The sequence below is a fragment of the Corapipo altera genome, unplaced genomic scaffold (genome assembly GCF_003945725.1).
Source record: "Corapipo altera isolate COAL_440 unplaced genomic scaffold, ASM394572v1 45, whole genome shotgun sequence".
NCBI classification, from domain to species: Eukaryota; Metazoa; Chordata; class Aves; order Passeriformes; family Pipridae; genus Corapipo; species Corapipo altera.
In genome coordinates this window covers 7,723,827-7,855,733 of record NW_020884877.1, presented here as the reverse complement: position 1 = coordinate 7,855,733, position 131,907 = coordinate 7,723,827, and the positions used below count along the sequence as shown (strand labels likewise).

General features: G+C 42.6%; 2 protein-coding genes across 7 annotated transcripts in view; both read right to left on the bottom strand.

Annotated features, from left to right (window-relative positions):
- Positions 1-16,025: 16,025 nt before the first annotated feature.
- PLEKHM3 (pleckstrin homology domain containing M3) lies at positions 16,026-104,974 on the bottom strand. 2 transcript variants are annotated; one of them, XM_027637434.1, is made up of 10 exons: positions 104,884-104,974; positions 104,308-104,425; positions 104,082-104,161; positions 93,605-94,458; positions 81,274-82,209; positions 69,180-69,325; positions 63,137-63,330; positions 51,322-51,385; positions 34,118-34,275; positions 16,026-21,820 (listed from the first exon to the last, which is right to left on the bottom strand). In XM_027637434.1, the coding sequence occupies exons 4-10, from the start codon at positions 94,206-94,208 to the stop codon at positions 21,643-21,645; spliced, it is 2,280 nt and encodes a 759-aa protein (XP_027493235.1). In that variant the 5' UTR covers positions 94,209-94,458; positions 104,082-104,161; positions 104,308-104,425; positions 104,884-104,974; the 3' UTR covers positions 16,026-21,642. The 2 variants fall into 2 exon arrangements, with proteins under 2 accessions (XP_027493235.1, XP_027493236.1); XM_027637435.1 differs by lacking the exons at positions 104,082-104,161; positions 104,308-104,425; positions 104,884-104,974 and adding an exon at positions 103,652-103,866.
- A 25,027-nt stretch (positions 104,975-130,001) lies between these two features.
- CARF (calcium responsive transcription factor) overlaps positions 130,002-131,907 on the bottom strand; it is a 57,959-nt gene continuing 56,053 nt past the window's right edge. For all 5 annotated transcript variants that reach the window (XM_027637438.1, XM_027637436.1, XM_027637439.1 and 2 more), the window contains one exon: positions 130,002-130,137. In XM_027637438.1, coding sequence (XP_027493239.1) covers positions 130,022-130,137 — 116 coding nt within the window. In that variant the 3' untranslated portion in view covers positions 130,002-130,021. The remainder of the gene's footprint in view (positions 130,138-131,907) is intronic.

Genomic DNA, 131,907 nt, shown 5'->3' with positions numbered 1-131,907 from the left:
GGAACGCCCCCGCCGCTGGCCCCGCCCCGCCGGGGCTCCCCGGGGCCGCCCCCGCCCGGGGCACCGAGCGCGGGGGCGGCGGAACGGGGCGTCCCGCCGGGACACTGCTCTGCCCCGGCCCCCCCGCCCCGCCTGCTGGGCGCGTCCCGCCGTCACCCCCCGCCGGCGGCCCGGGAGCGGGCGGCGAAGTGAGAAGGTGGCGGTGCTGCCAAACCGCGACCGCTCCGCCCCCTGCTCCGTGTCTGTGCAGGGATGCCAAACTGCTTCCCCTCTTGTCCGCCGGGCCCCTCCCGAGGCCTGGGACCCCCTGCCCGCCCCAGCGGCTTCGCTGGGCAAGAAGAGCCCAGCGGGCCGCGGCGGGAGGAGGAGGGCAGGCGGTGCCCGCGGTGCCGCTGCCGCTTCGCCCCCTCCACCTCGGGCCCTTCAGCCCCTCTCCGCGGGAGGGGGCCGGGGTCTCGCCCCGCCACAACGGGATTGGGACGAACGGGGGCAAATTCTGGGCGGCGGCAGGGAAGGGTGCAGAGGTCGTGCCTGCGTTTGCTTTGCTCCGGCAATGGTACATCAAGCCGGGTACAAGTGGGGCACGGCAGCATCTACCGCCGATGCCTCCCGCTGCTGTCCGCTCCCAGCTGCCCGGCGGGGCAGCGCTCCCGGCTCCCGGGAAGCTGAGCCTCGGCGGGAAGAGAAACTGTCCCTGCCCGGCTGCAGCAGCCGTGCTGCCACATTCCTGGCCGGGACTCCGTTCGCCCGCCGCTCCGCCTCAGAGCGGCGTTCCCAGCCCCTTCCTTCCCTCTCAGGCGGGGGCAGGCGCTGGGGCGCAGCGCGACCGAACGACGAGACCGTGCCAGGGCAGAGGTCCCTGCCCGGCGCCCTGGGGACCGCGGACTCCTGCCAGGACCACCGCGGTGGTCACGCTCAGCTGCCTGACTGTAAAGAATTCCAATCCTCCAATCCATGCATTCGCAAACGCCTAAATTACCACCCTGGTTTTCAGCGGCTTCCCCTGAAAGCCCTGAAGCCCACGGCATGTTCAGGGCACACAGGAGAACAGACCCGTTTCAGAAGCCAGACTGGGGGGGTCACAGGCTGCTGTGTGGCAGAGCCCGTTTTCTGGCCAAGGCAGAAGGCTGCTCCCAAGCCCTTGCACAGGAGCTCCTCATTCCTCCTCAGTGGATGTGGATGGGAGGGCAACGTGGACCAAAAGTACTTCGCATCCAGCACTTGACGTGCTAGTCAAGACATACCCACAGTACATCACAGACACAGACAGCTCACATTTGAATGCTGAGGAACACCAACACCCAATATCTCACATATCCAAAATACCCCTAACTGCATCCAGAGCCCACAAAGCAAAGATTCAAAACATGACTTAGCTCCTGCCTTCCTCCCAGAGGTAAATCTGGCTTGCCTCTTGCTCTGCGGCCAGTGGGTGATGTACATACGGACAGAGCACTGACAGTATGGTATGCTGCTACCATACACCAGTCCTCAGGGATTTTATGGCCATCCCTGAAATCCTCTGTGTCCACACATCCACCCATCCTAGGCATGCATATGATTTGGCACTGTTAACCTTGATGCTTAACAACTTAAAAAAAAAAAAATCTCAAATTTAGAGCTTTACACTCTAAGCTTTACATGTAATAAAGCTATATGCAAGAGAATTACAAGTCACATGTTCCTTTGGAAGACAGTGGCATATCCATGTAGCAGGAGTCATAACTTTTAATTCTCCCCAACAATGAGTTTCTGCAAACTAGCAGCCCAGCAGAAAGCAATCACAGACAGTTTCATTATGGCTTTCAGTTGATTATCCAAATTATAGCTGAGAGCAAAGGGCAGCCTTTTTATTATCATCATTGCTGTACAATTAGAAAATGCTGATGAAGCTCCACAAGAGCAGAAATTCACTTTTTTGATGGCATTTTTCATTTTTATAAGCGTTCCCTTGGGCAATATCTTGGTTCGATTTGACACACGATGGGGAACAGGTACATAGGTGGGAAGGGAGAAGATGAGAAGAGGAAAATGGGGCAGCTCTTCATTTCAGTTAATCTATCAGCTCCTGAAGCCTGGTTCAGGTTTTGCCACTCCTCCAGATGTATCTAATTCTTAGAGCCTGGCTGTAAATAATGCTGTATTTGCTACACTGGGGACACATAAAATCCAATTAAGAGCCAGGTAGACATCTGTTGGCTTGCTCTGTGCTTCTGTTTCCTTTTTGTTTTTTATGAATACGTAGCAGAGCAACCAGAACAGGATTAAATACGGTGTAAGCGCAAGTACAGTTGATAGGCTTGTTACTCATCTCTTCAGTACAGTATGAGAATACAGTGCATTCAGCACTATTAGTGACAGAAGCTGTGTCTGCACAAAATTTACTGTGCCAAACCATGGACACAAGAAAAAAAAAGTGTTTCCTGCCTCTAAGAAAATGCTTTTGTTGTTAAAAAACTCTTAAATTATTAGAAATCACTTTACCTTTAATCCATGTGCAGAAGTGTCCATTAAGCTCCACCATACTAGACAGGTCTGCTTGGGAGTTCAGCTAATCCCTGATCCTGGCTCCAGCCCAGAGGATATGGGCACGGGCTGACAATATGTGTGTCCTTGCAGATATACCTTCCACCTGTTGAGGCATTTTCAGCTGGGATGCAGCGGTTCCTGGTAGAAGTAGAAAGTAAAAAGGTGATAAATATTTCTGTACTTGGTTCTTTCACTGCTGATTGTCAGCATATACTGTTTACCTGGACAAACTGCCTTTGTAAAGGATACCACGACTTTAGAAACTTTAGAAAAGGACTGAGTTTCCTTTGTAAAGACTGGCTGTTGCCCTTGCCCTTGTTAGAGGACTCAGCAGACTTTTGCAAAGAGCTTTTCACCTCAGGCTCTGGGCAGGACAAAGCCAGAGAGCATTGATCTCACTCTTAGCTTTGCCAGTACCAAAGCAGAGCAGGAACCTCCTGCCCCTCTTGTTATAGGACCAGCACACTACCCTAGCCCTCAACCCTTTTTGCTTGAAGCAGCAAATCCCAGTTTTAGCTGCACTGCTGATAAGTCTCCAACTCCCAGGAAGGGAGCTGTGGGGGCCCAGTGCAGGTGACTCTGATCTCCTGATGCTGGTGGGCAGTCTGACAGTCACTCCAGCTGGAGGTTGTGCTACCTCAGGCACTGCCCAAATTAATAGTGACCTCTGATAACAAACTGCTTGAGTGAAGGGGTTCTGAGGACCACAAGGTGGTTTGCAGCAGAACAAGACTGTGCCTTATTACCTGTCATAAGTGCAGGGACAGACAGCCATCACATTTGGCATCATGAAGCAGCCCCCAGCCAGCTCCAGCACAGCAGACCCACTGTGTACTGGCACAAAAGGAGATCACTGTTTCCCCCACACGGAGGACAGAGCTGCACCAAGACAGTGTGCTTCTGCTTCCACCCATGGCAAGTGTTTGCCTGCCCACCTGAGAGCTGCAAGGCTGCAGGCTGCCCATGCTGCAAACCCCAGCACCAACACTGACCTCGTGAAACAGGACCTGGAGGGGAGGGGTCCTAAATAAGAGACCAAGGTTCTTACTGACACACAGGAAGGAGGGACCCAGCAGGTAGGGAGACAGAGGGGCTCTTAGCTCTTTGTGAGCAGGCAGGGCAACGTGAGAATCACTGCAGGCATTTGCAGAGAGACCCTGGCACCCAAATCCTACCGAAATGCAACAGCAGCAGGGGCAAACATTTTCTCATGTGCCCAGATGATTTAAAGGCTGGGGAATTCAGATTTAAATCACTTGAATGCTTTTCACCATGTTGAAATTCCCTTGAAAATCCTCGCTTACATCAATACAATTTGGTTTTATATTTACCTGTACAATTACACACCTTAACATATTGCAGGAAAACAAAGCCATGCCAAACTCTAGTCATATCCAAATTGCTACATGGAACTAGACAACTTCTGAATGAATCAATCTTGAGTGAATTTAATTAAAGTGACACAGACTTTAGCAACACCTGACACAAGTGCTGCAGTTTGTAAAGTGCTACCAGAAGTTCAGGTAAGACCAAAGTAAAATCAGGACGAGTGTCTGCATTTAAAACTAATCTTGCCAGACTCATCAGTTATTACTTCATGATATTTGTACATATAAGTGTACATAAAATGTACATAATTAGTTTTCTTTGGTGTCCCCAGGCACTGGGACCCCTTTCCGTGAGGTACAATTGATATACCAAAAGGATGTTCCTGTCCCGAGGTGCCACTACCACAGCATGCAAAGGCAGGATCAGGGCCCTGGCCCAAAGGTGCAGGAGGGTTGTGGGGGGATAAGAACAGGTTTCTGCCATGCCACAGCCATGGCTGATCTTCAGATCTCCTTGCTGTGATTCACACAATGCTGAGATAATGAGAAAGCAGTGAAATTCCTCACATTTTATTTTCTTGGGGGGTATAGCTCAGCCTGAAATGTCTGAAACGTTTCAGATGTGTAGTTTTTTAAACACATCACATTATGCTTTTTCTTTGCTTTTTCTTTTTTTTCTCCACAGGCTCTTGAAAAGAAAACAGTCCCCATAGTGAAGTTGACATGATAAATTAGTATGGCCCTGGCAAAGCCCTCACTCTTCATTGGGCAAATACTTATTTATGGACTTTCAAATTGTGGCTTATGTAACAACAGGGTGAGTGACTTTCAAAAAACCTCCACCGTGTATTGACCTGATAGAGCCTAATGGGTCCTTCAGAGCAATTAGGATTTATTGTGTTAGCGTCTATTGTGTATAGAGACCATTTTAAAAACATGCGTTATTTACCCAGAAAGCAGTAATGACTGTTTAAATACAGTTTAGATTGTTTCTGAAACTCTTGCTGCTCTATACATTGCAAAGAAGTTACTCCAAGCATTGTTCAGAGCTAAATACTTTGCTCCACTGGGATTTCCAAGCACGGTAACTGTATCGCACATATATTTGTATGCTTGTAGCTGTAAGTGAAACGAGTTCTCTGTAAAGCTACAAAATGAGCAGCCTCAAAGCATGGAATCTGAGATTTTTTTCTTGCCACTCTAGTGGTCTGAGCAGCTTAGGCCTTTTCCTAGCTGAGAGCAGGGCATTTCCCATGAATCCCACAAGTTTTGCCCTTTCTGATCTGAAACTCCAGCAAAAGTGACCTTAACAGCCAGGAAGCTGTGGTTTGCCCCACGGCACATCTAACCCTCTACATGCACTGAGGTGGGACCATCACCACATCTCTGTAACCTCCTGGGGACCAGCATGCAAAAACACAAGTGTTGGCTTCTGATGACTGGTGCAGACTTGAGAAGCCTAACCCCTGGCCAGGCTCCTGACTTCACCAGCTCTGACTCTGACCTCATGACTAAAACAAAACTCCAACTAACTCATACATGTGAGCTCTCAAGTGCCTCTACGAAATAATAATAATATAGACTAATTACTCCTTGATTTATCTTCAGACCAATGCTGTTTTGATCAACACTATCTCTCAATAGGTATTTCCTTTTTCTACCCTTTTCCTGCACTCTCCTTTGCTGTGAGAGACCTTCAGGGTGAAACTGCTGAAAGCAGTTCAGCTTTGGCAAAATGCTTTCCCCGCCCTGCTTCAGGTCACAACCTCTCAAAGCTTATTTGTATTTGCTTGTTTTACACCAAAATTAAAATATTATCTGTTACAATTGCATTACTTTATTGCCAGAGACAGAAGTACTACGCAGTTTTCCATTCCAGCAAAAAGACGGACAGTTTAGAGGAACCTCTGGCTGAAAAGGCTGTGGCAAATATTTCAGAGTTAGGATGCAAGTTTGTAATGGCCAACATGCAAAATCCTCTGGAGAACAGAGTCAAGCTGCCTGGATTGAAGCTGGCTGAAACTTGCAATTTCTGTTTTATGGAAAATCTGAACATTAAAAAAAAAAAATTGAAAAAAAATTAAAAAATACACCAAATTGTTCCAAACAGGCAACCTGCCCATACTTCTGAGAAATCCTGCAGCATCACGAAGAGCTAGGAGGTTTCTTGTCACAAAGTGTGCAAGTCCTAGAAGCCCCCTGCAGAGGGAGGCCTTGGGGGCACAGGATGGGGGAGGTTCTGGGACATGGAAGTCCTGGGGTGTCAGGATCTTGCTGGGAAGCCGGTCAGAATTCAGCCAGGAATCTGCCGGGTGAGCATTTGTTCCTTAGGTCCTGCCTGGCTTTCAGGGAAAGTTAGTCAGTCAAAACAGAAATGTTTCCAAGAAAGTTTCTGTCTCTGCTGAACTGGCACTTTACAAAGAAACTACTCTCAGTTTGAACATCTGCAGTTATGAGTGGTCTCTCCTGGCCTTAAAATTCTATGAATTGGTGCAAAACGTATGATAACAACTGTCGTTGTTAAAAGCAACTTCAGTCTGTGTTGAGAATAGTTCAAGTTCAGTCTGGCCTTTCCTGAAAATACAGAGCTTCATATAATCAAAACAGGTTTCAAACACATAAGCCTGTTTGACTGCATTTCTTTGCTAACCTCTCAAGATGCTGTGATCAAGATTTTTCAGATGCAGTGACTCTGGACTCTCTTGAAGCAACCTTAAGGGATCTTTATTTCCAGAAACTGGACTCCTTTACAACATGCCACATTGCTCACTCAAGATCAGAAGCAATTAAAACCCACACATTTGAAACTTTATCCTGTATGTGTACTTATCTACAGTACCCTAGAAGGAGAACGCTCATATACAATACACACAACCTGTGTTTTCATGTTTCCATGAACCAGAAAGTATCAACGCCAGAGACCTCCTGAAACAATGTCCTCTCCCTGACCTTTTAGGCATTCTTGCTAAGATCAGGCACTTCAGATTTTCCCTATCTGCTTTTGACATCCTTGAAGTGCTTGACACAGGGCTGGAGGAATACTTGGAGCTAAGATTTAGCGAGTCATGTCATTCACATGAAATGAACCAAATTATGTTGAAATACATATTTAAATCCCTGCATAATCAACATTTATTGGACACAAATAAAAAGAGCCAGAAACAGATGAAAAGGCAATTAGCACTAGCTGGAACTACACGCATTTTGATTACTTCCTTCTGCAAGTCATTAATGGGATAATGTAATACCCAGGTCAAAGTGATTTTGGAAAGGATGTTGTTAGCAACATTCACATTCAGGTATTAGTTAGATGTGAAGAATTAACACATGGAAGTGACCCTTATGTGCTCTAGTGGAACAGAAACAGGGAGCAGTGTCTGCAGCAGGAGCCAGAATGGTCTTTTTCCAGCTCAAGACTGAGGGGTTGATTTCCCAGCTCTCAATGACCATAAGGGCAGGGAGTAGTGTCACAGAATTGGAGTGAATCAAGAGATTTGCTGGGCAAAAGAAGGAATCCATCCTCTAAATCCTGTACTGCACTGCCGTGTGCAGCAACCTCAAGGACACAATGACATTACCCTGCTCGGGATATGTCCCGGTGATGCAAGAAAGTGCGTCAAAATATTCCACAAGTGAGTTGCCAAAAATATTTGATGACCAGGTTGTGAAGTCCTCTTACAGGCCCTTTTAACCAAACTCATACAATCAAACTGATCTTGTGTAAGCAACAAGCTGACAAAAAAGTGGTGCAACTGCTGCAAAGTTGGGGTTCACACAGCCCAGCATCTTCATTATGGCACGAAAACAGCGGAGTAGTTTGGTTCAGCTTTTTGCTCAGAGAAGCCTGTCCAGCTGCAGGAGAATTCAGGCTGCATGTACTTCCCTTATGCTGGTGAATTTAACTGTTCCACTGTTTGGGACAAAGGAGCAGCTGAGCCCTTCTCCAGGCCTCCCACAGACTGGCACTGCTAGACCCCCAGCCATTACACTGTCACAAGGCAGACAGGATTCCACTGCGTGCACTGAGAGAAACTACTGTGCAAGCTTCCACCTGTGCCAGGTGCTGAATATACCTGCAGTACAAACTGCTCTTGGGCTGAGCAGCCAAGGAACACAAAAAGTGGGAGAAAGGATAGGTAATTCTCCTTGCTTTTGCAGACAGAAAAGTTCTGTGATTTGCCCTTATGGCCACAGAGAGATGGGAAGTCAACCACTCAGTCCTGAGCTGGAAAAAGACCATTCTGGCTCCTGCTGCACACACTGCTCCCTGTTTCTGTTCCACTAGAGCACGAGACTGACAGTCTCTGGCACTATGGTACAGGGATGCAAGGCTGCAGGCACCTTCAATCAGGGCCAAACTGATTGTCTTGGAAACAAAACCTCCTTCTGATAGACAGGCAGTTTGGAGGGGAACAAGGCAGATTCCTTAACTGGGCTAGCCAGGCTGCATCCGGACAGGACTAAACATCCCTCTTTGGAGGAGGAAGGGAGAATGCAAGGTGAGAAGACAGAGTAATTCTTTCAGCTGAGACTCTGCCAGGGGTGTTGCTAATTAGCAGAGAGAGGATGTGTTGTGGTTGGTGAGAGACAAACACGTTCTGTGTTGCGAGACAGTGCCTTCAACCAGCTCTGTCTGCGAGACACATACACTGAGAGCTCCCTGATTGTGTTTGTATTGCAGGAGCCATCTCAGCAACACCAGCTGAGTCCTTGATGCCCGCTGTGCTGCCCACAGCCTCATGTGAAACCCGTGATGGGATTCTGGACAGACAAAAAGTCTTGGTTGTAAATCTTATTTCCACTGTTCTAATACAAGCAAACATATTTTGTATAGACATACAAAGTGGCTGTGGCTTCCAGGTCATGGAAAAAGACTAGTACTGCAGCAGCATCTGCATTTCCTAAGCTTGCTCAGGTATCTAAGAGATAGGAGACTGTTGTAGCTAACAAAGGAAACAAGGAGGTATTTTCAGTCTCTACCAGAAGCGAGATCATGGTCCAGAACTCAATGTGTGTGTGTGTATGTATCTCATGTGTTGCAATTTGGAAACATTTCCAGCTGAGACTACTAAATTTGGTTGGTGTCTGCTCTAATTTATATTGAGCTGAATCTGCAAGAGCCTAGTTTAAATTTCTAGGATTCTGTGTGGTTTGCTCGAGATGAGCATCTGTTCCAACATCCCTGTATTCAAGGATAGTTGAAAAGCACATCCATTGTCTGAGAAGAACCAACAAACTCACGATCAGGTCCTGCAGCTTTCTTCCACAGATTTTATTTAGATTCCCTGACAACATAAAAGGAATGATTCTTAATTTTGTGTCTCTTTGTACTTTCCATTTGGGCTAAGATGCCCTGAATTTCTCCTCAGTATTAAAGGATGTTTATGTGAGGTCAAACCTGACTTATGGCTCTTTTAACTTTGCATATTCCCAAGACATGGCTGACTCTGTTGAGCACATAGGCTCCTGACTAAACCTAGTATGGGCAGTTCAGGAGATGATCTGAGATTGATAATAACAAGTTGATCTCTACAGAAGTAGAGATTAAACATATTCGGCTGCACACTAACGCAGCTACCCAAGACAATCCCAAGGTGTGCTGGGCCAAAATGGGCTTTAAGAACTTCTGTATCTACCAACGAAGGCCTTAGCCTGACTGAGAGCTGGCATAGATATAAGGGGAGAGAGGTGGAAGCAAGTGTTGTTTCCACTGTGCAGACTTTTGCAGAGAAGAGTGGGCGAGGTTTGGTCTTCAGTCTGAGCAGATTCCTCACCATTACTAAGCTGACAGTTGCAGGTGATTATTTTATGAGCAAAGAGGGAAACAGAAGCAAAAGAGAACAACAGCAGGGACCTCCAAGTCTCTGCTGGGGGAAGAGGGACAGACCACAGACAAACACAGCCCAGCCTCTAGGTATGTCATGCCAGGCTGCAAAAAGGGACAGGACTGCTTTAAAGGTCCTTGACATGGGCGCGGTGCTGACTCCAAAACCATACCCCTGCCCTGGCTGCAAAGTACCTCCTGTAATTGGCTACGAGTTTTAGAGAATGAAATCCAATTTACCTGCCACAAAGAAAAGCTAGATGAGGCCTCCCTAGAGCCGGTGGGTAAAGGAGGGCTGCCAGTTCCCACTCCCGAGCTGCTCCCCTCCCAGCCAGACCGGAGGGAAGGGGGAAGGGGCAGCAATGGCAGTAAGTGCAGGAACAATTCACTGGAGAGCCACGGTGCTCTTTGCAGTTTGCCCACTAATTACTATTAAGCCCTGGTTCCTTTTTGTGTTCCAAGGGGCGGCTTCAATGTGGCACTGCTTCTTGGGCCTTTCATGCGGCTGGGCTAACCCCTGAATAGCAGGCTCACCCCCCTCGCTGCCTCTCTCTCCCTCTTTATTTCCCCCTTTTGCTTTTCTGATAGTATTTTCTGTCCATGTTGTGTAAGGCCCTAAATGAATCTTGACTGCCCCTACAGCCGACTGGAGACGCACAAAAGCGGCCCATTCCAGTGGCCACAGCGCCATTGTGTGCCCTAACAATGCACTAATTGGCGGTGACAATTGTGCGGCTGGGGAAGAAGAGGGGGCCGGGGGGCGAGGGGGGGGGGGGGGGGGTGGAACACGGGACATGGGTCCTTTCCAATCACTGAGGCGGGTCAATAAGAAAAAGAGAAGCGTGAGGAGCGAGAAACACGCTCTGCTCCGCGTTTCTCCTGCCTGCACGTCCCTGCCAGTCCCAAGCAGTTTGCTGCTCCAAGGACCCCGGAAATTCCTACAGAGAAGGGTAAAACGAATAATTTTAAATGCGTGGGTCTGCAGAGAAAGAGATGTGAAAACTAGAAGGGTCATCTCAATCTCCCAGGAAGAGGCTGAAGAGCTTGTGTGATGAGGACACCACTGAGATATTCATGGGAAAAGATCACACAAAAAGCCAAGAAGATGCTCGTGCTGCAGCATTCTGCTCTGGGTACACGTGGGAGAGAGAGTACTCACCTCTTACTGAATGGAGCTCAGCACACCCTTGTTTTGCATGAGGACAGTGGGATGCAAGGACAGGGTGTCCTGCAGCACTCTGCAGGGGTAGGTGGTGGCCCTGAGGAGTAGGAGCCTGTGGTGTTGTTGGGTGCAGGGGAATTAACTTGGCCGACATCTCCAGCAATAGTGAATCGGAGGAACTGGAGGAATGAAAGGAACAACAGGTGCCATGGGACTGAGATGTTTATTGCCACTGTGACACCTCTCAGTAGGGACCAACCCAGTCTCACACTGAAATTGGGCAGGAGTGAGCCCACAGACTCTGAGAGCTGCCCCAGTATTAAGTTAACCCTGGCGTTTTGAGTCTGATGTAACTGACAAATGAGGGACAGATTTCAACTTTATTCATTGGCTTTTAAGATAAAATCTGGGACAGAAAATGGCATGGACAATGCTTTTGAGAAAGAAGTATGGAAGGCTCATCCAGTTGTCTAGGCTCTAAATTAATTCAGACAGTTAACAGACATGGGGTCAGATGCTGAAGTGCTCAACACCTACCATGTGTTTTCCAAAACAGCTCGTGTCAGCTCCCTCAGAGGACCGTGCGTTCAGCAGGTGTGGAGCACTCTGGTTCCTGACAGGGAAAGCAAGGCAACCCAGACTAGCAGCAACAGACAGGTTTATGAAGGGCTTTGAAATGTCCCTTCTCACAGAGATACTTCTCTTATTTGAAGCTGACTGATTTTTGAGAGGCATTGTCCAGAGCAGGGTCAGGAAGCAGGAATTCTCCTACCCCTTGCAGGACAGATGTGGGACTGCTATGATGGGGAACACTTCTGCTAAATGCCTTGATGAAAAAGAATTACCTCCTGCATTTGGAAGGAAGTGGGAAAACACTTTCCCATACAGTGGCACCTAACCAGGGAGCAACTACATAAGGAACCACCTCTATTGAAGACCAATACTTTTCCACAAGACTAACAAGTCCCATATATTGGCATGGCTTGGAGAAGAAACCTTGCCCTAATCTCATGAAAAGCAGAGATAAAGAGCAGGGAGGACAAACTGGAGACCCAGGGACAGGCAGGCACCGCGCCTGGATCTAAACTCCCTGTTGCTCTGACTGAGAATGGCATTTCAGTTTGGTCCAGTACATATAAACACTGAGCTCAGCTGAGAAGTCTGGTCCTGCAGCCAGAATGTGGAGGGGAAGCCTACTGTGAGCCCAGTATGAGAAGCAGACCTGCAGCAGCCTAGAGCTGGCAGTCTGCAGAGTCCAGGGTATGCTGTGTAGAAACTGGACTCTTGCCCTTTTCACCTCATGGCCATCCTAAGCACAGTATTTTTCTTAATGTAATCTCTCAGATTTTATGGGTCCTTGTCAGCATTTCTGTGGAACAACAGAGGATATCCCTGCTGCTGGGAAGAACCCCCACCTCTCTCCACTCATTGCAAGGTGGACTTATCAGCTGTGTTAGGCTCCTATAATGTGGTGGTGGCGATATCCTCCCTGAGACAAAATCACTAGTTACCTGCTTTCAACATAGTAAATGTGCTTCTGCTTGCCCTCCCCTAGCAGGCCTCCACACAACTCCTGCCGACAGCTATGGAAACATTCCCATGGATTACCACGGATGCTGGAGAAGGGCCTTATATAGTGAGACTTCTCCACCTCCCCTTTGCCCTAAGCCCTTCACAGAAGTACTTTATTGTTTTATGACAGCGCAGTAACACTTGACATAAATCTCTAAGCACAGCTAACAATGTCAATACTGTGTAAATACCTACAGTAGAGACCTGTATTTTATTATGTTTTCACCCTCTTTTACCTGTTATCACCCAGGGTTAACTGTGCTAGATGCACGTGTATTTCACAAGGAATCTGCCAATTTTATAGACCGCCACAGCTTATGTCCCTGAACACTGAGATCCCAGCTCTGGTTCTTTCACAAACTGCAGCTTTCATTGGATTCAACAGAGCTTGGATCTGCTTAAAGGATTGATCACGTTGTCTGTTAAATCAGAGACAAGTGCTCCTCAGAAGTGCAGAGTCCAACCCAGAGCAGGACATTTTGCAATATGTACACAACAAACAATATTCACCAGTGTCACAGGCAACCGTGTGCCGATGTCTGATGACAGAATGGTGCTGGGGTCTGTTTTCCATCCTATCCTTGCTCCCATGAGAGTCTGTACCCCCTGCTCTTAGAAATCAGTGGGATCACTTACAGGTGAAGGTATAAGTCAGTGGAGAGACATTCCTCATGGTTCATAACTTAGTTGCTGCACTTCAGGTATTTGCCTGCAGTGTCAGTCAGAAATGAGATTTATTTATAATTTTTACTGCTAGGAAAGCACTTTGGACTGAAATGCTCCATGCACACTGATTACATCTATTACTTTCTTACACAGATTCAGTAATTTGCACTTTATTTTTAAACAATACCTAACTTTATTAACAGTTCCTTCTTAGTCACTCACTTCTAAATACATAATATTTACCTGCATGCTAAATACCTCTGAACTTTCAAGCCAATGAAAATTCAGCCCTTAACACAAGCTCCTATCTGACTTCTCTTGCTTTTCAGATGAGCCTTACAACTTCTTTTTTATTATTTAAATGAATGCTAATGCTTGAAACTCAATTATAGAAAATCCAAAGTCACTTACTATAAACAAGTGACTGACTTTTTAGCATGTTTACAGCCTCAATGCCAAGTTTTATACATATCTACACTTAAAATGCATGGAATTTACTCCTGCTTGCCCTGTAGACTTTGTCTGGTTTTAATTGTGACACTTGATTATCTGAGATGCTTTTCACCACCTTCTCATACTGGTAATACTCATGCCTCTAGATGGGACCACTATTTTGGAGAGTATTTAGTTAAAGAAGAACTCTTTTAACGAGACAGTCCAGAGCTATGTACACACACTCCCAGAATATCTTCACTTGCCCTCAGCGTGCTGTCACTGAAAAAGTATGGTAAGCCTCAGACCTGGAAGGTCCCTCTCAGTCCTTAAACAAAGAAGGAGGATGCTAGCTCCACTTGGGTTATTCTATTACTGTACTGTAATCAGGATTTTATCATACCTGGATACAGGCATGATGCTATGGAAAAGGTTAAAAAAAAAAAAGATTTGTTTACTTAAGCCTAGAGCAAAGTTCTGGTCAAGGAGCTGGTACTATTTCATTTATTTTAGACAGTGTCCTCAGGACTTCATAAACCTGCAGACACTGTCACTTATTTCCAAAAGAAGAGCTGCATTCCAGTTCTGCCACCTTTTAGAAAACCAGTCAACTTCATGTATTAAACCAAATACTATTAATTTTGGTCTAAGAGCTTGAAGGGTAGCTTTTAAAAAATGAACTGCCCTGACCTTTCAGAGAAGAGCTAGAGCTGCAGCTGGCATGCTCTTCCCAGGGCTCCCTAGTCCCCATGGTCTCTGTTCTGTGTGGATGCTTTTTCCCAGCACCTCTTACAGGGTGAAGTGAGGAGGGAAGGTGGCAGTGAAAGGGGAAGGAGATGTCAGAATAGAATTTGCTCACCTTGTAAAGCAAATAAGGAAGAAGAGAAGGCCTTGCACATGGTTTTCTTGTGCAGCTTGTGTGATCTTCGTCAAACATTAACTCCCTGCTTGTAGCTGATTTCATCACAGGGATGAAGTCCAAAGGTTCCTGCAGGAGAGAGGATTGACATTCCTGATGGACCCCTCGGTCTTTCTGACGAGGGGCAGGAGGACAGTGAGGGAGGGGATATATCCTCCTCTTTGAAAGCTGCTGGAGCATAGGGCTGGGTGTGGATTTCTCTGGGGGCTCTCAAGCAGGGGGTTTAGGCCTGTGAGCTCCACCATGGCTCGGTGCTGCAATCCTTAATGACCAAATTCATGGCTTCAGGGAGCTGAAGCAACCGTGAACAGCAGGAATCATGGCTGCTCCTACATCCATTGGGGGGAGAACCCTTACGACATGGGCAAAATCCTGCCCTTACAGGCCCCTAGTGGCCCCTTCAGTCCAGCTGCGAGATGCCTCCCTTACTTAGGATTTAAGGCCCTGAGCTCGGACCTTTCTGGCAGAGGTCCATGCAGTGGGGATCTGCCAGCCATGCAGTGGGGATCTGCCACCTGCATACCTCCCAGGAGCTCTGTATCCAAAGGTGCCTGAAAGCCACAGCCCCCAGTAAGCTCCCCTGGGAGCTTTTGAGGGTGTCAGCACCATTAAAAATCCAGGAATTTGTGCCTTTCCAAAAACACTTAACAAATTTAACTGGGAATCCAAACCCACAGAGCCCAATACAGACATCAACAGTAATTCTAGAGACCTGGCTGAGACCCAGGAACAGTGAGTATCATAATTGTCTTAGATTTGGAAGACTTTCACGGGCCTCATTAGCCTTTCTAAGAAAACTATCACTTTTTCAGAGCTTGCTCTACCTGTGGTACAGCACCCACCAGAAGGCAAATTAAAAAGGACGAGTAACTTTTTTTTAGTGTTTATTGAGAGTTGTCTTTATACAAGAGGGACTGGTGCTCTGATGCTGTCACAAGTGAACCCAAATAAACTCTGCTCAAGTGTCAACAAGCAATTCAACTCAGTGAATTTATAACATTATTACACATCAATAATAAATTAAGACTATTGCCTAAAAGTTGCAGATAATTTAAAAAAATCTTTGTCAAAAGTAAAAAAAACCAAAACAACAATGCAAACACAAGAACAAGGGAACACACATAACGATGTTGCAAATAAATTAACAGAGTAGCACACACACACACATAATGGTTTTCAAAAAACTCAGAGTGCACTGCCAGCAATGCTAAAACTCACTAAAAATGCTGCAGGTGAGCTGGTGCTCTGGCAGGAAGGAAAGCCCAGGCTGCCAAGGACCGCATCAGCCACTGCGCTCTGCTGCTCATGCCTGGCTTTCCCTGGCTTTTAACTGCCTCGACTGAACTAAAGTTGATTTGGAAGCTGCCTTTATCACTTAATACCTGTCAAACACACATTTTGCTCATGACTTACTTTTGCTTAGCTCAAGTATAGCAGGAACTGGTATAAGCTAAGTTGGTATCACAGGTATTGATGCCATTAAAAATCAGCCTGAAAGCACACTTTAGTTTAAGCAAAATCGACTTGGTAAACAAGTGCATAAGCAAAACTAAACCAAATCCTTTTTCCACCAAAACAATGCTGTGTATTCAAGGATTTACACTGGTTTAACATGTGAATTAGACAGGAATAAATAAATAATTGAGCCACTGACACGTGTGCACACAGACAAAATCTACTACACTTTGGTCCTAGACAGCTGATAGCTCTCCAGGCCTGGATACCTCTGATGCTGACCACAAGTGGCACCTTTGCAATTTCAATTAATGACCACTCTAACTGGCATTTTAAGATATGAATCAGGCCAGCATGGGCACACCAGGGTTTTCAAGTAAAGAAGGACTTTGCACATTATCATCCAGGCTGTCTCCTCATTGTACTGCTAAAATGCAGCAACAGCACTGCTGATGTCAAATGGGATTCGGGCTATTGGCATCAAATGTGGACTTGTAAGATCACAGTCAGCATGGACATGTGCCCCAGGCTGACACATGCCACATACTTTAGCAAATAATGCTAAAATTTAAACGGGTTAACCCTCTCTCTAGGGTAAGGCTGATCAACCCCTGACTGGGTTAGCCTTCAGGGAACCAGGGTGCATTAAAATTAAGCTTTGAGGAAATACCTTCACTCCCACAGCACTAGATCCAGCTGTGCATGTGAGTAGGGAGTGCCATATGGGAGTCCCTCGCCATTGTGGTGTGGGCTGGCACGTGACCTGACCCTGTTTAAATTCCCAGTACTTGCCACTATTATATACGCGCCTCTTCCGAAGGTCTCACATAAGCACAACTGCATTTCTGGCTGAGAAGCCCAGGCAGTCCCAACAATATAGATAATAAAAACCAACACCATCTCCATGCTATCCTCTCTCATACTGCCCTCTCAAAGCGTAGATAGTAAACAAATTTTATGGTTATCATTCCTAGCAAGATGGAAACTGTCATGAGCAAGGGTTTCAAACTCCAATGCCAAACACACTGCATCATGGCAGAGCATTTCTAACAAAATTATTCACTTTTGAAAATTTAAGGCACCAAAAATGAGCAAACGTGAGGAGTTCCCATGCAGCTTGGTGTCTTCAGAGCTGGTGTATGCAGCCTGTAGAGCTCATTTCATGAGGGCAGAACAACCAAACTGAATTACTCAGCTGCTCCTGCAAAAGAGCAGGCAAAGCCATGGGAGAGTTTCAGTTTAAGCCTACAAGTTAATTGAACAGCAGATGCAATCAGGAAATCCAAAACAGGAAGATAGAGGCTAATATACAATACTGTAAGGCACTCCTACTGGGAAGGGAAAATTGAAAGGAAAATTACAAAGGAGAGAATGATTGGACTCAACTGGTTCAAAAACACGATGAGCTATGAAGCTCCAAGGCTGGCTGTAGACTCAGCACTGGGAGTAGAGACAGGGACAGAGACAGTGAGAGAGGAGAGACTGGCTTGCAGCTGAGCAGCAGAAAAAAAAAGTGAGAAGATTATGATGATTATTTAATTTCTTTTATACAGATCCACAGTAAGCTGCAATCCAGGCAGTGACTTTGGGAAGCCTGCTAAACTTGGTTGCTACAGGGAAAAAGCAAAATTCAACTGTGCAGCTTCCCCATTTCATTGTAAACAGATATCCTCTGCTTTTTTTAAAAAATCATTCAGGGCATTATCATCAATCCCTTATAATACATCCTACACACCATCCTGATTATTAGAGAAGCCTTGACAAGAGGAGCTCTAGAAGTACCCTGATGATTCGCTCCTAACAGGGCCATCAGAGCCTGCGGAGTACTGTGAAAAACTTGAGTTCCTCACCAAAAAGTACCTTTCCTCACAACTGCCAATTCCTATTATCCCAGCAGTGAGCCCTATTGGTATGTGCCAGCCAGGATATTTTGTCACATCACAAACCCATCACTTTCCACAACCTAAGAAAAAAAAAAAGGCAAGAGAAAGATTTCTACACAAGAAATACAAGTTTCTCTTTTTACAGGTTGATAATATAAAAAAGCTGGAGTTTGCATACCCTTCTTCCCATTAAAGGAAAGGTGGATGGTCAGGGTAAAGAGGAAAAGAAACTTGAATAAGGATCTCTATAGTGTCCTAGATTAAAATAATCTTAGACTAACAAATATAAGTACCTGTAGAGTGTGAAGCTATAGTCCACTGCAGTGAAGCATCCTATTTCTACGCTGATTACAAGTTTTATACAAAGCAAAAGCAGTAACTGGATTACAGATCAATTCCTCCTCGGTCGGCTATGAAAGCATCTTCTCTTTGAAGGAGACAAATGGCACATTTTATTCTTGACTCACAATGGAATGGCATTGTTCAAATTTATTTCATGCATGGGTAGGACAATACGAGGAGTACCGTTACGTAATTTCACCGGGGGGGGGGAGGGCAAGAGAGTAGTGCAATCTACAAAGACCCCAGGAACTTTTCCAGCTGATGCTCATCCAGAATTCTGCAGAGCAGAGCCACGTGCAGGCTGAGGGCTGCAGGGTGGGTAGAGTAGCAGTGGGGACCAGCACGCAGCACTGTTAGTACAGCAGAGACAACCATGCGCAGCTACAGCATCGTCTGAAACCCAAACCATCTACAGAACCCCAGGCTGAGTGTCCTGCTTGCAGATGGCTCTTCCAAGAAAACATCCCTTTTCGAGCTGGATCTTCTGAGAGTTAATAATGTGAGCAGTAATTTCAATTTATTCTTTTGCATTGCAGTCCTGAAAAATTAATAGGGCTTCTTCCTACTGCATCGGCACCTTCTGAGGGCAGGATCAAGCCTTCCATTATGCTTACAAAAAGCAGGGACAAAAGACTTTGTCTTGCCCATTTATATAGAATAACATTTTTTGGATAGGAGCTGGGCATCCCTGAGAGGACAGCATCTTCCACATTATGGTCTGCTCCTATAGCTACTATGAAGCCGTATTATTTTTCCAAAGTAGAAATGAATGTGTATTCATTTTTAGGAACCAGCTGGTTTACAACATTGGATTTTAAAGCAATTAATCTGATCTGTATTGTACAGTATCCTTTTACACAGTGCTCTGGGCGCTGACAGCATATTGTAACAACATGCTTTTGCTCTTTATCATTAGTAATGGCAGTGGTTTCAGGTTCATGACTAATTCTAGCAGTTTTGCCAACATCAAACTTTTTTTTTTTATTCTCTGTAACTCTCTGTTAGCAAAGAAACTGTTCTGTAATACCTGTACAAACCCAGAGCAACTCCAATGCTGTCTACGTTTTTATTCCAGAATTCAGTTCCAATATCTAACCACACACACAACTGGTACTTTGGAGATCAGGACATCTGTCAAAGTAACTAATAGTTTGCAATGTCTGAACCTTGATTCCTTGACTTGATATGGTTTTTGACAGTGCACACAAGCAGCCTTCTCTAAACTGAGCTGGACATGAACCAGCAATGTAAGGTATCTTAAATACCAGAGCATGATGATGATATGAAAAACATTTTCGTTTTTTCTTTAACCACCTAACATTATGTCCACAGATAATTCAAAATAGTACCTGCCAGCTTCTGACAGTTTCAGAGCTACTGGCTTTGCCACAGGACTAGTTGTAGTGACATATGCTGAGAAACATGGGAGCGTACTGTTTATTCAGCCAGTACCAGTGCAGTTCCTGTTTGCATGACTAATTCCACAATACTTCCCCAGTGTTTGCATTTCTGAACACACAGGGAATTCTTCAAGTGGGAATGGATTTGCAAGGAACATTAGACCTTTAAAGGTGATAGCCAAAAGCAACTCATTTCACATAAGGAACAGTGAGCCCAGACGAGATACCACTGTGTACGGGAAGTATTCATTTTAGTGACAAAGGTGCATGATTCACCAGGTTTATTAAACATGGGAATCCTTACAGTACTTTGCCAAGAACACAAAAAACCCTTCACTTCCTTCCAAAGAATCCCACTGAGAGAAGGACTTCTGGAAAAGAAAGGCACTGGTTGTCTAATGTATAGAAGATATAAACATGCTTCTATATATATAGTAGTTGCACTCAATCTGAGAAAACCCAGATTCAGCTACTTTTTCTTTGACTGGAGGCTGGAAAAGGTAACCACTTATACTCCAGTACAAGGCAACTCACTGTAGCATTTTACTTTTTAACGTAAGCACGATGTACCCTGTTCTTTTATTTAAAATACTCAGCGATTAGTGAGATGCTTCGATGATCAAGACTGCTTTCTGCCTTGAATACAACAGTCTGAAGATTATACAGGAAGCAAAGATCAGTATTCCACACTTCCACAAACCTGTGTGAGAGGAAAAATACATGCAACTGGCTTTTTTCATCTGAAACTGTATTTGCTTTCTGTATATAGATATGTGTGTGTATATATATATGTGACTGCTTTCATATGTATATAATACACACATCACTGCAGGGTGTGGAAAAAGAGTTAAGAATGTGGACTGGAGGGAGGACAACCTCTAACTGCTCACTGGAGGTGAACTCACAATGAATTAAACATATTGCCAGTGATGACACACATCTCCCCAGTTAAATCCATCATGTACGTCCCTTTCACAATAGAATTCACTGTGGTTAATACTTCCTGTGTTCCAGGTGTGTGGAGTAGAGTCATACCTCGAGGAACTTCGCTCTCCACCACTGAAGTCATTACAGAAGTATAAAATGCCTTGAAGCTCAAAGAGAATGCAGGACATAAGTTGCATATGAAAACAGCAAAGTAGTGTTTCACAATTTTGGAGGTATTTTCTAACTATAACGGGCAAGACGACTTTCCTGACTATCAGGGTTCAGGTTCAGGTTAGAAAAACATTTAAAATAAACTTCATGAAATAAAAAGAAAACCAATGTGGGCACTTAAAATGCCTTAAGTGTGAAACTAGAAGGAGGTCAGAGCCAACATCATGTTACTGGAGATGAGGACATGGCCTTCCACAGATTAAGAATAACGAGTGTAAAACTGCACAGACTTCAGTGCTGAGCTTAACCAATGTAGCCAGCCTGAACAAAAAGTGTAGGAAGTCCCCTGCTTATCTGAATACGAAATAGTTCACTGGGGTGGTTATGAATATATAAACATAAATTCTGTGTCTTATGTTTGTAAGCACCTCCAATAAGGTTTGATGGGAGATCCTTTTCTTTCCTTGGCAAGCAGATCCTTTAAAATGTAAACGCACTGGCCTTTCAAAATAGTTTTCTGAAAACATGAGGAAATGGAACCACATGTCTGTATCAGGAGGAGACAGTGGATTTGAAGTAATTCCTGCTCTACTGGGTTCTGTGAAACATCCCATCAGACCCTCTGCCAAGGCTACTAATAAATAAATAATACACATAAATAAGTTGATGATTCAGCAATTCTAAATGAAAAACATAAAAAATAATGTGGTCATGGCGGCAAATATTTTCTGCCTTGAGAAAAAGTCTTCTCCAGAGGTGGAAAAGAAAGTCAGGTGCTTAATTACCTAGACCTAAAGCATTTCAGGTAAACCACATTTTGTATGAGAGCTAGTGGCTGGACTTCAATGCAGTTTAGCCATTGGTATTTCAAAGCCGACAAGGCTTTATAGCCAATTTGGCAGCTGTTATTCACAGATGAAGAAGGTCAGATAATACTTTTCAAAAAAATTTCTGCCTGGCTAAGCTGAGAATTTGCTTAAGCTGGCAGCTGGGAAAGGGATTCTCTTCAGGTTGGCCCCAGCCTTAAGGAACTCATGTGTTCTGGTATGACAATTCAAACATGTTGCAAGACTCTTCAAAGTTCTCGTCCATATTCAGTTGCCTCCAGAAGGATTTCTGCTTCTTCTGCAATTCTTTACGCACACACCTGGGGCATGGCACAGCCTTCACTTTGCACTCAGAATGGAAGACAGCACCACAGCTTTCACACCTGCAAACACAAATTAGTGTCAAAATTGAATCACAAAATAAGACCACAGCATGCAATGGGCTTCATGTGGACTATAGGCAGCAGACACTCCTTGAAACCATTCTGGTAGCTCGAAGAGCATTATGTTTCAAAAGAGTGGCTTTGTAAAAGACACTTTGTATGCCCACACCTCTGCTGGTGTAAAGCTACTCAGGACCACTAAAATAAGTTGACTTGAATCCATCTGCAGTTGCTGAGAATCTGTTCCAGCACTTCTGCTTCACGGATAGAAATTTTTAGAAGGATTAATACTTTTCTTCTTAGTAAAAGACGTATCACAGAATAGACATCAACTTTGTTTTATGCAAGACAAGCTTGTTGCTTTGGTTTGTAAATGAAGAGTTACAATATTATTTTCCAATAAGATATATTTCAGCATTTGCAGAAACAGATTCTGTGATTTGCAACAGCCACAATATGACATTTTCCTCATTGAAGTTCCAGTGGTCAGCTGTCCTGGAAAGAGTGAAAAACAGTCCACTTCAACAGCAGGAGAAGTTGTCATTTCACAAAGTAAAATCTGAAACAGAGGTAGGTGATATTGTCTGTTCTGTGCCCTGTGGAAGATTGGACTAGATCAACACAATTATAGCTTCTGGCATTCAAAGCTGTGTTATTCTGTTCTCAAATGTGACATTGAGACTTCAAACAACTCAGCTGCTCAAACAAGATGACTGGATTACTTTTGGGGCACTGTGAGGCAATGGACATTATGTCACAGCAGATCAAGCCCTGGTTCCAGACGGCTGTGGAGCAATGAAACATCTGGTGATCATGAATGGGTACAACTAAAGAGTTGGACATTCTCAGCCTTTAAATGCAAGTAACTATCTGTAGTAATGAGTGAAGTCACTGCAGCTTTGTAGTCAAAGAAAAAACTAAAAGGATGACAGTGTCAGAGGTAAAAAGTCTTAGATTCCAGCTGGATAATCAAATAATAAAAGCAACAAAACATCAAACTTTAGAGCAACCCTGAAATACAAATGAGGGATGCTGGTCACCCTGGTGATTCTGTGGGACATCTTGCAATGCCCTGCACTTTTCCTTCTCACAGCTATTGTAGTCAAATTACTATATGAGAATCCAAATGTCCATTGTTATAACCTTAGTGGGGTTTTTTGTTTGCTTGCTTTGAACTTATTTCTCACAGAAATAAGGTTCTTGTCTTCAAGACTGTGAAGAAAAATTGAAAACATGAAGAAACAAACCCCAAATACTGAGAAGCCATACGGCAAACTGCAGTACTTGGCACGTGGTCTGGCAATACTGAGATAAGTCCGTGAGCTAACACGGACTTTAGCTGTATCAGCTGTGTCTGCATCTCACCTGGAACTTTCTAAAACTGTTCCTGATCTGGCTGCACTTGAAGTTTTATGCACAAGTCCAAACATGGCCTAAATTTTAGTAACTGCAGAGTTTTGAGAAGGCTATGCAGAGATTTAGAGAGGCACATTTCTAGCTAGCATAAACTGATAAAACTCAAATAACAAGCAAGAAAAGGAAGGTGAAAGAGGCTAATGCATCTATTAGCTTCCATGCTCTTGTGTAGTAAAACTTGACTGTCACATTTCTAAGTACAGTTATGGAGCCTAAATCTGGTTTTGAATCAAGAAACTAGCTTACACAGAGATATTTACAATTTTTGTGCTCAGAGAGTGTGTGTTATAGCCCTGATCCACTGAAGCACATAAACACATGCATAGGACTCATATCCCACTGATTTCCTTGGGATTACTGATCTGCCTCCAGCAAAGCATTTGCTTACATGCTTTGCTGGTTTGAGAGCCACAGGAACTTTAATGGATGAGGAAGAGACAGAGGAGAGCAGTGTCTTTAAAACTTTATACCACTCTAACCTGACACTAATGGTGATTTTATCAAGCTAATTCTCCCTTGTTAATCAGCAATTTACAGTGCCCTGGAAGTTGCTAGAGGGTAATGATTGATGAGGAGTGTAATTTTGTGCTCTTGCATTGCCACTCCCCATGCTAGCCCAATATTTCTCCACAGCACACATGGAAGTGACAAAACCTATCAGAAATTGCTGCTGAAATGGATGGAGCAGAATGAGAGAGGAGCCAGCACACCTGCTCTCTCAAGTCAAAGGCCATCAGCAGAGCAAACAAAGACTGATGGTGTTTAAATTAATATGAATTCATTTTTCAGAAATGAGCTCAGTGGAAAAATTAACAAACTTCTTTCACATCCCTCAGAATCAAAAGAGAGAAAAAAAAATGTATGAACTGTTATTTCTCAGAGCTGGTGCAATAGCTGAGGCTCTGACCAGGACCCCACATGGCCAGGCACTCAGTAGAGGCAGCACAAACAGCCAGCCCTGGATCTCACAGTACTGGCAGGCACTGTTGCCATCGTCACTCCATTCTGGTGCCCCCAGCCCTGACTGCTGCTCTGAAGAACTATTTTCTGCCTTCTCTGGTGAAGGTTGATGTACTCTCAGCCCCAATCAAGGTGTGCAGATGACAACAAAGCAGCAGACTGGAGGAAAGGTGCTCTGAGTTGGAAAACAAAGTTGTCTCTCGCTCTCCATAGGGACACGTAGAGAGCATACCTGCATCAGCATGCCTGTGTCCCCCCCTTCACTGCCAAAGGAAGTGAGTCACCAGGAGAGGAGGGTAATGCTGACCTTGCTCTGCCTTTGTGCAAGCTACTCCCTTTAGGTGATGGAGCTATACTACCCCAAGCCATCTACAGCTTTGCTTTTCATCATATCAAATACAGTCAGTCTTAACGGCCCTGGAATGTCAACTGGTTGACCATTTGTAATCTCACTGCAAGAAATTCTCCAGTTATACCAAAACCCCTATCAACTTTATATTCCTTCTTAGAATATTACAGAGTGCTTCTTAATCTCCACATTGAGATTCACAGGGGTTTTTTACTGTTGTTTTCAAGCCTCAGTATTCCAAAATTATTTTATTTCTCTGGAGAAATAAAATATATTTTGCAGCCTATAAAAGGCTCACTTAATAGTTCACTACACTTACTTATCTTTCCCTTAACCCTTGTTGTTGTCATAGGTAATTCACAGTTCAGGTATTATTTCTGACTCCTGACTTCTTCTTTGTCTAGAGGCCAAAAAGTCCCTACATCTTTTGTGAGAATTCTATACACTCCTGATAATAAGCTGATGAGCCCATAGCCATTCAGGCCTTTCATGTTTCCTCCTTTAATGAATGATATTGTGATACTGCACATTAATAGCATCTTCCTATTTTTCAAACAGTATTTGAAGAATTAGTGAACATTGCACGTTGTTTTCATACAGACTTCAGTCTTCTAAGAAGGCAGCTGAAATAGATTCCTCTCTATTTTGGTGTTTTCTATCTTTTTTTTCTCTTTCCTGACCTAACTCAATTTCTGTTGAGACTTATGTTTTAAGGATGTTCTACTTGTTTGAACACCAGAGTAACAAAAATGCAGAGAATTATTCAATCCTCTAAATAATTTCTATTACACTGGAAAGCATAAGAAAAAGGGCAAAACTGTCCACAGCCAGACAGGCATTATAATGCTCTTATTATTATCATTACTAGTTACAAAAGAAAAGCCTTTCTACATTAAAAGCATATAATCATTCCTTGTATGCTGAGGAAGTGCCGATGTTAGTATCTTCCATCAAGTCTGGGCATTTGAAATATATACATAACAATATTTTGTAAATTGAATTCTGGCATGTTGTTTTCATGCTTTCCATGTATATTTCACAGGATTATGGCTCAAGTAATTCTAGATGCTGCACAACCAATTGATTATACTCATATTTCTCCTCTGTACTGTACCACCACGTAAGTGCCCATGGGCAGGATCAGGTGCCCAAAGAGAGGGGGGCAACACAAAGAAGCTTCAAAGACCTTTCACCAAAGCAGGGGATGATCAACAGATGGCCCAGGATGTCATCTGAAAGACAGGATTTTTGTCTCCTAGGAACGTTACCTGTTGACAGACTGACCAGTGTGACTGTGTTCGGATGAAGCTACTGAGACTAACAAGGTTTATTAGGACACCTTCGGTACCATGCACATGGGCTGTACCTGTCTGGCTTCCAAACACCAATTAGGGAATCAACGCAGCTCATAGTTATGCTGCTCATTCCTGAAATGAACAAACAGTGAATGGCAAATACAGCACCATTCCTACCTCACAAATGAGAAGCGAGAGGTGAACTGGCTTGCTCAAGGTCAGGCACAAGCTCTTAGCAGAGCTGAGAAAGGCAAAGAGCTCCCCTGTCTCACTGCAGTGCCATATTCACCCACCACCCTTTCTCTTGTAATTTTATATATTAACTTTCATTTTTTCATTTAAAAAAACCACTTGCTTTGTGCCAGACTTTGCACACATTTGGTCAAGCGAGTAATCCCTTGAAATTAATTTCAGTAATCAAATCCCTTCACTGACTAGAACCCTTCAGTTTTTTCTTTCCTTCCATGCAGAGTAAAAGCAAGATAAAATGGTGTTGTTCATTCATTTTCCTTAGAGGATGCTAAACATTCATCAAGCATCCAAAATACTGAAATACCTGTAACTTGGTTATTAAAAAACCCCAAAAAGAGCAAGCCACAGTAGCTGAAGTAAGCCTTGCCTAGGGATTCCAGCGTGATCACCATCCCACACTATGCACATGTGCCTGTCTGCAAGTATTTCTGAATTGCTCAGCTGTGAATATCACAGACGTGCCCTTCAAAACTCTCAGAGACTTTAGCAGAACACAAAGAAAAGGAAAATGGACTAGCCTGTGTTCACTTACAACACAAAAAAAGCCCCAAAGGCAATCAATGCCTGACACACACGTGCAGCAGTATTATTCCAGTTGCCTAGGAACCAATGCAAGGAGCCTGCCTAGGGAGGGACGCCCACCTAGTAAATGAATGGAAGCAAGTTGGCACTAATATGACATTGATTTGTCCCTATAAGGAGCTTGTTAAGATAATGCCTTGTATGACACATGGTCTTCACCAGACACGGTTGTGGGGTTTTTTTAATATACTATACTTAAAAACTGTTAATACTTCAGACTTGCTTTTGAAAACTTTGCCTCTGAAGATGAAACAAAAAAGGGCCCACTACCCAGTCCCTCAAATTATTATCTATCTGAAATTCCCTCTAAATTCAGTGTTCAAGGAACCATCAGTGATTCAAAGCACAGTCACAGTTTTCCTTTCCATACACCTGTTCATCAGAAGGGGTTACCCTTGATAAGCCAGCAGAGCCTGAAGACACTCCTCATTTATAATGGCAGGGCTGGGTCCTGGGCTGGCCCCAGAGGATGCAGAAACAATGGAAAGAGCTGTGATTGTGAAGCATTGGTGCAGCTCCTGTGCTGGGGGAACCAACGCAGAGGGGTGAGCTGGTTATAGATGGCAGCCAGCAAGGGGTGTACAGTGACCTCCAGCCTGCACTGATGGGGCTCCCCAACTACAGCAGCCATGGTCTGCACTCTAGAACAACTGCAGGGGCCAGCCTAAACACAGCCTGACATGACATCTATTAACGCCACCACTGCTACTGCTTTAATAATGCCACCCCAGGGTGGCTGAACAACACACTACCCAGTGTCCCTGCATGAAAACTGCCGGACCAGGGTCTGCTCCTTTTTACCCAGCACAGGTTGGACTGAGGTGCTGGAGAAGCACTCCAGGCAGTAAGGAGGATGAGTGAATAAGCCCCTATCTTGGCTCACCCGTCTGTGCTGTCTCTTGCCCCTCATCCTGTCATGCCAGCACCCACTGCTAAGGTCAATTGCACCCAGTGGATGTGCAAAGCAGACAGAGGTTTATTAAAGCCTCACAAATGAGGAGAAAAGCGGGCAGCTCACTGGAGGGGAGGGAAAACCACCAGTGCTGCACCAGTGGAAGGGACCTTCAATGTCAACTTCTACATTGCTACCTCCAGAGAAAACCCAGAGCAGGCCTTCATTTTGGGTGCTCAAAGAACTATTTGCTACAGGCCATGGCTGAACAAGAACAGCTTGAATTAACCACGTGCTCTTCTCCTGTGTGTAGAGGGTTTGTGGAGCTAAATAACTACACAGTTGTGTACACAGGCTGAGGTACTGCACTGCAGCATGGCAGCAGGGTCAAGCAGGAACAATGGGAACTGCAGCTCCCAGACCCCTCTTCGCAGAGCTGCGTCACTCCTGATCAAGGAGGGAAGTATGTCTCTAGCTTCTCCCCAGCTGTGGCTTCCAGGATTTATGCCATACTTATCTACATATATTTCCATATTTTTATCCAAGCAGGAGAACTAAGGACTGACTGTTGACCTCAGCACTGTGCTTTGCTAGTTGTTTAATAAAGCTCAGAGATCCCAAGCCAAGTAATGCGGCCTGTAAACAGCAGTTCCCAAGAAATCAATAAAGGGACATAAAAATCAGTATTAAAACTCTTAAGCTGAAAGTCATGCGATCACACTTCAGTCAGTGAAGCTAATTTACTTTGGAAAGGGGAAAAGCCCTACATATGACAGATCCATTACTGGTAAACCACTGGAGAGGCTGAAAACCCACAAAGATTCACATGTTTACATTACTCAGGCATATATTCTCTGCCTCTGTTAGCTGCCACATCAAGAACTGGACTTTGCCCCTCTACCTCTCCTGTTATTAATGAATTCACATTCACAAAGTGGTGGTTGAAGATCTAAAAGCAGTACTATTAACAGTAATATTAACATACTGCCCTCAACTATTATAATTTGTTTGCATGATTCTATTATTTTGCATTTTTCTGTCAGCCTCAAATCTAAAAATCCCGCAACTAAGCCAGGATTTTGCTTTCAATAAAAGAGAAAGGCAAAGGCAACCAGACTTCATAACTCTGCATTAATGCTGAAGACATGTCTACCTGGACCCAAGATGGAAAAAAGAAACTTAACATTTAAAGAAATAAATACATAAACAACAAATTCCCAAGGTAATCTTAGAATTTCTGAGCACTTAAGAATTGACAGTGTTTGCTTTCATGAGCTAAAAAGCAATTGAAAAGCTGTCACCTGGTCTACAAGGAACCATATTTAGGAGATGGAGAAGTCTATCTTAAAAGGGGAATTTGCATGAGAAAGGAGGAGAAAGAATTAAAAGGTCTTGACTGGCAAGATGGAAATATCTAGAGTGAGGAAGAAGGCACAGCAGGGAAGCTGCAAAACAGAAACTGTAAATAAGATGGTTGCCATGCCCAGCCAGGGGAGAAGAGCATAAGGCAGCACTGCAGAGACCTTCGTACTTGAAATAAGTATCTGCCTTTAGACTGAATGTTCTACTTAAAAAACATTCTGACATGAGGCAGGAAAAACCAACCTCTAAACTAATTCAGTTGCCAAACACAGTGCTTGATGAAAAAGCCAGTATATTTTATCACTTTCTTTTTACATATTCCAGATAACATTACTGTGCTACCCTGCACAAATAAAAATAAGATTATGTGGGCCAGAAAATTTTGACCCGTTTTGACATATTCGGCTGAAATTAAATTACCAAGAGAACATCTACTTAGATGCCTATGTTTCTTTAAAGAAAGTGCTGAGCAGATCACTTTAGGGTGCTTTGAACCAACTACCAACATCCGATTAGCTAAAAAATTAGGTACTAAACCACTAGCATAACTCAGGTGAACTGGGCTTGGGGAAAGGCTTTCTAGCATAAGACAAACTAATCAAAGCAAGAGGGAAAATGACACAGTTTGAGTGATGCCTTTGGCCTGTGCCAAGGTACTTCCTGGAAATGCTCTATTTCAGTCTCTCCACCTAATATTTATCTTTAACGTTCTCCCAATGGCTCAAAGCTGCTTCTGTCCAGTGACAAAGCATTCATAACACAGAGAGCTGTAACCTTGCAAAGACTTGGGCATGCACAGCCTCAGAGCCTTTAGTAAGACTTGTCACTATGTGCAAAGTTAAGTACATTCATAGGTCTTATCAGGATGGTGGCCAAAGATTATGGAGGCATCCAAGCTGGTTGATACAGTCAAGCCTGTTCTGTGGCACGTCTATTTTAAACTTGGGCCTTCTGGTTTGTATCTTAAAAGGTCTACACGTCTTAACTGATCTGCAGAACAAATTAACTTAGCAAAGTGAAAACAGTTTAGCCTTGATAAATGAATACGAACACAAAAGAGCGACTCTCCATGGTTCACGTACATCGACAGTCAGCACATAAAAGGCAAGGAATGGACTAAATTGTTCTTAACCAAGCAAGTAGCTCTACCAGCAAAACACAACAAATTGGCTGTCAAAGTAGTCACTAGGATGACAACACTCAGACAAGACCAAAACCTTATTAACTGGGTAACACATAATAATCTTAATCAGAACTATAATTGCTTAATTATCTAATGGGACAGAAAATGCTTCTTAATGAGCTTTTATTCTCATTCCAAAGATAATTTTCTCAGTATTCTCTAAGATTTAAAGTTGTTAAAAATTGTTCTAAGTTGTAAAACAAAACTAGCCATATATTATAGACAACAGTGCCACTACACAGACCTTGTCTTTTTACTTCTGTTGTTTTGGTGTTTTGTTTTAATTTTAGGATGAAAAAACAAAAACTTTTCACTACATTAATGAAGAATAAGCAATATGAGAACAACTTGAGGGGAAGTGCCTGGTTGCTAACTAATGGGCAAGGATAGTTCTAACAAGCCCATTTAGAGCCAAGGATATTTCAAGTCATTTCACAACACTTGTAAATATAAAATAAGTGATATAATAGAATAATTTTATATGCTTATTCACTAAATTTAAGCCCAGGGCAAATTTAGTCCTAGAAATAAAAAGAAGGTAGATGCTCGTAGATGTTCGTTTAAGTTGCCAGGGCTGCAGCAAAAGCAGAGCTGTGGGAGTTTACATTAGCTGGCAATTTGCTCTGTGAAATGTGCAATTAACTCAGGAGGCTTTAAATATAGTTCTCATGATTTAAAGGCCTTCCAATAGATGGTGAAATTGTGAAATTTAGAAAGAACCCTGATTAAGATTTATATAAATATGGGTAAGACAGAAAAGAGGGAAATAGAGGACCAAAGAATCAACCTGACTGGAAGAAACATAAAAAACATGAGACAATTTTTAAGAAACTGTTTAACTATCGAGTCACAGCTTTCATTAAGATCTCTGCAGAATGGCCACCTCCCAAGAAAAGCCACAGAAAGGAAATATCATTAGAAAGCTTATGACTTTGTGAGCCCACCCTTACATTCAAGGCAGCAAACTGTTGTGCTGTATTGTTGAGCAGGATGTAAAGAGCCTGCCAAGCACAGCCCACAGACCCGCTAATTAAATGAACTGATTGTGTTTGTTTTGGAACCGTTTGCCAACAAAGGAATGTGTCACACTGATTAGTGAGAGAAGGGTATGTAATATATGTGTATTCAAGCCCTGAGGAGTGCATAACCCAGGTATTCACTCTGTTTGCCCAAGGACTGACAAAAATGACTCAAGCAAATAACCAGACCAAAGAGAAACTCCAGCCCTCAAGAGGGGCCCTCTTTTTCTCTCAGCTGCATCTATCTAAAGAAGACCCATCCTTCATAAATTCCTACTGAAGACTGATCCAGAAACTCCTGAGAATATTTTGGAGAGAAACAATCTCTTCACCTCAAAGCTGACCTAAGAGATTATGAAGATGAAAAGTTAACAGCCAGCTGAGAAACACCTTGGAATTGCACTGACCACTCTGACAGCTGTCACTCTTCTCTCCAAAGAGCAGGAAAGGTCAGGGAGGTAGCCAGAAAAACAAATGCCACCTCAACACAGACATAGACACACACACTCCATACAAGCAGGTTTCACTTTTCAAATATTCCGCAAAGAGCTGAAGTCTGCAAAATCTGTCACGCACCCACTTTTGAATATTTCTAACCCTACAGCCCAGTTTGCTGGTAGAGTTAATAGCATGCTCAAAAGTGAACAAGCATCACTTAAAAGCAAGGAAAAACTGTCTTTAGAGCTCAACTGCTTTTCCCTCCTTAACTCAGCAGCTTCAGCCGGGGTACTTTGGTAGTCTAGTATTGAGTACAAAATGTGAATACTGTGCTGTAGACAGCAATTCCAGAAAACCAGGATGAATAAAGGGAGTTGTAGTCAATTCTCACTGTACATTCAGGATTCAGAGTAGTACAACTAAATCACAGATCTGAGCTGTTTACTCAGAGCTCTGTACGACACTTAATTGGCAAGGAAAGCTGAACATGTCACCAGAATTTTCAGGTATAATTCCAAGTCTTCAAATGAACCTTTTGCAGCTTGCCATTCCATCTGCCACAGGTTACTCTGTACATTACCTGTTTCTAATTAGCTTTCTCACCCTACACCTGTCTTAGGTCAGCACACCTACCTCAGAAATCTCCCTCATCTTCAAGAGACAGAAGCAAACACAAAACTCCTCTACCTGGCATTCTCCCTCACTGCTTTGCAGCTGATGCAGCTGCACAGTAAAACATACAAACTCCTCTGTTGGCATAACTTGTCTCCAGAGCAAAAATATGGAACAGAAATAATCTGCTTAGTTTCACATAGGTGCACGTGCACACACGAGTAGTAATGAGATAAGAAAACTAACGAGGAAGGCAAATGGAAAATGCTGGGGAAAAAAACAAGGTCTAGTGATAAGGAGTACAAAAGGAGTAAGCAGGATGATCTCTGACAAAATCAGAAAGAGAAATATTGGAAAACCTGTCATGCTGATTGTTTTAATTAAAACCATTAACAAAGACTGCTGTCTTTGGCATGACATGAACCACAACTTCACATTTGTGAAACATGAACAAAAGTCCTTTCTGGCTTCTAATTCACATAAAAGCAGGAACTAGAGCAGCTTCTGTTGGCTTGAACTGCTGACAAATACTATTTGATTCCAGAAGGTTTTAAACTCTGTAATTGCAAGGTATGTCTGATCTCAGCTGAAGGGCGGGACCCAACAATTTTTTTGGGAACAAAAATCCCCCAGACAAATCAAATTCTTAAGTAAACCTGTCTTCCCAAATGTTCTTACACATTCTCATCAATCTTTTGGGAATATTTTCAATCGCCTTTTATACAGCCTCAACAGACATCTTATGTTTTATGCTATCTTAGTCTCTTTCTTTTTAACTCAGCCTATCTTGCCATGCACCCTAGATACATTCTTTCTTAACATTGTTCATAGAGCTCAGCTGCACACCTTGCCTAGCTTATGTCCACTGCTTTGTCAGTGCATTCTTTAGAATAAGACTCTGGAAATAAAATGGGCAAACAGTCTTTGAAACTCAGATTAGACTGAAAAATCCTTGAAGAGTATTTCTTGGTTACTTGTAATTTAACATCTTTGCACACACAGGGGAATCAGATTCTTAATAAACCCTTTTAACAGGTTGGTCCTGATTGTTTCCAATTTTCAATTGGAAAAAATGTTTTCAATTTTTTTTCCTTCAAATAAACTCTTTGGAGAAAACGACTGTATTTGAAACAGCCAAAAAGTACTTATCTGTGGAGGAATGCTGTGCTGTCAGATACACTGTCTTTCTGTTAAGGGTGAAAAACTCCATCTCTTTTATTCAAAATCCAAGACACTATTGAAAAAGAGTAGTAACATTGCTGTTTCCAAGTCTCTTTTGGTTTCCTGCATCTTGCTTTTAGGTTTTTCATGTGACTCCTGTCCCTGACCTGGCATCCGGCACTCTACATAATGTGAAATAAAGGTTCTTCTGTATAGTTTAGGACTGGTATACAGTTATACTTTGTAGCCACCTGAGAATAGCAATGTCATTAAAAAAAATTAAATCTTGCATACACAGGCACAGAGGAGTAAGCACACAGAGAGAGCAGAGCATTAGCTATAACATTTCACGGAGGGAACATTTCAGAACAGATGGTAATCGTTTTATAATGGACAATCCCAGTACGTTATGGGCCTAGTGATACCAGAGACCAAAAAGATGTCTGTGATCACTTCAGAGAAGCCATTTGGCTTTTCAGGACACTCTGCAAACTCAGAAGACTTTTGGATAAATCACGCTGTGTGATGCTACTGGGGACTCTTCCCTTTTTGAAGAGCTGTTCTGAGACCTACAGGGCTTTAGGGAGCAGCTCTTCTCATTTATTTCCAGGTCTGCTCAAGGTGGCCTCCCTGGACCAGTGCACCTGCCCAGGAATGTGCACCAGTGGAATCCAGTCCCTAGTTATGTACGTATGAGGTCAGGAGGCCGAGAATCTGCAAGGGTTTGATGCGTAAGGTGAATCAAGTGTATGACTGACACCACTGCAGTAGAGTACCTGCTTGTAGAAATGTCCTCAAAGGGGTAAAGGATTTCTCCATTGTTGCAAATCTCACAGATGAAACCCTTTTGGCTACAAAGGCTGCAGCTGTACACATGAGAGGTGGCAAACTTGATCACCTTCCCCAAGAAAGGAGCCAGCTTTCCTTCAATAACCTGGAATGAGAAGACAGTATTGAATGAACCCCCCAAAAATTACTAGAATGCCCTGAAGGACTGAGACAATATTTATTATTATAGAAATTACAGGTGATGCTGGCAAAAACAATAGGAAAGTTACTTCCCAACAATTATAGCTCCATGAAATCACAAGTGATAATAGTAGCCAATGAACCAGCAATGATCTGAACATGAAAACTAATTTACAATCTCTTTTAAAGTCTCTACATGGCAATAACATAAAATATTAGTAGTCATTTTAAGTACAACAGCAGATTCATATAATAAGGCACAAAGAAGTAAATAGGAAAAGAGTTTAAGGCTTCCCCATTATCTCTAACTGACAGATATGAGAATACTGCCTTACATTTACCATTTGCACTTCTTTTATTTTTTATGCACAGATGGCAGTTTTGTCTTTGTTTCTTTTCCTCCAAAGCACAAGTTTTTGCATATATTTTGTGAACGGAACCCTGGCTTTCCTCCTTTAGTAGGACTGTGTTTCCCTTTGAAAATCATTCAAATACAATATTCTCTTCCTTGCCAAAAGGAATAAATTCTCAGTTAAAGTCTTGAAGAGGAAGTGGGGGTTTTTCCCTTCAGTGTCCAGCTCTCAAATCGAGAAGTCCCTCACTGCCAGACAATCCTCGCTAGACCATTAGAAGTGATTAGCACTCCCCGTGTTGGTGTGAAAAAAACCAGCCAAGCCATATAGATTAAACTGCTAGCCACAACACTTATCTAAATTTGTGACTTGGTGACAATGCCTCAATAAGGGGTGCTATTCAGGCAAAATACTTTCCATTCAGATCAAACTTCTAGAGACTTTAAGGAATTCTGCAGCTATAGGGAATAATGAACATGGAATAAGGCCCTAAGTGTATATTCTTCTCTCCTGGGCTTCCTGTGGTCTGAATGGCAGCTTGCCAGATTAGTGATAGAAATGTGTCACTGGATTTGACAGCAAACTCCTGTAAAAAGGAAAAAGAATGTACTAATTGCTGACTGAAGACTTGCACAAGGCTGTGCCTTGAAACCTAAGAGAGGGGAGATTTACACTTAAATACGTGCCAGATTCAGTGCGGGCACCCCTTCCCTAAATATGGTAACACACCACATGTAATTTGGATTTAGTGTAAACAAATCTAGAGAAAGCACAGAGGTCAAGGCAGAGAAGAACAACAGAGTTTGGAAGCAAATGTACAACAGAAAGGAAATAAATTTGTGTTCCAGGAAAACTCCCTGCCCGCTACATAAGATAGTCACTGCTAAAGAGTACACCTGGAAAAGGAGGTGCACAGGTAGCACTGGTGTTGATGGCATTGAATGGCACCGGCTGAAATGTGCCCCCTCTTTGCCTTCAGCTCCAGCCTGCTAACAACACCTGCAACAACAGGAAGCAGCAATGTTATTGCTAGTACTGCAGATAGGACATCTGCTCATGTCAGAGGAAAAATGACGTTCCTATTGCATCCTGGTATAGGAAGATCCCCTTCAACCACAATATAAACAATGCAGAGAAGCTGCTGCATGAAATACGAAAGTGAAGCCATAGTTCAAGGCAGTGGTATTACTAACCTTCTAACAGATGGTCAGAAGCTAATTTAGCTCCTCTATGCTGGGTTTTGTTTTTCATTCTGAAGGAAGAAATTTTTTCCTTGCAGACTCCTGAATTAGAGAGGGTCTGAAAGCCAAACAAGTTGGGAGCAGGGGAAAGACACAAAAGCTGCCAGTATTCAATAAACAGGAAGAAAGAAACAGTGAAGCCACACAGGTAGTGACACTGCTATAGTCACCCTCCAAAAATCCATTTAGCACTAACAGACGAAATACTCATACAAAGATAAATAAATCACAATACATACATATTTTCCAAAGAATTTTCATGCTACAGCAGCCACCTCAGGCCACAAGTGCTCAGCTTAAAATGCCAGACTGAAGACACAGCTGCAAACGAAGTCTGTACTAATGTCACTGTCAGCAAAGATTTAAAAGTCACTGAACTGAAATAACATTCTATATAATGTAATAAACAAAATTAACATGATCTATTCCTTCCTAAGCACCGTGGGTGAATTTAAGACTGTGTGAGGCACAAAAGGTTTCCTATGCTGAAGAGTTCACAACCTAAGCAAGATATATTGAGTGTACAGCTGCCCTTGAAGAGCTGGTGTTATTTGCCCCTGGTTATTTATTTGTATGGCTTGTCGTAGCACTCTAGTGGGTGGGCTTGTAACTCTGGCCACTGCAGACATACAGCAAAGATGATACCTTCAAAGAGCCATGCATGCCAATTTTGCAATGTGAATTACAGGCTATTTTACTCTATTATAGAAGGAAGACACGATGTAGCATCAAACCAGTGTTATCACTGTTTTTAGCATCTGTAAATTTTGTGCTATTTTGTTTCATCAGAGACCTCAAGGCTGTGCACAGGATATGACTTTTCCTTGCAGCCTTCTCTCATTCGTGTTTGCAGCTAATAAGGATAAAATCCTCATCTCCATTGACCCTGGGAAAGCAGAAAGGAAGATATCTACTTTCTGTCCCCAGTAGGAGTTTCATGGTAAGAGTTCCACAGTGAGTGTTCTCTGGCTTGGGAAAAGGAGCATAGAGCATGTAATTAAAGCTGTCAAAACTTCTCCTGTGACAGCCAGGGGCCGAGGGTCAGTCAGTTTAGACATCCCAGAACCACAATGGAAGACTCTCAGGATGTTCTCTCATCTGATGCTAGAATCTGATTATAAATTTCAAGGAAACACAAGTGATTAAAAGAATAGAAGAGTGTTAATCAAATGTAATGCATTATCCAGATATCATGGAAATTATCAGAGGAAACAAAAAGACCTCAAGAGGTCATCTTGGCAGAGCCAGTAATATTTATGTCATTCTTTACAGCTGTACCTGTTACTAAGGCCTTTCAGTGACCGAGATTTCACAGCCCCCATGCAGTCTAATCCAGCATACGTCTGTTCTCACTGCTGGAGTCACTCCTAAGCTTTGACCTGAACCTTTCCTAAGGACATTTCAGTTTACAAAATAAACTTACAAAATAAGTTTACAAAATAGAGAAACTGTGAAATCACACACTATGAGCTGCAGAAGAATACATCACATTTCAGAAGAAACATGGTAATTTAGGACAAAACTAAGTTAAGAGTATGCCAGAGGAAAAGAAACCAAAAATTTCACCATTGACTTATCCCAGTAATATAATACGGCCTCAGCATGCATCTAACAAAGGCTTAAAAATATATTCCTATCTCTCAAAAAAAAGACATGAAGCTTAAAACAAATTAAAATTTTGCTGAGTTCAGAGTCTCTTCTACTACAGTACACATGAAGAGCAAGGTCTGTTTTCTAATCCAAAGTCTTTGTAGTGCAAGCAATTGTTTTGTTGTCAAAAATTAAGGATGAGGGGTGATTAATGATGGCATCCTAGTCATCAATTGATGAAGGGTACAATGCAGCTTTCTCTTCCTAAACTGATCAAGGAGCACATCTCAACATAATTTTGGACACAGAGCCATGTTCCTACAGTTAGCTTATCACTGCTGCACCTGGAATATATTGGGGTGCACTACTTGGTGACAACAAAAGGAAACCAGTTGTGTCCAGAGGTCCAAAGCAAGCTGTGTTTCTTAATAGTCCCAGTGTTCAGATCAGAATCATTGTCCATCTCTCTGTATCTGGAAAAACACTTCTCTGAGCTACCACAGGACAGAAAGCCATGGCTTTGCACACTGCAACTCCTAACCGTGTGTCTCATGTTAAGAACTGTATAAAAATACACACCCACATGTACATACATAAAAGCCAGGCCCTGCCCTCAAAGCACTTACAATTTAAACCATAAAACAAACACTGCTTTTTACAGTAACTGCCACATATCCCCCACCTTAAATGGGACAAACTGTGTTTTGGAGGAGCCTCCCACACCAGCTCCCTGCCCACACTGCAGAGAGCATCTGTGTCCTGGGCTGCCAGGGAAGGGAGGGGAGAAACTAGGAAATCCAGCAGCAGCAGCCACCTGCCCCACTGCCCAGCCTCCTGCACCTGGCTTGGGAAAGCTGAAGTTGTATTGAAGAGCAAGAGGAGAAGGCAGACTTGTCTGCAGCACTGGGAGAAACTAAAGGAGTATTTGAAGTAAAGTATCTCAACACATGCCAAAGGGGTGTTGGGACAATTATTTTACATGCTTTCTAGAACAGAGGCTTTTCATACAAGTCAAAGTTATGAATAAAGGTAAATCAAACTTTCTTCTCAGTATATCTTTGTGTTACTGTTGAGTTGGGGAGTAGTATAATTCCAAAGAAACAATTATGCTCTGAATGAGTCAGGTGTGTGTGGGGAAATACAGGAACTGCTGAACACCACAGGACAGGCCAATGTTAGCAAAGGCTGCAAGAGGCTTGTGCAGTGGGAAGACAGGACACACATGCACTGGGTTATGTTTTTCCTGATCCAGCAGGAAGACAGAGAAGCTAAAAGGAAGGAGCAGGGGCTAGGGTACAAGTTGAAATCTCTTTGATACATGATATTAATATGATTATGAGGGCAATGTGTGATCAGTCAAAGTTTAACTACTTGTCAGGAGGGCTGCTGGCCCCCCAGAGGTTTTGTGATCCTTCTATTTAAAGTTACTCATAGTTACACTATCAAGAGGATGTTTTCAGAAACAAGTGGGCAGCCATCTGTCTCCAGAGAATAAGAACTGGAAAGGCCACAGACCTCCAAGCCAGAGAAATCCTCCTCAGTGGCCCACTATGCACAAAACAGGGTCATTATTCACAGACAAGTTCCAGAAGCAGCAGGTGTTGCCCAGGGGACTCTCACTAGTATCCTGTGTCCTACCTTCACAACACATTTCTGAGCCCGTGACACTGCCCAGCACCGGAGGAGAGGCAGTCCCCTCATACTGAGGGGACTGAGTCCAACACATACTGAGGTACAGCTCTGTCCTGACTCCACCTCTCATTCCAGCTCTCCAGGCCAAGCACAATGCTGATCGAAGTCCACCTCTGAAGGCCTCCACTTCCCAGCCCTTGCCTTGCCACTGTGCAGCACAAACCCCCAGCCCAATACACACAGCAGAGAAGTCAAGTCACTTTGTCTTTTCTTTACAGTCAACAAGGACTTCTTGTATGAGAACCTACTTACCAGCACGAAGGAGGGTTGCACAAACCAGTCCCATGGGAGAGCAATGTAGTGAACATGGTGTTGCAACATATGTTTTCATATTAAAAACCAAACTAGAAAAGTGGCCAAGGGAACAGTGGCAGAACTTCTCAAGTCTGTTGAGAATTTTAACCCAGAAAGATGGTAACCTAAAGGCTTGTAATAGCTTTCTGTTTGGAAAACAGAGCAAGATCAAAAATCAGGCATGAAAAAACCTTATTACAGAATTAGTTAGAGTTTGTTCCAGTCCCTGACAATTGTTCAAATTAGAAAGACATTAATAGAAGCCTCTGACCATGTCTAACCGAAAAGCAATCAAATATTGATTAGACAAGGTAAGCACAGAAGTCCCCTCCAAACTCACAGTGTCATTTCCAAAGAGATAATATCACAACTTTAGGGGGAACCAGAGGAGAGATGTGTAGAAAAAGGACAAATTAGTTAGCTGTAACCCACTATTACTTCAATTAACACCTCCATAGCCTTCTGCCCACCTAATAGATCAGGTCCACAGAAGTACCCAACCTCTGCATCATGGCCACATAAATCAATACTGAAATCTATCAGATGTGATGAACTTTCTGGACAGGAGAGAAAAAACAGTACAGTTTTCAGACATTTCTCAGGGCAGTGAGTGTTTGTTTTGAGGGCAGGGCTCCTGCCAGCAATGCTAGCTAAGATGCAAAAGGTAATGAGTAAGATCTCCATCCCTGCAGGAGTCTATGTTGTGAATTTGAGTGAGAATCATCAAATCTCCTACCCTGTCTGTGCATTTTTACCAACTTCTGAAAGTGCAGTAGATGTTTACGTAGCATGGAGATCATAAATACCTTTGATCACCTACATCAGGACTGTCAAGACAGACAGTAAAGGGAATATGCCTTGTTGAGCTTTTGGATACACTGTTCTGTTCAATGTGAGAAATTGTCAAGGTTAAGAAGTCTAAATTCTGAACAGTGTCACAGTATGTTAAAACTACATAAACAGTTTCTCGATTAAAATAACTTTTGGATTAAATTTGCTAGTCTGAGTAATTTGTACCATATAATGAATGTACAATCTGACACAGTTTTAAAAAAAAATCCTTATAAGATCCAAGAATCAACAGATGAAGGATATTTTAACAGAAGCTAAGAAAAGGAAGATAAATCTGCACACATCTGTGGGTAGATATTCTGCCAGCTACGGCACAAGGGCCAGTCAACAACCATAGGCATCATGTAACAGTGTGTCTAGGAACACTGTCATTTCACTGTGGCTACATGATCAGGGAATAAACACTGAGAGGGGAACTAGAAATGTCCCTGACGCTTCTGAATCCTTAGACTGGGACCTGTACTTTCCTCATGTATCAGAAGCACTGTAGGAAATCCCAGTTATTATCCTCATAAAGGAGCACCTGCTCCTACTGCTCTGCTTAAGAGCCTGGTCACCAGCGTTAAGTATTCCAGGTAAAGTGGTGAATATACTGTAAAACTCAGGTTTTGTATCACTGCCACTGTGAGACAAGCTAAATTTGCCAAATGGCTTTGTGACCCCACCCTTGTAAATCAGCTTGTTAATCATTATCGTCATAGAGGCGATAAAGTTGTTTTATGAGCCAACACTGAAGCAGTAACATTAACTACTTATGCAGGGGCTGGTGTATTTCTCTGCAGATAACATTTATTAGAAGGCACTCTCTTTAAAGACACAGGTTTGCCTCATAACCTTCTTTTGAAGCACTAAGCAATCTGTTCCTCTTATTCCTCCAGTCTGATTTACATGTCAGACACAAGTGACGCCTGGAGGGGATGGGTTAAGCGATATGAAATCCCTAAAACACCTTGAACTACAGGTTCAAATCTCAACTAGATTGGCCCGGCCTCTCCTCCTGACAGAACAAAATTTATGATTATTTCTCAAGGCCAGACGTACACTTGGCTCTATCTGAGAGGCAGACACAGACAGAATTTGCCAGGAGGCACTGACGCAATGCCGAAGAGACATGAAAAGGCCAAGAGGCACTGAGAAAATAGAAGGGGTGGTAGACATGAAACTCATTCACCATCCCCAATTATGTACATTGAAGAGATAGAAAGTACTTTAATTATCAGGAATAATGTCACAAGCACGTCTGGCAGAAGGAAGCTATCTGAAGAAGCAGTCAACAATCACGCACAGCTTTCCACCATCCTCTAAAGACAAGGCTTCTGCCTCCTCTCAGTTGTTTTCTTTCTACCTGTCCAGAAACAGCTAGTCTGAATCAGGCCTTTTGCTAACAAGTTCAGAAGTAAGCTCCAGGTTTGCCTAGATTTCAGAGCACCACAGAAAATATGCTTCCTGGATTGAATGAAATGGCAAATAAAATATCCTGAACAGACTGTCTTGGATTCACCACTTGGATGCTCACTACCATTCAAATTCCACTAGTGGAAGCTTTGTGGAGGAGGACTAAATGTTTCATAATCTTTCTTCACCTCCAGGACAGATGAGAAATATGTTTTTGAAGGAACTACCAATGACCTAAGAAAATAGGGATAGAAAAAACACCTTTAGAAATCTCCAGTTTGTTCCTCACCCTGCAGCACAACCAACTGAGAAACGACTATCTGACTTGCTTTAAAACCTCTCACCACAGAGATCCTACAACAGTCCAGTGCTCAGAACAACTGGAAAGTTGTTCCTAATGCCTACCTTAGATCTCTTTTGCTGCAGTCAGCTATCTTTGTTTTACACTCAACTTCCTATCCTTACATTGCACCACCTGTTTCAGAAACCATTTTCTGACAAATTCTCTTCTCTGTCACAGGTGATCTGTGTCACAAGCCAGAAAAAGCAAAAGCAGGTTGGGGTGCAGGAAAGATACAATGGTTGCCTTTACCTATTTGTTCACTGGAGAACAAGCAGGTATTTTTTGCATTCATTAAATGTGGAAATTAGGCACTGAAGTGCAAGGGGTGAATGGAATCTCTGCCCCATAACAGATTTCAGCGGGGTCAGGATTTCTGTGATGAAAACAGACTTGGAGGTGAGCATGCTACAATATGCTTAGCTAAGGATAATGCAAGTTGCAGAGAAAATAAAGGGAAAACATTCCCTGGCTGGGAAGTTCCTAGTCATTTATATCTAGGGAACAGACAATGCCTGTGGACTGCTAATTTCCTTGAGGATTTTTTCTCTTCCGTTGGTCAGATTCTTAACACCACGAATACTTGTTATGATTTCAATGCACAATTAATCTTTAGTTCAGAGGAAAGGGAAATGGAAGAAGGAAGGATGATCATGAGGTAAAAGTCCCAGGGAGGCAGATATCAGATCTCAGGTCTGCCCCATCTTTTGAGCAGTATACTGGTCTGCTCAGCTTTCCTTGCTCCATTTTGACTCCCAGTCATCCCTTTCAGATTGCCTGTCTTGTTTGTTTAAATTGCAAGTGACTTAAGGGAAGAATGTCCTCTTATTACTTGTGTGCACACACACTAGAATCAGTCACTGCGCATTGCTGCTGTAAAACAAATTAAAAAAGAACAAAGCAGTTAACTTCATAAGAGCTCCACCTTTTGTTGTGATAGGAATGCTATGGGCCACAATCCCAGCTCCCAGCATCAAGGGTGATACCACCCCACCCTCTCCCTCCTCTTCCCTTTACACCCTTTGCAGGTCCCCAGCTGTCCCAAAGCCTGTTCAGCCTGTGCTACAGTGACAGCGGGGTGGGCAGGAGCAGGCGAGGCCAGGGACTCCCCTCACCCTCTGCTGACACCAGCACAGGGTGCTGGCTCTGACAGCACTTGGCCATCACTGCCCTTGGCACAGACAAAGCAACACCACGCAGCCTCACATTGTGCTGTGCTAACTCATCACCCACACAGGGCAGAGAACAACCCGAACGGAAACCCTGCGGATAAACACTGCAAAGAACGAAAAAACACCCACAAAACCAACCACCAAATAAATCAAACTAAAGCAGAAACAAGTGAGAGTTTGAATAAACAGAAATCAGAAGCTCCCTTTGGCTTGTTTGAACCAGGCAGTCTGCACTGACAGCAGAGCCATTTGACATTCATGGTCCTTCCAAACGAAACCCTTCAATAAGCTGCACTTTAATTAAGTATTAAACAGATATTCCACAAATTAGCCACTAACTACAATAGGTACTGGGAAGAGGAGGAAAAATAAGGTCAAGAGCAAATGCTGATAATCTGTGACAAGCACACATTGACAGGGGACAAGGTGAAAATGGAGTTTTACATTGGCTGGGGGAGAGGAAAAACAACGTGGTGACAGTTCAAGTGAATTTATAGCAGGAGACAGAGAGGATGACAAGGTCCCTCCAAGCCCTCCCCCACTCTTTTCACTGAAATGAAGAAATGCCAGAAATTTCAGCAGGTCTCGGGATGCAAGCTGCCACAAGTGAGAAAGAGATGGAATTGTCTCAGTATAAACAACACACCTGAAAATCACCTGTGCCAGCTCCACAGCCAGCTCTGCAACAAGACTCACACTCACTGTGTTTCAGTCGTCTTTCCTCTCTCTCCTTCCCCCAAGGTTTCCAGGCAGCTACATGTCAATTTTGTCACACCCCAAGTTCTCCTAATCTTGTTGAAGGGATGAATTATAGGTTGTTTTAAGAAAAAGGTATTCAAGCAAAGGTTAAAGGCTGTTTTAATCAAACAAGGTTGAAAGAGTACCAGGAATTTGGCTGGCAGAGAACAGAAAGCACTTTACTTAGCTCAAGAACATACGTGACTCTAAGTATACAAGCACGCAAGCAAATATGCATTCAGGCAGAGAGTATATATATGCTCTTCTTTTTAAAGATTAGGCAGGCAATTGCATGCAGAGATATTAACTGACTCTACATACCCACTGAGCAAGATGTTATTTCATGAGAGATACCACAAAATTAGAAACTTTCCTGCCTTGCATAGGACTGGATCAGAGCACTTTGAGGAGTCCTCTGAAGGATTTTAGAACAAGAAAGTAACATACCAAGAAAATGGCTACAGTTACTCCAAAAAAAACCTCTGTGAGTACTAAGTATATTTTAAAAAATTCTAAAAAAAATTTTCTTCTCTCATCCAAGCAGGTAGCCCTGAGACAGTATTTTGCTTCTTGGGAAATTTGATTCCTTAGGATGTTATTCCTTAAGATATATGCAGCTGCCTCTCCTGAATCATCATTTTATGTGAAGTATAACAACAAGTTCAGAACCCAATCTTTCACACTGCTAACCTTCATCTCCAGTACTGGACCTTTCATTCTGCACAGCAAAAATAATAACAAAAGAAACCCGCTTAGCACAAAGCACTAGAAAAGTGCTAACTTATATTGCTACTGCTTCTTCTAGGGGCTGAAAAAATTAAAACATCTCTGGAGATCTCAACTCAAAAGCTCCTACGAACCACTGACACCACTACTGGGTTGTTTCAGAGTTTCATTCTAAAAAACCACACTTACCTCAAGTGGCCCAGATTACATATGCACATGGAAAAGCACCACATGTATTTAATTTGAAAATTTTGGTTTCAAGAAGCACAAAACCCAGTCCTGCTATTAAAAATACCTACTAACAATCTTGTTAGATCTCTAGACTTTGCCTGCAATACTTAAACACACACCTAACTCAGATGAACTTGTCTTCCTGGCTGTCACCTGCCAAAATACCCATGACCAGCTCTTCACCCCTGGCTGGCTCTGCATGCTCTCTGCCTGACCATGAGCCATTCTGAATGACAGCAATTCCCTTCTCCAGCAGAGCTGAGGTAAAAAGGAAACACCAGTAAGATCATTGCCATTGCCACTAACTGTGACCAGAGCCATCAGCACTTTGGGGAATTACACACACATGGAATATCAGTGAACCTGAAGTTTCCCGTTCTGTTGAAAGGTAGCTCAGTGTTAGCAAACTCCAGGAAGTGATAGAAATAATTGAAGTGCAATGTGCTCTGGGATGAACCTGTTTGACAGGGAGGTTGGACCACATGATCTTCTGTGGCCTCTTCCAACCTCACCCATTCTGTGATAAAGGAGCCATAGCCACAGGAAAGTAGCTAAGCTGTTTAACTGCTGCTTTGCTATCAGACCTTTTTAATATTTATGAAGATGTATATTGTGTGGTTTTCCTATCCTGGAACTATTTTCATATTCTTCTGCTAATATAGTTACTACTGATAATCAGGCACAGGTGATAAAGCTGGGACATAAGAATGGCTTTCAGCATTATGTCATGGTCCAAGATGCATCTTTATATAGTTCCTGTACAGAATTATCTGGTATTATTATGCTGGTAGTAACACACCGCAGGACTTGCATCTCTGTCACAAACGCTGTGTCAACGCTTGCTTGGCAGGCTGGGGATGTAAATCAATGTTCTTACAACAGTGCTGAACTCTGAACTGTGGAAGCTATGGCACAGATGTGCCTGGTATTTTGCTGCCCTTGTTGAGCACAGTGAATTCCCACAGAGAACTGCGACAGACAAATCTTCAGTCATCTCAGCACAGTCAGGCCTGCCAAGAACCTAATTCTTCTTCTCATTTGTCACCTCCTGCCCCTCAAGCAAAAAAAGGGCTTGCCTAAAATTAAAAGGATCTGCTGGTACAGCTACATGGGTAAACCTCTTCGGTAAATACAAGTTTAAGGTGGTACAGCTTATATCGGATCACCAAATGAAACAAATGACAGCATCAGACTTTCCCATTGATATAACTGAATTTGCACTGATGCTTTTACAGGCACAGCTATATCCACTAAGAACAGGGGCGTGTTTGTCATGTACCTAACCCAGTAACACTTCTAAAGCTAGAGCAAGCCCAAAGTATGTTAGCCAAACCCCGGTTTTTTTCAATCAGTACAGCCACATGCACTCTACAGGCTTTCACCAGCACAAGCATGTGGGTTAGATGCTACATCCCATCCTTTCCATGAATGAATAAAAAGGAACTGCTGGGCAAGGCAACCACCACTGATGGGCTCGGAATTCATGAGGATGTATATTATAAACCTAAACTGAGCATTTCTCAGTAATTGTATAAGGACTGAGTTACCAGAAAAGAGGTTTTACTTCTGAAAAAAAACAGCAAGCGAAAAGCAAAAAAAGCCCGCATCTCCTTGCATTCTTTGCTATTACTGGAACAGATAAACAACTCCTCTAAATCAACCTAAAGTTTTGCATACACAGAAATACTAGAAACAGCAGCTCCAATCTCCTCCTTCATCTCAGTCGAGGAGGTGCAATGAAAGTACAGCATGGGTTAAAAGCCTGGAAAAGTGAAGGAGACCTAACAATTTCTTTGTTCTTGTAAGGCATTCTGATCTACAGTATACTAGGCTCAAATTAGGCAGAACTTTTGTTTCATTGAAGTTCATTTTTATTCTCCACATCTTTGTTAGGGAGCCTTACATGTGCAAGAATTTGAACAGAAACACTGAGATTCTCCTAAGAGGAATGCTTCTGCTAGACTGACAGTCCACTAGCCCAAAATGCTATCAGATGCTGTAATCAGCGCTACATACATCAGAGGAAGATGAAATCATTGATCCGTCTGTCAACAGGGGAGAGATCTTCCTAATCCCCTCAGTATAACATGTCTATTCTGAAATCTTATAATCTCTTTATTTTATGTAGTGTAACTGTGGACATTCTTATTATGGATACTTAATCCTCTCAAAGATTATAAACTTCTGGCCTCAGTGACATTACTGTGGCATTAAGTTCCTCAAGCTCACTGTGTTCTGCAAAGAAGCATTTCCATTAAGGTTTTTTATGTGTATCTCATATTCACTAAATGACCTGTGCCACATTATTGTGAGAACAGGGCTCTCCTGTTCATCCTTTCTCTGCGCTGTTCTTCACATTATTTGCAGGCTGATCTGCAGGAAGATAGGCAGGAAAGCTGATCTGAAGTAAATAAAAGTTTTAGCTAAATTTTAATAGATTAGTTTATCTACAATGTTAAAATGGATAAATTATACTACATTAAATCCCCGTACAGGATTCACATTCAGAATGAAAATGATCTTAATACAATTTACCTCACTTTGCTTCCAAAGTAAATGGAGATAAACCAAATGAAAGTCACTTATATTTTGAATAACAGTATTTACACAGTGATTCAATGTAATTCAACTCAGCCTTTTAAATTCCCATATTTTGTCACTTCATTATTTTTCCCTGCGTGTTTGTATGTAAACAAGTGTTCAAATCATTGCCTTTTTAAATCTCCTATCTTGCTCACAATTTCCATCTTTAACATCCACTCATTTTTGCCCTTACGTAGATCCTTTTTATTTTACTGTATCTTTTGGAGTCGGTATAACCAGGATGAAATAATTGCCATGATTAAGAGTGTTTCTACATTAAAGACCATCACAGAATCACAGAATGGGTGAGGCTGGAAGGGACCACAGTGGGTCGTCTGGTCCAAACTCCCTGCTCACGCAGGATCGTCCACGAGCACATTGTACAGGATTAAGTCCAGACAGTTCTGGAATATCTCCAATGAGGGAGACTCCACAACCTCTCTGGGCAATCTGTTCCAGTGCATGGTCACTGCACAGTAAAGAAGGTCTTCCTCATGTTCAGCTGGACCTTTCTGGTCATCACTGCAATAATTTTTGTACACTCATATATATCCTGCTATTTAACATAAAAATCAGGCAAGACATTAATTAACTCTTTGTGGATGAAACATCTGAATTTTGAAATTGTCACAATAGCCACTTCAAATCTTTCAATTCGAAAGTTCCCATTAATATGTTACCTGCTGTAAGTAGCAAGAATTACTTTTCCTAAGAAATGGAAGAGTCTTGTCCGAGTCAACTTATGTCCAAACAAATTGTCAATCTCAACAAAAGCAGCCCCATAGTCACATCTGTTGAATCTGAATGGATAGTTTTTAACTTCAACTTGCGTGAACCGTGTCCACATGTGCACAAAACCAGTGACATGTCCACTAGGAATGTCAGCACAGAGTTCACACCTCTAGCAGGTTTAGGATGAAACTACCCTGGACTGTGACAGCACCATGAGGGTCTATACTGCACATAAGAGTAATCCATTTTTCCATTGTACTACGTCTGCTAAGACCAGTAAATTCAGGAGTGAATACTTGCTTCCTAACAAGCTGCTTAACAGAGCAGTGGTGTTCTGGGGGATGCACAGCAGATGACTCACTGGGCAGATGACACCAGAGAGTGTTGGAAAGAAAAGCAAGTGTAGCCAGCAAGGCAGAAGAGGCAAGTTGTCACAGTGTTTCTGCCTGTTAAATCTGAATGCAACTAATTAGTTATCTCCTCTGTTAACAACTCCAACAGCACCAGGATTCTAAGAACATGTACCCCACAGGAACGCCCATAGACAGACTTGCAAACTTTGTTGTAGTCTCTGGGGCCCTGGTCTGCAGTGAAACCTTCTGGGGTACATGTAGGCATCTGTGTGCACATACAAATAAAGACCACACTTGCTGCCTCTGGTTAAAGGTCAGGCCCACTCACATCTGCATTACAAGCATTTGTTAATGACCCAAGTACTAACAACCACTGCCTCACCAGGATTTGGTAGGTTTCCAAAATTAAGGCCATTTTGTTTCAATTCTTAATTTACTTTTCTCTCAACCTCACAGTTGAAGTCTTCCCTACCAGAGCCCAAAAGGATTCCAAGTGACAACCATTCCCAGACCAGCCATTAGCCCAAGTATATACTCTGCTGCATTCACAATATCTAGGCTCTGTTAAGCTTGGAAAGAGATTTAAATTGGATTTCATTTCAGAATAGTATTATAAGAAGCTTCATCTACTGGCAAACAGGCATTTCAATCTTTTTGCCCCTAAGAACAGATACTCACACCACATTTTTGAAACTCGGCTGCTTGGTAGGAAACAAACCATGTTTTCTAGAACCTTTAAAGGGAACTTGGCTAAGAAACAAATCAGAATTCAGCTAGGACTAACCAGGGTAAGGGTTGCTTATATCTGCAGATTACCCCTCTCTGCTTTTCTAATTCACTCACTATGCCTTATCTTTCCATTAATCTTTAATAAACCTTCTAGCTAATTCCCCAAACACACACAATCTACATGACAGCAGGATACAGTGCAAAAGCAGTCCATGGATATGAGGAAATAGGCAGCAGAGGAATCAAAACTCTGCTGAGTTTTGATCAAAACAAAAGAAGTGAAACTTTTAGGATTAAAAATACCCAAATTGCAGGTCAGTGGAAAGTGATGAGCAATCAGGAGAAAGAAGCAGTAAGGGGAAAAGCAGGGAGGAGGAAGGGGGCTGTTTAGAGTACTAGTATTTATCTGGCTGTTGGATTTTCTCAATGGGGCCCTCCTCTCTTTTCCACTCTGGTTCCACTTTGACAAAAACAGGCAATCTGATTTCAAACTTGGGGCCTCTGAAATGTGGAAAACTCTCTCCATGCTGACAACACAATATAGCTAGATTAAAAGGTAAATGTAATTTAACCCACCCCAGCAGAAATGGTAATCAAATTATAGTGCCTCTAAATATGATAAGTTTGGGACTGGGGCCCTCAGGGGAAGAGAAGGTGTCTTGCAAACACAAACACAAAGAAACATGTCAAAGGGAACTGCTAAATCAATGCATGAGTTGTGACTTCAACACTCCCTCCCTCCCCCAGGGTGCTTGATAAGCTGCTGATTGCTTCTGAAATATCTACTACCAATGTTAGGAACTGATTAAGCAGCTTACAAAGCACTGGGGGCTAATAGACAGGCCCACCAGGGAGACTGCAGCTCTGGAGTTAAGTAGGTTGCTTTTTCATGGCTTGATTATTAAGGATGAGATAGCAGAACATGCTGAAAAGCTGTGGAAACAGTTTTAGACCTCAGGCGACTGGCCTTTTTATTTTATATATGGCATCATTTCTACTCTGTGACTTCACCAGCCAACAAAAGCCATGTTTCCTGTTGCTCTGTAGTCTCCATCTCCGAGGGGCACGTGAACTACTTTGAATTAATGTGTTAGCTGAATGTCCAGAACTATGCTACCCTTATTCTGCAGAAAAGGCACCACTAGAGAAGGGAAACATAGGTGAAAGAAGCTTAAAATACTGTGTTTTACATGTCACTGGCAATAGCTTTAGAGTGTGAACACAGATGTCCCCATGTCAGCCAGCACATCTCACCTCATTGCTTCCTCCTTTGTCATTTGAGCACTGCAGAACATTCACCTGAGATTCCCTATCCTCTGTTTTCAGCTCTTTATTCCAAATCCTTCTTGTTTAATCTGTTACATAATAAAATTCTGCCATTCAGATGTACTGAAAGGTCCTTGCTTAGTTCAATCAATATCAATGCAAAGACACATTTTGCTGGCACATTACCTCTCCCATGGTCACATCTGTCACGGTAACACTGCATAGCTTAACTCTGTAGCAGGCTTGCTGAGGTTTTTGAGGTTTTTGGGGGGGAAGTTGTTTTTTTTCCCTCCTCTCTTGTGGCAATGCCCAGCACACTTTGTAAATAATCATGTTGCACTTGGGACTGTACCAATTCATAAATTCCTGAATAAGTACTCTTTCAAGAAGAGAGAAAAATACTACTTGTCACCTGCAGGCTGAGACTTAGATGAGAATTCATTGATCAGGTGAAAATTTCTCAGAGCAAAGCTCTCTTTGCAGACTACAGTTTTCTTTCAGAGTCTCTTCCCAGCCCCATTTGAACACTGATGCTCTAGGCTTTCTCTCTTTCATCCCTAACCAATGTCCCTGTTAACCCATTTTTATACTAAACTATGAACGACAGGGGTGACTTGGAAGTACAGCTATTTATGCCAGGATTAGCTAGAAGAGGAATGTACAATTAGCACTGAAGGTGAGAACAGGCTTGATGTAACAGGTAGAATTAATTGAGGACACTTACCTGCTGAAGGTCTGCAAGAGAGTAAAGATGGATTTGCTGGAGAAGATACTCTCTGGGAAAGATCCTGGAAAAGAGAAAAATGGATGTGTGTCACACCTTTTTGACTGGGAAACTTAGAAGTTTCCTCTCCCCACCAAATAGGGGTAGAACACTGGTGCTGGACAGAGAGCTTGTCAGAAACTGTAATTATGTCTCCCTTAAAGCATCAGCTACTATTACAGCATTCCACATGGGCACAACAGTTCCACAATAAGAATAAATGCTGTACCAGTGTCATTCTCCAATTGTCAGGTCATGTACAGTAACGTTTAGAGCTGCTGGAAGCTCTTCCTCAGCACAGATGGTGTTTCTTTAAACAATTAATCCAGTAATAAAAACAAATAAGTCATTTAAAGTATTGAAAGTATTAATTAAAACTATTTCTTATGCATTTTAGTACAAGATTCCTGGTCTGCTACAAAGATGTAATAGTTAGTTTCAGACATGATTTATGGCTTTGTAACTGAAATAACTATATTGGGAAAAAGGTCATGCAGAGACTGTTCTTGCAACGTGAAGTTGATTGATATCAATTACCTTTTGTATACAGAAATATATGTATTGGTGTAGTCTTTGTAATGACTTATTTGAGAAAGCACTATTTACTTTAAAATAAGCAAAGGTTTCAGGCAAGACCATTGCTTATGCACTGACAGATCTATTCAGTAAAGCTAAATTACAGAAACCTGAACAGGGAAGAGATGTCCTAATGAGAGTGACTGGCAATAAAATGAAAAACTGGGTTAAAGTAACATCACAGAGAAAAAAAAGGACATCATAAAGGCAAGTGGATATCAGCTAAAAAAGTTTATGAAAACCTATGTATCTGCCATAAAGATGTCAGGAAGAGAAAAAGTACATCTAATTAAAACATCTATCTTCATATGCACACAGAGAAACAACCACCTGACCAGCTTTTATTTTTCCATTCACACAGAACAAATACACCACACTAAGGTATTTTGGGGAGTGGAGAGTCACATCACTTCTGCAAATAAAGCAACCAAGTATCTCAAGAGGTGAAACTATTTCACACTACATGTGTGCTCTCTTGGAGCAGAAATTGTGAACTCTGTTCCTACATAACAATCAGGTAGTTTTAAGGCAATACAGAAATGAAATTCTTGATATTATTAAATGCATGAATGAAGCTCTGGAAAAGACTGGTTTGTAATGGTAGAACTGATGGCAGAGAACAGAGAGACCACTGGATATGTTCAAAAAAACCCCAAAGATACTGAAAGGCCAATACAAACTTACATGATCATGATATGAGACTAATGAGAAAGCACATAGCAAACTCACTGACAATATTTTAGAAGTTGTAACAACATAATCAGCTGAAACTCTGATCAACAGTGTTTCAGACTACCAACTGTAATGTTTCCACAGAACACTGAATCTAAGAAATAATGAAAACACCTCAGTTCCTTGTACTCCACTAGTTGTCTTAAGCAACCACCTTAAACTGATGCTTTCAAAGCCGTCTTGAAGGGCCTAGGACTTCTCACTGCTGTTAAGGTGAGCAGTACAAAGTCTCAAAAGTCCTTTTGTACTGTTGAAAAAAATTTAAGCTTTATTGGGGTGGAAGGAGAAAAGTTCTGCAAGCAAGGCACTGACAACAGAGCACTGCCCATCTTAGGCACTCTTCTGGAGCTGGACTGTGCCCTTGCGCCTTTTCACCCACCAAGCATACTCACTCTGCCCACCCAATTCTCAGCTGCAGTCTCCCTAGGATACTGCCATTTTCCCCTTTCCCCTCCCTAGGATACTGCCATTTTCCCCTTTCTGCTCTGTTGGTGATATCCATTGCTCCTTTTAGAGGTGAATGTGTTTCAGTGGTTCTGCTGCATCACGCCTTCATAATACATTTGGTATAATGTCAAAGACCACTCGAAAACAGTCAAAATCCAGATATCAGACAACATACGACACTGGGTTTCCTCATTTGCATATGGCAGATTTATTAAAACTGATTGCTAATGAGTCAACTCTGAACAGCATTTTGAAGCATTAGTATTTTTTCAGCTCAGATAGAATTTCTTTCATTAAAATTTCCCCTGATCACACAGACAGGCACTAAGCAGTGGTGCAGCTTTGCCAGGAACTGCATTATTTGCTGATGCCCTTATGGCACTGCTAAGGAAAACAATTAGCTAATGAAAGATTTCCTTTTTCAGGAAATTGCCTGAATAGCCCATAAAGCAGAAACTGTCAACGACTTAGTATCGATGACTAACATCACATTCCCCTGCCTTCAAGGACAGCATTTTATTTCCTGCAAGTTCTAGCTCCTAATAAAAAGTGTGCAGATGAAAAGCAAACTCATGAATTCCTTTGTGAGTCTCAGCCAGTACAGGCCCTAATGACAAACATCCTATCCCTGTACCTGTCCCCTTCCCTAAGACATGTTAGTTTGCAGCAACAGCTCTGCAGAGCAGGCATCCAACACACCTCCTCCTTTCCAAATCTATTTCCAGGAAAAGAATTAGGTACTGCCCTCCCAGTCTTATGCAAGACATATATATACACACACATACTTGGCACTCAAGTGAGAGGAGTGATTATTTCCATTGCTATGGAAACTGAGGCATAAAAAACCCCTCAGTAAGTAAGACTGGTCCAGCTTTGGATTTCCAGTTCTTCTATTGGCTCGAAAAATTAAAACTGTCCCCAGAGAAACAGCTGAGCAGCCAAAGCTCACAAATACAACAGCTTTTACAAAACTTCTTATGAAGCAACCAGATCAGTTCCTGTATGATTTCCAATACATGTAGAGGTGCAAACCACGCCTTCAACACTTGCCCACAACACCAGAGGTGGAAAGCATACAGCCCCATGACTGTGAAATTCTGAAACTGCCTAAAAGGAGGACGCTTGGCCCCCAGTCATATAAATTGTCTTCACCACACCTGTGGTGAGCTGAGCAACTGCTTCAAAAACACATCTTGCTGTGCTGCATGTCTGCAGTTAAGATCTTATCCAGAAAATTTCTATTAGTCCCATTTGGAAGGAAAAACCAAAACTCAAGAGCTACCTGAATGTAACCGGCGAAGCCACCTCCCAAAACCTCATCTGTTCATTGCCAGTTTTTGTGAGCCTCTGGTGAGTGGGTAACAAGAATATAACAGACACCAAAATACCCAACTTAAACACATTTTCAAAAAAAATTCATCATAAAATGCAAGCAAATCAGTTGGGGCAGGACATCCACACAGACCAAGTAGTCCAGTGAGCAAGACTGATGGCTCATTTCTGACGTCTTGCTTGCCTGCACAGGTTCTCTGAGCCTAATAAGGTCATGGCTTATATAAAGTCTTTTTCAGTAGCAGGCACACAGGACTAATTCAGAGCCTCTTGCTTCTCAACCCGCACGCCTCGTCTCATGTAACTAGTAGGAAAGTAGAGTCTATGCCCTCTCCAACCCTCTGTCATCTGCAACTGAAACTGGCCAGAGGAAACCAAAGTCAGTAGAGAACAGCAGGTGAGATGAGGCTCACACAAACACCATGCCATTGCATTAGTGTCCAGACAAAGTATTTCAAGGCATCCAGATCAACCTAAAATCGCATTAATTTCAAAAATCTCACACAGACTACACAACAGGCTAAGATAACTACACTTAGAAACACTTCACTAGAAAATATTTTTTTACTTTCTGCATGAGGTTTGCATCAGGAGCTTTGAGCGTGCTTGGGTTAATACAAGACCTTGATCCAAAAAGACCAAAACATGTGCCTGCCTTTTATTTTTCCCTTGATATAAAGGTCCTTTATAAACACCAAATGGGAAATCTCTGATTAGTTATTTGAAAGCAAAATAATAGACGTCAGTTTTGTAAATCTCTTGATCGATGTGCTATAACTAACTAGATGTTTTTTTAAAGTTGGTCAATTAAAAGCATTCAATAAACAGTGTCCTTTCAGTCAAACCTTAACACAGAAGAAAATTGGAGTGAGCTAAACAGAGGTCAACTGCAAGATGTTAAGACTTATCACAATAAAAACTCAAACCTCTGCTGCTTCAGTGTGTGACCTGTGACCCTGGAGAGGCAAATGGTATCAAGAGCACATCGCGCTAAAAGCACCTTCTAAGCCTTCACAGTTTGGAAACTCCTGGACCAGTTTCACCATTGATGAGTCACAGGATTGAAGTCCTGTAAGCCCTGGCTCCTAGTCAGGGTTTAGGTGAAGCGAACCAACCAAGTTCAATGTTAAACAGCCCTCTAGCTTTGCCAGTTCCCGGGAACAATGAAATCCGAAGTCCTGCTGGTTAAAGGTCTCTAAATTGCTTTATTGTTATGTCCTAGATATAAACGCAATCAATGCAAGCAGGAAAGAAACCCACCATCAGAGACTTTTGGTCCAAATAAAAGAGAGAATCGAGCATTCTTAGTTTGTGATTATTACTCTTTTTTTGTTTGATACTTTGTAATCTGAAATGTAACTTTCAGTCAAGACAGAACCAGAAATTTCATCTGTTCCCTTTTGGATGATCTTATCAGGTAAGTATTTGCACAAACAAAGGTTATCGTTTAGTGTCCTCTTGCAAACAGAACCACTGATAAGACTTTGCTTTTTGCATTTGGACAAAGTGTGTAGTCATGGTGCTTTGTTAGCACTAAGTAATTGCTCTGCATTTAAAGCCTGTTTATCATCAGCTTCGGTAATTTTTCTTCAACGGGTTAAATACCCTGACAGCTCTGCTAAAGCTACAACCTATTAATCTGTCCATGCCTGACACTATAACCAAAGTACAAACCTGATAAGCAGGAGGAACTCTTCTTTTTACAATGCAATCAAAAGCAATCAAGTTTGCTGGCAGGTGGGCACAACCAAATCTCCTTTGTACTAAAAGGCCTGTTGAAACCTAGGATGGGAGGGGAAGTTGGCACCACGATTTCATGTGCCAGCCAGGAGTGTCTTGTTTGACCAGGTTGGGAACTGTATGACTGAGCTCTGACTCACAGGGGACGCAGATGCACCAGTCTAGCACACTGCCACCTCTCCACCCCTCTGCAGGAAGCTGCTACACCCACAGCTGGCAGAGCACCATGGGTACCAAGTCCATTTCCTCAAACAGCACAGTTCATTCCCTGGCACTGCAACTTACAGCACCAACAGCTCACTTTGGAGCTACTGCGCCACGCTGCAAACCAAAGCAGGTGACAGGCCAGCACACACTGATTACTGCTGTTCCTGTATATTTTGCCCCTAGACAAGGGGTGAGATGCCCTCTGAGGTCTCTCCCCGTGTACCTCCACCAGCTGTGGTCGCATGTGGAGCAGAGGGGTAGGACCTGCATGTGCCCAGATCTCACTGACAGCTCTAACTTCTCAGGGTTACACTTCGGTTTTAAAAGCACAGAGGGGTATCAGTGAATTGCCAGTTATCCCAAATACACATGGCAGGGTAAATAATATCTCTTGCAATACATTTGATATGGGTGCTGTTAATTTAAGTGAGAATGGAATCAGAGGTAAGGGGAAAAGGTAGGATTTTTTTGGCAGTGTTTCTAATTCCCATCGTTATGTTCAGGCTTTTGATTTTGTATTTCCTTGGAAATCTTAGCTCTTGGAAGTTTTTTGGGAGAGGAGATCCCAAACTTTCCAACCAACAAAAGTTACTCAGGAAAGCAGGGCCCTGGGAAACTCTGTGATTTTTTAAAGTCAAAAGATATTAATAAATGGATGAATTTAAAGCGAAACATCCCACTACTTATTTATTTAATTCTCATGGTATTATAACAGATTAATACTTTTTTTCTAATTCTATGATTTGTCTAAAAACGTGTTTGTGAATCGTTTTACATTCAAGAGGTATGAACACTCTTCTGGTTATGCTCTGGGAACAGTCATTCCTACACATCTTCAGCCCACACTAAGTGCTAGATTTATTAGCAAGCATGTCCAGGTAAGGTGTTATTTCATCCCGTCAGGAAATTCCCTGTGAGCATCCCAATATTAAAACAGTTACTCTCATCATCCCCGAACCAGTATACAAACGTTCAACTAAAATGCAGTACCTCAACCCTCCTTCCTCTGTGGTTCCTTGAGCAAGGTTACGGGAACATTGTGAAAGACAGGAATTAATACAAATCAAACTTAGGAATCAAGTAACACTGTTACTAAAAGCAGAATGCAGAGAATTAGACACACACAGTTTCATTTTGAAATCAAAATACCTTACACACCCCAATTAACTTGAATTTAAGAATAAGAAAATGCTCTTTGATTTTGTCAGGCACTTTTGAACCCTCGCAGTTTGCTGCTAGAACTTCTGATATAAAAACACAGGGATAAAAATGCCACAAGTCATACTTAACACAGTGTCCACATCTAACAGGAACTTATTTTTAAATCATTACCTTTTTTTTAAAGAAAACCTAGTCTCAAAAAGTGAATGGAAACTACGCTTGTGAAAGGGATGTAATATTACTCATCTCTTTGACAAGGAGATGCAGGTGTGCCCCTAGACTGGAAAATGCTACTGTGAACTGAAAGACCTACCTGTCCTCTCGAAGACTTACGATGGAAAACTATAGCATGCTGTATGCTTATCATGGTAGAGCACTGGCTTGTGCTTTTAGCCCTCCATTGATGTGAACAGACAGCAGTACTGGCTCCACCCTGGCTGCTCTGGCACACATCTCATTGCTCCAGCTCTCTTTGTTACCTCCAGTTGAAATGAAAGCTCAAATTCCACCTTAACACCATCCCCTCAGTTTTAGCCAAGGACTTTTTAAGATGTTGACTTGCAAGAACTCTGGATACACAGTTACTTCATCCAAAAGGGAGAAGAGTTGAAACAGAGATGGAGGTGGTCTGTTTGTAGGAACTCCATCAACTGGCATGCTTTATTTCAGCCACTGCAACAACTAAATGCATGCAGGATCTATACAAAACAAATGGTTTGTGCATACTTCTCTGCATTTATTTTCTCACCTTTCCTCACTTTCACAGAATACTCTAAGTTGGAAGGGACCCACAAGTATCATCGAGTCTAACTCTTAAGTGAATAGACTTTAGGATGTTGTTTTGTCTTAACACTGGCTCCTCTTGGGACAACCAGATATCCTCTTTGAATTGAGTTTCCCTCTTGCCCTCTTTCCAATCACCCATGCAATAATGGCAAGACCAATAGAAGAAGAAAATTTATCTCAGAGCCCCAAGTGCTATGAAACCATATCCTTCTGTTCCTTTCCTGCTCAAACTTTCTTTTTGCAGTTTACTGCTTTCACAAACTGTGTCTTTGTTCTCCTACTTTGGAATTTTCCACTCTCCAAATGGCCTAACCATTGCAAAGAAAATGGAGAAAACAGTCTCCTTTAACAGTCTGGACATGACTTAGTGACCTTCTATTGTCCTTGGTCTGAAAGATGACATAGCCCCAGCTTCACATATGTGAGGTATTTGGTGGTATAGTGATTGCATAAGATCAGTCAGGATTCCTGCAATGTGTTTAGACAGGTTCCCCAATTGCCACACAAATATTTTGAAAGTAATCTACTCCTGTGTCAGAAGCAATATGTCTAAGGCCTCACTGTAGGAAGTGACAGGACTCTATTGTTCAGCATTACTGAATTTGGGCTTGTTTCACTTCGTGCTGACAGACCAGCAGGCTCAGCCAGGACCACAGGTCTGCAGCACTGGAGGTGTACCTTTAACCTCCTGCAGCAACAGCAGCTCTAATTCGGTCTTCCTGTAAGATACTAAGTAATGTATCCAGCACTGAAGGCTTGCTAAGGTAAAACTGATGTATTGCTGTTCTGGAGCTGACAGACAAATGGTATCAGGCAGAGATGAGTAACAAGTGGGAAATTTTTTTCCATTTCGTTTCTCATCACCATTCAGATTCACTTACAGAACTAGGGCACTGCAACAAGCACTAATGCATAGAGGAATGTGCTACAGAACATTTATTTACCTTGTGTCACTGTCATTGGCCTTAAAGTATCTGGGCTAGCAGCACCTGAACTGCAATTTTAGATAGCTGAGAGATAGCTGAGAGAGCAGAGAGCCCAGAGGGCTCCCCAGAGTCAAGTTTGACCTGGGTTACCCTACAGGAGTCATGGAGGTACCTGGAGACATCCAAAAAAATCATTGTGACAGTTCCTTGACCTGAAGGACTTTCAATCACAACAGGAATAAAGCAAACCCAGAAGAGAACTTGCATCATTCAGCACGGTTTCACAGAATACCCTCATTATTTAATGGACTTGAAGATTCTCACTGTTTCCCAGCCATCAATTTTATTGAATCTGTCATATTTGTGCCATTCATTTACCATCTCACAATCTGCAGGTGGTGGTGGGATCTGTACAGTTCCACTTGTACTAATTCTGTGTTGGCTCTAGGTTTCAGTCTTGTATGTTTTTGCCTGAACAGCATCCACACAAGCAAAGCTACCAAAACAAGCGAGAACTTGTTGAGTAAAGATGTTTGAGGCAAATAATGTGTGTTGCAATACGGAGGTGACAGTTACAGCAAAGTAGGCATAACAACATCCCTTGTAAAACAGGGAGCTCAGCAACAGGGTCAGAGTCTCATCTGGCTAATATTAGAGGAACACTGCAGATACACGCTGGTGAAGGGCCTTATTTCACCTCCCAGCCAAGTCCAGGTTCCTTATTTTTTCACCTTGCAAATGTAAAAAGAGCTTAGAATACAGTGGAGCAATAGGTGAGAATAAATCACTATAACTGATGAGACCATTTTTATTGCGAGCCTTCTAGCTACTTTTAGGATTTCTTCTGTGTCTTTTCCTTTCTTCCTTCCTTCTTTTCTACTTAGTCACTTGCTTCTTGAAAGTTCACAATGTGGTATTAGCCCAGAGTTCTCTGCTAGATGCCAAGTTTCAAAGTTCTTAAAGTACCTATGTACCCCAAACAATATAAATAACATGTCCACATTTAAACCAACTGGATCCTGAGCTAACCTGGTTTATAGCCATCTGGAAGTCTTCAGAAAAAGTGACTGTAAGCACTGTAAACAGTTTTGTCTTCACAGAGGACACCAAGAGTTTCCAACTTCATTGCCGTCTTCATTTTGTGATCTGGGCTGAAGAGCAGGGTGTAGATTTAAAGTAGATGATAATGCAAATAGTATTAATAAAAGAAACCTCAGAGTGATCTGCTTTTCCCTAATAAGGCAGGCTCTATCAGTGTCCCAGAGGCAGCAAGGTGCCAATACAATTAATCAGTCTGTTTTTAGTTCTCTGTAGACAGCAATATTAACAGTTTGTTTCAATCTGTTTATATGGGTCTGACAGGTCTTCAAGATGCTGTGTTCGCTTTCTTGTGATTAATAGTTATTCACATACTAAGGTGAAGACCAAGGAGAAAAAGAATGTTTTTAGAGCAGGACAGATAACTGGATTCTCTCTCCCAGTTTTTAATTTCTAATTAGGAAAGAGTACTAAGTTTAGGAATGCTGTCTCACCATACTGTTTAAACTCCTCCTTGTCTTGCAACTTGTCCATGTGATGAAACAAAGGAAAATTTAAATCACATATTTTCTTTGTTTACTTTTTAGCTCTGCTCTATAAAATCATCACATTGATAGTGAATGTCTGCACACTGGGATACTAGATGAAGAATGCAAAACCATTGGGAGCACTTTGAGCAAGGAATAACTCCTTCTGGGTAAAGAAATTTTCTTTCTTTTCATATCTTCAAACCTCTTCAGAGAGGTCTGAGGGAGCAGTTGACCACCAAATCCACTTCACAGACCAAGAAGGGGCTGGACTCTAAGGTCTGTTTTGTACATTCCTTCAGTGCCTTTTACACTTTTAACAAGTCCTGGAGATGCTTCCCTAGTACAAAACCAAACCCCTCCTGGGCTGGGGGTCTTTCTGTCCACCACAGAGAGCTTTAATTGGAGACAGTGCAAAGGAAACCTTAGATAAGAAACATTTGAAGTATTTTATCCCAGTTTCCCCATCTGCCATTCTGGGTGTTTCATTTTGATACAGGGACATTTTCTCTCTCTTCCCTGCTCCAAGAAAAGACCATGCTCACATTTCTGTGATAATTTTTGTCCATTCTCTCTTCTGTCCATTTCCTCAGTATTTGTCATCTCTCCTTTTTGGAGGTAGGTTTTGGGGCTCCCCCTTTACCCTGGTTTCTTCATTAATTCTTAATTTTCTGAGGTCCCTTCCCTCTTTGAATCTCCTTCTCCTGGGTTTCTCTTATCCCCCTCCCCCCTTTTTTTTTTCTCTAGTTTATTGATTTCTCTGCTTAGGTCTCATTTGAACTCTCTTCTTTTACATTCTTAACCAAGTCCATTCAGTTTCCTGTCTCCTTCTCTATTTTAACCAGAGAATTATTTTCTTCAACATTAACCAGAAATCATCACTTCCTTTTTGCCACTTCTTCTGAACAGCATCCTTCACAAATCTTATTTTCCTTTTAGGTTTATCACTGCTGGAGGGGATGGCATAGAACAGTTATTATAGCTGAACAGGAAAACAGCTTTGCAAGATAATTCCATCTTCTAGAATAAAAGAAGAACCATCCTAAATTTTAAAATGCTGTAAGCTGCCCTAACAAATAGTAGAAATTGAGTAGTAAAACACAAGCACATGTTAAGTGGGTCTGACACAAGAACTCTCCAGAAACCTGTTGCTGTATCCTTCTCTTAGTTGTTCTAGGTAGTTCACCAAAGCAATGACATAGGTTATGTACCAAATGGCAGACCAGCTCTCCTTACCTGGGATAAAGGCACTAGTGCAGCCTCCTCCCCCTTCCAGAGAATTCAGGTCCCTAAAACACCATGCTCAAAATACAGTCACTGATGTCACCTGCTTTCTTGCCCTTCAGCAGCTCACAATTTCAAAGCAGTGGTTTTCCTACTTGCAAATCTTGCCTTAAAAACTGAGGTATACAAATGCTTACAGATGCATCAGGTCAGCTGCATGTGCCCAGAGCTACTCACCTCACAGTACAGCATGACAGACACAACTCCCCATCTCTTTTGGAGATCCACAACAAAAGTTATTTGGCTTTTTAAGGTCACAGCTGTGGCTTGATGGTTTTAAAAAGATTGATAATTTTTAGCTTGTTAGAAAAATGCAGAAGTAGTTGAATGGATTAAGACACAGCACTTCTAAAATGAAGTTCACTTGTTATAGAACTACCATTTCCATCACAGTAAACACAATATGAAACACTTTTTACTGTGCTATGACCATGTGTTTTCCAATAAACAAAACATTCAGCACAGCCATGTCAGGATACTGACTGAGAAAGAGCCCAACTGCTCTGGTGTCACATAAATCACATGCTGGGTCATGTGCTGAGGGACTACACCTGGCCTCTGCCTCTGGGTGAGGTCATCTCACAGAAGAAGTCAGAAGCACTGGACAGGTGGTTGACTCTGGCCCCTCTCATGCTTTGCCACGGTGTGAGGTGTTTCAAAGGTCCCAACAGTGGCTACTACACTGTGATGCCACAGCAAGGAGTATGAGATATCTCACCTGACTGAAAATAATCACACACAGCCAGGAAGCCCGAGGAGGAGTAAAAGATATTCACCACAGTGTGTGACCCCCTGGACTGATAGCTGTCAAGAACAACTTTGGATATTCAGACCCTATAAAATCATTTTCTTTGCCATAGGATAACCCAGCTGCTCAGGGAAGTCAGATACAAACACACCACCTTTCTAAATGACTAACACCTTCAGAACTAGACTGTGAGAAAAAACAAAAAGTGTGTGGGGGAAGCAACATGACAAGGAAACTACATCCTTGTGCTATATGCTGTCTATGGTTCTTACCTTCTACGCAGATCTTCAGCCACTGCAGCTCTGCAGCTGAACAAGTAGGCTCGGAGAGATTTTAGCTGCTGTCTCAGTCGGACAACAGTTGCCAGAGGTTCAACATGCTTGTACAGCATGGGATTTTCCTGCTGGATATCAATCAATGGCTCCTCATAAACATATTCCAGGAACTCTTTGGCTTGCTTTGATACCTGAAAAATAAAGTAGTTTAGTTAGGCTTTCCTCCCAGCTCTTTTTAAGCAGATCTTCCCCTCTGTGATCTGAGTTATTCTATGCACCTGAAACTTACTATGTTATCAGTTACAAATGAAGACAGAGCTGAGAGAGATCCAACTCTCTCTGCTTATAGCCAAGTCAAACTTGATCAAATGCCTCAAAATTGAGTGTATGAGATAAGTGCTTACTTACCCAACGTAGAGCAATATCTGCAGCCACACAAGCTTTTGCTGCAGAGTAACACAGCTTACTAGATGTTTTTCAAGTCTAAAATCCGATTACCAAGTTTCTTCCCTGCTAGTATTTTTCTGTTTGTTTGCTGATTTCTTTTTGGCAAGAAGCAATTTGTTGTGTTTCTTAAAATGCAGATAAATAAAACTGAATTCTGTTGGTATTACTCATTCCCAATGTTTCATCTGCAAGAAGGTTTTCTTATGCCTTTTTCATTGTAGTGCCCTGTTCTATCTCCACCTGCAAAGAGCTACTGTAATCTTGATAAATTCATGGGATTTCTGTTCCACTAGAAAAAATACTCCTGTTTCTGAGGTGAGAAGACCAAATTCCCTCTCGTTCCTTATTTCTGCATTTTGTCACAGGGATTACCTTAAATGAGCTGCAAATCACTTGAAACTGTGCTACAGAAATACTATTGGCTCCACAATTCAATTAGTCCTCCTGGGCCTTTAAATCAGTGTTTACACTGAGTGGAGGAAGGGATGAATTAAGCTAACAAAAGTAGAAAGGGCACAGCACTACTAAACTGCAGCCTCTTGAGATTTAGGAAGTTATTTCCCTTCTAGGGCAGTAAGGTAAGAAGTAGGTAAAAAAGCAGTACACACTCTTATAAACAGCACCACTTCCAAAACCCAGCACTAGTTACTAGCTACTGACAGGGAAAGCCAGCCCCAAATGTAACCTTTTCACAATGCATAATAAATACATAAGAAATAATGCCAAGGCCAGCCTTCCCATCAATAACTACAGAGATAACACAATGTGTAATTTTAAATACAGCAGGTTTCCCAGGCCCTGAAGTTATATTAAATATCTCACCAATTTATATTAAACATCTCACTGATTTCTTTTTTTTTCTTTTTTTATTTTTCAAGTATCCCGCACGTACAAGGAACTGTGCTGAGTGGAATCAGAAGTAATATGGAGCAACACAAGCAACTTGGACTTTGCAGGAAAAAATTCTACAAACTCAAAATATATCAAGTTTTCTAACACTAGCAATGTTGATACTTTATTACGTTTACTGAAGTGCATAAAAGAGACTGCATTAAACAACCTGCTTTTACAATTATTAAACCATTTGACTGCAATATCTCAGCAATCCCCTGACAACTGCTGTATCTATAGCAAATATTAGTCCTCTTCCACCAACTAGCAAATTAAGCTATGTATTCAGTGATTCCCTAGGAGGCAGCTGAACGCTTGGTACAATGACTAGCACCTCAGACCAGGAGGACCTCGTGCTCAGTGATGTCTTTGTCTATCTTCTTGCTCTAAATCTCTGCTGAAGTGATGGACTCCTCATCCACCTGCCCTGCTGTCTTGGGAACTGAAGAGCAGTTACTGTCCAAGTACTACACCCACACCTGTGCACACCTGTACCCTGTGTGGGGCGTCCCTCCTGAGGCGTTAAGAGTACAGAAGCAAAGAGATGGCACAACTGAGGTCCCCTGAGTGACTGTGCCATACATGTGCACTATGATGACAAAGCATTACTGTGCAGCTCTGGTGCTGCATGGTCTGAATTCAGCCTTTGAGGAGAGAGCCACAAAGCAAGGCTTTCTCTCTCCTTGCCAATACAATGTACCCCTGGAATTCTGATTGCAGGAAAAGTAGCTTTGCCCAGCATCACTGGCTGACACATAGGTGTCAGTTCACTCTGCACACCTGACACAGGCACACACGTCTTGCAAAACACATTGCCAACCATAGCAAAGTTATAAGAAGATGAAATGCAGTCTTAAAATGGGAAGGGTCAGGCAGTCCTAGTAATTCAGCTTGCTACCAGCCAATATTCTAGCATATGTCCTAGCATACTCACAGTCCCCCAGTTTTACTGGGCAGACAAGACAATCCTATTAAATCAGCCAGAAGGATTGAGAAGATGCAAAGGGCAACAGGGTTTTAGCTTTAAATGTCATACAAGGATGGATGCTAACATTTTCCAGACCTTTCCTTTCTAGAGCCTGCAAACTTACAGTTCAGAATTCAATTACCAGAAGTCAGCCTCCCTTGAAGCCTTCTGGCACAGGGAGTTCATTTCCTGCTGTGTTTGTCTGGCATTTTGCTCAGGCTGAAAACCACCTGAACCAAACTGCAATACTTAGTGAGTTTTGTGTGCAAACAGGCCTAAGTAAAAGGAAGAAAGGGTGTTCACAAGATCACCTCTTTTCTCTTCCCTTCTACCAAACACACGAAAAACACAAATATGAAGACAGTAGGGAGACAGTGGGAAAAAAAGCGAACCTGGAGAGTGAGCTGCTGCTTTGGTTATGACAGAAGAAACACACCTAACTGCCAAGTCCTTTCAAAGAGCTTCTATTGCAGCCAAGAGGATTTTTCTTTTCCTATACATGTGCTTCCAGGTGTTAAGTGTATTTGTTGTTTTTCAAAATCCTGGGTTATGGGAAGAGACAACTCTACAGATTTTTATTGCTTCTGTTCTTTCATGACGTATTTTGCCAAAAGCAGACAAGAACCTCTCAATTTCAAAACTTATTTAATTGATGTAACAGTTTACAGCTGCTGCTCAGATGTCGAGTCCATGAAATTTGAAAGAGAAACGTGCCCAATTACACTGTAAAAGCTCATGTCCTACAGCACCTGCTGGTGTTTGCTTTGCCAGAAACAGAAAGGACAGACCCTGGAAACCCCTATGGAGGCAGGGAAAAGGTGGCAGTGGGAAGGAGCGCAGGTTTACAAACTCTTCATTCAACTTGGCTTCCATTTGGTGGATTGACTGGCACCTCTCAGACTGTGTAAAACAGAAGCTTTTGAAGACTGAAGCCCTGTTTCAGTTCTGACCATCAAACATGGTATGTATTTATTTCCTGCAGGACCTCTTTGGGATGTGCCACGAGTGTGGCCAGGAGCAAGTCCCTCACTGCAGAAGATCTGCTTTCAGGTGTTGTTGTGCTATCTCCAAGGAGCAGGGTTATGTGTATAGGAGAAGCTCTGTTCTTTACCTTTATTTGGAATGTTGCTGCACACTGGCCAATTATGGGAGGTGAAATGCTGACAAATAAAGTGTCTTTTAAAAATAAGCCAAAAGAAAATTATTACTATTAAGATCATCTCAAGGAAGTGAGACAAGATAGCTATCTTTGCCAAATCATAGAATCATACAAGGGGTGGGTTGGAAGGGACCTTAAGGATCATCTAGTTCCAACCCCACTGCCATGGGCAAGGGCACCTTCCACCACAACAGATTACTCAGAGCCCCATCCAGCCTGGTCTTGAACATCTCCAGGGATATGGAGTCCACATCCCCTCTGGGCAACCTGTGCCAGTGCCTCATCACCCTCACAGTAAAGAGTTTCTTCCTAATATCTAATCTAAATCTACCTTCCTTCATCTTAAGGCCAATCCTCCTTGTCCTATCACCCCTGGTCCTTCGTGAAAAGTCCTTCCCCAACTCTCTTGTAGGCTTCTTTACGTATTAGAAGGTGCTACAAGGTCTCCCTGAAGCCTTCCTTTCTCCAGGCTGAACAATCCCAACTCTCTCAATCTGTCTTCACAGGAGAGGTGCCCCAGCCCTCAGATTATCTTTTTGTCCTCCCTGGCCTTGCTCCAATAGGTTCACACCTTTCTTATGTTGGGGGCCAGCTCTGGAGCCAGACAACAACTGGGAGCTGGACACAGTACTCCCTCCAGGTGGGGTCTCATGATACTAAGTTCTTCCCTAGTCTTGATCCATTCTCTGCCCAGCTTCTACTTGTGCCTGGGATTGCACATTTGATCAGTACACTACTAAGGAATTATGCAGTTTCATTATAACTATTAAGTACAGCAGCAAGAACTAAGTTGAAATAAACACCAAACCTTATGTCTGAATGGAGAGAGGAGATACAGATGTGAAAGTGCAGGCAAATATATACTCTATCTCAGAAAAGCAATGCTTAATTCCCAGGGAGGTATAGCATGGATGGAAATAAAAGCACATGTATGCAGAACTGAAGAGAATGGGAAAAACTCCAAGAGAAACTACTTGTTATTTTAATGCTCTACGTGGATGGGATGGAGTTGAGGAGATCCAACCCGTGATCTCAACTTAGTTGTCACACTGCCACCACGGCAGATTATATCCTCTTAACTTTCCCACCCTGTCTTAATTTCTGTTCTAATAGTTGGGGATGCTGTAGCATTTTGGCACAAAGACTTGTAAAGTATCTGCACAGAATGTTTCTCTTCCCAAGCCACCTCGTATCTGTTCTGTCTGTCTACAAAAAGTATTATAGTGAGATGACATTAGATTAAGTTTTTAATGAATGCTTAATCTTAAAAGTCCCGTTTTCTTTTGTGCTTCAGCTGCCTGTACAAAGACCATAGGAAACAGTGCATAGAGCATAGTTTTTACCCTGCAGGTTTAGAAAAAAAACGGTTAATTTTCTTGGCAGTATTAATGACAGTTTGACATGAGATCTGTGCCTTACCATTCAATAGCCCCTTATCAGGGCTACCTATACTACCATGGGCTAGCAAGTTTAGTCCTTGGTAAAAGCATCCAAAGAAAGAACTTTCAAATATTTATTCCTAACTTCTAGGCATGGGAGGGCTTTTTGTCTCCACACATAGCAGCTTTGTAACTCTGAAGAATCTTGCATTTCACAGCGCAAAACTGTCATTTTCCTGATGGCAGGCTCTGGTTACCTTTTAATAATCTCCCTGTCTGACAAATTTTCTTCAAGAGAGATCTGCTTTTCCTCTAATAGGGCATTTACCGGTTATTTTTTCCTTTTCAAATAGCACATAATAATAATATTTGCAGACACAAAACATCAAACAACCTCTCCTAACAGTGGCTGCTAGGTCTGAAGCTCTAGCATGGTCTGGATTCCTTATGAATTTGTTATTCTTTCAGCATATACTGCCTAAGATGGCAAAACAACACTGCTACTGTGTTTGCTGGCATAGTGCTTTGAGGTATGTAATCAGTTGCCCCTATCTAGCAATCAGCCACCGAGGCAGCAGCAAATAGCATATTACAAAAGTTTTAGAAAAGCTCTTATGTGGCAAGTGAACAACTGTAGAATTTTCTCCTTATGTTACTTTTGTCTGTCTGGTCCAACCGAGCGCTACAGCAGTGTCCTCGAAATGTTCCTGCCAGGGGACAGGACATGCTGCGCCCCACAAACACTGCATTTGGGTAAGCCAGTTTCCTGGGGGCATTTCCACAATTTAGCATCCACCACTAAGTGGTGCCAATCCTTAGCCCCTGGTGCTCATGAAACAAGTACCTTGTGGTAATCCTCAAGGGCCCCAATAACTGCAAAGATTAGGACTAAAAGAGAGGCTGCACTGTGCTACCTCTCCCTGTCTCTTGAACAACCAGGTAAGCAATGATGAAAAAGATGCCACCAAGAAAGAGGAGCATGGCTACTCCTCTGGAGGAACACCTTAGGCCTGGCTAAGGAAACTGTGATTAAAACATCTGTCTTGCTGAGAGAGTGTGGCTCATTCTGACAAGAGGGACAAAGAAGACAGTATTAGCAGTCAATGCCTGTAACCTCCAGGCTGCTGAAATGTCTGTGTTTCTATCTAAAGAGCAATTCAGTTCACTTGCTAGCAAACCAACCTGCAGGGAGATTACCTTGTATTTGGAAGTGTCCCAGTTATGAACCAGCCGTGCAGGGATGAGGAAGCTGTCATCCACGTGGCAGGTGCTGCAGTAATACCATCCACTGTAGCTGCACACCTTGGCTTTTCCATTGGACAAACCTATGGAGCGCTGACAGCCTAGGGAAGAGAGAAGGAGAAAAGTCTGGGTTTGAACATTGTGCCAGAGGTACACACTCAGGATGGAGTCAGAAAAGTAATTATTCCTTCATCTGAGACCCTTTTAAAATTTCATTTATTTTAGCAATGAGATATTTCTCATTCCCTAAAAAATAAAGGAATTCTTAAACTAGTGCTGAAAAAGCACCCACTAACTAACTTGGGCATCTTGACAAAGAGTTCAGACAGCAGTCAAAGGATACTTACCAATTCTCAAGAAACAAAGGCACAAGACTTACTTTGAGACACTGGGCATTTAAAAGCCGTGGCCATCTAAAAGCCATGCCCTGAAGCTTAGACAGAAAACAGCAGACCACAGAAGTATTATGAGCTTGCTCCAGAGAGCTCCCATTTTCCCCACAACAGAATGGGCCAGCACTGCCTGCGTGGAGGAGCGCAAGCCAGCTCCTGCTGACAGCCGGGGGGGATGCTGACTTGGCAGGTAGGATTCAGCCACACAATTAGCACAGCCAAGGCAAACCACAGTCAGACCATGAATAATAACTGTGAGCAGCAGTCACACTGAGAATGAGTAGTTCTCGACTAGCAGCAGTGACACAGCTCAGTTTCCAGCAGGGTTTTTTTTTCTGTACGATTGGATTACCCTGTGTCTTACAAGGTCTGAGGTCTGCCTGTACTTTTTTCACAGCTGGATCCCTTGCCTCTTCCCATGCCCTCTTGTGTGGAGTCCCTGGGGTAAAACAATGTATTCAAAAGCTGCTGCTTTAGTTGGAAAGAACTAATGCAGAGCTCTCCTTCACCTGACCACCTGTTTTCACAAAACACATAAAAACTGAATGTGCTTGACACCTCTGTCTTTCAATAGTGACTAAAATGAGCCAACAGGTTCAATTAATATTAGAGTGGATGGTTAAAGACAGACAGCACAGTCACATTAAACAATCTGCTCAGGAAGTGAGGCTAAAAGTGTTTGAGTAAGATAAAAGATGTCTATGGTTGTTAACAACACCTCTTTGATACACCACACATGATGGTATTTTTGCTTTTCCTTCAAATACCAGTGTTCCCATATTACATTTACAGCTACAGCCACAGCTCTAGAGCTCTGCTGCAGCAAGTGCTGTATGCTCAGATGGTCTCTGCTGCAGCTGGTTAGAAATGCTGATTAGCAGAATCCTTGTACATCACTTTTATAGAAAAAGTATTAGTTAAACAGAATTTTTCAGGTAGAAGTCAACTGACGACTGCTTTTGTCAATATAATTGATTTAGTGTAATTATGTAACTTGTCCCATTGAAGGCATCTTTTCTCCCCAGTAGAAGTTACCCTGATTTGAGGAAAGATTGCAGCTCAGATACTCTAGGCATACGTTGAACTCCTCCTTCCTCACATCGACCGATGTTACCACGCCCTCTCTGCTCCAATCAAAATAAATACAATAATCTGACCAACACAATTTAGCTCACTTCCTCCTCTTCCACACTCCAGAGCCATTTGGCCACTGATTCTCTGCAATATGCACTATCAAGTGAATCAGTGTGGGACATGTCCTCTGCTCATCTCTCTCTTCCCCTCCCCCCTTTTTTTTGAAGTGAGGATACAGAGTTTCTTGAAAAAGGTAAATATATAAACAGGTCAGTTGATGAAAGAGATAATTATGTTAAATGTCTCCTCCTTTACCCTTCATAAGACCAGAGCATAAGTATAAACATGTATCTTAAGTGGCATAACTCAACATATATAATGCAAACATGTGATCTCAGCCAATAATCAAACAGAAAACACAAACATTATTAAAGTAAACTATTATCATTGTAGAAATACTTTTTTGCATGGTAAATATTAGCAGCACTTTTTGCAAAGCACTATTTTAGGACAGAAAGAATGCAAGTATCACTTTTATAAGGGTAAAGTAAATTCAAGTAATTCAGCAGCGTGTTACTAAAAAAAAAGATGACCTATGACTGTGGCTTGGGATCAGAACTTAGAAGCCAACAACTTCATATTTTCCTCAGTGCAAAACATGCATTTTCCTATTTTCTCTGTCACGTTCTTTTCTTTTTTTTAAAAAAAAAAGTAGTTTCCTCAGTGGTCAGTTAAGAGTTTCCACGCAGTCCTGTTCCACTATGCTGGCACACCTGTTAGTAAGCCCAGTATCAGTACTATGTAGTACATATAGAACTATTTTTTTTCATGTTTTTAAATGCATTTATACATAGAGGTGAAGGTTTTGAACAGCTGATGAGACATGAAATACCAGCCCTGTTTGTCTGACTCCAGACTCATCTGACTAGTAGCCCTGGAAGATGCTTGCAGAAGATACTGAAACTGTTGCTAAGGAGCCCATGTTTTTTAAAGCACAACAGAGGTAAATCTTGCCCCTCTGTAAAGGAAACATTCCCCTTTCCCAAACTAAATGGGAACAAGCCCTCAGAGAGGGTGTTTGTCTTAGCAATATCTCAGTACAGCATGTTCTTCTGCACCAGCCTTGCTAAAAGAAGTGAAGGGTTTGAATCTTTCTCCTTACTAGCTGCCTCCAAATTTCCTATCACCAAAAAACACTGAAGCATCTGCCTGTATATATCAAATAGCTCCAACCTGAGCTTTCCTTACATACAGCCATTACCTCACCTTGGATGAAACAGAGACTACTAAATGACATGTATTTTCTAGCTCAGTGTGTTTGGACCAGTTAGGAAGTACTAGTGGTAAAGCTGTGTCTGAATGCAAATGAAGTCTCCCAACTCAGTGTCACTGAAACCTTTATAAACATTCCCCACTAGCCAACACTTACTTGTCTGGGTATGAGGATGGATTTTACCTATCATTGTGCACCCTCTGAGACTCCACAAGCTGATAGCTGTCTTAATGCCCTAACTCCTATGTATTGGACTGAAGGCAAGAATAAAGCAAAGTTCAATTTGAATTGTCAACATCCTAAACTAAAACAATTGCAGTTGAGAAGTCATCATTTTAAGGCCTAATTTCTTGCAGTCTCTTAGAGCCAGCAATTCATTCCAGTCCACAGAGAGAGTTTTCTCAGGAGAGGAATGACAAAGCACAGAAGTGCTGGGGGTGAGGGTGGTTTTCTCTCCTCCTCCCTATGTCCAGCCCATAAGAACTGAAAGAAGGTCTCTGGGGTAGGAGGGTCTCAGCAAGCAATCTGGGATGCCCTTCAGGAAGGGTAGTTCTATGAAGAGGACAAAGTGGAAGAAATTCTTACCCAAGCAGCACACATTGCTTTCTCCCTCGTTACAGCCCTTTCCTGAGCCCACATGTGTTTCCTTGCTCCTCAGAAACACAGTTTTTACACAGAGTGTTTCTCATTCCTCTTCATACCGTCAGGAAATCATATTCTGCAAAGCTACATACAGTTGTATGGCTGGGGTTTTTTTAGATGAGAATGTGGCACTGGCACCCATCTTACATTTTCCCCTACCTTACAAGCTTTGCTATTTGAAAATCACCATCTTTTCCATGCCTATCTGCTGTGATTCATAATGATGGCTATTTCTACAACCCTTTCAAATCAAGTTATCAAAGCACTGATTTTCTTTGAAGTTATGCAGTTCAAAGAGATGTAGTGTGACAAACATATTTCTGTGGCATAGACCACTTACAGTACTTTGTTTTTTTAAGATGGAAAAAAACAGAGCATGAATGAGAGAAAAGGAAGAGGAAGAAGGAATATCTATTGGTTTATTGCCCTTGGGAATCCTGCATCTGGACATTCAGGTACATAAACTGCCATCATGTTTACCAGAAGCAAAGCTAGTACTGATTCCTGGCTTTAAACTCTTGAGCACCTCTCCCAACAGGATAATCAGAAGTAGCTGATCATCTCAGAGATCAGTAACACAATTCAAGAAATAGTTTAGGGTTCGGGAAGGGACCGTGTTTACAGAGAAAACACTTATTTGCCTATATAACTAAAGAAAGCACCTTCCACAGGATGGGAGGGAAAAAAGCAGCACAGCTTTCACCAAGCATCTCTCACCTATTCCTAATGCTCACACAGAATATTATCTACATAACACCTGTACAAAGGTCTGGCAAACCCTGAGTCTAATGCAAAGAGAATACCACAATATTTACACTGGTACCCAAAATCATCCCTACATAAAGGATGTTATAGAGCAAGCTACAAAGGGAAGAAGTGTAGTTTTTGGTATATTGTTAGCAAAGTGAGGGAAGGAGTAATTCCAAACCTTTTATCACAGAAAATATAACAAAACAGCCTTGGAATCAAGGAAAGAAAATAGGGGTTAGGAAAAATAACAGCAAGAAAGTGCTGTTGAACACAGATGAACCTCTCTCAACAACATGTCTGTGAGCAGAGCAGGAGTATTAATATCAAGAGGCTCATGTCCAAGTGAGAAGACTTCAGGAAGAAAGTAGTACAGAAGATGAGGTTAAAAAGTTATAACAAGACTCTCCCCTTGACTTAAGGTGGTGGTCTATTATGGAGGAGGAATCCAAGACACTTGAATATAATTCCTCTTCTGTGAAGTGCAGGAAACAATTTCTGCCACTTTCAGGGTGTTGCATATTCTTGTGGTCAGAAGACACACACGCAACCACTCTTTTTATCCAGATACCTTTTCTTTAATCTTTTAGTAAGCAAAGACTGCAGTAGCTCCACAATGAAACAGAGAAACTGGAAGATCAAATTAGAATCAAGTACACAACTGTTTTCCTTATTGAATAAAGTTCCTTGCTCGGTATCAGGAAAAAGCAAGTCCCTTGTGATTGTGTGCTATAATTAAATCTGTGACAGATTAGCTTAGAAGCTAATTCATTTAGAAACAACATACAATATGAAGAAAAGAAAATGACCCACAGACTTCAAAAGGCTTTCAGCTTGATAAAGGCATAAAGCAAACTAAGCAGAAGGAACACAGCAACAAATTTTCAGTGTTAGATCAGACATACAACATTGCTCTATCTGCTCAGCACAAACAGAAGGTGAGAATTATTTCTGTTGCTTGCCTTGTGTTTCTGTGCTTCTATTCCAATTCACTCCACCATGGGAAAACTCGGATTCCCAAGGAAGACACACTAACAATCCAGCTTAGTTCTCCCTCACGTCTACCCATGTTTGAATTTTCATTACCCTTTGTCCTTTTTCCACCATTACTTTCTTTCTAAAGCAATTTTATTTCTAAAGAAATAACTAAAAACTTATAAACCTCCAAGCAATGTCTGACACTTTACTCCACTTGCCTATATTTTTTTTGTGAGCTTCTTACAAACTTTAAAAGACAACAAAACCCGAACAGATAAAAGTCGGAAATTTTTCCATGTTGAAACCATATGGGTTTGACCTTACCAAGTTATAATTACATAAGCAACATATAAACCCCATATGATTAGGAATGTACAAATCCCACTTTGACTGTAAACCAGATCAGCTTCTCCAGAAATAAGGAAGGGTTCACTAGTCCGCAACTCCCAGACTCGTTTTTTTTTTAAAAATTGACTCCAAAGGATGGACCAACCATTCCAAGCCAGTGAAACTTTGACTACCAGCTGTAGCTCAGAACTAAGCGCTAAAATAACAGACCTCCCAACTTCATTAGTGCCATTTGAAGATACAATGCATAGCCCTGTCTTTCCTGTCTTACACATTCCAGCTCAGCTGACTTCGCATACCCAGCCTATGCTTGGTGGCTACAGGCTCTAGTCTTCACTGGGGAGACTGGCCACTCCAGAGTGACCCATCCCACCCTGCCAGAGATGTCTCACAGGCTACACTGCCTCAGAGCACCTCTCCAAGGCAGATGAGATTAATCATTCCCCAGGCACCCAGGCTTTCTTCCAATCAGCAAAGATTGGATTAGTGTAGACATCCAATATTTAGACGGCTGGGGGCAGGTGACGTAAACAACACCCTTTACATCAGTCACACTGAACACACAGAGCTGTGACTTTTGCTAAGAAGATGAACAATCAAGAAAAAAAAATCACTGTTGGAAACAAGGTGATAGTACATATGTGTGCATACACAACATTCTGCATGTCTGTATTTTCCTTTCTAGAAGATAGCATACAAGTATGCTGTAGGTTACACAGCTAAATTCTGCCTTCCCAATAAAACTAATAGAAGTTAAGCCTGCAAATGTAACACCAAAAAAACCCCTAAAAGTCAAAGTGTAAGCTTGCACTTCACATATATGTCAAGAACAACATTTCATCAATAAATGAGGACTAAAAATCCTAGCTGTGTGTCACATGGCAGCAACAAAATTATACATTTGGACACTAGCTTCTTATTTGGTTGGATTTCTCCAACTGAATTTCACCAGGATTTTACTTTTACCATTAGTGTCAAATTCTGAGAAGGGTGAAAATTACATTTTTCTCAGAGAACTTGCTCTGAAGAAATTACAAACAACTATGAAGACATGCTTCACACATAGTTAAAGTCTGTGACTCTTTTAATACATGGTCAGTTTACATTCTCCTGCTGCATGCTTCCAAATCCTTTCTCTGGATTCCCAGGACAACAGCAAAAGAAGAATACCATACACCTCAAGCTAATTTGGTATTCTTTCCCCCATGCCCATATAGGATCATTCTCTGCAGTATCTGGTGCCTTGCTGAGATTCTGAAGTGCTGCCTGACAGAAGTGAATGGGAGTACCATGGAATGACTTATTGGCAGGATTCAGTAATTCACCAGCTCTTTAGTCAGAAATGGGAACTGAACACACTCTCTGGGCCAGCTCTTGAAGTCTGCTTGCCAGCTAGGAGTAAAGAGATAATGTGACCATAATTAATAATGGTATTCCCATTCCTACAGTTGATTACACTCATGCTTGATTCGATATACTGAGAAGGTAGACCAGAGAACAGAGCAAAGTGCAGGCCAGGCTTTTGTGTGATCAGATCCTCAGCTGTGGCCAGGTCATTTAGCAAAAAGAGTCTCTACCTAACTCAGTACTCATTTCTGCTCCACAGTTAGCTTGAAGGCCACTTACCCCTGCACCACTCACTCGTTTACTTATACTGAAAGCTACCTGGTTTGCCAAGTTTCATTTATTTGATACAGCACTCACATACCTAGAAACAGTAGCTCTGTTTCTGTTTGAATACACAACTGGTTTTGTATCTCCTTGTAACACAAGGAACAACTGCACAGCAAGTATGTTTACGCATTTTTGCCAATGCTGCTTTGGCTGAATTTCTTCTTGGTCGCTCGTCACTACCACAGCACTACCTCGGGCATGTGAACTACTCAGATTTATACAGCACATGTATGTGTCAGAGACTACAGACATTGGAGAAGGCCAGACAGAGAAGCTAAACCATTCCCACCAGTTACACTCTGGTTGGTTCTGCAATTTCTTTTACATTGCCCCTGATTCGATCCACAGGTAATAGTTTTGCCAATAATACACTGCTTTGGCACGTGACAGAAGGGGGGGAGCCCTGCCAACACACAAACAAATGTCCTAGTTCTACAGCAGTGGACCCTCAAGCAGACATTTTCCTTCTGTATGTGTCCCTCAAGGCTGCACATCTGCATGGATGCTCTGATGCCAAGCAAATGCACAGTGCACATTCCAGGTTTTTTCCCAGAGCAGCACGTTTTTTTCTGCTCAGTTGGTTCTGGCTACCAAAGAATGAGTTTAGAAATACCACTGTTAGCAGTGGAAGTTATACTTTTGAATTAATTGAAACAGGGCCTGAAAGTCACATACAAGACTGAAAGACTGTTGTCTAAAGTGAAGATACTTAAACAATAAAACTTTTACAGTGCAAAACACATTCTTAAGGGATTTTACAGAGTCTCAAATACAGGGAAGGCAAAAAGCTGCTGAAGCCTTGGAACAAAGAGATCAACTGAAATGAAACCAAGCACAAAACAAATACAGCACTTAGAAAAGGCACCATCCTAAAAGCCCTGGACAGGTGAGAACAACTGTTATTTGGGACTGAAAATGTGACAACAGTGCTGACAGCCTTCCAAAGGACCTTATGGTATTTTATTATTGTGATACATTTTCTAAGATTTGTCCCCTAGAATTTTTATTTCAGTGATGTGTAACAAATAAGTGGGTGTGATGACAGTTCACAGAGTATTTCCTAAATTCAAGGATGTTTCTCAACTATCTGCATTTGAGAAGTTTCAACTATATGGCTTTTTGAGAAGTTGAACAAAGTCAATATTGCACCTGGCTATTTTGGCTATTTTTTTTTTTTAAATCACACTTGCTGGTTTTGCAAGCTATTAGGAAAATATTTTCTTTTCACTGAAGGGAAAAAAAATAAATTTACTTTTACTGCAGTGGGGGCTGGTTTCAAAATAATGGCGTGAGCTAGAGCAGAGGCTGCGTGAGCTGAGCATGTTGCACTGGACTGTCCCCCAACCACACATATTATCACAGCACTGAATGCAGAATGACTCCTTGAAAGACAACAGCTTTCCACCTGCTGCTCCATTTGACAGGGCTGCAAGCTCAGGAAGTAGCCCATTTACTAACCTTGGCTTCCCTGCACCTAGTGTTCAGCTCAGCCAGGCAAGTCAGTGGAGCTCTAATAGCAGTATTTATCCTTTTGGCAACTGCAGAGACATGGAGAAAGCAGGGAGGAAAAGACAGAAGGCACCTCAGAAGAGGAGCAAGGAAAGCCACACAGACAAATGAAAGGGTGCAGAGCACATTTTGCAGAAGGCAGAAATTCCCATACCCATTAGGACTTGCTGTCTAAGTAAAAAGAGTTCCTGGAAGACACAACCGACTTCTCTGGAAAAAGTGTTTGTTTTAATAAAGGACAGGGAGAAAAAAAAAAGGTGAAATGAGAGACATCTAAAGAACAAGAGCTATGCAAAAACAGGAGGCAAAGGGCAGAGGCCATTTGTCTTCCCAAACTATGGAAAAGTGAAGGCACATGACACAGAAATAGAGACCTCCAGGAGAGTTCCTCCAGGAGAAATGCCTACCTTTCCCCAGAAGCCCATAGATGTCCTAACAGGGAGACAGGACAGCCACTGAAGTACTCACAAGCAGCTACTGCTGTCTACAAGACGCTGCATGTGCCAAAGAAATGCTTTCATGGAAGTTTTCTGATCCCAAATGTAGGACAACAGTTCAGGGATTTCTCTTAATCCAGGTGAAATAAAGATACCAAAAATAATAAATTCCCCTCCAACAAATCATCCTAACATGATGCATGTCTCTCATTTCCTACACAACAAAGAACAAATCATAAAACCTGATATTTACGAGTTTGGACTTGCAAGCAACTTTCCCTTCACTTCCCTTTGAAGATGAGGGGTAGGTCCCTTCAAAGTCTCACCTGAGCAGATCAGTGCTCTCAGGTGCTACTCTTGCTCAGAGCCCCAGACACTTCCCACAGGAACGCTGCTGCACTCCAGCGTCAGGGCAAGATCAAGCCCCCAGTTATATATGAACATGCAAAGGACAAAGGACGCTGCCATTGAAGTGCCAAAAGTTAACTGCACATTCCAAAACATATTGCTGTGCCAAGCCAAAAATACAAGTAATGGCTGCAAATGTAAAAGCATTTATAAAAAACCGGTCTCTCCACTGTTAATCAGTGGCCTATTCGTCCATTTTGAGAAATAATGCCCTGCCCTCTGCAGTAAGACAGAGCAAGAAATGTGGGAAAAGCTTTTGTATCTGCTGATCAAGCAAAAGAAAACTTTTTTCAAGCTGCCCTTCTGACTCCAGTGTATCAACAGTTTGTCCCCCCTGCCCCATGACTACATCTGACACCACCACCCTGGCTTATATCACAAGTTGAAAAGTGCTAGTCAGACTCCAAGATAAACTTGTCAATAGAGAGGCACAGACATTCACATTCTTCCCTACCTGCTTGTCAGTTGTTTGTCTGGGAGCAATTCCTTGAAAAGCTTTTACTGAGGGAGAAAAGGAAAGGGGGATGCAGAGAGCATTTCAAACAGAAAAAAAAAAAAATCAGGGAGGGGAACCCCACAAAGACTGCAAAGAAAAAATAAATTAAAAAAAGCCTGTCCCCATCAGGTCCTTCTAGCAACCTTCTTTATCAGAGGTTCATTGTCAATCAATTAGCCAAGGCAGCAGGGGTCTGTAGGAAGGGGGGTAGCTCGAGAGACAATGGTCTGCCCTGTTGTATTACTATTTAATCACTTTTCCTAAATAAATAAAGCAGCCCAGAGGTGCTGTCATGTCAAGGGAATTTATAACAAAAAAACCCTTCATTTTTCATTGGTCATTACTTTTCCTTCCCTCCCACCCCTGCAGGACTAGAGAGGGTTATTACTGTAGCCTTAAGTTCCATCTTTGTGTTGCTTGCCTTTGATTCCCACTCGGACCTTGCCACTTTCTGGCACTAATTTGTCAGGCTGAACAAAGGAGGGATTTGTACCTCCTGTAAGGTCTCAATTAGGAAAGGCTTCTGCTGTATTATGTGCCATTGGGACAGGACACAAAGACGGTAATTACAGGAATTTGCACTAAATGGCTGAAGAATTCACAGCAAAACTTTTCTTCCTCCCCCCTCCTCATCTTTATCCAAGCTTACCCCTCCCAGCAGCCCTGGGGAAAACTGGTCTCGGTGCCTGCAAGCTGTAATTACCACCAGCAGGCCCCTTGGGTTAAACAGCAGCCCACGCCGGGAACGGTGCAAAAATGTTCATTTGAAACTCTCCTGGACCTCTGTCAGAGAATGAGGCAAAATTTAAAAAACTTTCCTCTAGTGAACTTTGAATTAAAAGAAATTAAGAGAAAGGAATATAGGTTTACCGTCACCTGGGACACTGCCTTAAAATGAGGCAGTTAATTCTGCTGTCTTCTTGAGTTTCACAAGGCTGTCTCTTGGGTACACATTGGGCTGGACCTATCTTGGGGATACTTATTCGAGTCATTCCCAGAGTCTCCCTGCAGTTTTCAGTCTCACAACTATCCTTAAAGTTAAGACATGACCATTGCCCAGTAGTGTTCAGGTAATCAAGAGTTAGCACAGGACCCAGGCACCTTCAGTTTCAGCAGTAGTTTGGCACATAAATACTCCTAGAAAAAACTGACATAAAGTCATGCAAATGTGGCCAAGAACAGACCTGAATTCAGGCAGAAGCCCAACTACTGTGACCAAATCAATAACTGCAATGAGGCTGAGGTCAACCTTCAGGATGCTCTGGCTGCCAGGTGGGTGCCATGCACTGTAGAGAGATGAGCAGGAACATGACCTGCTGGGGACTACCAGAGGGATGAACCCAGCTGCACCCACAGCCAGTTCTGAGGGCAGTCCAGTACATCTGGGGCTCAGCCAGCAGGTCCTGGGCTCATCCAGACATCCCCAGAGTCACGTGGGGTTCCAGAGCAACGGGAGACCCCCACCCCAGAGCAGAGTGGGGAGGAGGCAGGACCCTCACAGCTCCCATATCACAAGAGAAAAACTCTCCAAAAGAGCTGTTTCTAATAGAGTGGACAATCTTGAAGGGAGCGTAACTAAAGCGAGTCAAAGACTATAGTTTAGGCATAAGGTGCCCAAATTTGCTCCACACAGGTGCTCTTGCTAAAGTAAAATGACAACGAGTTGCATTCGCACAGGTCCTCTCTATTTTCACTTCATTCCCAAACTGGATAAAATCATGATCTTGCCTAGGACTAGAGTCAGATGACAAATTTACAGTGATTCTGGACCACCCTTACAGTGTCTTGAATCAAGAAAACAGCTCAGCCACCCTGTAAGGCAGCCCTGGCCTATGTAGTGCTTTATGCGCAGCATCTAACTTTTCAGCATTAGTCATCAAAAGCAGATGAACCTCTGAATATCCCATAGGTTTTTATCCACATTTTACAGAGAGCAAAGAAAGGCTAACTATGGCCACAGTGAGAGGCAGGGAACAGCTGTGTGCTGCTAGAACACATAAATGCTCTTTCAAGTGATTTTCTTTTCCTGCAGAAGGGGAGCAGGTGCAGATGTTGCAGCCTGGTTGCTTACCTGCACACTTGAAGCTCTGAACTGTGAGCCCTCTCTCCAGAGACAGCGTGGTCAGGATGCTGAGGAAGCTGGTGGTCACAGACTGGCGCTTGCTCTTTCTAAGGTCCCTTCCCAAGGGCCGATCTCCAGGTTTGTTCCTAAGTGTGACCTGTGGGTTCTGAGTTAAACTTCTAGTAGCATTGGCTGCTGCTTTCAATGCCTCCATCCACTCCTGGGCCCTCTGACGAGTCTCTGCACGCAGGCGCAGGACATCTTGGGGGAAAATGACCTGAAAGCAAGAGTCACAGTCATCCCGAGTATCCGTCTGCACCGACAGGCACACATCGACATTGTAGCTCAGCAGAGGATCTTCATCAAGCCTACCAGGTTGGAATGCCATGAGATAAGACCTGTTCAAGACAAAAGTAAATGCCTTCCAGTTATTCTGGACAGTTAACCTGTAAAGAGTCCCTGATTTGAGAATATTTTGATACTCTTTAGTGTTTTCAGTCAAATTCATGGACAGGAAGAGCTCCATAGGCTTCTCTAATAATCCATTGGTTTGAGAAAGGTCACTGTTATTTTCAGGCTTTGGTATATTCTCCAGTTTCTCCTGCTGCCTCGTGAAAGCAGGCACAGAAGCACGCACTGCTTCCCAGAGTTTCTGCCCCCAATCCAGCGTCTCCCACGAGGACTCTGCCTTCAGCTGTAGCTGTGAGCTGTCTGACAGGACAGTGTCCACCACCTTGGTTTCAATGCCACCAGTAACAGTGACCCTTTGAAAATGCATGAGTGGATACACGGTGGGAAGAGTCTGGTTGCCACTGCTGTCCAAGCAATACAGGTACAGTTTGTATGGGGAGAGCTCAGCGTAACAGGTTTGCCAGTAGCTGTCATTGTCTCTTCTAACTTCTAAGTATCCCTTCTTCAGAAGATTTGGGAACACTGGCTTGTGTTCTGGAAGAAACAAAATGAGAACATTACCATTAATTATTTTTTTAATAGTCTCTAATCGCTACATCATTCTGGCTTATACACCTCTCCTACCTATATAAGGTATATCCAAGGATAGGATCACAGATTCAGCCTTCATCTAACAGGTTATAATTATCAAACACAACCACTAACTCTACATTTGAGCCAAAGACAATACAGCACTTTTTTACCCAGAGGTACCAAAACACTCTATAAAAAGGGAACAGAGAAACATAAGGACAGAGAAACAAAGCCATTTTCCTGAGATTATCCAGGAGAATAGTAACAGAGCAACAAAACACTGCAAGTCTCCCAGAACCTAGTCCAGAAGTGGACAATACTACCAAGTAATCTATTGCCAGCTAAAATAGATTTCGACAGTGAGAAACACACACAAATTAAAACACCTTACCCTCTCTTCCTGCTACTTCCCAGGCTCAGCTTCATGTTTTCACGCATACCTCCTCTGCCTCCCCACCGGTTCCAGCCAGCACAGGGGGAAGGGGAATAGCAGTATCTGGTCAGCATCTCTCTGCTGCTGCCTCCTTCTCACATCTTTCCCCTGCTCAGCATGGGTCCTCTCCAGGAGCTGTGGTAGCTGCAGTCCTTCATATTAAACCTGCTCCTGCACAAGTTCTCCATGGCCACAGCTCCTTCAGGAAATCTCCACATTCTCCAGCATGGGGTCCCACATGGGACTGCAGGGAGATCCTGCTCCACAGTGATCTCCCCAGGGACTCCAGCACCTTCTGTTCCTCTGACCCTCAGCTGCTCCTCACCTCGCTGTGCAGTCCTCTGCCCTTTCTGAGATGCACGCAGCCAGAATGGCCCCACCTGTGGCTGATGGGTACAGCTGTGCCCTGTGGTGGGGCTGCTGGAACCACCTGGAACAACCCCATTGCCAGCACCTGGGTACAACTCCTGGCACCTGGACTGACCCAGGTCACAGGGAATGGAGAACTGTGCCCAACACAGCAGTTTGTTACCACAGTTCAGCACGACCTGGGACCAGAACATTTTGCACAGCTCTGTTTACTTCTGAGGAGCTTTGCTGATTTATGAGAATCAGGTTCAGGAGCAGCAGAAAGGACCAAAAATGAAAAGTAAGAGGCTGCCCAGACAGACTAAAACACATACACCTGAGCATCTCAACATTTCAGGTGTTTGAGAGCAGACTCTTTCACAAACCCTAGCCCAAGGCAAAGTCAAGGGGAATTTTCTTCATCGCCAGAAAACCAGCCATACCCAAAGTCACTCCAGGCACTAAAGTAATACAAATTTAAAGGGCTTATCTAAAGCATTTCTGAGTTTTAAAAAAAGGTTTCCATGCAAAATTTGTTCCAATATGATTTGCACCATCAGCCACCATAGACACAAACATCATATTAACCTTGGGCTGGACATGGCCCTATGAAATTTTTTATGGTCCCTGTATAAATTCAGTGGCATTCATTGTTATGCTGTCATACGAACTATAGCACTTGGCACCCCAAAACAACCTAAGCTTGAGGAAAAAATTCTTGCTCCTATCTGAGTTCTAATTCACCTTTCCAGTAAGTGTGATGGGTCTTGACTTACACACAGTGGTAGAATTAGCAGACACAGGTAGAGGTTTCTGCCTCCTGTTGTCCATCTCCCTTGGAGACTGCTATTCCAGACACAAGAGAAAGGTAGCAACCTGGAAACGGCTCCTCACCCACTCCCCAGCATAATCACATCACAACAGAATCAGCATCAATTGACCTTAACACACAGCATTACAAACTGCAAGATACAGGAGCTCTTTCACTCGAGGTTTTTGCCTTGGGGCTGACAGCTTTTGCAAGAGGGATAGGGCAGACAGTTGGAGGCATAAAACATTTTCAGCATCTCAGCTTAGCCAGTTACACTAATGTTAACAGGCTACGCTTTGACCAGCTTTAGACATGATAACCTCAGAGTACACCAAGGATGTCCTCAACACACAGCTATGAGAACAGAAGCATCTAGATCTCATGAAGCTTGGAAACAAAGAGCCAAAACCAAGACTACATAGAAACTACCGCACCCCCAACTGTACTGGACTTCCCAGGTATTATGGCCAAGATTGCTGGCCAAGCTGCTCTCACCACTGCTGGCTAATGGGTGTGTCTGTTTACTCTCCAGGGCACAAGCAGAGTCAGGGACTATGAGTATTTGAGGGACCTAGTTACAGTCCAGGGGTTTCTGACACCAGCTGGTGAGAAAGCAGAACTTATGCTAAGGAGATACTCCCACCCGTGGCTGAATGCAATGCTATAGCTGATTGTGAGTTTTGTCCATGGGCAGGAGGAGGATTCAGAACAGCAACAGTGTAAAAGCTTTTTGTAGCTCTTCAATGAAAACCAGCTTTAGGCATTTATAAGGATTAAGTATACAAGTTTCAGTTAAACTTATTGAACATACATGAAAATTAATTGTTTGATATACGTGATGTGAGTATGCAAACCTCATGAGGGTTAAAAAAAGGAAGAAGGATGCTACTTCCCACCCACACAAACTAAAAGGATGCACTTAGGTTTTGCCTTGCCAGCTCAGCCTCAGCTTCTCCACTCACTCATATACTCAGAATGGAGCCTGCTTTTAACACCATGCTCAAAGCACTCCATCTACAAAGATTTCCTGCAGATATGGCTAAAACCACAACAACAATTTAAAAAATTGCTACTTTGGCACTAGGTCTAAAAAGGTGAGTATAACTATACCTTGCAAACCAATAAACTACGCGAGAATATTTCAGCTAAATATGAAAACTGAAAGCCTAATCTATAACTCAAAATGGTAGTGAAAAAGCACACTTTGATAGCCCAAATGGATAGATACACATGCACATGCACAAACTAAAAGAGAACCAATTTTGTTCACTGTACATCTCTGGCCCTGACATTCATTAGTATTTCTGCGCTAACTCAAAAGCCATTAATTTCTCTGAAACCCACACTAATCCCTTTGTAGTGCAGATAATGGGCAGCCATTCTAGAGTCATCTTCCCTTTCTATTAATCCAATCAGGGAGGCAGCGCTTCTGCAGCTCCAACTGCAATGTCTCTCGCTTCCATCAAGTACAGATGACAGTTCAAGCTTCTCCATAATAAGACAACTCGTAACCTTCCCCCAGCCACCCCTCCTTCATCTGCACACAGGTTTGCTTGTCTTTTGTTGAGTTAGAGAAAGGCTATCTCTCCCTGCCTTTCACAGAAGCACTCCCCCTCTCCCTCCTTCACCCCACTCCTTCCCTTCAAGCTCCCATGAATTGGCTCCAATGGCTCTTGCTCTAACTGGGACAGAACCAGCAGCCAATTTGATTAACATTCAAATGCCTCACATTGTTTAGGTCAGGGCAATAGATGCTGGCAGAGACACGTTGAATCCATATGCCACACATATACACACACCTTTATCTCCCTGACTTGCAGTGTGCCAGATAATACCTTTCCATTCAGAGAGCAAATGGTACCATTTCTCCATCCACCTTCCAAACAGAAACTACATCTCTTTTCCTCCTTACAGAGACAAGGAGAGTAAATTGAGGAAGAGTGAAAAAAGGCAAATAATCACAGAAAATGGCCCATGCCTGAGCCATTTGGAGTTATAATTTCAAGGGAAGAGGGGGAAGAAGGCAGAGGAAAACAAAGAGAGACTCAGCAGCTGGGGACAGAGCAGTAATTTCCTCAGCATCTCTCCTCCCCCCTGGGAACTGCCCACTACTCCTGGCTAGGAACCCCACACCTAGCACACACCTACCCCTCTCCACACTCGGGGCAGCTGGTGCAACCAGCACCACTGGAGAGGGAGCCCAAATGTTGTCTCAGCAAGTCCAGAAGATATGTGCTCCTGAACAACTGACTGCACTTGCATCTCTGTTGGCATGGCAGGAAAACTTGTCCTGTTTTCCACCACCGAAGCATTTCTGACGACAGATGAAGTAACTTGGAAAACAGCAGAAGCAGAGATACCTAGTCTCTGGGGAGTCTGTCTCTTGAGGTGGCACTCCTCTCTGAATTCTCTGATGCTTAGTGAGTGATGGGCATAAGTTACAGAGTTTTTGTCAATAGTCCTCCCCTCTGATTTTCACAAAACTTAGCAGACACCTTGGGGACCTAGAATGCTGTCAAATTGGGTTGGGTTAGTCCCCTATTTGCTGGGGTTTGCTAGATCAGGAATGAACTGTGCCTCAGCCAGTATGACTCGGATTCACAATGTCCACTATTTTCCTACTTAAAAAACAGTCTTTTCTTCCCACCTATTTTCCCACCTGGCTCTGCAGATATGTATCTTTCAGGCAAGTTTATATGATTCCACTTGGTCCTGAAATAATGGCATTGACATTTAGCCACAGATTTCCGGCAGATGGCTGTTCTGGAGCCAAATCTGGCATCTTCTCTCAATGACACCTCTTTTCAGGGGGCTACTACAGCAGTGGGACATATAACTAGGTAGTGGTCTGCATTAATCTATATAAAGTAACAGCATCACTCCCCATCAGAAGGCCATTCACTCTTTTTCATCTTCCCTAGGCTTAAAGAAAGCAAAACCTGCTTTGAAAATGTTGATCTTGCAAAACCTCTTAATTTTATATTTATGTATTGTCAGAGAGGTTGGTTTAGCTGTTCACCAAAAATAAGCTTCTCACTGAATAAATTCCCTGAACAGGTGGATAAAGAACCCAAACAAAATACTCTTTACGTCTTGCCCTTCAGGTGTGGCATTGTATGAAAAACGTAAGAGAAACTCTGATGAAGTCTACAGGATCCCTGCTGCCCCACCACTCCATCCAACCCTTTTTGCTCCTCAGCAGTAAGTTGAACACTTGTATAGTGCTTGCTGAGGGGACCACCAGCACCCTGTGCATACTGACACAGTGCCTGCACCAGCAGGGTAGTGGAGAAGGAGGCTGGATTCAGTCACAGTGCAAGACCAATCCAGAAAGGACTCAACCCTGGCAGAGACAGAAGTATAATGAGTTGAAAGAGATGGTTACCTACTATCAGCTAGGAGATATATGAAACAGCAGCACTTGCAAAAGAAGTGAGAACATAAAATGAAGATGGGTTTGCTGATTATTTTATAAATCACTCAATTCAGCTTTAAAAAGGAGGATAGGATAAAGTGACTGTCAAAGCTACGAAAACAGGGTCAGTTCACATTAGGAAAGTCAGCTGACACTGCTAAGGGAATTATAGCAACTAACCTGAAAATTCAGTTATGAAAGTCATCACATCATCACTGGAAGCAATCAACACTGCCCCAGGAGATGAAAACTCCGTTCATTAGCTTTATGGAGTGTTGTAACTCCCGAGCAAAAATCTCCATAAAGAATAAACCTTCCTACCAGAACAGCTTCACCACCTAACTCATCAGTGCTGTTTACTGTAATCCTCCTGCACTATGAATTTATCCACTGTATGGGAACCTCTCCCATTGCCTCCCACCACACTCTCCTCTCCATCACTCTGCACACTCCTACAGCCTCCCAGGCAAGGGAGTGGAGTAGGTCACATTTCCCTCCACTCGAGGCAGCTGCCCAGCCCAGCTGCTGCTGCTCTCTGTCAGCCCCCATGGCCCTTCCAGCTTGGAGGGTGCCCAAGTCCAAGGAGTAATCAGGAGTAATCAGTTAAGCTCTTAGAGAGCGTCCAAAGGAGGGCAACAAGGACGGTGAAGGGTCTTGAGGGGAAGCTGGATGAGGAGAGGCTGAGGGCACTTGGTCTGCTCAACCTGGAAAAGAGGAGATGGAGGGGAGACCTCACTGCAGTTACAGCTTCCTTGTGAGGGGAAGGGGGGGGGCAGGCACTGATCTTTTCTCTGTGGTGACCAGAAACAGGACCCGAGGGAATGGTCTGAAGCTGTATCAGAGGAGGCTTAGATCCGATATTAGAAAAAGGTTCTTAACCCAGAGGGTAGTTGGGCACTGGAACAGGCTCTCCAGGAAGTGGTCACAGCACCAAACCTGACAGAGTTCACAAAGCGTTTGGACAGTGCTCTCAGGCTCATGGTGTGACTCTTGGGGACAGTCCTGTGCAGAGCTAAGAGCTGGACTTGATGATCCTTGTGGGTCCCTTCCAACTCAGCATATTCTGTGATTCTGTGAAGTGATGCCCACCTCAATTTATCCAGGGGGGTTAGTGAGGAAGTACCATCCAGCAGATGAGCTGAAGTCAGGTGATCTAAATTACACTCCCATTTGATCTTAGGCAAAGCACTCACCTATCTTTGTCCCTGCTCACACTCCTTATCCTTACTGTGTGGTGTATTTAAGCTGTAATCTCCTGGGAGAAGGGACTGTCTCTTGCTGGATGCACAGAACTTATGGCACTTATGGACCCCTGCAGTGAAGGGCATCCAACTTGCACTCTATTTTAAACAACGTTTTTGCCTCTTTAAGGGTCCCAAATCTCTGCAGTACAGCTACCCTCTCTTGACTACCTTTTAATGCTGAAAATAAATTGGCCACGGGGGGGAACACCAGTTCTCCAACAGGCTTGATACCTCTGGGATTATTTCCAAGTGGTTTGAGGCTTACTGCTCTCCAGAGGGGAAGGTGCAGAAGTGTTATTTCTGCACATCTGCCTCTCAGATGGCAGCACCATTATCTTTTGCACAACACCACATCTATAATGTTCTGCCATCCCAGTGACAATTAATGGCATATTTTTCTGCCCTGGCAATGTAGCTTCTTACCTACCGCAGACAAAGGACAGTGCTACAGGGGTGTTTTGAAAAATCACAAAAAAAATTAGGCTTCAGAAACTTCCCTGGCAGATGGGTTAGGAGCTAGGCCTTACCCAGCCATCATGGGAGGGGAAGCATTAAGGTTGTATGTCACACCTGGTATTTCACATCACTCAGGATCTCTGGCTGTCTCCACCTGTGCAGCAGCTCCTGTACCTGCCACATCTCCCCTTTCCAGTCAGCTGTCTTTGCAGCTCCTCCCTGAGCGGGACAACAACAGTGGTAACTGACTGTCTGCTGCTCTGTGACCCAGCACCACAAACCTGCTCATCACACTCAGATCTGTCACTAAATACTGCGTGAGCCGATGTCACAGGCACAGAGGGAGTACCAGTCACCACTTCTGCTTGAAGGTGAGGATATCTGGCAAACAGAAAAAGCTTCATAAAGTCTTGTGTGTAAAATGACCCCTCAGAACTCAAGGATCACCCCCAGTCCCCAACCTGTGAATCAGTGATGCACTGCTCATGAATGCAGATTTAGATGTCTTACCTCTACACAAACACACTAGAAAAGTATGTAACACATAAAAGAGCTGTATGAAGAGGGGCCCAAGCCTCTCTAATATCCCCTGCACAAACTCTGAGTACAAGATCATACCTCGGACTCGATGATCTTAGAGGTCTCTTCCACTCTAAATGACTCTATGATTCTATAAAAAAGCAAGCAGCAGGAACAGATAAGCTCATAATAACAGATATACTATGAAGATAAGGAAAAAAAAGTGAAGAGTTAATCTATGCAGCAACTGGGACAGCCTTGGAGGACTGGGAGACCTCTGCAGGCTCCAGAGGGAAGTCCTTTACTGCGGTGAGGACTGACAGGACTGGCTGAAGCCGCTCTCAGTATCTCATAGCATTCATTTAATTTGGATTAAAGCTCTGGAAAAGGATGTCTCCACAGGCTGCAGGGACTGTGACCCCTTCAACCACCACAGCAGGTTTTAGCCAACTTCAAAATACATTTTTTGGTCTATTCTGGAGAACAATTCCTAGTCACAGATATACATATCTGCAAAACCTACTTTCTTGCTTTTGTGTTTCTCTTTTCAGCTCAGATCACAGTAGCAGCAAACTTTATGGCAGCCTCTCTTGTAAATACAGAGGGAAGAAATAGCATGGCTACCTTGTAAAACCTGCACAGGAGCTGAATAGGTAAAGAAAACAGGTTAAAAGACTGCATCTTCAGAGCACAGAAGCTCTCCTTCCTCAAAGAAGGTATCCCTGCCTTCGAACATCCCATGCAGAAAGGTTCTTGGAGAGCACACAGCAAGCACTGACAAACCTGGCAAGTGGGCCCATAGGATTCTCATGTGGTTTAACAAGACCAAGTGCAAGGTGCCACACCTGGGTTGGGATACAGGCTGGGGGATGAACAGATCCAGAGTCCTGCAGAGAAGCACTTTGGGGTTCTGGTGGATCAGAGGCTGGACATGAGCCAGCAATGTGCACTTGAAGCCCAGAAAGCCAAGTATGTCCTGAGCTGCATCAAAAGTAGAGTGGGCAGCAGGTCATGGGAGGGGATTCTGCCCCTCTGTGTCCAGCTCCCGGGTCCTAAGCAAGGAAGGACATTGACCTGTTGCAGCGAGTCCAGAGGAGGCCATCAAGATCATTAGAGGGATAGAGCACCTCTCCTATGAGGAATGGCTAAGAAAATTGGGATTGTTCAGACTGGAAAAGGGAAGGCTTCGGGGTGACCCCAATGAAGCCTTTCAGTACCTGAAGAGAGACAAGAAGTAAGATGGAAAGGAACTATGTACAAGAGCCCGGAGTGACAGGACAAGAGGGAATGGATTCAAACTTAAAGAAAGTTGGTTTAGAATAGATATTAGGACGAAATTCTACACTGTGAGGGTGGTGAAGCACTGGAATAGGTTGCTCAGAGAAGTTGTGGATGCCCCATCCCTGAAAGTGTTCAAAGGCAGGTTGGATGGAGTTCTGATCAACCTGTTCTAGTTAAAAGATGTCCCTGCTCACGGTAGGATTGCTGGAACTAGATGATCTTTAAGGTCCCTTCCAACCCAGGCCATTGTATGATTCTATGAAATACCTTGCACCACTGCAAAACACAATTTAAAAAAGTGTGGGCTGAGCACCTTAAGAGACTCTGACTGCTACTGGGCCACAGGTAACCAGTGGAAGAGGTTCTTCAGCCACTCTTACTAATTAATTTCCTTTCCTAGCTCGATTCACCTCTGAGGTCCCAGAAATTGGCCATACTGAGTTTCTTCTGTAAAAAGCCATACAACTTCTTCACAGCTATAACTCACTGTTTAACATGAAATCATAATGATAGAGTTTATCACACGCTAACACAGGTTGTTCACTTTTTCTGTATGGGGAAAAAATTCATTGGATTAAGCATTTAAACAGTGTAAGTGGCTGCTGCAGGGCTGGCAATAGTACAATCGAACTCCACTGCTACTGTCAAAGCAGCAGACCTTAGGTAAACACAGCGATGGGGTGACTGAATTCTGGGCACAACCAGGCTTAAGGAATCCTATGCTTAGATCCACCTGCACACAAAGCACATTTCTTGCCTTTTCCTTTCAAGGAAGGTTTTCTTATCAAGTTGTTCTCAACACAGGTTTGAAGTCCTTGACTTGACTCTGGATACAGCAAGGCCCTTTCAGGGCTTGTAGAGGGTTAATGCACCTCTCCCTTAGGTCTGTTGTCTCTAAGCAAAGTGGACTGGAACAACTGAAGTGAAAGGCAGGGTTGAAGGAGGACAACACTGTAGACAGCCCAGTTTCTGGAAGTACAGAGACTCTCATCCAGGAGAGGGGAGAGAATGCAGTTTGTGGTCCCTGACTTCAGAAGCAATGGTGTCCCAGTTCTGCAGTTCTGAATAAAATTCCTTTGTTTGTCATCATTTTGCTTCCTTCTGTGAACAGTTGCACCAGACTGTCCTGCATCTTTGTGTAAGGGAGACAGCAATGTAATTTGCTTCACCCCAGACAGAGCTGCAGTGCATCAGGGAGCACCCCAATGTACTCTTGCAAGTTGCCTGAGCCCTGACTGACAGAAGGGACACCACCTTGGTCTCAGATTCTGCTGCTCAGCACCAGTTGGATTGGTGACTTACTTCTTGTAGGTTGGGTATCTAGGGGCAGTTTGAAACAACTCTCACCAAATAAGTACACGAACAGGTCTTTAAATACAAAATGACCTAGGTATTTCTTACTATAAACAGTATAAGTAACAGAACCCCTCTCTTTTTCTGAGGGCTGTATGGGGAAATTGGGCCAAAAATATTAAGCTTAAAACACTATCAAGGGTGTATATGACCTTTAATAGCTAGATTTTAATGGAGTTTCTGTGGGCATATAAAGGTGTTACATGTTAAGTTAAACCAATGAGATGTCCAAGATACAGCTGACAAAAACTAAGAGCTCTGTCTCCAGAGTTCTGGGTGCTTTTCTGTTCTCCATTCCTTCTATGGAAAGGACACAGAACAGAGACCCCACTGTACAAGAAGGAATATATCTCCCTAAAAAAAAATAACAGCAGGCATGCTTGCCTTTGTCAATCAAGAGCACCCTTCTTTGGGATACAGCAACTATATCACAATACAACACAATAACCTATGTGTTTGTGTACACATCTCCCCAAACACAAACATTTAGGTACTTGCTTTTCATGCTCCAAAATAGCTGATTTATCTGGAAAACCTAACACAAAAAGCTTGTTTTAACCCTAAACAGATCACCTATTCATAACTGGAGTCATTCCACCGTATGCGTACATGCACAATTTCACAGCCCTTTGAGTTTTAAATTCCTTTGTTAAGCCCTGCCTTTATTTAGATTATAAAAATCTTTGTGGCACTAGCTGCTTTTCTTCTCCACAAGTGCCTAGTCCACTTCTGGCATCTACAAAATAAATCGTGGAGATGGAAACACCGGGTGAGTGTTTCCGAAGCTCTGAGCACACCCTCTTTCAGTGCAGTGCTTGAGAGGAAAAGGAAAAAATATCACTTGCTGAAACATGGCTTCACACAACTCACTGGAGACCTGCCTCAACCTGGTAACAACCCTTCCCTACCCCACACAAAGCTAGCAGGGATGCCTTCATATTGACAACCACAAATCGTGTGCTTGAGTTGCTGTTAATTGTTTATGGACTGAACAATCATCATTTCCTAAAGAAAGAGAGGAGAGATTTCAAACCTCACAGTAAAGCTCTGTATGCCCTCTTTTTAACGGCCACTCTTTATGAAAACTGCTCTTGTTTGGATTTGCCATTCTCCCAATAGCTTTAGCATTCAAAATTATTTTTAGTTTGGGAAGACCAGGTAAGAAAATTATCAGAAATACATAACAATAAATCATTTTCCTCAATTGAACTGAACAAAATAGAAGAAAAAAGTAAAACAAGCTTAGTTTTTCATACCATGAGAGGATCAGAAGTCAAGATTAGTTTAAAAACTGATTCTTAGGCAGGCAAAAAGACAGAGCCACATCAAAGACGACAGAGCCATACTGATTTCTCTCCTTTTAAGAGTTACCTAGAAGTTGCTTCTTGGGTATTTTGTTTGTGTTTTTTAAGATGGACCTCCTCTTTCAAGACAAATCTTAAAAACAAATAGGAAACTGCCCATATCAACAGAAACAATAAAGCACTGGCACAAACCTGTGTTTCCTTGGATGTCCTCTCCCTTGGTTAATGCCAGGTAAGAGAGCAGAGTGCAGTTATTGTCCTGACCGGGTGCAGGTGGCTGCTGCAGGGACGTGCCTGTGAAGACCACTCCCCACTTCACGTGGCTGATATCGGAGCGTGACCTGTTGTGTCCTGGTTTGAACCTGGAGGCTTCCTCATTCTGTACCAGGATGTCATTCACTGAGCGAGGCCTGTCTCTCCTCCGCTGGCAGATCCTGAAGATGTTAAAAGCTGTGGTCTCCCCTTCCCCTGCCCAAGCAAGGTTGTCAGCAGTTGTTCCTCTCTGCACCATGTGTTCGTCTTTGGCAGGAAATGCTGTCTGAGCTTTGGTTTCCAAGAGGCCATTTTTGCAGTGATCCCAGATGAGGCTACTTTTGGCTAAGGAGGCGACATTCCTCAGATTCCTGCTCTCTGTTATATGATCAAATACCTCATGCCCAACCAGCTCAGGGACCTCCTGCACACCATACACCTCAGAGGGCTGCACAATCTTTTCAAGCTTAGTATCAAAACCGTTGAAAAAGTCTTCAGTCACTTCCAAGGCAGGGCTGATGTCATCAACTTCGAGAGCCTCCATATCCTGTGCTGCCGGTGGGCCCGAGGCGTTGTGATGTGTTAAGAGGATACCACATCAATATCGAGAGGAAGAGCTGCTTCACATCTGTCCTTGGCACTGCATTAACTTGGAGGTGGTGGGGCAAACACAATCACAGTCCGTGGTGGTAGGAAGTAACCAAATCAACCTGTCTTCAGACGAAAGACCAACATCCACCGATCAAGTGGGCTACGGCCTCTCTATGAATTAAACTCATAGTGATGAAGAGTACCTGTAAAGCAAAGCAAATCATCACATCAGTAAGGGACTTTTCTCAGATAAATATGTTTAATCACATCATTCCTTTGACAGCCACAGTCCCCTTCATTTAACTTCCTCTTTCAACTGGCACCAACATTATTGTGTATGAAGAAACCCTTTGTGGTTTCTGTTGTTCACTGTGTGTGAACTCTGTGGATAATCACTTCTGGAACTGGAACCTGCAGAGAGCAGGATGGGGCACCAGATGACAGGAGACCAAAGTGATACTATTTATTAACTAAGCTTTACAAAGCTGCATTGAGAGGTAGTACTGATTAAAATCACAAATGCAGCCACCTAGGGAATGTTTCACACAGTTTCCCTTGGGGTTCTAGAAAAAGTTAGGAAATTACGTGCTACTAAAATAGGCCAACTAGCCTCAAATAGTTTGCCTTTTGTCCTAGATTGTTTGCACTACCAATTTTAGGAGACCAAGATGAGTTTTACAGCAGCTACTTTCCCTACCTGTCTGCATTAACAAAACTGTGACAGTTGCCAAAAAAATCAATTCTATGAGAATGCTGCAGAGCACTGCACATAGTTTTTCTGAGAACATCACTGGGAAGCTAAGTGAAACTATGTGGCAACCTAAGTCCCAAAAAGACTAACAGCAAAACAAAATATACAATACCCTGCACTGTTGCAAATCCACAGATCTTTACTTTCAAGCTGTTGACTCACTGGGTAAAACCTAAGAACAGCAAGGAGTTTTAAGACTAGAACCACTGCAGAGCTGCAGTGACCCACCTGAGGAAGGATGGAGGGGGTCCATTTCCTGTTGTGCAATAAGGGGGTGTCTCATTGCTGACTTCTTGTCACACCAAGCCTGCTGCCTTCTAATCTCTCCCTCTCAAAGCTCCATCCACAGTGCTGTCACACTCAAGGAAAGTGCATGGTAGGGATGTTTAAATTGAGGTAATCTGTCAAATATCTGCAAGTCCTTCAGACCTGAAGACTGGGCATTTGTGCTAAAAGGAAAACAGCCCTCACATCTGTCAGGACAAACCACAGTACCCAGAGCCTGCACATGCAGCCTAAAGTCAGAGTTTTGACCACATCAGCTCAAGTCCTAGAAGCAGCAAAGCTACATTAACTCAGAGCTCTGCCTACATTAATACACTCTTAACAGAACTAATTAGCCTGGGCTAGGCTGATAATTAGCAGCTCATTAGCTGCTGAAGTGCTACCAGGACCCATGAAGATTTACACTCAGCAGGAAAAAACATCTATTTAAAAGCATCAAACACAGATAATACTTCTATTTAAGGTTCTTCTTCTTTTTTTTTTTAATCCAGAATAGTCTATTAGCCTAAATTCTATAAGAAAACCTGTTTAAATAGGCACCCTATCCTGTAGCAAGCCAGAGGAAGGAGGCCAGCAGCTCCCCAAGAAGGGGGCACAGAATCCTGTAGCAGAAACCAACCCCCCATCCCAAATCTCCTCTTGGCTTCCTCCCATCCCTGCTTCTGTTTGGCCAGCCATGACACAGCTGTGCTCAAAAGCAGCAGCTCACCCTCTCTCCTAACAGATCTGCAGTTCAGACTATGATCTCCAGAAAGACACTCCAAGTAAAGAACTTTCAAAAGCAATTACTAATCACATACACAACTCTGGAAATGTCAAGCCTTTACACTGAGATCTTTCTCCCCTTAGTTCTTTGCAAGGATTCACTTAGGCTCATAGTGAACCAGGACTAGGATCAGCTTCAACAAGTAAATGTAGAGTAAGACTGAAGGTAGAGCCAAAACCACAACCATAGGGCTGAGCAATACAGATCTGGATTTATTTCAAATGAGAACACTATTGGAACAGACTTTTTGCAAAGCTGTGCAACTGTGCCAGTTGACAGCAGCAGGAAATAAAGTCATCCTGGGCACATCTACATCATCAGCTTAATGCAGTATGGAGCTCACTCTTGAAGCTCATTCCTGCCAGCAGCCCCAGAACAGTGTTCTGTTCCCTGGTACAACAATGCTCCAGGAACAGGCTAAGTCCAGTGTCACATGAGACCTTCTGGAGCAGCAATCACTCCAGAAGGGGCTTGTGACATGCCACTGAAGCATTCCAGTGGTAGTAGATACCATGTTGCTCTGTTCTTTATTTTAAATCATTAGGAAAGGTGGAAAGCAAGGGTGAAAAATGACACTTACATTTAACAGGTTCATTTACAAATGCTGGAAGCTTCAAGTGGCTGCATGTTTCTCTGGATCCTGTGAGACTGAAGCTATCCAGCAGCCAAGTATGGTGATGCCAAACTAAACTGACCTCATATCCAGTAGGATGCTGAATCACAAGGTCATGAGAAGATGACAAGCCCCTGCATCACATGGTTCACAAACTGCAGCATTCATACCTTCCAAAGTAGTCTGTTTGCCCTGCTCCATAAAGATGTGAAAGGTGACCTCAATGGTGGCAGGCTCATCCTTCCCTATGCCACCAGAAGAGCTGTGCCAGTAATTCCCACTAGCGTTGGGATTCTGCAATTACATATCCTCCATAAACACAATTTGGTATTTTCTGACAGAGGCATTCAATAAAAATTTAATTCAGATGTCTGCATGGATTTGGTGCCAAGTGAAAGCAAACTTTGACATGGCAGGGTCCATCAGAATCCCCTCCAGGAGGGAAAGCAGTGAAAACCACTTCCTTCATGTAAAGGGGGGAAAAAAGGCAAACATTGGGATAAGTTAAACTCCTTTTAAGTTACTATAAAATGTATTGTCTTATGTATTGTTTCTTGAAATACCTGAGATTACCCAAAGACATTCAGTCTAAGGCAGTGAATATGAGAGGAAGAGAGAAGCTATTGAAGACCACCAAAGCTATAGGGAACTAAAAGGACAGATTTGTGCTCATCCAGCCCCTGGGAACTTGTCTTACTGAAAAAAGGGTGAAGGAACATACCACATTGTACTCAGAAAAAACTGCTGGACACAGGGACTGCAGCAGCTGAAAAACAGCTGTTCTTTATGTTTGCCTAGGACTGATACAGTTTTCATCCATGAACATGCAGCAGTCAGATAATTAATGTGCACTTACGAGATGACTAAAGTCATTACTCTCACAAGAGGTAAACAGCAAGGATTACTGGTCATGGCACATGAGGCACTGAAGCTCAGTTTAGCCAAGATTACCTTCCTTAGAGAAGCCACACGGGCCTAACCTAGGTGACAGCACAGTGTGAAACAAAGAAAAATCAGGGATGACAAATGCCAAGGAACATACACTGGAAGAGGTCATTTAACTTCCTCATGTGTTTTTCTGGATCCTCATGGGCCAAGGAAAATATCCACGCATTGCATGGTAAAATTTAAAAAGCACAAAAAACTCCAGGGTAGAGAGTAATCTTGTAGGTGATATGTACCACCACAACAGGCACCTGCTGTGCACCCCCAGCTTATGCATCATGTACAGGACTGTTCATTCAAGCTCAGGCAGGAGGGAAAGCTAGAACCAGCGTGTGCTTAAGAACCAGTGACTGATCCATTTAGCTCACCAATCCATCCAAAAAGTAAATTTAAAAGAAAAACCTTTCAGTTTGGTTTTCTAAGGAAAGTTTGTGCAACCATCCTGCAATCAGCCAGTTATTCTCCTTCTCTCTCTTTCTTTTGAACTGCACAATAACTTCAACTAGATGTGACAAAGCAGTAGTGTCCTTAAAGATGTAGTTCTTAAACCACTGTTCAACACTGGACAGGAAACAAGTCCAAAGTTACCCTGCTGCTAACGGAGAAGCAGGCAAAACTCAGTCCCTTCTCCTTTCTAGGAGCCCAGTTCCACCACATGGGTCTCTCTAAATTAGCCATGGCACAAGTGACTAATGAGAGATGGATCTGAAAACACTGGGAAGGAAAGGGGGAAAGCAGGAAGAAAGAACAGGAGGCATCACCCAACTTGATAAGCTATCTTGTTGGTTTTGGTACTCAGAGGACTTCCTCTTCAGTACACAGGTAAGAGAGATGTACAACACAACAGATTAATAGGGACTTCTCCTTTTCTCTTGTATTTGGAAAGAAAATTAGAAAGCAACAATCAATGATGTTCACAAGCAAAGTGTTCTGGAGGAAATGCATAAATGATAGGAGCTCTCAGCAAGCAAAAGATAGCAAAAGACAGGTTATATTAAAAGTTCCCCAAGTCTCATTGATTCTTAATGACTCTTGGGCTCAAACTCCTGGCAAAGATTTGGGCTTTTGAGAATTTTATCTCAAGAGCTCAAGAGGAGTTTTACAAGTTACCTGTAATCAAATAGAGAGCAGGGGTGCCTCAGCCACCACAGAGCTTGCCCTACTCCCTTCTCAACACCCTGGAACCTGCTGTGGGAACCAGCTCTGCTTATCTCATGCTGCATTACAACTGTGGGCTGAAATGGGCTCCAATGCCAACAAGGAAAACAGAAGGAGAAATTCAATTGGGTAACAACTGGATAGCAGAGCAAATTCAAGCAGCTTCAGGGACATTTATTTCTGTTACGTCGCAGGCCTGGGCCACTACAGTCCAGTTTATGGGCTGTGACAAACCTGGTCTGAAGAACAGGTCATCTGAAGAAAAGATGGATGCACAGATGTATTTGAATACAACCCACTGGGGCTGGAGCAGATAGTACATAATGAGCTTTTCTGCCTGTCAGTCTCAGCAACCTCAGACAGTGACCTGAATGTCTTCCAGTGGCACCTTGAAAAATTACAGCTTATTAGTTTTGCCACTACAAGGATTTCTGACTTGCTCTGTAACTCACATCAACCAAGTACTGCCCAGAATCTAAAGAGCACACACTTAGGTCAATGACAGTCCTTAAAAACCAGGCTCTGCTGTGCGGAATCCCTGAAAAAAAACCCTATGAAGCTGAAGACTTAGATGCTACCTCCTAGTTAGGAAGTTGAGCTGTATTTGTCACACGGGCACACCTGAGTGGGCAGAGGAGAGAATGAGGATGCACAGATGGCTGACTGTCACACACACAGGCTTTACCATTGCCTGTGCAGTTCTATGCATCACTGGCACAGACTGCTCGCACAAAGAGCTGAAGAGCTGTCAGGGGCAGGTACTGCAGAGTGCCCGCTTTTCAGCAACCCCCTGCTGTAACTGGATGACAGATGATGCTTCCTCTATTTACAGTATAGCAAAGCCTACCCTGCAAACACCCAGATGTAATCAAAGAACAGTCCTGTTCACTTACACACTAAGTGCTTATAAATCCCAGGCAATACAGTGGCCAGTTCTCTGAGCAGCAACTGAAAACTGCACTCCTGCTTGCCTCTCATACTCATCTTGGAGCTATCACATTCTCTTGTATCCTGGCTGTATTTTTTTCCCTCAGCACAAGGCAAGCCTTCTCCCCAAGTGATTCCAAAACCTCAGGTGACCTACTGCTGTGTACATCAGGTGAGCAACAGAGCACACAAGCTTGCTGGATTCATCATTAAATGGCTGGATTAAATCTACAGTGCATTGCAAGAAACTTTTCATATAGAGGAGATGACAGTTTCAAAGAGGTTGCCATATGGTTGTCACTGGTTGGTTCAACACGACCTGGATAATTGTCTTGAGGTCACACATTTAAAGCCCCTCTTCAAATGCCTCTTCCCCCAACAGACAAACCAAAATTATTTGCTTAAAATTTTCAGAATATCCCAGCTTTAAAGTGTCTCACAAAAATATCTTTTGACTCACATTCCTGCACAAGCCCACCAACAATATTCAGGAAAGGCTCACAAAAACTGGAGTAGGAGACTTTCTGGTCAGGAATGCTCGACTACAGGGCCAGGCTCTAGAGAGGGTAACTGTGAACTTAAGCATAACCATTTCTATGTTGCAAACCCCCCCTGTTTGCCACAGTCTCGTTGCCCTTAAGGATGAAATCGACTGCCAACTTTTATCAGTGAAGAAGAGCTCCCATATCCTGTCTGCTAGACCCAGGGAGAGGCAAAGAGCAGGAAGAGCTGCAATTAACTTGGTGCCTAATTACAGTCAAGCTAAAAGACAGCAGTGATCTCTCTTCTACACTCCAGAAAACAAAACAAAAATAAACAACTGAGAAACGATGAATTGAAGAAAGAGGTGAAACCAGGAAGGAAGAAGAATGCCATATTCTGTGAGGGGAAGCAGACCCTTAGTGAGGATACATGAGTCTCACTGTGAAGCACAGATTTTCCCCAGCTGCTGATCTGACCCAGTGCCTTTAACAAGGAAGCATCCTCCTCGTGTGGGTAACTAACACATCACAGCTACAGAACAGCTCATCCAGTGATGAGTACACAGCAATGAATAATAAAAAGTACTTAGAATATACATTAATTTTAACTGTACTTTGGAAGCAGTGATTAAAACACAAGAAACACTAGGCTGAAAAGCGCACAGCAGCTGCACCAGAACAAGGTGAGTCTGGAGGATGAGAAGGACACAGTTGTGGAGGAAGATGGATCACAGGAAGTTTTTCCTTTCCAGAAACTGAGGGCTGTACAGCTCTCCAGAGATCTTTATCACTGACTCCTTTGCCTTGAAGCCATCTGACACACATCCCTCCTGGCTGGGGAGCAGCCCCAAGTAATGAAGGGCTGTATCACTTCCTGTGGCTGAGTAACCATTTGAAATCTCAGCAGATGGATTCCGGAAAGGAAGAAGGACCCTTAGCAAGGAAAGGGACAGAAAGCCAAGCAGACTGACCAGAGGGGTGTTAGCTGATGGTGACACACAGCCCAGCCTCAGGCCACCCAAACCCATCAGCATGTGGGCACCTACCCCTGTGCTGGCTGTCTGACCTCTCAGGGAGGGGTGCCAGGTGTAGGCAAGGAGAGGCTCTCCTGAGCCCTGGTACTGTCCCTGTAGATTCTCTGGATGCAAACACCTCAAACCCACACTTAGGCACAAAATCCACATGGACAAACAGAACAAAGCAGGGCAGTGATCTGGCCTAAGAAATGGATATGTGGTCTTAAACACACTTGTAGTCTCAAATAACAACTCAAGGGACAGTGAATGACTTCTATGACTATACTCATTTGCTTTGTGTGTACAGGTTTGTCTAAAGCATAGCTTGTATTTTACATGCTGCCCTTTACTGCAAGAATAGTGCCTGTTCTCCAGACACACAGACACCACAAAACAGCCTGTTACCTCCTGAATTCAGCACAGAGCACAGAAATTGTTAGGGAACAGGGTATCCTAGAGGGGCCATACAAACCTCCTCCACTACACGAGGAAACATGTTGAACTAGACACTCAAGAAACAACAAACAACATGACTCATTTCTAATTGTATCTGCCACCCTATGTACCAGCTTGGCTCTTGCTACGATGTGGGGTAACTTTGTATATGTCAGTTGAAACAAAAAATTTTTTTTGTTAAAAACCAAACATTTCTACTTAATGCCAACTGAAATTTTACAAGTATTTTCTCACTCCCCATTTTCTAGGACTATGTTGAAGGGAAAAGACAGACATTAAATGCTTGAATTGTTTTCTTTTTTTAAAGATCAGAAATTAAGACATTTTCAGTTTGTCCTTGTTGAGCTATGAACAGAAATAAAAGGCACAGCTGGGAAGAACAGTTTCCATTGCCCCAGAGACCAAAAGGAAGGGTAAGAAACACAGCATCTCCCAAAAGAACACAGGAGACATTTCTTCCCTGAGGTCATGGCACAGCTATAAGAAAACACACCTGACATCCAAATCTGTCCAGCACACAACTTTCTGAGTAGCCCTGACCTGCAGCTGTAGCTAACTCCTCCTTCCAACTGTGGAACCCAAAGAGCTCAGCAGGGACAGTCCAAGCCCTTATACAGTGAGACCTGGATCTCCTGGAACTATTAGGAGTTGCATGTTGACATTAAAGGAAATGCAGTGCTTAATATCAAACTCATTTCAAGTTTCAGACTAAGCCCTTTTCTTGCCTTTCAAACAGCCGTGACCGTAGTGGGTTTTCACATTAATGGTCAGGAAAAGAGGGGCAGGAGAAGGAAAAGAAGCAATGATCCAAATAATGCTGAGGTTCAGCAACCTACCACAGCAGGACACTGGCAGGAACACTCAGGAACTGGTAGCACTGTCACAACAGCTGACGCTGTAACCAAAAGTACCAATACAGGGTTGTATGACAACTCAGCACACAAATGCTTGCTGTTTTCTAAGCTGAACTACATCTTCATTAGAGAAAATCTTAGCACAAGCCCAGCAGAAATCTCAAGACATCTGATGACACTGAAATGTTAACACACGATGTGACTTCAGTCTGATAAGGTTCTGCAGGAATGATGTATCTGGTTCCGGTAGACTGATAAAAACTTTCATTCCACTATATAGTGCCCTGTTTCGCATTCTAGATTTCTGATTTTTTTTTAATCCCAAATTTAATGCACTGACTTTGGATAAACAAGCCTTAAAAGCGTCAAGATGAAAACTACTGCTGCTTAAAGTATATGGGCATTGGTCCCACTAAGATGCTTTCTTATTCTTACATACTGTGGCCTTTGGTAGTCACTTAGTGGGGTTATGCAGTGACAAAAATTAGGTTTGTCTGTATGGCCCTGTGGGATCAGGGCCAAACATGCATATTTGCAGAACAGATCAGGAGCAAGTCATGGTTCCTTACACAAATGCAAATTGGAGGTTATTCCCTTCCCTCACTTTGCAAGGCAGTGAGCCCAGCACTTCTGTGGGTACTCCAGCTAGCACAAGTTCATTACCATGTAACAGAGACTCTCCTGTCAGGCCTATTTGATTCCAGAAGGTATAACTCTACTGGCTGTGTCTGAGTGCTTGCTCAATAAAAGCAGCAATTTTACTGCATTGTAAGAAGATCACGGCATTATGTCATACTTTGGGCTATTTCAACAGAGAGGGATGTCAGCACCTTGTGCCTACACATCCTGAAGTTTGACTCTACCGACTGGGAGCACCCAAATTCCCGCTGACACCGGGCGCCGGGTGGGGAAAACGAAAGCACAGGGCAGAGGGGAACGTGTTATTTCCAGACGGGCACATGACTGCAGGCGTGTTTGTGCTGTAAATGCCAGCGCGGCCGCGCCCGGGCCCTCGCACAACAGCCCCGCACAGCTGCGGGAAGCCCGGCCCGGCCCGGCCCGGCCGCCCCGGAGAGGCTGGGGAGCCTGGCAGCCCCCTGCGGCCCTGCCCCGCCCGCGGCCCCCGGCAGTGCCCGCATTTACCTGCCTGCCCGCTCCGGGAGGGCCCCGCCGGCGCCCAGCGCGCCCCTCCTGCCGCCGCGTCCTGCCGCAAAGCCGTCCCGGCCGCCGCGGGAAACGGCTCCGCCGCAACAAGGTTCCTGCCGCCGCCGGGAGCCCCGGGAGCGCCGGCGGAGCGCGGCCTCGAGCCGGCCCTGGGAACGGCGGGGGAACGGCGGGGGAACGGCTCGGCCGCCGCCGCCTGGCCCTGCAACCCGCCGGAGGCTTACTTCCCCTAAAAATATAGTAATGGGAACACCCGCGCGTTTTCCTATATAAGCACTAGGGGTATAATTGCGCCTTTCCAAGTTTAAAGCAGCCGAGATTCTCGGGGAGCTGACACCTGACTTCAGGAGGGATGGGAAACGCAAAATACTGGCCGGATTTTAACAGTCCCTAGCGCAAGCACGCTTACCTAGGTGAGAAGGCTGCGGGAAGCAGCACGGCGTGTGGATCCACATCGCCACAGGGCAGCAAAAGGATCACTGGCAGAACCTGTTACCCAAGGAAAACAAAGAATTACAAGACAATTACAAATGGCTTATTTCATCAGTCTGTAGCATGGCACCCCACCCGGCAATACAGGTCCTGTAAAAATAACCTCATGGCAAGAAACAGCCATGTGTGGATGAGAGGTGTACCTCAATTTTGGCGTTTGGTACGTGCAGAGCAGCCCTGGGTAGCACCGTGCACACATTTAAACCCACGGGCGCAGTGGTGTTTCACTGGCTGCATCCCAGGGGAGTCGGCAGTGCTGGGCTGAGCAGCAGAGATGAGGTTAGTGCTGAAATGTAACTGCATGAAGATGTGGTGCTGAACTGAATCCATGAAGAGGATTCACATTCCACAGCAAAAGGCAGGTGTTAGGTCAGCTTGAATCAGTAGTTTTTCTTCTCATCCTCGCACACCAACCACTTAGTGTCTACTGCTAAATCCAACGGGCACAATTAACAAAGTTGCATTTGTACGGGTTATCTCATTTCAGTGACAGCAAGGATGAATGAGAGCCTTTGGAACAAAAAAATACCAGTTCATCTGAATGAAAATTAATTCATCTTAGCCTTTACAAATAATATATTAGTAGACCACTACACATTTCAAGTCCTGCTCCTAAAGATGAATGGCTTCTTCACTGGGTAAAAGACAAGGATTGATCTTTTTATTCCAATTCAGCTGTATGCACTGAGATCCCACAAAGGACGAGGCAGTATCATTACCTGCCATGTTACTTATCACCATTCAGCCTTCTCTCAAATGCTACTGAGACATTTATCTCGAGGGCTCCTCAGAAGGAAAGAGACTCTCTAGGCCTCTTGGGTCTGATGATGTTTGAGAACTTTGTCTCTCTGCCAGATATAAACTAAAAGTTTCCATTCCAGTCTAACAAAATCGTGCAGAGGGTGTGCTGGTCCATCACCTATGGGGACACAAATGCCAGAGGAGGAGAGCAGGCAGGAAGTGTGTGCTGTATAGAAATCCATCCTTCCCTTGGTTCTGATTTCACTGTTGTGTTGGAGAGAAAGTGCCTCTGTTTAACATTACACTCAGAGAGTTTTCTGGGAAGCGGCCCATATATCATTTTCCACCTGTAGTGAAAAAGTAATTTCATGCTACAGAAAAGTATAGATGTCATTGTTTTTTAGGGGAGGACAGCAGAGAAGCCTTCTTCAAGATCACTCACTTTTCTGCTCAAAAACAGACTCCCAGAGTCACTTGACAGCCATAAATCTGGAAGGACAGCAACCATGTATGCTGGACCCTGAACAATCCCAGTTGTCTTGGCAGCCAAGTGAAGCCCCAGACTTTCAGTGTAGTCAGGCACTATTCCTGACCACTCTCTTTCCTACAGCCCTAGTATGTCCTCCTGCCCCACAACTCCCAGGTCTGCAGGGAACACTGTGTTCCCCCAAGAAAGGAGGGGAACACACAGAGAAAATGGTTGATACCAGTCTCTTAATTTTGTCCTTCTCAGCCCCCTAAAGAGCACTTTTGCCAGCTCTAGATATTCCTATTTCTGTTCTTAAGTGCTGGAATCCCTTTGCAAAGGTATTGGGATGGGTAACGTGTTCCATTTCCTAGGCAAAATGCAATTAACATGCACCTTTCTTACAATGGCTGCTGGAGAACAGTTTGGGTTCAAGTTTTTAATTTTCCATTCTGTCTGAGAAGCGCTTTATAAACAATTGCCACCATTTTATTGACAACAGGAAGAGATTCCATCCCCTTTCTAAATCATATTTATATATCTGTGATCCACCATCTATCCCTCTACCACAGCCTAAAGCAACCGAATCTGAGAACAGGTAACTACATTTCCTCCTTCTAATCTGGTACAGATTTCTCTTCCTGCAGTCTGTGTGCCAATTAAAAAAAAAACAATGACCAACATTATCCTTCAAAGTTAGATAACACTCTAATTCTGAAGAAATTTCACTTTGAAATTTTTTTGTTGTTATTTATATCTACATATCTATAAATATATATAGACATCTTCAAGAATGCAATTTCCAGATTTTGCAATTTTCATTGCTTAAGTATATCTCTGTCCTACAGAAATCATGAGCTGTTTCCAGCAAGATGTACTGGTTAAAGACATGGTGGTGGCTATCAGAATCTTCCATAAAGCTTGACTTCCAGCTTTGTCCTCCTTGTTCACAAACCATCAACACCTGACCCTGCACTGAACAGAGTGCACGGAGCCAGTTGTAGGAGTGAACAAACTGTGCCCTATTTGTCCATATGACGAAGACATAAAGGAACTCATCTTCCTGCTACTTGGAATGTCTCAAGTGTCAGCTTTTCACTAGTTTTTAGATCATGGTTCTGCAAGTCTATTCAGTTAACATGGAAAGAGGGAGAAAATTACTCTCTGCTTACACTAGAAACTTAACTTATCTGCTTTCCTTGTGGGAGAGTTTGCAGGACCAAGAGCTCTTCAGATCTGAAGATCTTCCATAACTACTGCAGAATTATCTTCCGAAGACCAGATCATTGTACCACGTATTTCTGAGCTTGTTAATAAGAACCCAACCATCTTTCTCAAACTGGGAAACTCTTAAGAACCTTTGGGCACATCCTTTGCTGGCATATTGTGAAAGGAGCAATGCCCATTTATTGTGGCCATAACAAACTTGCCAGCTCATACCAGCTGAGCATTAAACCCACTGTCTTCCACCTCTGCCTCTGAAGAAGTGGCCTTTTTTCACACGTTTTAATTACTGACTTCCTACATAGAAGCTATTACCTCACAGAAAGGCCATTAACTGGCACGTTCAGCACAAGATGAAGCCTTTCTGATAATTGTTCCTTGAGTTCACACTTCTGAAAATAAATATCATCAGATGATTAAATTAAACACTGCAGCCAGCCCAGCTATACACTATTTTCACTTATGATACAGAAGGGGAGATCAAAGAGAAAGGCCCAGGTAGAGTTATCCCAACTCCTCCAAGTTTGGGTGATAGCTAGCTATTGAACATGCTAATTAGATTCCTGCTTGGGGTGTGCAGCAGAAAATTAACCCTTCCAAAATTGGGTGGTATGGCCATTTTCATGCTCTGTAGTCATCTGGATGCAGAGGGATAACTGTCTCATCTCCTTTGTATAATAAAGCAGCACACAGTCTGATTCCGATTATGGAGACTCTTGGGCCTCCATCCCCTTTGGTATCTTGTGTGGGCGCGAGGAGAGCTGTGCCTGGGGAACATGAGGAAAGGCTGGAGGCATTCCAGTCCTGCGGGGTTTCTGCCTCCAGATCTTCCCTTCCCTTTTGGTGAGCAGACATGCCTGTCTCTGCGCTCCTGCAGCGAGGAGGAACACGGCTCTCTTAAGTGCCCTGGCACGGGCACTGTTTAAATAGGCAGATTGTTTCCGAGATGCAGTTTCGCCCAGCACTTCCCCGCTTTGCTTCCTTGGGCCGTGGAGGGCAGGAGAGGCGAGCGAAGCAGTGGGCAGCGTAGTCTGTTCCCACTGCGAGCCCGCTGTCCTCCCGTGAGCGTACACACCCACACAACCAGAAAGCTCTGCTATTCTTCTGCTAATGGGATTGGCACCGCTTAAAGCAGTCTGCGAGGGTATTGTCTGCAACCACAGCAAGAGAAACATTATTCAAAGGCTATTCAGGCCCCAAAAGAAGCGGCAGAGCAGAGTAATTATCGGAGACTCTCCATTAACGAGGGCATCTTTGCTCTTTGTCTGTGTTGGTTTAATAAGGGCCACTAATGGGGCCGGGGGAGGGGCGCACTAATGCTTCTAAACAAACCTCCTTCCCTTCCCCACCCCCGCACTGTGAGGAGAGCTGCCTTTATGGGCACTGACAGCCGGGCTGGGAGTTACCATATTGCAGAGTGACCTTCGGGAAAACTTAGTGTGAACCCAGCCGCTTTCAGCCCCATCCCCACCGAGCCGCTGGGAGCATCGTTTGGGTAGCTGTTCTCTTTATAGCCTTTCCATATTTCCCGGTGCTTGCCAGACCGTTTTGTACACCCCCCGCCCGACCTCTCTCATGTCATCTTGTGACCCTTCATGGCTGGACACGACGGCACTGAGTGGCAATAATGAGGGACGACAGTGCAGATTAAGTTCTCGCAGAAAAACCTGGGGCTGCTGTCCATTATCCAGCAGCTGTGACTGGGAGATGCTGCTGGGAAGGCAGGACTGGAGCCACCTCCCCTTCCCACACTTCTGGAGAAGGCAGGCTGGCACGTCTCCTGCCTTCTGGCTGTGGGCACTTTTCTGGTGATGAAGAGATGGACTGAGGCGAAAGTGAGCATGAACCCCTATCCCGAGATTCCTCAGAGCCACTTTCAGGAGAATACAGCTAAAATTCTTCTGGGACTCCTAGACTGTCCCCATCTTCAACCACCAGTTGTAAGGGGCCAGTTTTTGAGTTTGCAATATTACAGGGTCAGATGCATTCTGGTCACTTAAACAGGGAAATGGGGAGGGATAAGAGGTCTCAGGAGGTCTCTGCAAAAGGCAGCATTCAAACAATGACCTGTAATGGTACACACAGATTTGAATAATGAACCATATAGCCTTTTCCAAGGTGTTGTGGATACAACTGCTAGACTCACTTTTAGCCAATGAGGAATCTAAGGAACAATAAAAGGAAATTATTCCCCCAAATTTGGGCAGGTCTTTTACTGAAGCCAAGCCCTGGGTACTGTGCTATTCTACAAACGATGCACTCCTAATAGATGTTTGTACCATGCAACCAGTCCATGTACTGCAGAGCAAAGCAGTGCCTGTGTACCTGGATGTGTGCAGGGCAGCAGTCTCAGGAACCTCACTGATGAGCCTCTTTTGATTTTATTCCACTGAGGTATGGAATGACAAAACTCTCTGTACAGGCACCCACGCAGTCCTCTCCACTTAGGCAAATGTCCTGGTGCTAAAGGTTTATCACAAGCAGAGGAAGAAAGACGTGGAAACTCCTCACTGCTTAAACCACAAGACTGACTTTGAAGGAGTCCACACAGGACTTCACCCTTGTTTCCTCACAGCTTAGTAGTTTTGAAATTTTCACGATTTTGGCCTTTTCCTTTCAACATTTCACCACCAACTGCATCTCTTGTAACAAAAGCAACTTTTCATATGTGCTCCTCTGACTCATCTCTATAGGATCAAAACATCTCAGAACAATCTTGCAAGTCAAACAAAGAGCAATCACCCTTTACACACAGAGAGCTGTCACAGTGAAATTAAATAATACCTGAGGTCATTCTTGCCATGGCAGAACTAGGAAGTGAATACAGTTCTATCTCCAGAGTCTTACTGTAGTGTACCAAGATCAGTGGTATTTCTTCTCCCTCTTTTGAAGTGTCTGGAGGATTACACTCCTGAAACAGAAAATCCGTCCTATTTTCAGTATTTCATTCTTAATGTTAATCAGTTTTTGTTCATTTTCTTTTTTTCTTTTTAGAAGAATAATCATTAAACATACATAAAGCAAAGGATTACTAGGAGCACACGACCTGGGCTCTGACTGGTGTCGGTTTTGCTTTATAAGTGTTTTTAAAAGTCTTCCTTTGCCACCAGCAGATAATACTGTCAGCTTTATTGCAGATGAAGACAATATTTGAACAAAAACAATATAGCAACTCAGAAGGGAGAACTGAGGTTTCACTAATACCCAAATCAAGGGCAAATGAATGGAAAGATGAAAAAAAAAGTTGGCTTCTAACTTAGAAGAAATGGGTGCCACAGAAAAAGTCATTGCAGCACGTAAAGGAGGGACGGCCACGGCAGACAGAGATTTGTCATGAGAAAGGGCAGTTTTGAGACCCGGCATGAAGGAAAGCTCAGTGAGCAGCTTGTGCATGGCAGGCTGAAATGAGATGGTCCTGTAGAAGGGAAGAGACTTTGCGGTCTCCTGTCTCCCAGTGACAGAGATAGGATGGGCAGTGAGAGGGTGGTGGATCTATTTCTTGGAACTTCAGCCAGAACAGTACAGCTGAAGATGAGGCATCAAGTACAAAAGAGATGGAAAGAGAGCAAGTAAGGTCTTGGAAGCAAAGCTTCAGTCTAAGAGCCATCACCTTGCCCATAAGTCTTTGCCCGATCTATTCTCCTCCAGGTATAGTTCCTGCAGTGAGCAGGGAATGACTACACTGGACCTCCTCAAGCCAGTTCTATTTAGATTTGCTCTTTAACACCTATAGTTTAATACAAAGATATTTCTTCTTTTTTTTTTTTTAATTATTATTAATTCTGCTAGCATTTGAGGCCAACAAACAATGACTGTAAGTGGATTCCTTCGAGGTTGCTCTACTTCACTCTACTGCCATTAACCCGTCACACTTTATCTAACTGGGATCTGATCTGAATCTCACTAAAACAAAGAAAAGGCCTGCATTGGCTGTGCAGTTTTGGATTGTGCCCTGAATTGTGTTTGAACTCATTTAATGTAGATTTGAGCCATTTATTCAATTTCACCTGTACCTTGAAACCCAGGGGAAATTGAACAGAAAGAGGAGTAAAATATGCATTTGCAGAAAATCTTTTACGTGTGTTTGCAAGCAGAAGACGTATTGAAATACGGGACAGGAAGCAGCTATTAATCTCTGCAAGTACATCCCGCTTTAGTTCAATGCAACTTCCCTGCTTTGTCTTCATATCCTTTGAGCTTTTCTTTTTCTACAAAGCAGGCCTTGCTTTGCCAGCTCAGCAAAAACCTGTCCCTCTAATGCCCTCAACTGGTTCTTCCTGCTCCTGCCCTCTCCTTTTCGTTCCTGCAGGCCATCATCCCGGCCAGCAGGAGTACAGAGAGGTACTCTCTCACTTAGCAGCCAGGCAGAGCAAGGCCCCCCAAGAACAGGGGGGACAGTAGCAATTATGTGATATTTTTGCCTGTCCAAGCAGCTGCATTTGGAAGGGTTTAAAGGCAGGAATGCCAGATTAGGATGGTGACTTTCTGCCTTTACTCCTCAGGTATACCATGGGCTTCCTGTGTGAGTTTAAGCAAGCTGCTTTTGTCTCCACATCTCCACTTCCCTTTTCAGAAAGAGGAATGTTGCTGTAAGGGTACATTTAAAACCACAAACTTTACACTGATAGGGACCGAGAAATTAAGCTGTTCATGAACTCATGTACTGACCAGTCTGATGTGGCTTCTGTATCCAAACAATCAAAGGACTGCAATCACCACTGTCCAGCCTCCCCATCTTATTATAGGCAGCCTTAAGGGATGCAGTTGAATGTTCAGTACTCTCATTTCCTGACACGTCTTCTGCGCTGCTCCACCTGCCTACAAACTCTCCCTGCCTGCCTTTGCTCCAGGCCCATCTTTCTCCTTGTCCCAACCCCACCTAGTTTCTTGGCCTTTTGTGGCCTGTTTTGGTGCACTCCATGGTTTTCTCCAGCTTCCCAGTCATAGGCATTGATCTTATTCTGGTGTCAGGACACTGCTCACTCTCCCTGTGAAGTCTTTAATACAGAAGACGAGAGGAATATCTATGACTAGGAGAGGCAGCTCAGTTCAGAGATTCCCCTATCCAGCATCAGTCCTGCCAGCTTTGGGACTGGGAGTAATAGTGACACCTCATGCTGAGCAACACTGCACTCACCTGCCTGTGGCACCATGCCAGCAGCCATCCTGCACCCACAGCCTAGAACAGTCCCTCTGCAGAGCAGCACAACTATGTGGAGCCTCCAGCCAATTCAAGGGTCTCTCACACGACACTCCTTGCCTGCAATGTGGATACAGCCTATGCGAGCTCCTTGCTGGGCAGAAAACGCTGTGGGAACAAAATACTGAAGCTGGAGTGAGATCAGTGAACAGATGTTATACAGCATTAACTTCCACTCCAATTCCCCTGGAAAGGTTTGGACAGAGAGTCCTGACACTGATCACACCTAGAAGTAGTCTGAGATGCTAAAGCTTTCACAAATGTAATTTGCTGACTCTACCGTAAAAAAAAGTCTGTATCCACTGACCATTTATAGTTGTTGCTGATAGAAACTTAACTCATTTTCTCCTCAGAAGTTACAGCCAGACTTTCAGTGTCTGCCTTTGCTACAGTGACTCTTCACATTAATGCTAATTTAATTAGCAAGTACCAGAGGGGGGAAAGAAGCAAGATTTCATTGCTGCTGCATTCCTGAGATCTCTGGCTGATGTTTTAGCCTTTCAGTTAGATATTTAGCTGCAGTTAGATATAAGTTAAAGCAGCCTCAGGGTTCTTCTTCTCTCTGGTATGAAGAACAAGAGCATAAATGTGACCATAAATGTGTGTATACTTTCCCCATAGCTTGCAACTCCTCTACTGTCCTGAGAGCTAAAATCCTCTTTACTTCATGTATCCATCACTGTACTCATGTTCCAAGGACATCCAAGAACATGGTCAACCTGAATAGTACGTGTTATAATAGCCTCAGCCGTTTTCACTTTAACTTCTAAAGCTAAGGCATAAATAAAAAGAAGGAAAAACCACTGACAGAATTAACAGGGAATCCAGCTAAATAAAAATGATGCATTCGTGTTAATGGAGATGAACCTCTTAGGTGATTAAGGAACATAAGTTTGCCTTGACCAGAGGAGTCTCTACAGTGTCACCTATAAGGGAATAAGTAACAGCTTTTTTGGTACTTGTTGCATCTTATAAGAGCAAAACCCAAGCAATCTAGCTTTATGCAACTGTTACAAGATACCAAGAGAAAAACTTCACCCTCTGTACCCAATTATACCTTGAAGAGGGCTGCAGGATCTTCTATTGCACAAATTAGACTGAGCTGCAAATCAACACTTAATGTTGGGAAAACTAGTACTTAAGCATAGGAATCTGTGAAGTCAAGGCTGTTGTAATGCCTTCCCCATCTTTGGCCCTTTGCAAGAGCCCCCTTGTATGGCTTCCTGAACAGCATCTATTCCAGCAGGACAGCATGTTTTTGGGAGTAATATTCCACTGAAATACTGTGACTTGCATTTGAGTGATTATTTTGTGTCATATCTAATATCCACCTGTCTATATGGTCCTTCCTATCTGACATATAGACAGGGTTGCTACAATATTGTACTTTCCCTACTATGGCTATTCTGGTGAAGAATAGGCTAAAGGCTTTACTTTGATGCTGACCTGACAGCACCCAAAAGCCCCTTGGAAGGATGCTGGTCCCTCCTTGCTCATGTGAAAGTAAAGAGAAAAATCATGACACTGGATGCTTCTCACCCCTGAACTGGAGAGGGTCAAAAAAGCCTCACACTTCCATCCAGTAGTGTTGCACTTGTTCATCTTGCATTAAACACTTCGCATTTACAATAAACTAAGTTAGAAGCAGAATAGTTCAGTGTGTGCAGCTGGTGGTTAGAAGCCCGTGTTGGTTCCAGCCCCAGCTCCCTTTGCCGGAGAGTGGCCGGGAATCACTGCCCTCTCCCGGGCAGAGCTGCCCACACACAAACACCGAGCCCCGTTTGCCAAAACTCTGCACAGCAAGTAAGACACCAGAGGAGCAACTCGGGCACCGGAGGAGTACGACTGTCCACTTACTGTTGCCCTGACAATTGAAATAACCTCACTGAGCATCACAGTGACAGCTGAGCTACCTCTGAAGGAATAAGGATTTGTTGAAATATAATTAAACAGGATATAGGTAGTGCTCACTAGGATTTGTAATCCACACATCAAGAACTCTTGAGTGATGAAATGGCTGTAATGTAAATTAAAATTTGCTCTGATTATGCAAAGCTATCTTAACTAATATATTTAAGCTAGCTCATTTCAAATGTAGCTGCATTTCAGCCTCCGAAGACTCCAGCTTCTGGCTAATGTGCTTTCATCTGCCCTGTTACAGTGACAGATCCCCAGTGCAGAAAAACAAGGAGATGGCAAAAGAGTCAGCCAACACATTTCATGATGTTTCCTCGTGCTTTCAAGTCACCTCCTGGCTGCTTTGGAAAATTTCCCTTAGAATACTACTTTGTACATACATACATACACACACACACACACACACATGTATACACACACATCCACAAGGGCTCCCAGTGTTACAGCTCTCATGTATTCACAGTGATACGAGAGCTTATTTCCTCCAAGGAAGTTGGGGAAAAAATCCAGCCATGACAGAGGTGCTCAGATACAGAAGAAATTACAGCTACAGCATTTCATTATCTGAGTGTCTCTGAAAGCTATGTGTAATTTCCTAAGACGATACATTCAGCCCTCCTAATATTGCCAGTGATGGAAAAAGGTGCATTATAGTCATCAATGGCACTTTACTTCCCCATCTGTGTTTCCTCAAGAATTGTCCAAGATATCATGATTCACTCTGACTGCTTAAGCCATGAGCTCCCTCTAGTATCAAAAAGGATTAATGCAGTTGGTACCTTTGTCATCCAAAAGGAAGAGAGAGCAAATGTAAGGAAGTATAGTAAGATGAAGGAAGTCTGACCCTTTTCTTAATTTTTGACAACAAACCTCAAATTAAAACAAAAACCCCTCGAAGTTATTTCTGTGCACATAACTAAACACTGTCACCTTAAGAACAATGAGGCAAACACACCTACAGGACAGGAAAAGGCATATTTTACATCCTCATCCAGCAAATATGGGTACAGATTGTAGAAGTGCACTCTGGTCATCAGCTTTCACAGGAGAGCAGTATAAGCTGGCAAGATGATGATTCTGGCTTTAGAGATGTGCTTAAGAGAGCATTGTCACCAAAAAGGAAACAATAGAACAGAAAAGAATGAACTTGGACAATAGGTAGCTCAGGCCACAATAGGGTTGGGTTTTTAGACATTATCTAGTAATTACTTCCATTTTATAGCATTTGGGAGCAAAGCAGAGGATTATTTTAGTGGTGTTAAGAGCTCCCCTTCCCCAAGAGTACCAAAATGCTGTCCCTTGAATAAATCATGTGAGTGAGAAAGGGCTCCCCTGCTATGGTTTAGATCTTTCATCTAGAGTGTGTTGGCAAGTCTTCTTTCTCACACAGAGGGGAAGAAGAAGAGATGCAGCCAACATCTTTTTTGCTGGCATTTGGGAGTGGTTTTAGAGGTGGTAAGCACAAACATGTGCTAAAGCCTATGTCCCTGCTCCATTGACTACAGTATTTGTGCTGTGCTAGGGGCCCAGGAAGCCTGTCCCTGTGGCACAGCAATTCTCTCAAAACACAGAGGGAGCAAAGAATGACCAACAGAATAAGGCAAAACTCCTGACAGAAGTGAGACACCAAATGGATCTGCTGCTACACATAATTACTGGACAAAACTGCAAGACAAAATAACGTGTAGAAGCAACACCAGCTAGTGCTCAGTAGTTAAGAGAGAGCCTTCTCCCATTTTCAGGAGAAAGCCACAACTCTGTAGCCCAGGTAGGCACTTTAAATTTCAGTTGCTTGTGACATTCCTGATGACTCCTCTGCACTAGTGTCTGCTGCCCTGTCTTTGACATCAAAGACTTGTCCTTGACATATATCACAGGTCCATCAGTGAAAGAGGATTCCTTCATGCTACCAATATTTCCGAAAGATCTCCTCTCATAATCTGTTGGCTTAAGTAGCTATCACTCCTCCCAAAGATAAGAACTAGATAGCCTGACATAGAACATACTCCTTCCAAAACACCTGAAGGAGGACTGGAAAAGCATCTTACCACTTCAAATGCTACAGAAATAGCTGGATCACTTAGTGGAGTTCAACCAGCTGCCATCACAAAGCTCCCAAGCACTTTCTCTGCAGTGCTGCTCATTCGTTCTCCTAGAAATCTTTTGATCTGATATGGGAACAACCAGAAAAAAAAAACAGGGCTCATGTCCATTCTCTATTTTGTTCCTTTTTCTCTCACCTGCTGGGTATAGGGATGATGGCTGTGTTCCCTGCCAACACTCAATAACTCTGTAGCTATTGTTTTCCAAACAGCAGCACCCTCAGCCTATCGTTTTTGCTTGACCCTGTAGACAACAAAAAATTTTCATCAGGGCACAGACTTTCCAAGGAAAGAGTGGGGTCTTAAAGATCATATAATTATTATTGTCAGTTACCTACTGCCACTCAAAGCCAACAAAAATTTGATAATAGCCAGCAGAAATAGTTTTGGATACCTCACTCTGTGCCAGTTCTCTAATCCTGTCTGACACTGCTTGTCCCTGTATAAGTAATAATGTCATAATGTGGGTTAGAACTTCAAGATGTAAATTAGCAATGAGAATCCCCAATTGAAAAATCAAAAAATTACCTGCTTTTTTCATGCAATATATTAAAACATCAAATTAAGTAAGTAAGTATAAAGACAAAAAATTTAAAAATAAATTAAAACCCCCAAAAGAATGGTACTTTTCACCCCAGTGGTTTAAGTCAATATGAGTACTCCTTTCTGGCACAAATTAATCAGACTATTACCTATTAGAGTAAGTAGCAATAGTCAAGCAAATATTATTTCCCCTCAGTCTCCCTTGTAATGGAAAACAGAGACTACTAATTTGAAGACATATTTATTTTTTTAATTTATATTTTTTAAAAATGGAGTGCCAGTTTTTGCCTGCATCATTTGTTTCAGACTGCTTTCTCAAGCAACCCATTTAAACTAGGATGTGGTAAAATGACACTATAAATTGCCTTTAACTCAGTATGTGGCCTACCTAGAGACTCCTTTCCTGGCTTGGGGTGAACAGGAATAAATTTGTGTGGGCTGCTGAGAGGGTTTTGGAGGTTTGTGATAGCGTGTACTCAGGTCTACAATACCAGCTTAGTTCATGCTCCAGGATTTAAGATCATGTTCTATGGGTTTTTCAAAAACAGGAGCTAGTTTTCACATTTTCTTTGTGATACAGACTTTGTTAGGTCCTTCTTCAATATTTTCCACTGCTTCTCTTTTAGAAATTTCTGACACAGCTCATTATCACCTAGAAGACAGCTAAAATATTTGGTTGTGACACTGCACTGCACTTCTCATGTAGCCAAAGGTTAACCATTAATTCTAAAATAGCAAGAAGGAATCTGAGTAAGTGCTGGTCAAGTAGTGAATAACCTCGTTCAGTTCTTACTCTGTGGGCAAAGATGGTAAACTCTTGATGACCCATGCAAAGGAAGTACTGCTTCAGGTATCAGCCTTGGTGGATGCTAAGATTCAATAATGGTAACAGCAAAAAACTGTTCTCCTCTAATTCCTCAAAATGTCAGTACTCACCATATTATGTCAATGTTGTCTTCCCAGCAGCCTTAAATAATTCCATCTCTGGAAAACTAGTTTTTATGTAGACAGCCAAATCTATTAACCTTTCTGTCAATCACCTAAGTAATGGAAAAGAATTTTTTTTCTAAGTTAGTAAACAAGACTACTTCACATACCAGAGACAGCACACCACTGGAATGTATGGACAAAAAATCCCTGAAGAAATTAAGTGACAGCAATTGGAAATCTGAAAAAAGCACCCAAATGGCAGTATTATCTATTTGTAATATTATTAGCACTATATCCTGGGTCCTAGAAAACTCTCCACATGAGCTTAATATATTATTTTTTGTTACCAGACAACGTTACCGAGAAAAAAAAAAAAACACAATAGTTTTTTTACTCCTCAAGTATCTCAAGACACTTACCCATGTACAAATTTAAAATATGCCAGGGGTTGCCTCTGTTTCTGGACTTAAAACATTTATTGTGCACTCTCTTCTTTTTATCATCTCAATGGTATGTCAGCAGCAAGACACTAAATAATGAACACAAAGTATTTTTAGGCATCTCATACAAAAGCAGAAAGCATTGCTGCCTCACAGCATACTATATTTGTCTATGATGCCAGTCAAACCTCTCTGGAAACCTTGTTGATCTTTATAATGTTATGCCCAAAAGGTAATGTTTCTCTGAGTGCAGAGGTGGCTTCAGTGCTTATTCTCTTCAGAAATTCTGGCCACTCAAAATTAAATATGGTTTCAGTTTCCTTATCTGAAGGCATTTTTGCTGCAGTTTGGAACCTATAGTTCATTTCGAAATAGTCACTTCATTGCTAACAACTGCTAACAACTCTTAAAGAAATGGGAATTCATCAATTCCAAAAGTAAAACACAGATAAAAGAGTAGAATACAGAATGTGAAGTTTCTCTCAAACATCTTCTGATAATTATCAATAATATTCAAACACTCCTACTATTTCCATTAGAAAATACATGAAATATCATATATCTTGCCATGCAGAACTTGTGTATTATGCTCTGTGCGTTAACTATTAACTTATTTTAACTTACTCTACATAAGAGATCAAATAAATCAGACCCCACATTGGGTACACAAAGGAGCTGAACACCAAGTAAATGCTTGACAAAGCCAACAGAAACCAAACCCACCACAGACTGGTGTTTTACAAAGTGCTTTATTTCCCAGTTCTTTCTGCAATGGCTCATAATCTTTATTTTTGTTTGTAAGGTCAGAATAAACATCAGTATACCACCAAAAGTATTAGCCTGTGGCTAATCTCTGAAAGATCTTACCTTACTAATGTTAATTATGCTGGCTGACTATCTTTTGTTACCACCCGTCCACAGGGAAACTTTTCCATTTTTGCAGTTATTAGCTAATCTCTCATTTTGCAAAGGAGCTCAGAAGTCTGAAATAAAAGGAATGGAGACGCTTTTTTTTTTTTCACAGATTGAACTAGCTGAACAAAACTATGTTTCACTACGAAAACATTGATCTTTTTAAAATTGCAACCAATAAACCCTAGGCCACAGCTCCTGGAGATGCTAAATTTGGTTCTAGTGTAGTCTGTTTCTTCAAAGATGTCAAACTCACTTTGCCTGATCCAAGTTCACAAATTTATGGAGAACTTCAGTGCAGAAGATTTTTTGGTGGCTATGGAACCCAGATAACCATGGACTCTTCCAGAGCAGCTGGTGGCTAAGCAAGCAGGGCTGTCCTCGAGAGCTGTACAATGAGGAATTCCTTTCCTTTCCATAAAACTTCAAGAGAAAAGAGAAGTGCCACATGTATTACTTCTATGGCCTTGACACAGCCAAAAAAGCCTAATGAGTAAATGATACAGTAAATAAACCATAAGACAATGAACAACAGTGTGTGATATCACTGGAAGACATCACTCGATGAAGTTATAATGACAGTGCAATTCTTTCTGAAGCTCATCAAATTTATTATCAAAGAAGTCTTCTTTATCCACCACAAATAGCTTTGTATCCTCCAGATAGACAACTAACAATTCACCATCTTCCTTTTAACAGAGAATCTTCCTTTCATAGTGAGATGTGAAAAGAGGGGAAAAAACAGATTAACTGAGCTAATGTTAGGAAGCTATCCGTAAATTTTGTATTCCATACAGTGCCCCCAATAGAAACCATTAAGTGTGTCATGTCAGCTAGTACCCTGTCTTGATACCCTTGGTGTCCAGTGCCAGGTATTTTTCACAGGTGGAGTTAAGAACACACATATAAAACCTACCCTCTAAAGGAAGTTCCCTTCTCATTCAGGAAAATAATCTCTGAAAAGCACAACAATAGAAATCTCAATTCCAAGGTCTGTTTATTTCTTTTCCCAAAGTTAACAGCACTTTCACCAAGGATGCTGCTTCACTGCAAACTTTGCCCCTTTCTGAAGCACAAACACAATGCTGTAAAGATGCCATATCCTTAACATCTGTAAGAACAGCACTACCAAAGTTACCATAAAGTAGAATCCATGATGCAGCATCCTCTCCTCAGAATGATTCTTCCATGCTTTGAACCTGTAAAAATATGGCTGGTATTCTTTTCCAGCTGAAATGTAATGGATTGGACCTGTTCCTGAGTTAATTCTCCATCTGAGCTTTACTCTAGTGAAGAGGTGAACCAGCAGAACTTGAAAGGCCTAACCAGAATACATCCAGAAATGCAACTTCTGATTCAAACAAGTTACACTCCTTCCTAGACACAGAATGAATCCTTAAAATCCTTAAGAATTGTCTTACTTAAAAAATTAAAAGCAAAAGTGACCTGCAGTGATCAAACAGAAATCAGTAAGCATTTTTCACTGAGTCCAGATGTAAATTTCAATATTTGATTCAATGTGGGAAAAAAATAATTTATTGCCAGTTAAAATAGATTAAATCAGAGAAACAAATGCAAATTAAATCAGCACCTTCCCTTCATGGTCCCTTCTTTCCTCAGACTCAACTTCACACTTTCAACCCCCAACTTCTCTGCCTCCCTCTGTCCAAAGCAGCACAGGGCAAAGTGGAGCAGGGAAGTTGCAGTCAGTCTGTAACAGCTCCTTTCTATCACTCCATCCTCACACTTTTCCCTTGCTCCATCATGGGTCTGCTCCACAGGCTGCAGTTGTTCAGCATAAGCCTGCTTCCATGCAGGCTCTCCACAGGCTGGAGTCCTCCGGTATAAGCCTGCTCTGGCATGGTTCCTCTCCATGGACTGCAGTTCCTTCAGAAAAATCTCCACCTGCTCTGGCATGTGATCCTCCACGGTCTGCAGGGAAATGCACACTCCAGCACCTGAAGCAATTCCTCCCTCTCCTTCTCTGACCTTGGTGTTCAGAGGACTGTTTTTCTCACCTTCTTCCTCATTCCTCTCTGCCATGCAGCATTTTGCCCTGTCTTAAATACACCTCCACAGAGGTGCCAGCAGCTTCACCAGTGTGCTCAGCTGTGCGCCGCGGTGGGTCCACTGCAGAGCTGTCTGGAACCAGCTGCATCCTGCACAGGGTCACCCACACCTGGGCACCTGCACCCAGTACAGAAGCACAAACTACAAGCTGGAGATTAAGAACTTCCTCACCCTCTCCTCTGCTCTCTTTGAAGCTGTGCTCAAAGAGTCATTTGTTGGGGCACAGTGGGCCAGACCCTCAGACTGATCCGGATTCAAAACAACGTAAGGGGGAGACGGACAGTTCTTTGTACAGATAATGTGCTGGTGCACACAGTGCACAACAGTGCTCTCATCAGCACAGCTCTGCAGTTGTGCTGGCCTGTGTGGAGATGCAGAAGCAGAACCTGTGGCAGGTGCTTCCTGTGAGAACTCCTGGAGTGAAGGTGGCAGCAGAATTCACCCCAGTATTTCTCCCTCCTTAAGCAAAACATAATGGCATCTTACATTTCAGTCATGTAAGGAATCAACCTCCAGCACAGTAAGGCAGAGAGGAAATTTATCCCCAAACGTGGGAAACCGAGGATAGCACAGTTTTTTAAAACGAGAAATTTGTTTCTATTCTGCTCTAGAGAGGAGAAAGAAGTAATAGGAGAAAGGCAGAAAAGCGAAAGATGAGAACATCTAAAACACTTCCCCCCCTCCCAAAAAGCACCAAGTATGAGTACAGTGATAGGACACAAAAAACCCCAATATGGGTAGGCCAGCAAGAGGTAATTTTATGGCTTGTATTACGTACAAAGTTAGACATGCACCAGCACCTGACATGAAAAACCTGTACACCCACCAAATTATTGTGAAGATATTGATTTAAAACTGGTAAAGCCCTCTTTCCAAGGATCATCTGTTCTCAGTAGAAGTAAGAAGGTTAAGAAAGTTCCTACTTTCTCCATCTCCTTCCATGTACAAAACACCTCAGATGTGGTAACTTTTAGCTTTGTCAACAGTCAAGAACATGGAGTTGTCAGACCAGCTTGCATTCAGAAGATAACTACTGCACTGAAGATAAAAGCAAACATACATGATTACCCTTCTAACTTTTATTAGATGTGATTTTAGAGAATAAATAATAACAAAATCAGTGACTAAGAAGTTGTATATTAAAAAAACATTTACCATCTACAGTGAGCCATTTCAGCCAGAAGAAAATGAAATCTTCAGCTGTAACTTTGAGAGCTTTCTATCTCCTGTAAGCAGCTTGTTGCAAACTTCCCTTCCTCTTCTGTTCTGTGCTCTGGTCTCTTGACAGTTATCTGGAGTACTCTCAGAGGTAAGTGATCCTGAGAAAACATCCAAAACATAGTGAACTAAGAGAGAAAAGTGGAAGCCAAGGAAGAAACACCTGCACACTTAAGAAAACTGAAAAGTGTCATCTGTAATAAACATAAATAATTAATTTCCAATTCTCTCTCCCATTTAATTTTAGCTTTAAGAGAATAGCTGTGAGAAAAAGTTAAATTTACGTAATTTAACAGCAACCTGACAAAGCAAAACTGAATTAGATCTAGGAGATTTTGAGGCCAAACTCGTGATTAATTTGCAAAAGCACTGTTAAACTCAAAGTTGGGGTTGAGGAGAAATTGAGATTAGTTTTCCTCCCACTGCTGGCCAGTATTTCTCAAGATGTTTAAGGAAACATATTGTGTAAGGGCGGTACTATATAAAGAGAAAGAATCTCTACTTTTACCATTATATTCTTCAGTTGCTTATTCCTCCTATCAGCTCCCATTCCTAAATTACAGCATGCTTGAGGGTGACTGTCACAGGTGCTCTCAACTCTCTGTGTACATTGCCCATCAAGTTTTCATATACAGAGACCTTTAGCTTCCCTTAAGCTGGAAAGCAGAATTCCATGAGCCATCCTTCAAAAGATTAATATGAGCAGCTTTGCATCAGGCAGAAAGACAAGTGCAGCTGCTCCTGGGAGCCAGAAGGTTTGTCTTCTGCTCAACAAGCACTGCAGAACACAGGGGCATAGCCTCAGAATTTGTCCATAGCTCAGACTAAGATCAAATTCACAGCCAAAGGCTCTCAGTTCACAAGGTATGACCATTTTTGACACCCGTTGGTTTCACTGAACCAATGCAAATTCCATGCACAAAGAAAATTTGCCACAGCTAGAACTGATGTGACATGGATGTTAATAAACCAACTATAGTTTGCAGATATTGTTACTGCCGTGCTGCCAAGTGACCAGATGCATTACGCAAACAAAAAAGTGCCCTTATGTGATGGGAGAAGTCATAAGTGTGGATTCTGGTGTCATGCCTGTTTCCCATTCCACCCCTTCTGTTGTGCAAGTTTCATTCTGTAGCTGCTGATCTTTTTTTTGTTGAAGACACTGAACAGAGTGATAATTACAGCACAGATGGAAGATCACCTACAGAGGAAGAAAAGTGCCAAACCTTTCAGGCTCGGTTTTGAGGTGCAGTTTGGAATGTTTCATTTTCTGGATAAAAAGAAAAAAAAGATTAAAAAGGCTTAGGTTATTTTAGGTTATTTCAGGGCTAGAAGTATATAACATTATTCATTTAAAGTTAAAGCTTACTCTGTAAAAAACGTATCTCTGAAAGGACTTCAGACAAAACCTCTACACTGCTTCTTTATTAAACAAGCTTTCATTTACTTTAAGAAAATGTACACAGACAATAAAAAGATTAGGAGGTGCCACTGGCCTACATATTTCACTATGACTTGCAAAGATGACAATGCATGGATGAGTATTCATTAGCACTTTGGTACATACTCATAAAAACATAAACATTGAGATCTGTCCAAATGCTGGGCATCTTGTCAAGCAGATCAGAGACACAGTAATACTAATACTTCTGAAAAGGAAGATTTACTTTTATTTTCTATTGAAAAATCCTCTTCCTCCCACCAAAGAATGTGGGTTAAACAGAAGTTATGCCATCAAACTTTAATCTCCTCTGTTCCATTCATGCTGGTCCTCTCGTAAAATCTTACACACCTTCTTCATGCTCTCCATGTCCCTTGCAGGTTTGTAGAACTTCTTGAGTGGGCAAGAACAGCTATGTCAGCACACAAAGACAAATCATTGTTTCTGAAGGGTGCATTCAGGACTAGCACAGAGAGTGTTAGGCTGGCATGAGGATACTGGAACCAAACTTCTCTCTCTCTCTCTTACTGATCTGCCAACATGCACCTCTGTTCCTGGCTCTCCTACTGCCATTTGACTGCCACAGCTAATTACATTTTAAATAGTATCTAGAGACAAAGACTGTTCTGCAAAATGCAGAAGCAAGTCTGTGATCCTTCCTGAAGCCACTAACTATCAACATTTCAACAAAGGATAGAGCTAAAATTTTAACAGTATTTTAGTGGTAATTTATGCTGTAGTGACACTGTCCTGCTATAGCAATCCAAGTACATTAGAAAAATGTCCAAATGGCAGACAAATAGCTCTCTAGCTCCTTCACAGTGAGGACCCAGAAATCAACTCTTATGAAAGCACTATATGACAAACAGATTTCCATCCTCTGATGAGTCTTATCAATCCCTATTAGAAAAAAGATCAGGAAGAGAGACAAATTTAATTTGCTTAGAACAGCATGGTCTTGTTTAAACAGGCAGAATGTCATTAACAGAAGCCAGTACATGCCAAATGACCAACTGAGCTGCGCTGCAGAGAGCTAAGGATGGTTGTAGTAAAAACATGAATTCCAATTATCCACATCTTATTACATGTGCCCTAAAATATCTGCATCATTTAACCACAGCTAGATGTAATTAAAGCTGTATTAAAGAACTACATGCAAACAATTATAGTTCTGTCTGCATTTTATTTTTTTTAAGATACATACAATCCTCTATGCATATATAATTCAAAACTCTATTAAGTATTCAAAGGTAACTTCCATAAAGAGGTTATCATATACACTCTTTTTGCAAAGTTCTTCTATCTAGCAGAGGCTAACAGACTACTGATGAGAATAACTCCTACAGCTCCTATTCTTCTGTCCAGGGAAGACTCCTTAGGACAAGGACACTCAGTTTCATACTCAGAAAGCTTTCCATGCTTTTAAACCCCCTTCTGTACAGGATGGGGTCCTAGATGACAAACACACACTGATACTTTGTATGATACAGCAGTACTATTTATGATCACTCTTTTGAAGTCTCTCCAGAAAACACATCAAATCCCTCCAGAAAATAAACATGTCATTTGTCATGTGCATTAGAAATGGAATGAGATATTACACGTAAGAGCTTACATTGGAAAAAACCCAAATGCACGCACATACACTCCTGTTAGGTGGAGAGATTTTTGCTTTCCCCTCCTTCTCCCCTCAAATCATACCTTAGTTGCTGCTGTTGGATAGACCACCTGGATAGTTTCTGACCTAAAAAATCAACACAGCCTGTTTTACATAATGCTTGTTTCATTCATTAATGAGGTGCACTGTTGCTGGGAGAAGATAATTGTTACTGATGGCACAGGCTCTGAAGTCTATTCCTAAGAAAGCTTTGTTCAGAAGGGCAGGGCAGATCAAAGACAATTTTCTCATCAGAGATCCGTGAAGAGCAGTAACTTTTCACAGCACCATCCTCAGCTATATCACACTTTCTATCCCTAATGGAACAGATTTTTCCTGCCTAGACATCTGAGAACATATCTGCTTGGATAGGCTTAAGGGAGAAAACTGTAAGTTTGCCAACAGACAGGCAAGTTAACAGGCAGCGACTATCCACAGCCAGAATCAGGAATTCAAGCGGTATGAAAGAGCCCAGCCCTAACAGCTGGCAGAAACCATCCTTTCCCTCCTTGTTTTATGAAATCTTTCAGTTGCTATGAATGTAATGATGTCCTGTGAAATGTGGGTCCCTGATATTCATCCAGGTAATGATGATGACCCCCAGAGCAAGCAAGGAAAAAAATTAATGGAATTAAAAGGAACATATGGACGTAGGATTCTGGGGAAACGGAAGAAAAACTGAGAGGGGCAAATCTCACCATTATTTAATTGTGCAGGGAACTCAGCAGCTGCTTCAATAGTCCAGCAGTGAAACATTGAGATTGGAGGACCCGAGGGATGGGATTTCTGTGGAAGCCTTAGTAAGTGTGAAGAAAGAGACACTTGGCTGGATACTGAGTATGCTTGAGGTAGACAAAGCTGCAGTCAGATGGATGAGGAGAGCAGCAAGTTAATTCAGTTGGGAAGAAAAGCTTTGTTTTCCTTGATATCATGTAAAAGAGTCTACGGTCCTGGGTTAAAGCTCCAAGAGAAGTTTCTTCTTCATATTATAAGCTAAGAATGGGCATCTCAGACTACAGGAAGTCACTTATCTGCCTCCAGTACTCACCAGAAGTCAAGCAGCTTTGTTGGTTTTGAGGGCAGGACATGCTTCCCTCTTCTTTCATACCTTTAAGTTCCTACCATGAACTCAGACTATGCACAACTGGCATAGACAGGACTGTGGACAGACTCAGGAGCTGCACCGAACCTTTGTGATGGGTTCTCAACCCCAGAGCCCACCCCTACCACTGGGGCCCCATCAGCCCTCCCTGTAGAACCCTTGCTTTTCACACACCTTCAGGAACTTCTTCCACCTGATCTCCCTGGAGCTGTCCTACTTGTGCTCCACCACACCCAAAATTCACAGCACTAAAGTAGCTCTTGCATTTCTCCCCATGAGCCCCCATAATGACAATATAGACTATACTTTAAAATCAAAATTAGCTTACATTTGAATAGGAATATTATACATTAAGTTACTATATAAAAATATAGATATACACACACATACATATACAGACATCCGTGTCTCTAAATTTTGTACAAACTGCAACAATCTTTATACAACAAAAAGGACTCATTAACACAACTGGTTCCATCCAAAAGGCTGCCAGCCTTGAGTGAGAGCTCTGGTTGTGTGCTTTTTTAAGCCTTCTCTACATTTTACCAAAAAGTTATTTTTGCATACACATACAGAAGCACAGCCCTTCTTGTAAAGCAACCGATCGCTATTATGGGCAACCAACAACGAGAATAAACGGAGAATAATTTGTTCAATTACAGTACTGTTGAAGCTCAGGGTCTCCAGGTTTGCAAAACAAATGCTTGAACATAACCACAAGAAAACAAAGTCAACATCAGAAAAGCATCTACAATTCCAACACAAAGTAATAACCAACTACTTTGCACGAAGCTACACAGCTTTCTCTGAAAAATCAGCCTTGCGTATACTATTCAAACAAATTCAACTGCATTGAAAGTGGTAATGTTTACTTCTGATCTTTTTCACACACATAACAATCTTCTCTGTAAAATTTAGGTGGACACTAGTGAAAAAAGGTATTAAGTTGAATACAGAGACTGGATATGGGTGATGAGTTCATGTTGTCCCACTAGCAACACGCACAAAACAAATGTAAACATATTCTTTGAAAAAGAAAGGTTAAATTAAATTAAAAAGTAACACAGTAATAAACTGAAATATGTATTTGAAAGACAAAGAAGTGAAATTCTGTGAAAATAAAGAAAACGGAAACCAAAAATGTGAATATTGGCTGAAGACGCGTTTCAGATAAATTTTTCCGTGAACAGAACTACAAGTCTAATCCCCAGTTTTTAAAACCAACTAATTCCTTACTGCTTCTTTAAATTTCTTCCAACTTTTTCTTCTATTGTTTTCAGAATGCCATGCAAATCAGGGTAGAATTAATTTTGCAGCCTGCAATTCAAGATGGACTAAAAGAGTGTTTCCTCCAGCTGTGAGCACTAAGCCAAAAATAGAAGTACTGTCAGAAATATTGTTCAGCACAGGATGAGGCTGTAGCTTATGGTGGAAAGAACAGTGACTTTTAAAGAACAGAAATGTTAATGAAGGAACTAAGCAAGAACTGATGGAAATGTAACTTCTCTCTCCTTAAGCTTTTACTCCAACCATAAACGTACTGTTTGCTTTGAAGAGAACTAACACTGAAATAACATCTTGCTGGTAATCTTTGGCTGTAGTTTATTCTTTTGAGAATAAGTATTTTAAAAAATGAGGAAAAATTCTCAAAAAAAAAAAAAGCAATATAACATATGAGAAAGATAAGATAGTCTGGAATGCACTAGTTTAAACTCTAAGAAAAACCAAAGGTGATGGAATCATTGAATACAGCAACACAGAAGGAGGTACCTGTTCTGGTATGCAGTTACTGAGTTGGAAAAGAAAAGGTGACTGCTACCTGAGCGCTCCAGAACTATGACTGCAGCAGAGGACATCCATTTTGGACAAATTTTCACAATTAACAACAACCAAACCAACCAAACCCAACCAAACAAAAAGTCCAAAAAAAAACCCCAGGTGCATCTTGTGGAATTGTCTTTAGCCAGAAACGAGTAGGATATACCACAAAACAATTCAGTGTAGAAACTAAATATGAGAGGCTCAAAAAAACCTGAGATTTTTTTATGCACTTGCATGATAAAATACTGGTTCTTATTTAATAAGAGCATGATCCTGTAGGAAAGTTCTCATGGGAGCTAACCCATAAACATTAGCTTTAAGCAAAGAGCATTCACAATGCTAGTTAACCTCACAGAACTTAATGTATGTTAAGACTAAGATATAGCACCTACGTAACAAATGCTGCACATAAAGGCATTTGGAACACAAGTCCAGTGTAAGATTTTTGAAAGTTTTAGTTTCAATGCTCAAAAGAAAATGAAAAAATAATTTTAAATGTCCACTATTTAGATGATGTTTGTGAATGTAAGTTAGCAAATGTAACAATTTAAAAATGCAAATATTTTGGTTCACATAATATTTGCAATACTTTCTACTCTACGTAAACAAACTAGTCATTTTCCTGGGGGGTTTTTTTGTTTGTTTTCAAGTTCAAGAAACAGAAAAGTTGTCAGACTGCATTCTTCCACAGCATACAGAAAAAACCCTGGTAATCTTACGATCAAGCTCTCAACCACTAAGTAGGAACTAATAACGGAACTGCTCCTATTGCTGTATACGAAGTACTCTGAATATTGCTCTCGGAATTCATCATCTAAAGCAAACAATGTAATTGTTTACCTTGATATCTATGTTGGTATCAGTTTAATTTCATTTAGGGCTTTAAATTGACATGTCTGCCCAAAGAAATATAAAGAAACACGTCTGTCACAGATTACACAACTCACTGTTTGTCACTTATTATGGCTTTGACTTAAATATTGCATAATTTTTTTATCACATTCAATTTCTAAAGATTCCTGCTAATTATTTTAATGACATGGACCATTTTAGTCTTAGAAGATGTCATTGTTGAAAAAGAGGAGTTGGTTTTCTGAATGTTATAGTGACAGCACATTTAGACATATTGCTTGGATTTATATCACTTGCTTTGTTTTCTTGGGCTTGTTAGGAATGCCTACATTACAAGCCCTACATCATGAACAGCAGCAGGTTAAATCACATTTATCTGAGCTGGTAGCTTTAAGTGCATAAAGCAAACGACAGGTAAGCTGAAATGGCAGCATCCATCATTCTCCATGAGACAAGACTCCTGCATTCAGTTGTTACGACCAACTGCTAATACAGTACCACTGCAAAGGAAGGCTGCACGCAGCAATGAACCTCATCATAAAGCCAGAACACAAGTTCAAAGATGTCGAAGTTGAAAACATTCACCGTTACAATTCACACCCTTTTCTTCATCACACAACCTTACATTCACCTGGCAGCCTCACCTTTTTCCTCTCTTTGATCTTCACACCATTAACATTACGATCAGGTCAAAGCTGCATTTTCTTAAGCATCCATGTTCTTTATCACTTTGCAGTTTAGCATCCTGGACCTTCATTTTGTCACAAAACCACTGCCATACTGATCAACTTTGCCATTGGATTCTGGGATCTTGGAGCTGACAGATTCTATGGTCTCTGTAGTGCAACAACAGTCGAGGGTCTCAAGGAGAAAAAGCAAACCCAGCATTGTGATCCACACTCTAATTAAACTGTGGAAGACCTTCAGAAACATTAACCAAAATGGGCCATTTGGATAGCACCCAAATTACTCAAAGCTTGAAACAGAAGAGAGAGGTGGTGTTCCACAGGGCAACTGAATGACCTGGAATTGGCAGTGAGCCACATCAGTCAAATCAAAACAGCTTTCTGTCAGAACAACTCTAAAGTATGCTTAGTCTGAATGTCACAATACAATTAAAAAAGAATGGCAGGACTTTGAGAGCACCTGCCTTTCCTTCCAAGACATTAGAGTTCTCCAATTTGAAAAATCCTTTCAGGCTTCACAGGTGAAGGTGAAGAACTATGGTGAGGAACTATTGCAGTCTTTGATTTTATCTGGCTCCACAGACAACGCTTTTTCTCTTGGCTCTTGTTTAACTTGGCTCGCACAGGTAATACCCTCCGTATTTTCTTCAGCTTAAAAACAAAACAAAAATCAAACACTGAAGTTCAAACTCCACTGACAATGCTTCAGCCCCAATAACTGTATGCATTTTAAAGAAAAACATTTCAGGAACTCAAGTTAATAGGGGTAAGGCATATATGAAGTTAACTGCTGTTTAGCTTGACAGCCAGTTACATCACCTACTGTGCTCTAAGACATTGCAAGTTGACATGAATTTACTACAGTAAGGCTCCCTGTGAGTAACAATAGCTAAAACATCTTATTAAAAAATGTTTGGAGATATAAAATCACTTTTACACAAAATGTCTTTTCTCTTTCCCATGGAAAAAACAAAGCTACCATCTTAATTTCTGGGGTTTGCTGTGAGCTTCTTTTCCACAGAGAAATGGAGGTGCTATTGTTGAAAAAAATTAACTCTAAAGCATGTTGATTTAGAGAATGACTTACACTTCAGGCAAGATTGGCTATTTCTCAATGGCTGCACACCCATTTTAGCAGGAAATAGCCTAGTCTTAAGCTAGCACTTAGAAATGAGAAAATCCAGAACACCCAGGATAATTTTAACCAAGTCCACGTGTGCTTAAGTGTAAGCAGACATGGAGGAGAGAAAAAAAATCTTGAAATACACATTGACTGAAATGCTAAGTTCAAGTTTATGGTGTTTCCTCCAAATAAGGTCTGCAGCATTATTCCCCCTTCAGTCTAGACTCGTTTTTGACCTGCTCACCAAAGAATTTGTCTCTGGAGGAAAAAAAACCCAAACAAAAACCCCTCAAAAATTTCACAGGCAATTCCTCCACTGACTTAGAAAAGGCACCAATATTCTTGCAACTTCCAGATTTGAGCTGGTGAGGACAGTTTGAGACCTTCAGCAGAGAAAAAAGGAAAGCCCAAAAGAACAGTGAATTTAGTTCTTGCAGTTATATAATTTTATATTTGATTACGTTTCTTTATGAGTAAAATAGTGTTTCTTCTGAAAATTAACTTACGACACTTGTCACATACAAAAATTTTTGAGATGCATCAACATCTAGACTGAGCAAATTGGTTAAACATTTGATAACATCTCTGAAATTATTTTACCCTGAAAAAAAAGAATTTCTCAGGAAAGAAGTCCAGTTTTAAAAGGGAAAACAACCGGTTACACAAGCCTTTGAGTACCACAGGCAGAAAATCTCTTAAATTTTACTTTGACAATACTGCCACAGTAAAATAACCCATTATCACATTCAACAAATATTTCAGTATATCTCCTCATGTACCCTTAATTTATATTAGATTATATAATATTCTGAAAATGAAAAGATAAGAATACATGAAGAAATAAAAAGGAAATAAAGTTTTGCTGACCCGCAGAAGTCATTGGTACGTATGGAGATAATTATCATTATGTCATTATGAAGGTGCAGCTCTGATCTAGCACATCTTTAGCCAGATGTTCCTGCAGAACTACTCGAGTCATCTTTCTAAAAGTCACAGATGACAAGAAAAGATAATATAGAAATAATAAAGCATTGCACAGCTAATGTTTCAGACCCTCCGGGTAGTCAAAAGACCACGTTGTGCTGATCTATGTATGGTTCACATCTAATAGGTTTTCTTCACCCAAAATTAAAAATCAGTCCATGAGAATGCAAGCTTCCATTCTCAATCAGGTTCCATGGCAGAGAATTCAAAGGCTATTGATATTTGTTAGCAGTGGTTTTAAGGAGCCTTCAATTTTGATAGAAAGTTATTTACAGGATTTATTGCGTATTTTTTAAAAACTGTTTTCAAAGAGT

Coding starts and splice junctions, on each gene's coding strand:
- PLEKHM3 (XM_027637434.1), bottom strand. CDS start 94,208: ATGGAGGCTCTCGAAGTTGATGACATCAGCCCTGCCTTGGAAGTGACT. Junction 63,331..69,179: donor GGGACACTTCCAAATACAAG/GTAATCTCCCTG, acceptor TTTATTTTTCAG/GTATCAAAGCAAGCCAAAGA. Junction 34,276..51,321: donor CTCTTGCAGACCTTCAGCAG/GTAAGTGTCCTC, acceptor TTCTCATTCCAG/GTTATTGAAGGAAAGCTGGC.